The 144,179-nt window shown below is 45.1% G+C and overlaps 4 protein-coding genes across 6 annotated transcripts; 2 read left to right on the forward strand and 2 right to left on the reverse strand.

Annotated features, from left to right (window-relative positions):
- Positions 1-4,347: 4,347 nt before the first annotated feature.
- Positions 4,348-19,258, reverse strand: GMFG (glia maturation factor gamma). The gene is made up of 7 exons (XM_018576924.1): positions 19,194-19,258; positions 12,574-12,670; positions 12,384-12,433; positions 10,726-10,775; positions 8,467-8,549; positions 5,871-5,944; positions 4,348-4,460 (listed from the first exon to the last, which is right to left on the reverse strand). Exons 1-7 carry the CDS (start codon positions 19,194-19,196, stop codon positions 4,389-4,391), a joined length of 429 nt encoding a protein of 142 aa, XP_018432426.1. The 5' UTR covers positions 19,197-19,258; the 3' UTR covers positions 4,348-4,388.
- A 4,012-nt stretch (positions 19,259-23,270) lies between these two features.
- SAMD4B (sterile alpha motif domain containing 4B) lies at positions 23,271-56,368 on the forward strand. Of its 2 annotated transcripts, none has more exons than XM_018576946.1 (13): positions 23,271-23,345; positions 31,004-31,344; positions 38,009-38,482; positions 39,459-39,698; positions 41,015-41,124; positions 45,264-45,350; positions 49,045-49,342; positions 49,430-49,515; positions 51,106-51,230; positions 52,274-52,472; positions 52,553-52,676; positions 54,163-54,246; positions 55,655-56,368. In XM_018576946.1, exons 2-13 carry the CDS (start codon positions 31,149-31,151, stop codon positions 55,681-55,683), a joined length of 2,052 nt encoding a protein of 683 aa, XP_018432448.1. In that variant the 5' UTR covers positions 23,271-23,345; positions 31,004-31,148; the 3' UTR covers positions 55,684-56,368. The 2 variants fall into 2 exon arrangements, with proteins under 2 accessions (XP_018432448.1, XP_018432449.1); XM_018576947.1 differs by having other exon boundaries at positions 51,106-51,206.
- Positions 56,369-94,480: 38,112 nt separating this feature from the next.
- Positions 94,481-109,391, reverse strand: PAF1 (PAF1 homolog, Paf1/RNA polymerase II complex component). Of its 2 annotated transcripts, none has more exons than XM_018576907.1 (14): positions 109,238-109,391; positions 106,899-106,928; positions 104,887-104,979; positions 104,689-104,810; positions 102,036-102,102; positions 100,329-100,430; positions 100,133-100,238; positions 99,985-100,053; positions 99,716-99,819; positions 97,916-98,032; positions 97,645-97,773; positions 97,406-97,511; positions 96,481-96,565; positions 94,481-94,950 (listed from the first exon to the last, which is right to left on the reverse strand). In XM_018576907.1, exons 1-14 carry the CDS (start codon positions 109,282-109,284, stop codon positions 94,562-94,564), a joined length of 1,566 nt encoding a protein of 521 aa, XP_018432409.1. In that variant the 5' UTR covers positions 109,285-109,391; the 3' UTR covers positions 94,481-94,561. The 2 variants fall into 2 exon arrangements, with proteins under 2 accessions (XP_018432409.1, XP_018432410.1); XM_018576908.1 differs by having other exon boundaries at positions 96,475-96,565.
- On the forward strand, positions 109,283-134,498 carry MED29 (mediator complex subunit 29). Its single transcript, XM_018576895.1, has 5 exons — positions 109,283-109,399; positions 109,742-109,843; positions 112,542-112,600; positions 127,328-127,412; positions 134,140-134,498. Exons 1-5 carry the CDS (start codon positions 109,283-109,285, stop codon positions 134,368-134,370), a joined length of 594 nt encoding a protein of 197 aa, XP_018432397.1. The 3' UTR covers positions 134,371-134,498.
- The last annotated feature ends 9,681 nt before the right edge of the window (positions 134,499-144,179 follow it).

Consider the following 144,179-nt stretch of genomic DNA (forward strand, 5'->3'; position numbering starts at 1 on the left):
CTTTTAGAGTTGGTAGGCATCGTCTTTAACATTGTGGTGTAAAATGTTCTTATATGCATACATATATTCTTATAGCATCACTAGCTACTGACAGGTTTACATTATAGTATTAAAGAGCTACAAAAAGCCAGATACTCAATCTATTTTTTATGAGCAGAGAACAACATGTTCTCTCTGCAATCTGAGGCTAGACAACAAAGAAGACCTCGTTTAGAATCTTGAGTTAAAGATGTATCAAAAGAAAAGATTTGTGCGGCAGAGTTTACACGGTTATAGTTAGCAGAGTTGTTATTGTAAAGGAAAACTATGGCAAATTTTTAGGGTAGACATATTTTGAGAAATCACTGTAATGTTTGCCATGAAATAATTTTTTAATGCCAATTTTAGATTTTGATATGCATTCTGTACCTTCCATTGCTTTATTACCTAGAGCTCACATACACAGGCAACAGACTAAGTCCAATGCGGTATATTTTCAATTGTTTCTTAGTTGCTTCACTTGCTTCAAACTTAAAGTGACCCTGCAGGTACTTTAAAGAGAAACTTTGCCCGGCCATTGAAAGATACACTATATTGTCAAAGTATTGGGACACCCCTCCAAATCATTGGATTCAGGTGTTCCAATCACCTCCATGGCCACAGGGGTATAAAATCAAGCACTTAGACATGCAGACGCTTCTACAAACATTTGTGAAAGAATGGGTCGCTCTCAGGAGCTCAGTGAATTCCAGTGTTATACCGTGATAGTTTGCCACCTGTGCAATAAGTCCATCCGTGAAATTCCCTGGCTACTAAATATTCCACGGTCACCTGTTAGTGGTATTATAACAAAGTGGAAGCAACTGGGAACAACAGCAACTCAGCCATGAAGTGGTAGGCCACATAAAATGACAGAGCGGAGTCAGCGCATGCTGAAGCACACACTGAGCAGAAGTCGCCAACTGTCTGCAGTCAATAGCTACAGACCTCCAAACTTCATGTGGCCTTCAGATTGGCACAACAACAGTGCGTACAGAGATTCATGGAATGGGTTTCCATGGCCGAGCAGCTGCATGCAAGCCTTACATCACCAAGTGCAATGAAAACCGTTGGATGCAGTGGTGTAAAGCACGCCGCCACTGGACTCTAGAGAAGTGGAGACGTGTTTTCTGGAATGACCAATCACGCTTCTCTGTCTGGCAATCCGATGGACGTGTCTGGGCTTGTCGTTTGCCAGGAGAACGGTACTTGCCTGACTGCATTGTGCCAAGTGTAAAGTTTGGTGGAGGGGGGATTATGGTGTGGGGTTGTTTTTCAGGGGTTTGGCTTGGCCCTTAGTTCCAGTGAAGGGAACTCTTAAGACATCAGCGTACCAAGACATTTGGACAATTTCATGCTCCCAACTTTGTGGGAACAGTTTGGGGATGGCCCCTTCCTGTTCCAACATGACTGCGCACCAGTGCACAAAGCAAGGTCCATAAAGACATGGATGAGCGAGTTTGGGGTGGGGGAACTTGACTGGTCTGCACAGAGTCCTGACCTCAACCCGATAGAACACCTTTGGGATGAATTCGAGGGGAGACTGCGAGTCGGGCCTTTTCGTCCAACATCAGTACCTGACCTCACAAATGGTTCAACATTCCCATAGACACACTCCTAAACCTTGTGGACGCCTTCCTAGAAGAGTTGAAGCTGTTAAAGCTGCAAAGGGCCAACTCAATATTGAACCCTACGGACTAAGACTGGGATGCCATTAAAGTTCATGTGCGTGTAAAGGCCGCGTCCCAATACTTTTGGCAATATAGGGTACATCCTTTTCCCCACTTGCATTTGGCAATGTTCTTCAATGGAGAAAATACTGCATTATGGCCACTAGATGGAGCTGAGGATCATAGGAAACAAATGCTTTGTATTTGGTTACTAATATGTATCTATTTCCTGTGATCATCAGCTCCATCTAGTGACCATGATGCAGTATTTTCCCTATTCACTCTGTTATCTGTGAATATACTTATTGAAGAACATTTGACTAGAAGAGAAATTACGCTAACAATATTTTTGACCCATTCTCACAACTGAATTTGCATGCAGTTTAGCTGGATAAATTAGCTATGCAATTGTTTTTATAAATGGACGCTTATGAGTAATAAGGGGTCCCCTAGGGTAGCTCTGAATAACCCCACATTTACCCAAGTGTTATAGTAGGTTTCTAATTGGTGGACAAATATATTTTTTATAACCACCTTTTCAATAACATTTTTTAAACGTTTTACTATGGGGTCTGTTTATAAGCAATTTGCAGAGCCATTGGCTTGTGAATCATTGTGAATGTACATTCTGTGTGAATGGATGCACAAAATGAACTTTCTTGTATATTTTCTTTATAAGTCGAATGTATTTTCAAATGTTGTCTTGTAATATCACTTTATGGCCACTAGATGGAGCTGAGGAGCTTAGGAAATAAATACTTATCCACTTTTGACTTTTACCATTCCAGCTATTTATATAAATTTACAATATGTTCATATATAGGTCCAGTATCCTTTGTGTGCCAGATAGTCATGTTTTCATCAGTTTTCTTCATTTCATTTGCCTTTATTGGCGTGGTACCTTTTATTTTAGAACTAGGTTTTGGTTATTTGAAATATATTTAAGGTTAAGCTTAGTTCTTGCTACTTTTACTTGTTATTTTACCACTTTCACTGATATGCAACTTCTGGGTGACTGTTACTATTGTGTTTTGCCTTTTTTTTTGCCTATTGATCCTTCTCATTGTTATATTTCTTTTTTTATTGTTTTTTCTTTAGCCCTTGTGGGATTTTCTGGCCCCTAAAGAGCATTGGCTGTCTGATGCCTTCTTGTGGAATTAATAAAAGGCTTTGATGTTTTGGTGCTCTATTTGGCTCTGTTACACACAGAGTTAAAGATATTATCTTTTATGGATACTTACATTGGTCTTGCTTGGCTTAGGGCCCAGTCACACCATATCCAGTTTGTCCCGGAGCGAAATGCACCGGGACGCACACTGGTTATGGTGTGACTGCACCCTCAATGTAAGCATCCATATCTGATCTCTGGAAGGCTGCTAGCGATGCTAAAAATCTCTGTATTATTTAGCACTACATGTAGCTGGTCTCTTCCATCTGAGGGAACACTACACACTACAGGGAGTCACTCGCTGGTCATTGCCGTCATTCAGAGAATGCTTTGTATTTTTTTTCATTGAATGCAAGGCATTCTCTGATTGGATGAGGAGGGGCAGATGACTTCATGATCTTCACCTCATCCGAGTAGAGAGCACCTTGTATTCATTGAAGAAAATGCAAGGCTTTCTCTTAATGTTGGCAGTACCCAGTAACAGACTCACCATGCTCAATGAGCAGAGGGGAATCCCCTGGATTTGCAGCAACAGTATTTAGCGCAAACCAATAAAGAGATTTTTAGCATCCCCAGCATTCCTCCAGAGATCAAATTTGGACACATGCATTGAGCTAAGCTGGACCAAAAGATCATTCCTGGAGTTAAGAATAGAACTTGGCAGATGTAGGAACAGTTAGGAGATGCCGGGCTAGTTTGCTGTTTGTCGTGTGTGGTCCAGCACAGCCACGGACACTAAAGAATCCACCATACAAAGACTTTCTCAGGAAGGGATTAGTTCTGATGCACTTTTCTTGTATGATGTTTATTTGACCAATAAAAAAATACAAAACTTGTTTTTTCCTCCAAATGTTTTACACTGACGTAAGAAAGCTATTCTAACCACACATACTGTACATCTTTTGACCTTCATTCCTCAAAAAATGCATTTCTGACATTATATTTCACATATAATGTCAATCAAAATGTAGCATTGTCCTTAGCAAAAATGCCCATTCCGATTCCATATTTTCATCTGAAGATCTTTTTACATGCATGATCGGGTTCAGAAAGGGCTGAGGAATGTTAGAAATCAACAGGGATCATATGTTCTCTGCTCCCCAAAGAGGGAAAGACAAAAGATTTTAAAGAAGACCTGTCATGAGAGAAATACGGGCCTCGCCATTGCCGACCCTCTCCTGGAAATGCTAATTGGACTGCTGTTATCCTGACCTGGTGACTTCAATATATCAGTCAATGACCAGGAAAAAGTATTCAGAGCAGGAGAGGCAGGGAAAAGTCATGGATGTTATCTACATCCATGTTCCAGGTCATGTTCCAGGCAGCTAACACTTTCAGAAGGTGAGCTCAGCATTGGCATCCCCCATATTTCTCTCATTACAGGATTTTTTTTAACCAATTAACACTCATACTGGGAAGATTCTCAAATCAGGGTTATTCACATCATTGCCCAGACTGCAAGGGCGAATTGTTGGTGAGACTGATTTTGGGAAGTTGCTCGTCTCTAGCAAATGCATCAAGATCGGTCCACTTCAACGGAAAAAAGCCAGGCGTTCCTTCAGCCATTCCTCCGTAAGGTCGCTGGTGTTTCTGATTTCAAATACCTGCAATCAGCGCAGAAAGAGCATTCTGTATGTTAAAGTGTCTGAAATAAGGAGCATGTTTATTTTTTATGACATATGCAGTCACAATACCCAATGTCAAAGGTCATTACCCTCAAAACCCTAAAGATATACCTCCTACTTGACAAAAGGATGTCATTTTAACATCTGTAAAGTGGGAGAGGCATAGTAAAGTGGGCGTGGCTTGCCCAAATATGGTCAGCTTGGGCACGGTTTGACAGGTCTGGGGTGGGTCTTTAAATTAATCTGATGTCTCACAAGTGCTACCGGCAAGCTAGAAGTCACCAGCACACTCATTATGAGCTTCCATTTGTTCCAAAAAGACAAGCAGCACTTCAGATCCATCAATAGGTCCCATTCATAGTGACAAATTAAAGATCATAATTTTTTGGAGTTCTGGTGACATTTGTGATGCAATAGATATAAACAAAAATGGTGCCATCCATTGATGAGTCACTACAACTTTATAGGGAGGTGTAGAATGAGGAAGTAGTCACAGCTCTGACTCATTCACTTGGGTAACATAGTAGGTGAGGTTGAATAAAGATAAGGGTCCATCCAGTTCAACCTATGTGTGTATGTGTGTATGTGATTGTGTGGGAACTATCAGGGCTATTCTCAAAAAGGTGAAGTGTTTGGAGATGGGAGGAGAAGTGAACAATCTAGGACAACATAGCTGAACTGGAAAGTGAGCTGAATTGGAGAATGTTTCCAGTTCAGCTATTTTGTCCTAGATTGTTCACTTCTCCTGCCTTCTACAAACTCTTCACCCTTTTGTGAATAACCCTGTATGTATATTTCACCTTGAGCTACTAAACCCTGTGAACAACAGGCATTTTAGAGCATATTCCACTTTTGTAAATCAAAAATGAATAAATGAATCCACATTGCAAAAAAAAAAGCATTATAACTGCAGTTATAATGATAGTTAAAATAATAAATGGACTGAAGTCCCCTAACTTGTGCTCCATTGAGAACCATGAGTCCCTTTGGCATGGTGGGATATGGGACTCGCAGTTTCTCCATTCGCAGAACCTGTGAATGGATCTGTGAATGCATTATGCGGCTGTGCGGGCAAAGCCACACACAAATGTGCCGAATTTAAAAAAAAATACAGAATGCTGCAGGGAGAAAAACCCCACAAGTCAGGTGAAATGTGGTATGAAAGGAAGGCAAAGTTGATATGGAAAGCCTGGAAAATGGGTCAAGGAGCTGAGAGCGCCACCTGCTGTCTGCATTAGGAAATACAAATAATGATTCTGCAATCATTTTACATTTAACTATAGAGAAAAATATTTTTTTAATATTTTGTTGTATTTATTTTGTCCTGATAACATAAAAAAAGAAAACATATAATAAAATAAATATAAATGAGATCTGTTGTTTGTTTACCTTAGTAAGCTCAGCGATTTGTACCAGTCTGTTCTTACTACCCGCGTACATCATCTGCTGCTCAGGCTTACAACCTGCTCACAAGGAAAATAGACTGTTGAATATATGGGAATAGGGGAAGGGTCTTATTCAGTAATAGTGCAACGGATAAAACTCAATGGCAACCCAAAGCAACCAACCAGATTGTACTTCCCCAACATCAAATCACTGAAATATTTGAAATAATTCACACTGTGGTCAGCTACAATTACTTATAGTGAACTTGACATTTTTTTGCTTTCAATCAGCTTTCAGAAGAAACGTTTATTGGTTTCAAGTCAATAAACAATTAAAAACGCAGTTAAACCGTCACATTTTGTGTTAGTTTGTGGGCAGAATTGGGAAGTGTTAAATCCTGTGTCATGTTTTCATTGCTGCCTGTGGTGGGTCATGTTGGTTGATTTTACCTCCCAGTCATTACTGAAACAGGAAGTGAAACTGAGAGATATTCTAGCATTCCCATACAGCTAAAGGAGTGTTTTTATGACCATTGTGTCCCTTTTTCCTTACCTTTACATCATTTTCTCTGTCTTTTTGTGACAAAAGGTATGGGAAAGCTCCCTAGTGTGACCTCAAACAACATAACAAAAACGTATGACTTAGGGTTGTATTTATAAAACTTTTGCATAGCCAATCGTCTTGCAAAACCGCATGTACGTTTGTTTTGAGAGATTGGAGGCCAAAACAAATGTAATTAGTATATTTTCTTTCCAAGTCGAATGTAACATCATGAAAATGCCACATTATGGTCACTGGATGGAGCTAAGAAACATAGGCAATAAATACTTATTTCATATGCTCCTCTGCTCCACCTAATGGCCATAATGTGGTATTTTCCTGATGTTACTAGAAAGAAAGCTTACTAATAACGTTCATTTTTGCCTCCATTCGCACACAAACACAAACATAGTAGTTTTGCAGGACAAATGGGCCTGCAAATTATTAATAAATACGTCCCTTAGGGTCAAAAGTGGCAACTAGGGGGCTAACCCTAGCCTTATGTCTCTGGCAACCTGCCACCAGGATAAAGGGGTCCTAAGTCAAAATCCTCCTTCCCCTGCAGTGCAAGTGCCTTCTACCCTGTTTCCCCGAAAATAAGACCTACCCCGAAAATAAGACCAAGTACTATTTTTGGGAATTGCTAAAATATAAAACCTACCCGAAAATAAGACCTAGTTATGACCATTCCCAGTGCCGGTGGTGGCATAAGGGGGAACTGGAGAGGCAGGAGAGTATCAGCGGTGCCCACGGAGCCAGCACTAGAGGAAGCAAGGCGGCACAAAGCCGCAAAAGCTGATGCCTCCTCTATAGCACCCGCTCCTGTCACAGGCGGAGTGGTGCCAAATGCACTCCGCCTGTAAGGAATCAATAGTGAAAGTGGGGTTCGCTCATTCTGCCCAGAGATTGGTTAGCAAATTGCTCTTCCGAAGGTACGGCACCCTTGATTGCCCTGATCACCATATTTTTGTACATGAATACATGTAGACTGTTGTACATGAATAAGTGTGGATTGTTGTACATTAAAAAAAAAAAAAAGACCTACCCCGAAAATAGGACCTAGTGTGTTTTCTTGAGCCAAAAAAAATATAAGACAGTGTCTTATTTTCGGGGAAACACGGTATTGTTCTGTTCTGCTGTCTATTTATATTTTTAAAGGATGTTCAGACATGCACATTTTTTTTTATTCATCGTTAAAGGAGAACTATGGGGTCAGGGCTTTTCCCCATAGTTCTCCTTAGGGTAACTAACATTCACAAACACAGTATAAGGAAGAGTAACCCAGCCAGTCACAGCAGACCGGGCAGCATTTATCCACTGATCAACTGTTATGTTATACCCAATAAGTATCTACTCAGGTTGTTGCACTCTTCCTTATACTGTGTTTGTGAATGTGAATTACCGGGTTCCTCTCCCGGTTTGTTGAGGAGTTTATGCACACCATCCCCCAATATACCAACGACCAAGATAGTTGACCATACTACAGTGGAGCGCTTTCCATGCTTTTTTTGTTTTAGATTGACCGTACACTTAGGGTAACTAAGCTCAGTATACCGCAAGCTACAGCTCGCGGTATACTGAGACGCCGCAGCCGGAGCGGATCCCGACATCGATGTCGAGATCCGCCCAGCTGCTTGAGTGACAGCTGGCTCTGCCTATCTAGAGGCAGAGCCAGCTGTACCCGCTCCCTCCCCCGTCCGATCCGCCAGTCAGCACTGGCGGAGCGGGGGGAATCCAGCCCCTCCCCTGTCACGGCAGAGAGCCGTGACAGGATCGAGAGGTGAGCGAACGCCGGTATGTGTTTGCTCACCTCCCGATCTACTGAGCCGACCTGTGACAGTCTCATTGTCACAGGTCGGCTAGAACTATGAGGTGAGTGAAAAGCACTCACCTCATAGTTCTCCTTTAAATAAAACTATATATCTGCAACCAGTAACTACATATTTCTATTTATATCTGCAGCATAATGGGACCTGAGTATGCTCAATTCTGGTCTTATACAGCACATAGTATACAGGTAGTCTGTATGTCCCACCACTGCCCAGATGTGGACACTCACCGACTGGGCTGGAGAAGATCATACACAGGGGGTATGAGACGCGTCCATCATCATGCTTGTACTGGTAACTGTATGCCAGAAATGTGCCCTCTGGTTAAGGAAGTCAACAAACACAATATACTTTAATTCAGGGTCCCTATCCCTAGGGCCGGATTTGCTAGGGCTTCTGTGAGCAGTGAGCAATGGCAAATTATCTTCCCATTTCCAATGACCACCAAAGTAAGGGGTCATTTCCACACTGACCATGAATGTGAGGCGACACCACAAATGTTACTGTCAACATTTTTATCTGTTATTACCTCTTTCTTTCTTTTTATTTCAAGATTATTATTGAATATTATTTTGTTGTTTAATTTGTGGGGTAATTAAAAAAATTATCAGTCTTGGGTGTCAAATATAATAGGTACACCACATTACTATTTTGTTTGTAATTTAATGTTCTACGACTTACTGATCACACTGGTGAACTGTAAGTTGAAGGTATAATCCTTTTTAGCAGAAATTTCCCAGAGACCTGAAAAATATTTCAAGTGTTCCTTTAGGGGTAGAAAGGTTGAGAAAGGCTGCTGTAGGCTGGCAACACTATGGAGAGCCACGGCTGTGGAACAGAGGTAGGTATCTTTAGGTCAGGTGGGTGCACTGAAAGGATAAGGGTGCTGTGGCTGAAATTATAATTATCCTTCAAAAAGACATAAGGGGGAATGTATCAAAACTGCAACCAAACAGCTTCTCTCTTTCATTTTCAAATCTTAACTGAACAAACTGAAGAGAGAAGCTGATTGGTTGCCATGCACAACTGCTCCAAATTTTGTTTGCTTCAGTCTTGATAAATTCCCCCCACTGTCTCTTTTACCATTCAGGCCAAAGTGATAGTATCTGTGTAAAGTCCCCCCTGATACTCTTCTTTGCTTCCCCCAATGCTACATCCGCTGCTTCAGCCTGTGAAAATACCCCGTGCCTCCGCGAATGGTGGAGCATATAACTTCACCCCACGTGACGATGCTAGGGTTACCCCATGGCCAGTAATTTAATGGTCTGGCTGGTACAAATGGGGCTTTTTGCCAATATTGTTAATGGAAATGGATCATAAGGCTGATATTGTCTCCCAGAAATGGTTGCCATCTTAGACAGTGTTCAGAGGCTACAAAGTTGCTGCTGTGACATAGCTCTAAAGACGTATAGTACATCTATATTAGAGCAGTAATGATGCCACACAAGGTGATGTACTTCCTTTTATTTTTCGGGGGTGCACTGCCACTCTGCAAGCCAGGAGAGAACTTGTAGGTGGTCCTTTAGACCCTTGGTTCTCAACTGGTGGGTTGAGACACAAAAGTGGGTCGTAACCCCATGTTTAGTGGGTCGCCACATGCCTTCAACTCTTCTAGGAGAGAGGCTCATCAGCTTCCCCTTAGCCCAGCACTGTCAGTTCTTGTGCCGAGCATCCATTCAAAATATGCTGCCTGGTGCCGAGTGTCAGCTTGAGCTGGGGTGGGCTGGGGTTATGGCTGTGACTGAGCTCCATCCATACGTGCATTGCTTACAGCTCCCTCACGTGTCCTGTAGAGGTGCCTGGACTGGAGTGACGTCGCATTCTGGCTCTCGGCACATCTGTAGGGCTCACAAGGGAGCTGTACAAGCAATGCACAGATGGATGGAACTCCGTCACAGCACAGTAGCCCACACTGGACCCCAAACTGAGGATCCACTCCAGTTCTGGTAAGGTAGGGAGACTGGGCGGATCTGGAGTGTGCATGTGTGTGTGAAAATGTCTGTGTGTGTGTCTGGCAGTGTTTTTGAGGGCCTATTCACACTAGTACAGTGCCTTAATCGCACAGTCCTGTGCAGTTAATGCACTGTACCACGCAATCGCACCTACCTCCGTTCTGGTGTGGGAGGTGCGTTACGTAGCCATTCATTTGAATGGCATCCCAAATGCATCTCCCACCCACAGTTCTATCGCCCGCATCGCAACGTGGGGTACCACATGCAATGCGTTCCATGGCAGTGCAACATGGGTTGCGACTTAATGACCAAGGACAAATGTGGGTCCCGAGGTTACACAGGTTGAGAACCACTGCTTTAGACCATATTACCAGGTCATGTGAGCAAATTGCTGCATCCCAAAGAGCTCCACCTAAGGAGGATTGGATTAGATGCATTCTTGAAATTTGATTAGCACAAAGGGATTTGCTGATCCCTACCCTTGAGGAGCTACTAAGTCATTTACACTACTATGGGTTACATGTCTGATAAGGATATCTGGGTTGACGTTCTGGTAGCTCATTCTGTAGGTCATCGGGGGAAATATCCTGAAAAAGAAATACAAATTTTAGATCGATGAGATCAGTGATTGGCTACTGCACATTATTTCTTTTCCTAGACCAATGATTCTGAGGGATTGATTTACTAAAGTAAAAAAATGTGTGTTCACTTGGGATACCCAATCATGTGCAAACATGTAAATACCCAATCATGTCAAACCTTGTTATCAAAGCCTATCATTCGTGATACAGTTGACCAGCTAGAGGTAAAATATACATGCATTGGCCCAGGTAGAAGTGAATGCAAATCTCAATGAGGCAGAAGAAGGATTAATAAATAATTCAAAGAATGTTGGTTTCTGAGATTTAAATAATGGATGGGGGTTCTCATCCCTCAAATGTTGGGCAGGTGTTGCCACAAAATAAAATCACATGTAACAGAGCAGAAAGTAGATTAGGTCACCTGGCATTTAAAGTAAACTTCCAATTTAAAGCAATACAGTACTTTTACAATAATTGGACCCCTTTACTGCATAGTGCATTGTATTACAAATGTGAACTAAGCTTTTAAAGATGAAATAAAGTATTTTGGAAAACAAAACTGGCCCCCTGGAGCTTTTAGCCATAATGTGTTAGTATGCACAGGATATTATCACATTATGGCAGACTTACCTGCCAAAGCGATCACCTCCAGTGCTGCAATCCTCCCTCACCGGTGCTACCATCTTCGGCCCAGTCTTTTTCCAGGCTTGGGAGTTTGTGGCCAGTTGATTGGCCAGGCCCTGATAATGTAGCTCCCATGCATGCACATGAGAGTTACTTCATCTAGGCAAGCCTGTATATGTAAATAAACATTTCCAGTCTATTCTGTTATAGAAAGCTTGCCAATCGGTAGCATAACGTCCACTTCAAGCACTGAGTGAGTGTGAAATACATCAGTGGAGGAGTCAGGTCCAACAGGAGTGATGATGTGAGAAAAGCCATGCAGTGTTTCCAACAAACACGGACATGGAAGGAAGGGGAGTAAGTCACATGCTCCTCCATGCTTGGACTTACCAGGTAGCTTCTCTGCTTTGGTCAACTGGAGGAGCAAAGAAAGAGAAGCTGAGTATGTGACGCTGGGAAAAGGGGAGGATTCAAGAAAACCTGTTTCTTACATTTGCATGGAAAAGTACAGGCTTGCTTTAAAGTAAACACTGAAATAACAACTCAAAATCCACAGCCACAAAAAATACACTAGTACATAGCATAGCAAGTCCTAGGTGAGGTCCACCTCAGACGCCATAGATTGTGTTCATGGTGATAATCTTCATATCGGATGAGAGAAGGACAGCGCCGGAATCCACAGAGCGCTTTTGTTTAGTTCCTCATGCAAAAAAGTATTTGCTGCAAACAATCAGCCCGCCATAAACAATCATCAAAAAAACGTGAGAGAAAGACGTAGCACCTTGCGCTTTTCCCTGGTGTTATTCCGATGTTCATTTGTGGCAGCCACAGCATTAGCATCAAATGTGTTTTTGCATACTAACCTATCATCCTCCATACTATCCTATTCTGCTTTCCATCCCTTACCCTTTCATTGACAAATTCACAATGAGGAGAGACAGAGAAGAGGATGAGTATGTGTGCGTGTGTAGCCTAACATGGACAACCCACCTCAAACTCTTCATCCAGGACCACCAGCTGCTTGTCCTTGTCAATCTTCACTAAGAAACAAATGAGAAGGGTGAGTGTGAGGGGTGAAAAAACTGAGGGGGGCCCCTGTATAAATTCTTCACTTGTGTCCACTCGGACTTGGCACCACATGAAGTCCCAGTGCCCTTTATCTCTGTGCGTGGTCACTCACTCAAGATGGCAGCATTATTGGTCTCCTTCCTGAAGCGGAATTTCCTCAGCCGCTCTTTCAGCTCGGGGTCTACATCGCACACAACCAATGAGTCAGACTGGATAAAGGAAAGAAGAGATTGTGATTATTATTATTATTAGACAGGATTTATATAGCGCCAACAGTTTGTGCAGCGCTTTACAATATAAGGAAGACATTACAATCACAATACAATTCAAAACAAGATGGTGAGAAGGGCCCTGCCCCTGAGGGCTTACAATCTAAAAGGGAGGGGCAAGGGAAATATGAGGAGGTAGCTGTGTGGGAATGAATTGTGTTAGAACGTGACGGTTGAGTGGTTAGTTTGAGGTGGGATAGGCTTCCTTGAAGAGATGAGTTTTAAGGGATTGCCTAAACAACAGTTATCTAACAGTTATTTTAGTTCCAGCTAGGATAAAATAAATAAATCAGTGATGTCCAATCTTATTTTAAAGTGACACTAAACTCAGGAACCTTAGAAATACATTCAAGTACATTAACTAATAACAAAAATGTCTCTTATTTGTGTATCACTCGGCTGTAGATCCTCCAATCACCTCTGAATTCGTGCTGACACTGTCCTTCCTTCTGGAGGGTCACTACTTTTGTTCCCAATGGCCCCTGTGTGTGAGTAGCCACCGATCCAAGCTCACTCCCGGGATGAACTACAATCTCATTACAAATTAGTAAACTAAATATAAGATTGTAGTAGAGCTGCAGCTAACGATTATTTTCAAAATCCATTAGTTAGCCGATTATTAAGTTCGATTAATCGGTTAATCGGATAAACAATAAAAAAAAATTTAAAAATGGCTCCAGTGATGGACTACTAGTTTGTATTGAGATTGTACTCCATCACAGAGCTAAATCCTAGGCACCGGAAGTGCAGTGCTTTTTTTGAGGACAGATCACAGCAAGGGGTACATGTTTTATAGTACTGCTTAGGTACAATTAAGGAAGTTCAGGGTGAATAGAATATTATACTCCAATGCTTTAGTGACTTGTGATGTCCTACACCAGCTCTAAGACTGAGAGTTGACCGATTAGGTGACTGCTAATCAGTCAGCTGTCCATCCGTGCTTGCATCAGAGGCCAGTCACTGTCAGACGCTGCCCTCCATAGAGTTACCACATTCCCTCTCTGTTCCTAAAGCACTGGCTGGAGCTACAGGTCGGGAACGAGGGAAATGGAGCTGGCTTTGACTCTCAGTCACATGCAGAGAGAGGCATTTAGTCAGTCGGGTGGATCCTGACAATTTTGTCAGGATCCTTCTCAACCCCGGTAGGCCACTGCCCACCAGGCAACAGAGGGCACCAGTCCACTATCGACTGACTTTGGGTCACAGGAGTACATTAGTAAATATACTCCTGTGACCCCAAAAATAAAGTATAGCCAACATTAAGGGTTGGCTTTACTTCTCTTTTAACATTTATAGATGTGTCCTAGAAGATAGCAATGAAGATCACCAGTACACAAAGGATGAGATAAATCCAAGTGTTCTTTATTCAAAGAAGCATGTCACAAGTGTTTTAAGGAGCCAATGTTTCGGAACAATGCAGGGTTCCTTCATCAGTGCAAACATAGTCACTATTTTATCTTCGTGTGCTGGTGATCTTCATTGTTCAAACTCTGGATTTGCACCACGCCATCCGTGGACGTCACTATGAGCACCATCAAAAAATTACCAACGATCTCCATTGCTGTCTGGTGTGCAGGGGATACCTTGTTTTACTCACTAGAAGATAGCAAATCTTAACAGTGTTGAGTTCAGGTCCACTCTACTCGAGCAGGTTTGGTTGTGCTAACACAGTTGTGCAATTTAATCTGTTCAATTTAATTTTAAAATAAAGGGGTTTTTCCTCCCTCATTGTGAGCAGTATTGATATTAGTTCCAGCAGCTGTCACATAGGAGTGTAATAATCTATTAGATCCTCTAGATGGCTCCAGCATTGCACTGACCTGAAAGCTGGGGGGAAAACCCATCTGCACCTTCCAGTCATTTTAGAATTGGTAAGATCCTTTGTAAGGAGATTGAACTCAGGCATTCTCCATCACATTTTACTGCTGTTGGTCCGTAATGATGCTCAAAACGCATTGCGCAAATGTAGCAAATGTTTCAGGGCTAATGCACACGTAGTAATTACAGCAAAAGTAGAGGGAAAAAATAAAAACAATTGCTGGCAGGTAAAGGATTTTTGGCAGAAGAGACATGCAAAGTCTCTTCTGCTAAAAAAAGATTCTTCCTTTCTCCCCCAGTGATATTTTATTATTTGTGTACATTCCATGAAGTGTGCACACACATTGGGTGGCCACTGGTGATGTGCATGCGCACAGGAATTACATGCTCCCTGACACCAGGCTCATTTACGAGTCAGTAGGGGAGCGGACCTGAGACATCAGGTCCACTCCTCTGCTGATTAACAGCAAGCAGTGGGCAGTGCAATAGCCAGCCTGGTATTGGCTATTGCAATTTGAAAAGGCCAATAGCAGCCTAGCTATTCATTCCCATGCTATCTATCAACAAATAGAAGGGGAAGCATTAGCTCATCTGCTATCTGCTGATTCCCCTGCTATCTGTCATCATTTCAGGGAGGTGCCCTTTCCCCCATCCCCCCATCACTACCTACTCCCCCCCACAGATGGAGAGGGCACCTCCCTGAAATCAGTTTTTGCAGGTTGGGATGTCTGTGAATATGTCGCAAGCATATGAAATATGGTGCAAATAAGAACTGATCGAATTTGGCACAGGAGTCGGGAAAGGTCCAGAAAATAGTGCAGCGTGTTTTATCATTTGGAGCAGATATTTCCTAGGCTGCATAAGCACCGGAATTCTAGCGCAAAAATACGATACTGAATTCCCCTGATTGGCTATTATATAGTTGTGGTCAGAGGAGTAAAAAAAAAAGCCATACAGATCTACAAGCGGTGTTTTTTTAGTCCGTATTCATTAGGCTATACTCTGAATCTGCTTGCAGTATTGAATGCAAAATCTATCCTTGCATAGAAAACAGTCATCGTCTATTACAACCGGGCCGTGGTGACTTTTCATCAAGCTCAGAGTATTATTTTCATCAATGGACGATGGTCATCCAATAAATATTTGTTTTTATCAATGGACGATGATCATCCAATAAATATTTGTTTTTATCAATGGACGATGATGACAATAGTCTCTAATAAATATTTGTTTTTATCAATGGACGATGATGACAATAGTCTCTAATAAATATTTGTTTTTATCAATGGACGATGATGACAATAGTCTCTAATAAATATTTGTTTTTATCAATGGACATTGATGACAATAGTCTCTAATAAATATTTGTTTTTATCAATGGACGATGATGACCAAGGTCATTTAATAAATATAAGTATTATTTCCCCACTTTGTGTAGCAATGAGATGGATTTTTTTTCTTTCTTTCTACAGACTTTGCACATCCTTCCGTCCCCTCCCTCTGTTAACAAAGTGCACTGGGATTTCACAACCACTGCAGTCATAGATTACCCAAGCCAGCTCTGCACAAGTCATGACCACAATTCTGTTACCGTTACAGCGATATCATCCAAATTTCCTGCAGCCTATATTGGGCTGTTTTCAATACTTGACTTCGGTTGGACCAGCATGCATTGGTGGTGTTTAACTGGGGGCCCCGGAGCCATTAAAAAGGTAATACCAAAAATCCTCATCCTTGTGTTACAACATTGTGACCTAAGACTGATATATATTAATGGAGATGTAAAGTCCCAGCATCTCCTCTCCTGTTATAACATCAGCATTGTAATAGGAATACATACTAGCAGGGGCGTCCCAAGGTCGGGTGTCATTGTGTGCGCGTGACGTCACCTCGCACGTGTGCGATGATGTCGTTGAGCATGTGCGGCCATCTGATTGACGCCTGTCGGCAGCCATTTTGCTGGTGGACGCCGGCATAGAGAGGAGGGGACGTTCACCCAGCGGGATGAGGTATGTCGCCGGGTGCCCTCCTCTCTCCTGACACTGTCGGGCTCTCGGTCCATGACAGAGTGCCCGACTATTTTCGACGGGGTGACACCAAAATGACTGTCAGTCACCCCTGCAATGGTGTCTCCCGGGTGCGGGCCGCACCCCCCACACCTCCAATGTGACGCCACTGCATGCTAGAGCTGTTTCCGATAATGCAATCAAAGCTTTCTAAAAAAAAATCCCTTTTATGTAGTAAGTGCTGCCTTCTGTCTGCCCATCACTTCCACCAACTTCCTGGATTCCCAGTGTGCTTTGTGTGTCTTCCCCTGCTGCTTGATGCCATGCAACCTCCATTTCTCAGTGCTTGTTCACACCGAAATCGTGTGCGTTCCAGAGCAGTATGAACAAGGCCTCAAGACTACATATCCCATTGTGCATTACTTCCATACAGGGACGTGCACACGGCCCCGGACGCAGGTAATGCACCACGACATGCAAGTTTGCGGTTCAGGTTCATATATTATGGCGAGTGCCCAACCTATCCACCATGCAGCCTTTTGCTCCACTTTAAACACACTTTAATCTGGCTTCACATGTTCCAATCTGTGGAAGTTTCTTTAAACCCTGTGAACGTATGTCACGTGTCTGTGCATTGTGCCAAGCTTGCAGTGTGACCGGGCAGGGCATTCCATGCATTTTAATGAGCTGCTCTACACACAGCAAAGAAGCCCATGCCGCAGCTCCACGCATTTGTTTTTCCATGTAGGTCGTACATCAAGTTTATCAAAACTGGAGCATAAGAATCTGGAGCAGTTGCCCATGACAACCAATCAGCTTCTCTCTTCAGTTTGTTCAGTTAAGGTTTGAAAATGAAAGGTTGCTGATTGGTTGCAGTGCACAGCTGCTCCAGATTTTGTCGACCCCAGTTTTGATAAAATCCCTTCTTTGTTCCTGCCGCGTTGTGCTCTTTTTTTACGGCAATGTGTGAGCGGGGCCTTAGATTTACAGACACCTGTGTAGTTAAAGGGGGATACCTGAGTGGATATCATTTAAATGGACTCATTTAGGAGTGCGCAAACTCCGCCCCTCAGCTGTGCTTTAACTACAAATCCCATCACCTTTACCTATTTCTTACATAGTTACATAGTTACATCACTATGTAACTATGTAACTATCACACCGCTGCCTCTGGGAGCCATGCCTGTAACTGCAAGTCTTGCATTGCCTCATGGGACTTGTAGTTGCACAACAGCTGGAGGCCCAGAGTTCCCACTCCTGGACTAATCAGACACAATCTCACACTACGGGGTTCAATGATAAAAGTTCTGCCTGGCACGTGGCCAGGTGGATGCCGTTTGCATGCCACCAGCGCCCCTAGATTGTGCTGACGAATATAACACAGGGTGACTGTTCTTGTCTCCGCCCCCTCCTGTAATAAAGACTGGTTACTGCTGCCCTCTCTCCTTGTGCAGGGTGACTGTTCTTGTCTCCGCCCCCTCCTGTAATAAAGACTGGTTACTGCTGCCCTCTCTCCTTGTGCAGGATGACTGGTCTTGTCTCTGCCCCCTCCTGCTGTAATAAAGACCAGTTACTGCTGCTCTCTCTCATTGCGCAGGGTGACTCGCTGGTCTCTGCCCCCTCCTATAATAAAGACCGGTCACTGCTGCTCTCTCTCCTTGTGCAGGGTGACTGGTCTTGTCTCCGCCCCCTTCTGTAATAAAGACCAGTCACTGGTGTTCTCTCTCCTTGCGCAGGGTGACTGGTCTTGTCTCCGCCCCCATTCTGTAATAAAGACCAGTCACTGGTGTTCTCTCTCCTTGTGCAGGGTGACTGGTCTTGTCTCTCCCACCTCCTGTAATGAAGACCAGTCACTCCTAAAAGTTCTGCCTGGCATGTAGCCAGGTGAGTGCCGTTTGCATGCCACCAGCGCCCCTAGATGGTGCTGACGAATATAGGAATTTCCTTGTCCAAGAGCGGTAGTGCTGTGCAAGGATGACTGGTCTTGTCTCCGCCCCCTCCTGTAATAAAGACCAGTCACTTCTGCTCTCTCTCCTTGTGCAGGGTGACTGGTCTTGTCTCCGCCCCCTCCTGTAATAAAGACTGCTCACTGCTGCTCTCTCTTCTTGTGCAGGGTGACTGGTCTGGTTCCTGCCCCCTCCTGCAATAAAGAACGGTCACGGCTACTCTCTCCTTGCGCAGGGTGACTGGTCTTGTCTCCGCCCCCTCCTGTAATAAAGACCAGTCACTGCTGCTCTCTCTCCTTGTGCAGGGTGACTGGTCATTGTCTCCGCCCTGTCCTGTAATAAAGACCGGTCACGGCTACTCTCTCCTTGTGCAGGGTGACTGGTCTTGTCTCCGCCCACTTCTGTAGTTTTCTACAGGCAGCCTGCAGTGGGTGGAGCCTGTTGGGTCCCTCCCACAGCTCTGCTCTCTGCACAGACTATGCTCTGCACAGTGATGATGTCACCGCTACTTTTACAAGACAATATCTAAGTTTGTAAAGCTACAAAGTGGTTTTATATCCTTTGCGGCTTTTGAGGAATACACTTCAATGAAAGTTCATGTGCCCGGAGTTCAGCTAATTGATTTCACCTCATGACATAACTCTGCAAAGCTGCAATAAGTGACCCAGCGAGACAAGACAAGAAGCATCTTACCATCCTGCAGGGCGTTTCCTCCGCGGCTGGGTTCCTGTCTGCCGGTTTTGTACCTCTTGCCTGGATGACAGCAGGATGTAAGGGGCAGGAGGAGGAGGAGAGGGCTGCACAGCAAAGTACTGTCTCTGCAGCTGCTCAGAACATGCGTCCCGTGACCACATCCTGTTATCACGACCATAGTTAGCTGCAATTTAGCTGACGAGGAACAAACATGGTTCAATAAGGAGAGAGGAGACAGAAAGACAGATTTTTCTGTAAAAAATGAAGAGACAAGTCACCAGCACTCAAATGATTTAAATAGATATGTCCTTTTTAATGGACAATTATGCCACAATAATCAACAAAGCCAGATTTTTCTGTAAGACATAAAGAGAAATGATTACATATATTGAGTTACTATCGCCTGACGTGACTTTTACAGATTTTTGCTCTTCCATATTTTTATTATTTTAATAACTATAAAGCCTGACTATAGTGGTCATTCAATGGGATCCGTTTAGCATTTCTGGATCAATATTATTAAGTTTTCTAAGGTTGCCCAAGGCAACCAATCAGCTTCTCTCTTTCATTTTCAAAGCTTTACTGAATAAATCCAAGACAGAAGCTGATTGGTTACTATGGTTACTGCTCCATATTCTGTCTGCTCCAGTTTTAAAAATCCCCCCCACAGTGCATTACTCTTTGCTATATTATGTTTCTACTAAAGCTGAACTCCGAGAACAAAAATCTTCACTGGAATATATTCCTTAAAGGAGAACTATGAGGTGAGTGCTTTTCACTCACCTCATAGTTCTAGCCGACGTGTGACAATGAGACTGTCACAGGTCGGCTCAGTAGATCGGGAGGTGAGCGAACACATACCGGCGTTCGCTCACTTCTCGATCCTGTCACGGCTCTCTGCCGTGACAGGGGAGTGGCTGGATTCCCCCCTCCCCGCTCCGATCCTCCAGCGCTGACTGGCGGAACGGACAGGGGAGGGGCGGGGACAGCTTGCTCTGCCTCTAGTTTGTGTTACCCTAAGGAGAACTATGGGGAAAAGCCCTAACCCCATAGTTCTCCTTTAATAGCCGCAGAGGATATAAATCCCCTTTGTGTGCGCTAAATGCCTTTGCAAACCCAGATATTAAGTAGCAGTGACATCATCACTGTGCTACACATGGCCTGTGCAGAGAGCAGAGCTGTGGCGGGGGCCCAGCAGGCAAAGCTTCCAGCTGTTATGGAACTACAAATCCCATGAGGCATTGCAAGATTTTACAGCCACAGGCATGACTCTCAGAAACAGATGCATGATAGAATTTATAGTTTCACTACAGCTGGAGGGCCAGAGTTTGCCTACCGTTGCACTGTAGGCTGCATGCAAAAAACTACAGGAGGGGGCAGAGACATGACCAGTCACCCTGCACAAGGAGAGAGAGCAGCAGTGACCGGTCTTTATTACAGGAGGGGGCGGAGACCAGACCAGTCATCCTGCACAAAGAGAGAGAGCAGCAGTGAGCGGTCTTTATTACAGGAGGGGGCGGAGATATGACCAGCCACCCTGCACAAGGAGAGAGAGCAGCAGTGACTGGTCTTTATTACAGCAGGGGGGCAGAGACAAGACCAGCCACCCTGCACAAGGAGAGAGAGCAGCAGTGACTGGTCTTTATTACAGCAGGGGGGCAGAGACAAGACCAGCCACCCTGCACAAGGAGAGAGAGCAGCAGTGACTGGTCTTTATTACAGCAGGGGGGCAGAACTGTTTACATTTGTCCGCCACCTGATAGGACTTAGCTGTGAGCCATGGTTGGGCAAAATCATCATTACTTTGCCCAATCATGGCTCTTACAGTGCACTGTGGTGGTCAGGTGCATTGCTTTACCCAATCAGGGCTTCACAAGGCACTGTGCGGTGCGCAGTGCCTTGTGCGGAGCTCGGCAGGTGAACAGCCCGCCGAACGCCCTGATAATTCGTGTGTTCGCCGAACACACGAACTGCCGATGTTAGAGTCGAACATCGATCCCGTCCCTACTCCCCAATGCCATTCGGGCCTGGGAGCCTCAGCTTTAGTATTAATATCTGTATACGGTTTTCTGTGGTATTCACAACGAATATTCGTAAACTCATCCGAAACTAACGAAAATTCAGATTATGTGCGAAACCAAAACCCGAACCGAATTGAATTTTGGATTCGAATCCCGAAATAGCAAAATATGCGAACCGAATTTTTGGCAGCTTACATGTCTAGAAGCTTCAGTGGGGTGCAGAGGTGACATTAGAGGTCTAATAGACCCCTGCTGTCTCTTTAAAGAGAACCTGTCACCTGCACTCTGCTATCACATAGGGGGGCTTATCAGCTTCCTTGGCATAGAAATTAAATGAAAAAAAAGTTAGAGGAAACATAGAGAAACGCAAACACTAAAGTACAGCTAAAGGCAGCTATTACTGTCACTATCACAGATAATTATAAATAGAATCACTCACGTTAAGGTCTCGTTCACACCTAGGCGTATTGCATATGCGCGTCTGTCGCGCGACCGTCGCGCGTTTTTTTACCGCGATTCGCGGTAAAAAAGTTGTGCGGCCGTCGCGCGTTTCCGAAGGCTACTTGGCAGTACCCCAATGGAAACGCGCAACAAAACGGCCCAAAGTAGTACCTGTACCTTTTCAGGCGTGGGCCGTTTTGTAGCGCGTTAGGGACGGGCGGAAATACGGCAAGGTGGGAACGAGACCATTGAATACAATGGGATTTATATTTTTTAGCGTTTTGTAGAGCGTTCGTCGAGCGTAGAACGCGCTACAAAACGTTCAGGTATGAACGAGGGCTTAGGGAAGGGACAGGAGAGCTTGGCCCTGTGCATATATGAATTGCGGAGAGCGGATTGCTGTTATATATTGTCTTGTTTTATTGTTGCATGTTTGTTAAATATGTAAATGCAAAATACTTGGAGTGTTGTTTGAAAATTAATAAACAATTATATAACAACAACAAAATGAAAATGTTTTTATCAAAATAAATGTAAAAATATATAAAGCCCCCCAACACATACACGCGTAAACACATGCGTCGGGTGCACCTATATACGGAATTGACGATTGCGCCACACATATTAGGAATCGCCGCGCACCCCCTTGTCACTGAAATAAAATCTCAAACAATGTTATCTTTTGGGAACTACACAACCCCTCCTCCCTATGTAATGGAGATGGGGAAAGGTGGAGGGGGTGCTTGTAGTCCAAACTAGGACAGCAGCCTAGGGTGAAAGCTACAATTACGCAACCCCTCCTCCCTATGTAATGGAGATGAGGAAAGAGGGAGGAGTGCGTGTAGACCAAATCAGGACAGCAGCCTAAGCTGAAAACTACAATTACACAACTCCTCCTCCCTATGTAATGGGGATGAGGAAAGAGGGAGGAGTGCTTGTCGACCAAATGAGGACAGCAGCTTAGGGTGACAAGGCTTCTCCCAGATACAGTACAGTGAGCGAGCGTTGTCACCCTAGGACAGGAAGTGTGTGATTAGCAGGATCACCAGGTGAAATAAAGGAAAAGGAGAAAACTAATGCAGCCGCTACATCTAAGGACTGGTAAGCTGCAATATAATGGGGGCAATTATCAAAACTGGGTCAGACGGAATCCGGAGCAGTCACTCATGGCAACCAATCAGCGTCTCTCTTTCATTTTCAAAGCTTAATCTAGCAAACTGAAGAAGCTGATTGGTTGCCATGGGTGACTGCTCCAGATTCTGTCTACACCAGTTTTGTTTTGGGGAGTTTAACCATAATACAAAACTGGTTGCACCTTCCCTAGGAGAAGATTCATATCAATGACTGTCAGCCAGTATCATCATTCACATCCCTGCCATCTACATGACATTTCTCCCTCTGCAGTGCTCTCCAGGACACACCCTCCTGCATTGTTCTCCTCTTGTCAATTAAACCCGCCCCGGCCAATCCTAACGAGTCGTCTCTGTCAGAGGCGTGGCTTTGAGGCGGGCTTACCGATGCGATTGTCAATCACCCGCCCTTGACGGCCAATCAACGATCGGAGGCGAAGTCTGCGCGGCCTCGACGTACGTGGTGACGTCAGTCTCCACGCAGAGCGTAACGTGCGACGTGCTGGCGGCGGTGGTTGCCTGTGTGGCTCCCCGGGGGGGGGCGGCGGCCTGAGCGGGCGGTAAGTGTGAACGGAGAGCGGGCGGAAGCTGTCTGGGACAGGGTGGGGGCGGCTGGGGACTTCTCCGGCGCTAAAGTGGAGCGGCAGTCTATAGGGGGGACAGAGGAGCCACCCCTCAACTCATCTCCATAGCAACCGACAAGGGGCTCAGCTCTGAGGGAAAGGAGACGTGGGGGTTGGGTAGCATGTAGCTATATAATAAGGGGGTGATGTGTGTGCCTTGTCCTATGCTGCCCTGTCAGCCCACCCCTCCCAGTATACCCTGTGACTGCTAATGGACCAATAAAATAGCTTCCATCTGTCTCCTACACCCTAACTCCTATGTCTGCCCTCATTACTTCAGAGGTGCCCACTAAACTATTGCAACAGGAAGCTAAGGCCCACTAAACTATAGTAATAGGGATCTAGGCCCCAATAGGATCTAAGCCCCAATAAAGTATAGTGATAGGGAAATGGGTCCTAGTAAACTATAGTAACAGGGAGCTTGGCCCTAATAAATTATAGCAACAGGGAAATAGGTCCCAATAAACTATTGTGACAGGGAAATATAACCCATAGTAAACTATTGTATCGGGGAGCTAGGGCCCGCTAAAGTATTGTGACGTAGTGCTAGGGGCCGCTGAGGTATTGTGACGTGGAGCTAGGGGCCGCTGAGGTATTGTGACGGGGAGATAGGGCCCGCCGAGGTATTGTGACGGGGAGATAGGGCCCGCCGAGGTATTGTGACGGGGAGATAGGGCCTGCTGAGGTATTGTGACGGGGAGATAGGGCCCGCCGACGTATTGTGACGGGGAGATAGGGCGCGGAGGTAGGGCCCGCCGAGGTATTGTGACGCGGTGCTAGGGCCCGCCGAGGTATTGTGACGCGGTGCTAGGGCCCGCCGAGGTATTGTGACGCGGTGCTAGGGCCCGCCGAGGTATTGTGACGCGGAGCTAGGGCCCGCTGAGGTATTGTGACGTGGAGCTAGGGCCACATGAATCATTGCGACGGGGAGATAGGGCCCGATAAACTATGACTGGCGGTTGTAGAGGAATGTGAAGTGTGGCACAGAAAATCTGATTGTGGCACATTGCATTTCACATTCTAATATAGAGGATTTCTATAGCGCCGGCAGTTTAACAACACTTTACAAAACAGGGGAGGGAATACAGTTACAATACAACTCCATACAGGAGAATTAGGGGGCCTGGTCATGTGAGCTTACAATCTAAAATGATTATGTTGCAATACCTATATGAGGTGCAGGAACTGTGATTCTCACTGGCTTCATTGTTGTCTTGGTGCAATACTGTAAACCTTCATTGCGTCACATTGTGCAACGTCACATTTTGGGATTTTTCAACATTTGGCGCATCTTGCTGTTCAAATCGTTCAACTTAAACAATTATTTTGCACATTCCATAAACTCTGCGTTGCACCATCAGTAGTTCATTGAGCCCCGTTTGTGGAATTGTCACAAAAAAGTGGAAAATTGCGATGAGTGATATTGCAGCGGCCATTGTCCTGTGCCACCTGCCGCTTGTGTCGCACAACATAAGACATTTCAGTGACATGTCACAAATAGAGATTTTCACATTTCTGATGAACGTGTTGCGTTTATCAGGAACACACATTGGGAATCCATTGTTTGTTGTATTAGTAAAAATGTCCCAATTTGCATTCATTTCACTCTACTGATAGCTTTACCAGGCCCCTTGTATCGGTTTGGATAGTAGTGAGAAGTTGGGAACCTGTCGAGTGTTTGTTTTTTTTGCTGTATGTCGTCACTTGGTAGATTTTGGTTGTTACCAGGAGAAGTGATGGAAAAATTCAAAGTTATGAGCTGACGCCAAAACAGGAAATGTTCCAGTGGGGATACCTGTCTAATAGGAGGGGGTTCTCTCACTTTTACGTTCTGTTTGTCACACAAATTTCAAGATTCACACACTTTTCCAATTAAAGGAGAACTATGGGGTCAGTGTTTTTCCCCATAGTTCTCCTTAGGGTAACGGGAGGACACAAACTAGCGTCCTCCCGTTACCCTAAGCTCAGTATACAGCTCGCGGTATACTGAGACGCTGCACCTGGAGCGGATCCCAACTTAGATGACGGGATCCGCCCAGCTGTGTGAGTGACAGCTGGCTCTGCCTATCTAGAGGCAGAGCCAGCTGTACCCGCCCCCTCCCCCGTCCATTCCGCCAGTCAGCGCTGGCAGATCGGAGCGGGGAGAGGGGAATCCAGCCCCTCCCTCTGTCATGGCAGAGAGCCGTGACAGGATCGAGAGGTGAGGGAACCCGGTATGTGTTCGCTCACCTCCCGATCTACTGAGCCGACCTGTGACAGTCTCATTGTCACAGGTCGGCTTAGAACTATGAGGTGAGTGAAAAGCACTCACCTCATAGTGCTCCTTTTAAAGCTTGCATCCGTAGAGGCCCTCCTTCTGCACTGCAAGGGCGAAATGTTCCTTTTTTTTACCTAGGCTACCGGTAAAAAGGACTTTTACTTGCCTGATCCATTGCTCCCGCAGGCTCCCTTCATGCTATGCAGCCAGGTCTTTCTTCTCTATGGTGTTACAGGCCCTCTGATGCCATCGAGTACTGTACAATGCAGGGCCAATAGCACTGAGTTGCATGTACTCAGGTCCTTCTCTATGGTGTTACAATAGCCCTGCGTTGCATGTGAGGGCACCAAGGGACCACCTAAGCGTCGTAGAGAAGAGTTGAGCACTGACTGCCGGGAGGAGTAAGAGATCAGGTAAGTAAAATAGCTTTTTACTGCTACTCTAGGCATAAACGAAAATGTAACCCTGGCAATATGGATGAAGCCAATTGCAAGGGAGGAGTTTTTTTTTTTTTCCTAGCATACGGCTTTAAATCCAATTAGAGGTGTGTGCATCTAAATAGAATATATGGAAATATAGTGGATATTAACCCATTAACATGTATTCTAGGAGGTTTCAACTCTGACTATCTAGATAATAACAGCACTTTAGCAATAAAAAGGCTACTGTTTCTGGCTAGAAGATTAATAGCAGTCAAATGGACTTGGGAGTATCCCCCTACAATTGAAGAATGGAAAGCTGGTATTAGTAAATATGTTCCGTTTGAAGAACATACTTACAGAATGAGGGGCCAGTCAGGTAAAGGGGGGGGAAAAAAAAACAAATAATATCTGATTAAAAAAAAAAGTGTGTGAATCTTGGGTGAAAACATAACTAGATCCCTATGTTTCTTCTGCAATAAAATATTCTGGGCTGCCTGCTCACAAATCTCTTTCGAATGTACATGTGCAGCTCAGTGTACATTCCCGACATACCTCGTTGCTGGGATGAATTAACTTGCGGAAGTTGCTTCGTCCTGAGGCAGCCAATCAAGCTGTCAGAGGATGCCGAAGCTGGACGATGACCAGGCAAAGATGTCAGCACCAGCGAGGTAGCTCAGGGACTTCACATCGCTGGAGGGGAGGTAAGTATAGGTGGCTTTATTCTGCTTTAACCCTTTCCTTCTCTAAAAAAATTGATTTTTTTTTTTTTTAAATCAAGGATGAGCAAATATTGTCTAAACTCCAGATCCATTTGTATTGTTCTTACATGAACTTTGATATGCTTCATGTATTTCTTCCAGATCTAAGCAGTAATCCAGTGTGTAACTTTGCCTCTGTGCAGGAACTTCTGTAATAAAGACCAGTCACTGCTGCTCTCTCTTTGTGCAGGGTGGCTGGTCTTGTCTTCACCCCCTCCTGTAATAAAGACTGGTCACTGGTGTTCTCTCCTTGTGCAGGGTGACTGGTCTTGTCTTCGCCCCCATCCTGTTGTTTTCTGCAGGCAGCCTGTAGTGTGTTGGGCCCGCTGGGTCCCTCCCACAGCTCTGCTCTCTGCACAGGCTATGTACAGAACAGTGATAATATCACTGCTATTAAAAAATAAATGAAGCCAAAGTTTTTTTGGGGGGCTTTAGTCCTGTTTTGGGTCAGAGGTATATTTACTAAAGTACTCCTGCAACCCAAAGTCAGGATCTAGCAGGCTACTGCTTGCTAAATGTTGACAGCGCAGAGCTATGCTGCAGCCGGGAACAGTCCTGACAATGTTGTCGGGATCCACACTATTGCCTGATTGACAGCTGGCTTTGCCTCTCTATTTATTTTTTTAAGTATTAAATACATAGTGAATTCTGATGGTCTGCCTTATGTTTTGTGGCTGAGCAGGGTGTGGTCAGGGAATGATTTTTGCCAAAAATTGTTAGTGCTGAAAGTTTGTACTGTCACCATTTTGCTATTTCAGGAATCTGGGAGATGCAGAGTAATCATAGCTCTGTCTTCTGCTATAAGTTTGTCCCTAGATTACTTAAAGTGGAACGCCACCCAGAGCTTTTCTTTTAGTTTTGTGGGACACATCGGAAGCCAACTTGAACCTAAAATAAAAAGTAATGTTTTGCTTGGAGGGCCACTTCTAAGGATGGTTGTTAGTAATCCTTGGGATGGGGCTCAGCCCAGCTGTAAAATTTTCCCTTTTTCTGTTTTTGGGTGGACTGACCTCCTGAAAGGTTGTTTCTAAATGGTTGCAATGGATTCTGTAAATTATTTTGTTAGGCTTAATTCATTTTTCTGATCATGGTCCCCCATAGCTGAGCATGTCGTGATAAAAAATGTAATCTTCAGCCAATCTGCTCGCGCATAAACAAGAGATGCACCGATACCGGTATTTCGGTATCAAGTACCTATATATTTTTTTCAGCACTTACCGATACCGGAAGTCCCATTTTAAGGAAGCCAGGCGGTGTGTAAAGATTCGCCACCCGGCTTCCCGATTAGCAGGGAAGCCGCCCCCATGTTTCTCGTCACAAGGTGACAAGAAAGCATGGAGCTGGCTTCCTGATTGGCCAGGAAGCCGGCTCCATACTCTCTCGTCATCAGAAAGCGGGCACCGCGTCATTACACGCCGCCTGACTTCCTGATTGGTCAGCTTTCCCACCAATCGGGAAGCCGGGCAGCAAGTCAATACACACTTACTCGCCCAAATACTTGACATCGGCACCGATCATAGTATGGGTGCATCCCTAGTATAAACCCTCGCTACAGGATGCGAAGTCCATTGAGTTATTATGCAAGAGCCGATTGGCTGGAGTTGCAGTCTTTCATCTGGCCACATATGAACGTCCGTACCTCACAGCTTTGCTTTGCTCCACACGGCTTCACATGCAGTATGTCACGGGCTTGAACAGGGCCTTCCCATGTTCATTCACAGAATGCCTTGTATTATGTAAATGGTATTCAAGGTGTTTTGTGAATGGTCATGGGGAGAAGAAAGGGTACACAAGATCCTAACACTATTTTTGAGTAAAAGAAAAAAGTACCTTTTTGGTGTTTCACATCCTTGGGGACTACAGAGATAGTTTTTCCTCTTTTAGTATTTGTGGGTATGATGAGAGGGTGTGGGCAGGAATGTGAGGCAGGCTATGTAATAAACAGCTGTGTTTGCCACGGATTGCATATTATGTATAATTACACTACAAATCATGAACACAAGAAAACATCAACACTCTGATTAGATATATATTTAGCTGATCTCATCATATCTGTATGTTTGTGTATATATCTCTATATTTATTCCTGTAACAAAAATATGCTACAGCGAGTATGTTCAAATGTGATGGCAAATATGTCTTTTGAGTAAACACCAATTATATCTCAAAATATCTGTTCATTAAAAATATACCATACCGTCTTTTTACGTGTAATGGCGGGGAGGAACATTTATCGTGTTACACTTTACCACATTTACTGAACTAGGGGTAGGCAAACTCGGCACTCTAGCTGTTGTGGAACTACAAGTCCCAGGAGGCATTGCAAGACTGAGTGCCATAGGCATAACTCCCAAAGATAGAGGCATGGTAGGATTTGTCGTTTCACTTCAGCTGGCGTGCAGAGGTTGCCTACCCCTGTCCTGAACCTTGGGCATATCTCAAGAGTAGTTGTCTGGGTATTGATGTTGTATATGTGCCCGCATAGTGTGTGTGTGTGTGTGTGTGTGTGTGTGTGTGTGTGTGTATACAGGGCTTGAAAAATTTTAGGGTGTTTCACTGGTCAGTCAAATATTTCACCATGACCGGACTTTAGCCTTGCAATTTATGTTAAAAAATTTTAGGGACACATAGAGCTTTCTTTTGGTAGTATATAATCTCCGGGGGGGGGGGAATTTTTTTTTACTATATAATGAAAAAAATTACCATAAATTGCGGGAAAACAAATGTTTTTCCTATGTTATGTTTACAAAAACATTTATTCTTACCCATATTTTTGGTAAAATATAAGACGGGGTCACGTCAGGTAAATAGACACCAAATATGTCAAGTCTTAAATTTCACGCACCCGCAAAATCGCAAACGGCCACACCGAAAATTGGCTATAGGCAACACTTTACACGCTTTTACTGCTCATCAGTTTAGGGTTATCAGTGATTAATGGCCCTAAAATTATTGCTCTCACTCCGACGTTTGCGTCGATATGCAACGTGCGACGCAATTGTAGTTTTCGCACGTAGGCGCACCCGACGCATGTTTGCGTGTGTATGTGGGGGGTGGAGACTTAAACAAATTGTGTTTTTTTTTATTTTATTATTTTTTTATACTTAACTTTATTGCTATTGCTAAGAAGCCCTCTATGTGATAGCCAATTTACATGACAGGTCCTCTTTATGGAGACATCAGGGGTCACCTAGGGACCCCCAGAGGAGCTGATGAAGCAGAGATCTGCTCCACCAGCTTCTGAAGCTGGAAAGTGACAGCAGAACGCAGAAGTGATGTACTATACATCACTTCCGGCATTCGGGGGCAGAGAGGAGATCAGAGAGAGAGAGATCGTGTACGCCGCCCTATGCTCACCTGAACTGTAAGTTTATGTGGGTGTCCATACTTGTACGGTGACGGGATGGATTCTGTCTGCGTCCGAGCAGGGACACCCGTACGGACGTGCAGTTCGGGTGAGCGTACAGCTGCGTACTCCCATAGAGAAGGACAGGCTGCTGCGTACAAATCGCACGCAACACATGTCCTTCCCAGGAGCGGCCCGATACGGCTGTGCACACAGCACGGATCTGTACGGGCCGGCAGTTTCTTGTGTGAATGAGGGCTAAATTAGAAGAGCTTTGTGAATGTCTATAGCAAATGCTGTCAGATCTCTCCCTTTGTCTTAAGAGGCTGTTTATATTTCTCACCTATTAAAAGTTCCGGCTCCATGTCTGCTGGTATTAAAATTAGCCTATCTGAACCAGACACCCAAAATAATTTGGGTGAGTCAGCAACAGCCATGTGTGTTCCCGGTCTCATTATGGCATCATTACAGCTGGTTCAGAGAGGAGAATTTCTGCTGGTTGGTGGGAGCGAAATGTTTCCTGCTACTGTTTGACAGCGCTGGATGCCTAATTGGCCAATCACAAAGCAATGTTACAAGAGGAATGGGAGTGTGTCAAAATTTCTATACCCAGAACTGTTGGGAGTTTTTATTCTCATGCTGGCCGGAGGGGGCGGCATTTCACTTCCTTCACCCAAACGCCGGGTTGCATTAAAGTGAACCATCTGTTTTTTACACTGCATGGGCAAAGCATGAGTTCACTTTCAATATTTGTATATTCTTTTATATAACCTTTTTGTCTAAATTATTTTTTCTTTTTTTTTTTTTTTCAGTCTTAGAATTTTCCGGTGTATACGTGGCTGTTCATCTATCCCCCATGTGCCATCCTGTGATTGGGCCACCCCTGTACACATTGTCGTGTGCCATGTCATAGAATTGCTCCCGTGCTTGTGGTTGTAGCTTTTTCTCACCTGCATCATGAAATTCAGAGACCAGGTGAGCACGTTATCCGAGTGGTTCAAAGGCTGGAACGAATGTGAGCAGACGGTGGCCCTTCTGTCTCTGCTGAAGAGGATCACAAGGACACAGGCTCGTTTCCTGCAACTGTGTTTGGAGCACTCGCTGTCGGATTGTTCCGAGATACACATCCTGGAGACAGAGGCCAACAGTGCTGGTGAGTGCGATCATCCACGCTATATCCTCTTGTCATCTGTAAATAGTTTCCGAGTTTGAAGGCAACCTGTTATCAAGGGAGTATTTTCTGGACAGGTAGAAGTTCACTAAATAAAGTGACCTGTTTCTCCTGAGTCTGCAAGTGTCTGAATACTTGTTTTAAACTTAAGGGACATCTAAAGGCTCCTGTATGACAGTCTAAACAACAACCAAATCCAGTTTTTATGTGATGCACAAGCAAGTAAACACAAAGATTTTCTTAACCTTCCCTGACTGAGCCAAATCCTCCTTTCTGTCTCTCACACTCCCCCACCCCGACACTGCAGCTTTCAGTGGGAGGGCTTCCGCAACAGAGGAAATCCTATCAATGCAGAAAGCAGAGGGCATGACTAGGTGTTGTCAGGTGCCGAAGGATGAGCTACAGTCTTGCATATCTGCAGTAAATACCCCCTGCCACATTTTCAAAACCCAGTGCAGTACAAACGGGCACAACCTTTATTATAGTGGCAACGCTGCTCTGAATACAGGAGCAGTGTTGCCACCCCATCACAGAACACTGCATTAGGTGGACTTCACTGGTTCAAAAAAAATATTAGTGGGACTTTGCAGGGAGACTAAGAAACTTGTAAGTGTAGCTGCCCTTATAATTAAAGTGACACTAAACTGTGGAATTAAACCTTAAAAATACATTCAAGTACCTGAACTATTAACAGAAATGTATCTTATTTGTGTATCACTCGGCTGTAGATCCTCCAATCATCTCTGAATTGGTACTGACACTGTCACTATAGCAGCAGTGATATCTACACCCACTATTAAATGAGGAATAATCATTGTACTTTTTTATACCAGTATTACATATAGATATGTGGCTTATTTATATGGCTTTTGTCCTTAAAATGGAAAGGGATGGCATACTTACAGCCTGCACTTAGAGGAATAACTAGGCTGCCAATCTCTTTTTCTTGAGACTGCTAGTTACCTGGGAGTTTCGGGTCTAATACTTCTTGAGTCACTGACCTGCAGCATAGAGGTCAGAACCGTTACACTGCATATTTGTTTTTGTGTGTCTGTGACTGTGCAGTAATGAAGTTGTAAGGTCAGCATAACAGCTGAATGACTAGCATACAGTGCAGGTCTTCCTTAAATCATTACCTTTTGATTCTGGGGCTGATGTGGCTGGCCTTGTTCTATGCCTTGCCCAATAGGTTATTTGCATTTGGGTTTCTGAGTCACTGCTGCGTCATACTGTACAATATTAGGCCGCTCTTAACAGCTTTTTGAGTAGCTGTTGGATTGGGGTCCCAAGCACAGAGCCCCTGACGCATCAGACCACAAATCCAGGGGCTGTTCTTGTAAGACATAAAACATCCTCTTACAGCAAAGATGGTAATGCGCATCTAAACACAAGAATGAAAATGTTGCAGCTTATCAGTGCTTTGATGCAGAGCAGCTTTTCTCAACCAGGGTGCCATGGCACCACGGGTGTCTTCTGCTTCCTCCATGGGTGCTTTTGAAATTTTGTGATGGTAGGACTCTGATGTGAAGGGGGCATCTACAGTGAAGAGGGTTCCTAATGTAAAATGGGGGACTCTGATGTGAAGAGGGTTCCTAATGTAAAATGGGGGACTCTGATGTGAAGGGGGCATCTACAGTGAAGAGGGTTCCTAATGTAAAATGGGCACATCTACAGTGAAGAGGGTTCCTAATGTAAAATGGGGGGCTCTGATGTGAAGGGGGCATCTATAGTGAAGAGGGTTCCTAATGTAAAATGGGGGCATCTACAGTGAAGAGGGTTCCTAATGTAAAATAGGGGGCACCTGAAGTGAAGAGGGTTCCTGATGTAAAAGGGGGAACTCTGATGTGAAGGGGACATCTGAAGTGAAGAGGGTTCCTGATGTGAAGTGGGCCCTCCATAAAATCGTCCCATTTTAGACTGGGGTGCCTCAAGATTTTTCATACTTTAAAGGGTGCCGTGACGAAAAGAAGGTTGATGTAGGGGCTACATTTGGGTCCTTGGAATTTTCTATTATCTGCTGATCTGGACAATAATATATCTGCTGTACTAGGGTGACAACGCTCACTCACTGTACTATGTCTGTGGAAGGGCAGCATTGTCACCCTAGGAAAGAAAGTGTTTTAGAACTACTGAACACCTCCTCTAAAGCTCACAGCATGTGGAAGTTGATTTGTTAGGTGAATAAGACAGGACTGATAACGCAGGACTGATTGCAGTGTGACAGAAAAATAAATCACAGGAAGTTACGAACTTGCTGGATTTCCGGAAGAATCAACACGCATTTTGTTTTGCACATAGGAAATATAACAAATGCTTTCAATTGTATATTTAACAGATAAAAAGGGAGAAAACGGGAGACGTTTACATTCACTTTGGAGTCTATTTACAATTTGCAGAGCCATGCCTCCTGCAACTCTAAACATTTGTTCTGTGTGAATGGGGACCAAACCAATGTTCTTGGTATTTTCTTTTAAAGTTGACTGTAAGCCCTCGTTCACACCTGAACTTTTTGTAGCGCGTTCTACGCTCGACGAACGCTCTACAAAACGCTCAAAAATATAAATCCCATTGTATTCAATGGTCTCGTTCCCACCTTGGCGTATTTCCGCCCGTCCCTAACGCGCTACAAAACGGCCCACGCCTTGAAAAGGTACGTGTACTACTTTGGGCCGTTTTGTTGCGCGTTTCCATTGGGATAAAGACAAGTAGCCTTCGGAAACGCGCGACTTTTTTAACGCGAATTGCGGTAAAAAAAACCGTGCGACAGACGCGGATATGCAATACGCCTAGGTGTGAACGAGACCTAAAGTTAGAAGGAAAAAAAAGTATTCGGGGTATATATAGCTCATCAGGTGCCCTTAAAGAGGTATTTTTCCTATTTTACGTTGGACTTAAAAAAAAAAAAATCTACAAAGAATATTCATTTTTGCCGCCTTTCGCACAAAATGAACATTGAGTTTTGCAGGACATTTGGCTCTGGTTTATATATAGACGCCTTTAAAGAAGAGCTCCTGGAATCTTGCCCCTGCAGTGGGTCTACCCACGTAGACAAAAGGGTGCCTTTTGTCTACGTGGCTCAAATACAGCAGATATACTCGCCTCGTCCCATACCCATCCCCTCCCCCCTCTGCTCTTGGTTTGGAATGTCCCCCGGCGCTCTGTCGTTTAAGTAGTCACATCAGCAGTCCTTAGAACCTATGAGCCCAAGGGAGAAGAGGCTGCACGGGGACCGGTCTAGCAGCCTGGTAGGACAGAGAATCGGGTGAGTATATTTGCTTCATTTGCATTTGAGCCCCTAGACCAAAATGAGCAGTCATCTTAAAACTGAACCTGTCATAAACCTGGGCAGTCCACATGGAGCACATGAGGAAAACATTCAACATGCAGGTTATCTTAAGTGAAACCACATCAAGTGATCTAGGCAGCTAAAATGAAATACAAACTTTGACTTTTCCTGTTGAGGTGACAATTGCCATTTCTTGTGCCTCTTAATTTGTTTAGCACACATTTTTAAGGGAGGGAGGCGGAGGGGCACATCAATAATTGTAAAGATTTGCATGATCGTTCAGCTGCCTCTAGTCTGAGAGTTTGACATCCAGTTTTCATCAAATATTTAGCTTCAGTCGCACAGATTTGTCATTCCAGAGTTAGCGGAAAGATGAAAAGGTACAGCACTTTATTTGGCTCAGTGTGACTGAACAGAACCAGCAAAATCTGTATCTCTAGGAATTTGTTTGGCTATGTATCAGCATCCTACTGAGTCACCAAACCCATTATTAGTGACAGGCAAAAGAACTAAAAATAGATCCTCTGATCTGTGTCATTCCTAAGGCTTTCTTTACCCGATCGCTGCCTCCAGCTTTGTGTCGTGCTGATCTACTGTAGCCGCTGAGATCTTTGGTGATCGTGATATTACGGGATTGTTTGCTGGAGTCAAACCTCTAAGCATCGATTTGGATGTGCTTACTATACATATCTCTTTATAGTATACTGACATTATTTTTTGTTGATGTGCCTTCTTACCAGTAAATCTCTCCTTACACTCTAGTGCAGCTCAGATGCTGTTGGAAAGTAGCACAAGTTGCTTTTGTTCTACCCTCTTGTTGCTTTAGAGCCCGTTCACACCAGAAGCGTTGGGGCTTTGCTGTTGCTTTCCTGCGCCACCCCAACGAACTGACAAGGCAATTTGCCTTGTTTCATTGGGCACAGTTCACACCACCACAATGCTGCACTGAAAAAACAAAAGTATGGCTCTTTGTACTTTTTTTTTTCAGCGCAGCAGTGTGCCTCAGTACAGCCACATTGCACTGTGCTGTGCCAATTGTTGTAAAGGTCCCATCGCACTCTTGACCGGTAAGTCCCTTTTTGGAATAGGTGGCTGCTGCAGTGATAGACGGATGGCGCCGCACAGTATCAGAAAAGGGGTCAGTGCTACTGGTATGCTGATCAATACAATACGCCTTTATTGATGCATGACATTTTGGGGCCATGCAGGGTCCGCTTTTATCATGCAAAACCCAGATGAAGGGGACCCTGCATGGCCCCGAAATGTGTTATGTGATGCTGTGCATGCGTCCATAAAGTCGTATTTTTCAGCATATTGCAGTGCCAGTCACCCCTTCTTTTCTGGTGCAGTGACAATTGAATTTAATGAAATGTTACTATTGACATTTCAATAAAGTTCTAGCATTTTAAACAGTGCAATGTGTTTAGATTGTGGCCTACTGGTGTGAACGGGCCCTAAACATAATGTGGCCAGCAAACACACTATATGGACTACACTAAATGTAAACATGCTATATGGTTCCTATATTGTAAGGTAATTCCTTCGTCCCACCGAGCTGTAAGGGCTCATTCACACCATGGGCAGTGACTGGCATTTTCAGCAACAGTGACCGCAAGGGCTCATAGCAAGCTGTCGTCTATATCCCCCTTTTCAGACCACAGTGAAAAATAGTAAACCACAGTAAAATAAACTTTGAAATTTCAAGAAAGTTTAAAACGAAAAGGTAAACTTTGCACTGCAACCACACGTGGCACCTCTTCTATCCATCGACGCACAACTGACACCAGCCCACACACTAAAACTGGCTATTTTATTTTGCAGGCCGGTGTAAATGAGCCCTAAAGGATTCCTAGGGAGAACATTGTTGCTTACTAGTGGATTTTTGTCTTTTCCATTACTTTGATTAGCAGACCATTCTACCTGAGCCGTTTACTATTAGCAGACTGTGAATGACATAAACTGCCCCAGTAATGTCTGAGCAATCGAGCTTATCATTGCAGCAATCTCTCGTGCTGGTATGGTCACAGTCATTATGACTTGTTAAGTAGTATATTTGCTATGCATTTTTCTGCTGTGTGTGCATTTTTCCAGGCTCAGATTCCGGAAATAATGAAGCAGAGAAGAAAATCCAAGTCAGTCAGTGAGGACGCTATGTCTGCTTGGTGAATTTACAATGAACCTGTACTTTGCACATTCAAGCTAACACATATACTGGTCAGCAACCACCGTAGGGTGCTTACCCCTTTGTTGCCACCCTCACCGATGCAGCTCCTCCCTCCCTCAATGCAATGCATCAGTTGCCAGCCCCAAACTCAGTCAGAAGCAAGCAGCATGTGTCTAGATTTATTCACATACCCAACATTTTCGAAGGAAACCTCAGGGCCTGTAGTGGTGGATGGGCATGTTGAAGTAAAGGGTGGGATCCTGTGGTGTCTGCTGTGTGGTTTGCATAGAATTACAGGTTCACTTTTTAAAGAAGGAAAAATTAAAAACTTACCTTTGCAGTGGAGCTACCCCTGCACTGCTATAGTCAAGTGCTCATTTTGTGTAGGGGGCTCAAATAGAGCAGATATACTCGCCTTATCCTCGGTCTCAGGCAAAAGCACGTAAAAGTGGTACTTGCAAAGTTTTTCCTTCCTGTAAACCATTTTTTTTATTTACTTGAAATATGCCTTTGTACTTGTTAACAGATTTGATTGTTTGCAAAGAGTAATTTCCGTGTCGTAGCCCTCTCCTCTCTTTGGGAGTGTGTAATTACTGTCTGTGCTGTCCTACCCTGTTTCCCCAAAAATAAGACCTAGTACTATTTTTGGGAATTGCTAAAATATAAGACCTACCCCCAAAAATAAGACCTAGTTGTGACCATTCCCAGGGCCGGTGGTGGCATAAGGGGGAACTTGAAGAGCGATGGGAGAGGCGGGAGAGAATCAGTTGTGCCAACTAAGCCAGCGCTAGAGGAAGCGAGTCGGCAGCGGAGGGAGCAGAGCTTCATAAGCCGATGCTTCCTCTATAGCGCCGGCTCCTGTCACAGGTGGAGTGATACCAAATGCGCTCCGCCTGTGAGGAATCGATAGTGAAAGTGCGCTTCGCTCATTCTGGCCAGCGATTGGTTAGCAAATTGCTCTTGGAAAGGTACAGCACCCCTGATCACCATATTTTTGTACATGAATACATGTAGACTTTTTTACATGAATAAGTGTGGATTGTTGTACATTGAAAAAAAAATAAGGCCTACAGACATTGTCTTATTTTCGGGGAAACACGGTAGTACCCTGTAAATGTTCTATTTCCTATTGGAGTTCATGTGGAAACAAAGAACAACACCTTTGAATTATTTGTTTTTTTTGTCTGTGTTTGCAGCTTTGATAAGTCAGTGGCATCAGGAATCCAAGGAGAAGGTGATCTCTCTGCTCCTGTCTCACCTGCCCCTGCTGCAGCCCAGGAACACCGAAGCAAAATGCGAGTACATGAAACTTCTGCAGAAAGTGCTGGCATACACCACAGAGAGCAACCAGTACATAGAGGAGAGCCGGCAGCTTTTGTCCTATGCACTAATCCACCCAGCCACGACGCTGGATGATCGCAACTCTCTGGCATTGTGGCTCAATCATCTGGAAGATCGACTTTCCACAGGTTACAGCCGGCATGGCAGACCTGAAGTACCTGCTACGCACTTACGGCAAGGCTCTGACGAGTGGCAGGCCCCAGGGGACCTGGGCATGGGAGAATCTGGACATAGCTGGCAAGAAAAGCCACTCAGAGAAAATGGACTGATGCCCTTTCATTCATCCAGTTCAGTGCCCTCCGCTATCCAGAGTGTCGGCAGCGGTACAGGTAAGACTACTAAACCCCAAGTGAGGGGCATCCAGTGTGCTAGACCTTTGTTGTTTGCGGATTCATGTATTCTAACTCATTACCTGCTTGAGTACAAGATTCCAGACCACTTCATTACCAGGCCATTTCTCAGTGCTGTGATAGTTTGACGAAACTAGCTGGTATTGAGCCGATTTAGGTGTGCTTAGCCTTTTAAAAGTCATCCTGTGAAGCCAAGTAGTACGCTCTGTCTATTGGTGATCAATGGTACTTTAAACATCCCCCACCCACCTTGAATCTGCTGCCACCGATCCCTTCCTTCCGGCACTTCCTCTTCCTCCATTGTAAGAGGAAGGGAAGGGCTGACTGTCCGTAAACCCATGCAGTGTTTACACTTGTGATCACTGTGATTGGTTCACTTGTAGCAGCCTGCTTGTGCTCCTGTATTGGAGGGCAGGCTCCATAAAGAGTATAATTTTTGGATTACTTTTTTTTTTTTTTTTGACACAACTTTATTGCTATTGCAAGGGGGGCTAAGAAGCCCCCTAATGTGATAGCCAATTTACATGACAGGTCCTCTTTATGAAGACATCAGGGGTCTCTAAGACCCCTAATGTCACCTAGGAACCCCCAGAGAAGCTGATGAAGCACAGATCTGCTTCATCAGCTTCTGTAGCTGGAAAGTGACATTGAAATGCAGGAAGTGATGTAATATACATCACTTCCTGCATTCCGGGACTGGAGAATAGATCAAAGGGTGATCGTGTACTGAACTCCCTTTGATCTCCTGTCAGAGCCGTGCCTATCTGATCTCAAACGGTTTTTGAGCGTATGGTGTCACTTTTCACTACTTTTTGGACATTTATATATTAAACATGAATAAGAGACCCTCTGATTTTCCTTCCAAAAATAAGAAGTCCATCATTTGTCATTGGTAAAGGTATCTCACAGCACGCCTATGCTTCATGTATGATTCACCCTGGTCTCTGTTTTGCAGTGCTTCCCTGCCAAATGCACCCAAGCCCCCTGAAGCGCTCCATGTCCCTGATTCCCACATCCCAGCAGACGTCCAGTGATTGGATAGGGACAGATGAGGTTTCTGGACGTCCTGTCTTCCTCACCCCAGACCACGCTCCCCTCTCCCCTCAGAGTAGCGTGGCCTCATCAGGCAGCGAACAGACAGAGGAGATCATCTCTGGACGTAACTCCTTCCAGGAGGACGGCAGTGGAATGAAAGGTAGAAAAAAGAATGCTAGACGACATTGTAATGGGGGGTCCTGATGTGTGCATGTGCCTCATATGCTGTGTTTGCATGGAACAACGTTGACATATGTGCCTGGAGTAAGTAGTTCACTCCTCAGTGATGTCACTAGTTTTGAGTTCATTGGGGGGATATGTTCTCAGACATAAGTTTTAATCGCCCAAAAAAACACTGCGCTTGTGTGTTGCTTTGTATAAGTATTAAACCCTCTTGGATTTTTCCTTATTTTGTGCTGTTACTACCTGGAATTAAATGCATTTTATGTATCCATTTTCAAAGTGTTTTAAATCCTTTTTTTATTTAAGATATAGATATATATGTTATTGTTTTGTACATAGCATGATACATAGTGTGCCTTTTTTTTATTCTCCTTGATGTCATGACTTAACCGATAACGGAAACCAAAAACAAAATTTTCAAATCTAGCAGCTTGCCAGTCTTTAGATGTGGTGGCTGCATTAGCTTTCTTTTGTTTTCAGGCTGAGAACATTTTGAGAAGTACAGAAAATATCTGTTGATCCTGCCAGAAATACAGTGACCTTGTCAGTTTCTGTGAACTTAACAGAAAGCTCAAACAGCCTTATTTTTCTGCTAAAACATAACCTGCTAATCCCATCAGCTCCGTAAATACGTACGTCAATATGAAGCATACCACTGATGAAAAATCAGAGGCAGACATCCGTGCTGCTGACATGTACAAGGCCTGTACTGACTCCGGCATAAGAGGGATACCACTGATGGCAGCCATACCACACCACATGGATACAATAGACGTCTTCAGCATATGGAACTAAAAAGACATTCCTATATTGATATTCATAGAAAAATATTGACAGTCGTAAGGAAAGCTACAAAAGGTTTCAATTGGGGCCCATTCACACCAATTGTAGTGTGTTCCAGAGCGGCAGCTGCTGGGATGCACAGCAGTCGCTCACAAAACTTCTCCCTTCGTTCTGGGCTGCGATGGGGCGTGGCGGTGCAAGAAATGCTGCATACAGTGGACCGGAACGCAGGCATTGTTTTGCCACGCGTCCAATCGCACTCCGGGAGGGGGGGGGCGTGGCTGAGGTGCCATTGACTTCAATGCACTGCCACGCCCCCTCCCGCCCTAGAACGAAGGGGGAAGTTTTGTGCGTTTCTGCAGCTACGCTCTGGAACGCACTGCAATTCGTGTGAATGGGCCCTTAGCCACATCATATCCTTTTCTCAAATTGATATTTATAACATTTACTCTTATTTGATGACCTGTATAGTTTTCATGTCTGGTAACGCATTCTCTGAATCCTGTGCAGATGTGCCGACCTGGCTGAAGAGCTTACGCCTACACAAATATGCATCCCTCTTCTCACAAATGACCTATGAAGAAATGATGACACTGACAGAGCAACATCTGGAGTCGCAGGTGATTGTTTGAGCTATTTGCGGTCTTCATATACTGAAACCATTTTTGTGCTATTAGTGATAAAAGAAACAAAGCCTGGGGTCCATTAAAGGAAATGTATTGTTTAGTAAAAGCTTATTAGAGTACCAAACCTTTTCTGTAGTCTGCAAAGGATATTCCTTAGATCTATAACCTATTTTATCTGAGTTTCTAAAAGCAGGACAGCTGCATATATGGGGATATAGCGGCCTCTTAAAGGAGCCAGGACACCACATTACTGAAGGTAAAACTGGGATTTCAGTTTATTTTGGGAGTTATTGGTCTCCAAATACAAGGAGTGAGATGCAATTTTAGAATGTGGTTTGTTTATCTCCTAATAGCCTTCTTGATGCTAGACCTTTTTTTTTTATTTAACTTACATGGGCTTTTGATATTGTATTCCTGTGTTCTCCTCAGAGATACTTTATCAATTTTGTAATACACTAAACCGACTTGCAACTCCACAACACATCTGCTGTCTCAGTTGCTGACACAGCACTGTGATCACTGCGATTACCTATCGCTGTGATCACAGTGCTAGGACCTCTAATTTGCTGTTGAGGGCCTGCCTCGGACACCTAAACAGCAAATTAGAGGACACAGCATTAACTCATTCTACCGCATGAAAGTTGTTATTCCGTCAGTGGTCATTAAAGGGTTTCTAAACCCTCAGCTTTTTTTGCATATATCTACTGCTAGCAAGCAGTAGATATATGCAAAAAGTTTTTTAGTTTTTTTTTTTTTTTTTAAACCCCTGCTTTAACAGCTGTTTAAACTTAGCTGTGTCTTCCCCGCGCGCTTCCGTCCCAAAATGTGAAACTGCACGGGCGGCCGCAAAGCATCTTGGGGGCGGGCGCATGCTCACATTTCTGGCCAGGACGCGAGGAAAGACACAAGGTAAGTCTATGGACGCGTGCACCCGCATGCAGACACCGTGGGAGAGTAAGTGCCAGCAAGCTCAGAGGAGTCAGCGCTGGATCGGAGATTCACCCCAGCGCTGGAGAGGAGGCTGAAAACTACAGGAAAGAAGAAGATGATCGGATTAAAAGACATCATTTAAGGTAAGTGCTTTAACCTCCCTGGCGGCATTCCCGAGTGTGGCTCGGGGTTAATTTTCAGTACCAAAAGCGGTAACCCCGAGCCACACTCGGGACAGCACAAAAGTGTCACTTACCTTGTCCCTGCGAGTCTGTGGTGTCTGCTGTGTGCGCCCGGCCGATGCCGGCATTCGGCTTTCAGTTTAGTTTTCGGGCGTCACATCGGGGGGCGGCGCCGGTGGGAAATTCAAAAGTGAAAACATGACATTTACACAGAATACAATGCAATCTGCTATAATTACATTTATCTATAAAACTATTTCACTTCAATTTTGTCCCTAGAGCTTTGTCCAGTGCCCTGCCTGACACTTTTACTGTTCTTTCTGCCTGGAAACTTGAGAACGTCCATGGCAATCAAAAAGCGTCCCTTTAGGTCAAAAGCGGTTTTAGACCAGGTAGAAAACAGCGATAGTGAATTACAATCACTTGCAGAATTGAGTGATGGCGATTCGTTTGGAAATTCGTCATCAGGCACAAAAGGAAACTTGAGAACGTCCATGGCAATCAAAAAGCGTCCCTTTAGGTCAAAAGCGGTTTTAGACCAGGTAGAAAACAGCGATAGTGAATTACAATCACTTGCAGAATTGAGTGATGGCGATTCGTTTGGAAATTCGTCATCAGGCACAAAGTGACGACAGCGACGATTCTGCGACCGAGCTCTGTGATGTGCGAACTTGGTACTCTATTGACTGTGGTTCGGATCAGGCAGCTCCCCAAGAATTCCAATTTACTGGACCATTTTTTTTCATTATATTATAATTTTGTATGATTTATTATATTATAGTTTATGATTTCGTGTTTCAAACTTTATCATACCCGGGATGTCTACTGGACTCTTGTTTGGACAGATTTAGGTGAGTTATTCCTAAGATTTACTAAGAATTACAGGCCTACAATATAAAACAACAAATTGCCATGAAAAAACAATGTACCGCTTTGGCATGCTAAAATCCTGCATAATCATACCGCCAGGGAGGTTAACATTGGGATAAGGGAAACATTTTTTGCATTTAATGTCACTTTAAGGAACTGAAAGATCGTGATGGAATAATCCTGTCGTTGGTCAGGAAGGGGTTAAAGGGTTCAAATGCAACATAGCCCCTGGAAAGTAAACCTGTGCAGTGAGAAATGAGTAGGCTGCTATGGCTGACCTCTCATTCTATGTGCCAGCTGCCATGCTGATCCAGTGGTTTCAGTGACCCAGAACAAGTATGCAAGCGAGTTCTGACATCACTTAGTGCATGCCGATTTTGGGGCAGTCACTTGCTTAGCCTGAAGGCTAGCAATTTCAGGAGGAGGCCAGCAAAGAGAACCTCAATATAGGCTTCCTATACTAGACTGAATATGTCCACATGCCTGCATAGTTTGAAGTTGTGCTTCTAAACAATGCTGCTTTATTGGCAGCACAATATAGAGAAGTATTCACGGGCCTGGGGAGAAATCAAACATCTTTTTCTTTGTGTTCCTGCACTGCATCTTGTATGGGAAATTCAAAAGTGAAAACATGACATTTACACAGAATACAATGCAATCTGCTATAATTACATTTATCTATAAAACTATTTCACTTCAATTTTGTCCCTAGAGCTTTGTCCAGTGCCCTGCCTGACACTTTTACTGTTCTTTCTGCCTGGAAACTTGAGAACGTCCATGGCAATCAAAAAGCGTCCCTTTAGGTCAAAAGCGGTTTTAGACCAGGTAGAAAACAGCGATAGTGAATTACAATCACTTGCAGAATTGAGTGATGGCGATTCGTTTGGAAATTCGTCATCAGGCACAAAGTGACGACAGCGACGATTCTGCGACCGAGCTCTGTGATGTGCGAACTTGGTACTCTATTGACTGTGGTTCGGATCAGGCAGCTCCCCAAGAATTCCAATTTACTGGACCATTTTTTTTCATTATATTATAATTTTGTATGATTTATTATATTATAGTTTATGATTTCGTGTTTCAAACTTTATCATACCCGGGATGTCTACTGGACTCTTGTTTGGACAGATTTAGGTGAGTTATTCCTAAGATTTACTAAGAATTACAGGCCTACAATATAAAACAACAAATTGCCATGAAAAAACAATGTACCGCTTTGGCATGCTAAAATCCTGCATAATCATACCGCCAGGGAGGTTAACATTGGGATAAGGGAAACATTTTTTGCATTTAATGTCACTTTAAGGAACTGAAAGATCGTGATGGAATAATCCTGTCGTTGGTCAGGAAGGGGTTAAAGGGTTCAAATGCAACATAGCCCCTGGAAAGTAAACCTGTGCAGTGAGAAATGAGTAGGCTGCTATGGCTGACCTCTCATTCTATGTGCCAGCTGCCATGCTGATCCAGTGGTTTCAGTGACCCAGAACAAGTATGCAAGCGAGTTCTGACATCACTTAGTGCATGCCGATTTTGGGGCAGTCACTTGCTTAGCCTGAAGGCTAGCAATTTCAGGAGGAGGCCAGCAAAGAGAACCTCAATATAGGCTTCCTATACTAGACTGAATATGTCCACATGCCTGCATAGTTTGAAGTTGTGCTTCTAAACAATGCTGCTTTATTGGCAGCACAATATAGAGAAGTATTCACGGGCCTGGGGAGAAATCAAACATCTTTTTCTTTGTGTTCCTGCACTGCATCTTGTTCATGTGAAAATTAGGAAAGCAACGCAGGATCATTTTCTGTTTGTACATTCAGATGATCACACTCGCGTGCTCCAAGGAAATTTCTGTGCAGTAGGACTTGATATATGTTTAGTCACCTCTTGCAGTGAACCTGCTACAACTTTCTGGGTTATATTTTTGGTAAATGTCACCGTCTGTTCTGCGAGAGCTTCTGTGTACTGGGAAAATAGTATGAGCTTGCTTCAGCTGGGTCACACTGACAGCTCACTGCTGTGCCTTCAGCCAGCTGAGAGAAATGCAAAGTATGACCGTTGAAATACAGTCGGGTTCAGTCACTTGGAAGGATAACAATTCTTGACAATGGGATCCTCATTAATTTCTTTTCTTTTTTTTTTTTTTGCCCATGGCAGAACGTCACCAAAGGTGCAAGGCACAAAATAGCTCTAAGTATCCAGAAACTGAGGGAGAGACAAAGTGTGCTCCGCGCACTGGAGAAGGTAAGCAGAATCCTGTGCAGGCAAGTTTCAGAACACAGATGCTGACATTTATTTAATAAAGTATTGTTTTGTCTCTTGGGGCATCCACTCACAGATCCTCATTTATGGCCTGACTAGCTTGCTGTCTGAGTGAAAGTCACCACACATTACTGCTGTTTACTTTGTGTTATTATGTCTTGTATGTACATTTGCATGTGTATTTGTACCAATACTCTGTTCTGTTGTAACTGCCCTACGATTACTATGCACCAGTAACCTCTGTTTGGTACATGCTTTGGTCTTCCATAATGTGCATTGAGCTCCGTGGTGTACTGGTTTGTTTCTATTATTTGAGATCCTCTGTTAGGTGATGGCCCTATAGAAGTCCGTGAATAAGCGTCTGGGGCACATTGGATAGTTGCTAATGCCATTGCAGATGCACTATATTGCCAAAAGTATTGGGACACCCCTCCAGATCATTGGATTCAGGTTTTCCAATCACCTCCATGGCCACAGGTGTATACAATCAAGCACCTCGGCATGCAGACGCTTCTACAAACATTTGAACGGGTCGCCCTCAGGAGCTCAGTGACTACAAGCGTGGTACCGTGATAGGTTGCCACCTGTGCAATAAGTCCATCCGTGAAATTTCCTTGCTACTAAATATTCCACGGTCACCTGTTAGGGGTATTATAACAAAGTGGAAGCAACTGGGAACAACAGCACCTCAGCCACAAAAAATGACAAAGCGTGGTGAGCGCATGCTGAGGCGCACAGTGCGCAGAAGTCGCCAACTGTATGCAGAGTCAATAGCTACAGACCTCCAAACTTCGTGTGGCCTTCAGATTGGTACAACAACAGTGCGTAGAGAGCTTCATGGAATGGGTTTCCATGGCCGAGCAGCTGCATCCAAGCCTTACATCACCAAGTGCAATGCAAAGTGTCGGATGCAGTGGTGTAAAGAACGCCGCCACTGGACTCTAGGGAAGTGGAGACGTGTTCTCTGGAGTGACGAATCACACTTCTCTGTCTGGCAATCCGATGGACGTGTCTGGGTTTGGCGATTGCCAGGAGAACGGTACTTGCCTGACTGCATTGTGCCAAGTGTAAAGTTTGGTGGAGGGGGGGTTATGGTGTGGGGTTGTTTTTCAGGGGTTGGGCTTGGCCCCCTAGTTCCAGTGAAGGGAACTCTCAGGCCATCAGCATACCAAGATATTTGGACAATTTCATGCTCCCAACTTTGTGGGAACCGTTTGGGGAATGGTCCCTTCCTGTTCCAACATGACTGCGCACCAGTGCACAAAGCAAGGTCCATAAAGACATGGATGAGCGAGTTTGGTTTGGAGGAACTTGACTGGCCTGCACAGAGTCCTGACCTCAACCCGATAGAACACCTTTGGGATGAATTAGAGCGGAGACTGCAAGCCAGAAACTGAGGGAGAGACAAAGTGTGCTCCGCGCACTGGAGAAGGTAAGCAGAATCCTGTGCAGGCAAGTTTCAGAACACAGATGCTGACATTTATTTAATAAAGTATTGTTTTGTCTCTTGGGGCATCCACTCACAGATCCTCATTTATGGCCTGACTAGCTTGCTGTCTGAGTGAAAGTCACCACACATTACTGCTGTTTACTTTGTGTTATTATGTCTTGTATGTACATTTGCATGTGTATTTGTACCAATACTCTGTTCTGTTGTAACTGCCCTACGATTACTATGCACCAGTAACCTCTGTTTGGTACATGCTTTGGTCTTCCATAATGTGCATTGAGCTCCGTGGTGTACTGGTTTGTTTCTATTATTTGAGATCCTCTGTTAGGTGATGGCCCTATAGAAGTCCGTGAATAAGCGTCTGGGGCACATTGGATAGTTGCTAATGCCATTGCAGATGCACTATATTGCCAAAAGTATTGGGACACCCCTCCAGATCATTGGATTCAGGTTTTCCAATCACCTCCATGGCCACAGGTGTATACAATCAAGCACCTCGGCATGCAGACGCTTCTACAAACATTTGAACGGGTCGCCCTCAGGAGCTCAGTGACTACAAGCGTGGTACCGTGATAGGTTGCCACCTGTGCAATAAGTCCATCCGTGAAATTTCCTTGCTACTAAATATTCCACGGTCACCTGTTAGGGGTATTATAACAAAGTGGAAGCAACTGGGAACAACAGCACCTCAGCCACAAAAAATGACAAAGCGTGGTGAGCGCATGCTGAGGCGCACAGTGCGCAGAAGTCGCCAACTGTATGCAGAGTCAATAGCTACAGACCTCCAAACTTCGTGTGGCCTTCAGATTGGCACAACAACAGGGCGTAGAGAGCTTCATGGAATGGGTTTCCATGGCCGAGCAGCTGCATCCAAGCCTTACATCACCAAGTGCAATGCAAAGTGCCGGATGCAGTGGTGTAAAGCACGCCGCCACTGGGCTCTAGGGAAGTGGAGACGTGTTCTCTGGAGTGACGAATCACACTTCTCTGTCTGGCAATCCGATGGACGTGTCTGGGTTTGGCGATTGCCAGGAGAACGGTACTTGCCTGACTGCATTGTGCCAAGTGTAAAGTTTGGTGGAGGGGGGGTTATGGTGTGGGGTTGTTTTTCAGGGGTTGGGCTTGGCCCCCTAGTTCCAGTGAAGGGAACTCTCAGGCCATCAGCATACCAAGATATTTGGACAATTTCATGCTCCCAACTTTGTGGGAACCGTTTGGGGAATGGTCCCTTCCTGTTCCAACATGACTGCGCACCAGTGCACAAAGCAAGGTCCATAAAGACATGGATGAGCGAGTTTGGTTTGGAGGAACTTGACTGGCCTGCACAGAGTCCTGACCTCAACCCGATAGAACACCTTTGGGATGAATTAGAGCGGAGACTGCAAGCCCGGCCTTCTCGTCCAACATTAGTACCTGACCTCACAAATACGCTTCTGGAAGAATGGGGAAACATTCCCATAGACGCACTCCTAAACCTTGTGGACGCCTTCCTAGAAGAGTTGACGCTTGTGTAGTGACAAATGGTGAGCCAACCCAATATTGAACCCTACGGACTAAGACTGGGATGCCATTAAAGTTCATGTGCGTGTAAAGGCCAGTGTCCCAATACTTTTGGTAATATAGTGCACATCCAGAATCCTAGTTTGATAGTTTAGCTTGGATTTGCCTTTTAAAGTGAAAGCTGCCCATTTATAAAATGGTACTTAAGTGTGACTATCACCTATAGTTAACCAACCAGTTTTTATCCTTCATTTGTTTTGGTTGTTTTCTTTGTTCTATTCTTGTTAAAGCCTAACTCCAGCCAAAACTTTTCTTCTTTTTTTTTTTTTTTTAGTAAAGTAGGGATTGGTTAGAGCCTCTACTGGGGATTATCTGCCAAGAGAGAATTGTAGGGTTCTTGTTTTTCTTATAATGAGATCTGCTGTACAAAAGAAAAGAGATCAGATTCTATACAGCTAAATGATTGGTAGAGGTCATTACTCCTACTTTGTCATAGCATAGAAAGGATTGGTGCCAGCAACCATGCAGTATGCTTATGCTTTTTGTGGGTGTTCTGTTTGTTTTTTTTGTTGGGGGGGGGAGGGGGTGGTGTTAACTAAGATTATATTACCTAAAATATTTTAACTTTTAATTTGGAAATATAAAATTAACTATCATTTCCATATGTAAGACGGTACCCAGTGACGACGTGTTGACAAACCTAACATTCTTTATCCTTTTAAATAGGACATCCTGGAGGGAGGAAATGTACGAAATGCTCTTCAGGAGCTTCAGCAGATCATCATCACACCCATCAAGTACTATAGGCCCAATCAGACAGAGACTGTGAACAGTGGACAGTCTTCCCAGCACAGGCCCGTTCATGATTCGGCCAGCAAAAGCCCAGATGAGAACGAGCGGCCCACCGGACTGACAGCTGATGGATTTCAGCAGCAGAGTGATCTAAGGTGCGACCTGGAAACGTCTGTGCCACCCATAGCAGATGGGGACATACCTGGACAACTGACAAGAGTGCTGGGCAAAGGTGAGAGTTCAGGTTTCACCTTGCCGTCTGTGTGCATTGTGTGTCTTATCTGAGCATATGGCTGATCTCTTACATTTCTCTCTACAGTGTGCACACAGCTGCTAGTCTCCAGGCCAGATGAGGAAAATATCACTTGCTATCTGCAACTCTTGGAGAAGTGCCTGACGCATGAGGTAACTGAACAGTGGCCAGCATTGCTTGTTGCTAAAGAATTAAAGAGCTCCTCTGGGAAAATGTAACCCTACCCCCACACTGCAAGGGTTAAGTGCTTGTTTTCATCTAGGAGCAGAAATAAAGTTATACTCAACCAAACGTTGCAACCGTCTGGCTGTTAGACTGGTTCTTAAAGCCTCTCTCCCCCTCCACTCCGCTAATCTAAGGTCCTGTGAGTTATCACGTCCAATACAGTGTATTGGATGTGAGGACGCAGAGGGACATATCATCGCTGGAGCGGAGGATTAGACCGGCTTCAGGTGCTGGCGTAGCAGCCAGCTGGCTCCGAGGTTCCGTATCATTTTATTTTCGCTTCTAGACAAAAACCAGCACTTAACTCTTGCTGTGCGGGGTTGCCCCACTGCAAGGGTTCAGATCAGTTTTGCCCGGAGTTCTTCTTTAAATAAATAAATATGCAAAGCCATCTAAATAGGATCTTAGACCCATGGAATGGAACTCCACCCAAAACATTTAGTGTAGTTTTGTATAGAGTGGGGAAGGGTTAGAACTAGAGGTGCACCAAAGTGAAATGAAAAAATGTCAGGCCGAAACCGAAAGTCTGTGTTTTTGTTTTTTCTAACCTTTTTTTTTAAATATATTTTTATTAGTTTTATTTTTTTACTTTACTTTTAGGGGCTTCGGGGAAATATTGGGGGTCTAAGCAGACCCCTGATATTTCCCTTTTACAATAGAAAAAGGGATTGAGGACACAGTCCTCAATCTCTCTTTCTGCATCCCCTGTTATCAGTGATCAGGAATCCTCTATACTGAGTGTTCCTGTTCATTCATAACATGTGGCTATTGTGTGTTTACTATAACCACAATCATGAATGAACAGGAGGTCATGTAGATCACTTCCCATTCATTCATAATTGATTATATAGTAACCATACTCTGTCCTCAATTATGTACAAACACTCAGCGATCCCTAAGTGTTTGCACTTGTCTCCTTCGTTGTCACGGGAGGCTGAGCAAGCAGAGCGGGGAGGAGATCTCAGCCTCCTCTGACTCCTCCCCCCACACTGCCGGCCTCTTGTGACAGCTGTCTCTGCCCCCACACCGCCGCTCTTCTGATCTGTCACAGGAGGCTGCGCAGGCGGAGAGCTCAGCCTCCTGTAACAGCAATGACACCTGTCTCCGCCCACAGCGCCATTCTCTTTATCTGTGACAGGAGGCTGAGCAGTGCGGGAGGAGAGATGCTGGTCGTTCACAGCACTCTCCATTCCCACACCGCTCGGCCTCCTGTGACAGTTTCTCTCCTCTGTGCTGGACAGAGGGGACACAGCGCAGTGCCCAGTGGGAAGGAGAGAAAGCAGAGATGCACCGCTATTTCGGACGGAAGATTAAACTTTCGGCATTTTGCCAAAAGTGCCTTTTTCGGCTGATTATGTTTCGGCGGCCGAAATTTCGGCGCATCCCTAGTTGGAACATTATTCATTTTTTTTACACCAGCTGCGTGAGGGGATTCACGCTCTCCATGTGTGTTGTGTTTTTTTTTTTTGTAACTGCACAAGCATGGTAATTAGGAATTTTTCTCCATCTTCCTGCAGGCATTTACTGAGACACAGAAGAAGAGAATACTCTCCTGGAAGCAGCAGGTCTTGAAGCTTCTCCGGACATTTCCCCGCAAGGCGTTACTGGAAATGCAGGGGTACAGGCAACAGAAGGGGTGCAGGTGGGCTGTGTATGGAGGGGCATGTGAGGCGCGGGAAGGCGACAAGCTACATTTAGTGAAAAGGGGACCGAGTGGATGCAGCTGAGTTGTTGAAACGAGTCATAATGGCAACAGGCCAAACCTCTGAGGATTCTGGTATTGTGTGGCAAGGTGGTGGAATATTTCCTGAACTGCTGCAGCTTATCTTTTGTATAAGAACTTTTGCTCTGTCCTTTAAACCCTCGATACCACTCCTTCTTTTTTTTTTCTTTTGGACAGAATGGAAAAGGGTAATGCGACTTTCAGGTTTTTATTGGTATCTTTGTCCCACTGAGCAGATTACATTTTAAAGGTGTTCTCTCAGCAGCTCAGCTCTCCTAAACCACTCTTCCAAAGCTCCAAAAGCATTGCTAGAATGGGAGTGCTGAGCTGCTGAGTCACCTTTTGGGGGGCGGGTGCCAAGTTACTGTGGTGAGAAAAGAAGCTGAGCTGCTGGGTCTGCTTCTGAGGTGAAAGTTTTTAGGATGAATTGTTTCATCGTACCAGCAGCCGCAAAGCCCAGTAAGGGTTGTGAAGTAAATCTTATTTACTGCTTGATAAGGATATGCAAATATTTGAATTTCAGAAGTCTGACCAGTTACCCTTTGATGTAGCCTGTATTTTGGCCGCAAGGTGGCAGCATGCAGTGAAAGTCAGAGGTTGCTGACTGCATATAAATATTATGACCATCGGCAGGAAGTGCCTCGTGTGGTTTCTAAATATATTTCTATGAAGTTTCCTCTGGAAAGCATATGTTACAGCATTTATGTACCGAGCTCTCACTAGTGGAGTCCCTGTAGGTATTTGCGGGATGTTGCCTTGTCTGAAAACACAAGCTCAGCGTGTAGCATATATGCCAGGCTGTGAAAATATGTTTTGCTCTTTCTCTGAGGCCAGTTGCATGTGCAAATCAAGATAATACATACACTCTACACACTGAGGCAGGGTGAGCCACTTGGTGTTGGCTGCTGCACTTACCCAGCATGTGTTTGTAGTCTACTAATGTTGGCTGTTTTTCTCTGCAGTTGGGCGTTTGCATCAAACTCTCTCCCCATAGCTGGATCTGTGGGTGCCTCCGTAACACGAAGGGCTCAGCGCCCATTTCAGATGCCCCCTAGGGCTGTGCCGCCTTCTAGGATTGGCGTAATGAGTCCCGGATCAATTGGGGGTGTCTCTCCCCGACATGCACTTACCAGCCCAAGCACTGGGAGCCAGGGACGGCAGGTCAGTGATTTTTCTGTACAATCTCCTGCTAATTTTATGGGGGCAACGGATTTGTAATCTCTGCATTAATTTTCCTACAGAATCTCTGGTTTGCCAATCCAGGGGGTAGTAACAGTATGCCATGTCAAAGTCACAGCTCAGTGCAGCGCACCCATTCACTGCCCGTACACACTTCTCCGCAGAGCATTCTCAAGTTTCCTCCTGGTAAGTTTGGGTTTTTTAAATGAACCAAGTGGGGTCTCTGCAGGTACCTGCCTGTTAGCATCAATATTTTTGGGCTCTATCTTTTTTAATGCTTTCTACTTAAGGTTAACCTCCACACGAATGTTAGACTCTGTCATATAAATTAAAATTGCCTGAAAAGACATTCATGGAAAGAAGATGCTCGCCTCTCCCACTGCCTACTGATGAGAAAAGTTCAGATGAAGTCTGTTTAGACGCCAACACTTCAGGAGTGTTGATCTCCTGTGTCCTCCACGGTACACAATGGTTCTACTCTCTGACCCAGTAGTGACATGGAAGTTGGTGGGAGGAACCACAAAGCACTGCAGGGGATTCAGAAGGTTTCTGCACCAACCAAAGCTGGCAATTCCACGTAATAAGAGCAGCATGGACCCTGCAAAAGAGGAGTTTTTACCTTTTATCCTTTTGCAGGGACAACTGTTTGGGGAATTACATTTTTGCATCAGGGTCCCTCCAACATGATGGCAAAAAGAGACTTATGTCTACCTGTCCCCTTCAATGCTAGCTCTATATATGAAGACCTAGGTATTGGTCATGTGTTATCTGCTGGTGAGGAAAATGTGCTAATTAGAACTTCTGATCTTGTACCTGAGCCGTCACATGTGACAAACACTGGAGAGTACTTTAAGCAGTTTTGCTTTTTCTGTCGAGGAATGTTCATCACTCCAATTTCTCTTTATTAATCCGAGGAACACTGTTTAAATCTACCCGTCTCCTGACTGGTAGCATGACATGGGTTAAATGACGTTAGACCTCAGAGCTGTGAGCCTGTGGAGTATATGAGGTAATTATTACAGTGAAAGTGCCTTTCTTATATTTAGACAATTCTTGCTTATCCTGGAGTGAGCTTTAAGTGATATCCACTCAGATTTGTAGGCATTAAAGTGACCTTAAAGGCTATTTTTTTTCCCTCCCCCAATGTTAGTGTAAGGACTTACCTTAAATGATGTCTCTTAATCCGATCATCTTCTTTTAGTGTAGTTTTCAGCTCTCCCTCCGGCGCTGGTGCGGGTCTCCGATCCAGCGCTGACTCCTCTGTCCTCCTCTGACGTCCCACGTAGTCTGTGCTGGTGCACGCTGCTCCATAGACTTGCCTTGTGTCTCTCCTCGTCTCCCGGCCGAACATCTGAAGTGCGCATGCGCCCGCCCCCAGATCCTTTGCGGCCGCCTGAGACTTTTCAGATGTTCGGACGGGAGCACGTGGCGAAGTCACAGGTAAGTTTAAACCTGTTTTCAAAAGGTTTTATTTTGTTTTATTAAGTTGCATATACCTACTTCTTGCTAGCTTTAGATATATGCAAAAAAAGTGAGGGTTTAATAACCCTTTAAAGTATTGTTTCTGTGTATAGACTTGGTGCCATAATGCACTCTGCGGTGGCTTTAGATAAACCAAGCTTATTAATGTGGTTTCACTGACCATGTAGAAATGTTTGTTTTCCCACTACAGACTGCCAGGTTCCTGGGGCTGACTTGGAGATTAATCCCCGGCTGGAGTCCTTGTGCCTGAGTATGACGGAACATGCATTGGAGGGTGAGACACAAACACATTATCGGTGGAAGTCAGAGTTAGGGGTCACACTGCAAACTAGTAGTAAGAAGGCCTTGCGTATAATGTTGCAGTGCCTGCTTCATTGAGGTTGTACCATAATCCGTATACACAGATAAAGGATAAAGTTACTTGCATATGCCTATGCATATTATAAGGGTGACAGATCATGGTATTCCGGGGGCCCATCAGCGTTTCTTTAAATCAGCATTTCTCGGCACCCTGGCTGAGAGAGGCTGTTCTATCTATAGTGCACATCAGAAATTGCTGTGGTAGATTTCATGGAAGCCTACAGCACAGCTTGTATGTTTGGCATGAGGCATCCTAACTGACATAAGACTTTCAGTGGGAGTACTTGCTTGGCAGGGGCTAGTGGGCTGACAGGTGGGGCATGGCTATATTTGTTAAAGTCGTATTAAACTTTCAAACTTTTTATCAATAATGAATTCCGATCCAACACATATACATTGGCCATCAAAGTATTTCTTCACATTTTCCCGAAGCATTTACAAATCACTGTTTTGAATCTCCAAGACTCCCAGTTTAGTTTCACTGAGCTTCCAGTTGCATACAAGATCTCAATGAACAGAGCAGTCTGCAGCAACTGTCCATTTACTAGCTTGATGAAGGGAAAAGAGAGGAGGAAGGAGTGGGGAGAAGGGATTAGTGGGGAGGCTTACCTTGTGGTGTGTTTTCTCTTGTGGAGACGCACACAGCTTACTAGCACACACAAGGTTGGCTTCGTAGGACCCTGCAAGGGAAAGGAGTCACCCTAAAGCAGGATATCGGGGGCCAGTGCTCAGCTGCTTTTTCAGGAAGCTAAAACTTTTAAACATCAAGGAGCTGCATCCATTGTAAGTGATGAGCATTTGCAATAGCTTAAAAACATTTTAACTTTAATATCACTTTGACTTTAGTCCACAGAGCAGGCTGGAGGCAGGGAATCGGCGCGGTATACAGAACTGGCAATGGCCTTCTGTATGCTTAGCCGGGGTGAGTGGGTCAGAGTAGTATGCATTACTTTACACATCTCTGTTCTGAATGGTTTCTTCATTGGTCTTAGGCTAGGTTCACACCAGATGCAGTGCGTTCAGGTCCGATTCCAGCCAGAACGCACTGCATCGCACTGCGCCTGGCTCACTTTTTTGTGGGGCAGGAGGTGGCGTGGCGGGCCATTGAAGTGAATGGCATCGTAGCCACGCCCCCCAGCCGCAATGCGATCGGCCGCATGGGATCGCAAGGCACATAAGCATTTTGATCGCACTGGACCGCACTGTGGTCATCTGGTGTGAACCTAGCCTTAGCCTGAGTTGGACAAAACTCCTAGTTTGATTGTTTTCCACTCATGTGTTGACTCCATATGTTTTAAATCATTTTTTTTTTCCTTTGGCAGAGGGAACAGACAAAACATCGACCATCTGACCGTGTGCTTGTTGAACTCTTCTCCCCGAAGGGCGTCATTTTCTATCCCTTCCCATGACCTCAGCCAGGGAAGCGACAACGCCTTTCCCCCCGCCAGTTCCCCCGTGAGGCCGTCACTACATCATCCACCCACTGCGTTCTAATACTCTTTTCAGCTTTCATAACTTTTTTTTTTTTTTTTTAACAATGGTTTAATATCCAAATACACACAGCACTGCTCAGAGTTAACGTTGAGGAAGGAGCTTTTTTTTTGTTTCCTTTATTTTCCAGTCTTTACCCAAATACCAAGACATGTAACAATGGGGGAGCTTAGTGAAGAGCCTCTGCTGGTGCACACAGCTTTGCCCACCATGCACTTGGAACGGGTCACAGTGGCACAGCGCCCTGGTGGAGGTGAGCAGGAAGGATTATGCTCCGCCAGGACGTGCAAAAGCTGGACAGGCAAGGTGTCCTGTTTTCATTGTGGAGCCAGGCGCTCCAGAGAAGGAACCTCTGTCGGGCAAACACACTAAGCTAAGGAGCAGCAACTGTTCCCACTACAAGGACCGGCATCTTTCAGGCAGGACACTGCCCTTGTGCGTTCACTGGCCTGCCGATGAACAGAGGAGGGAGGGACGGCACAACATAGAGATTGATAAAGTTAAGTCTATAGGGCGCTAGAATGCATGCTTGGGGAGAATACATTTATTTATAAAGGTACCCAGAAGGCAGAAGTATGGTCTTTTTTCCTTAGGTGGGGAATGTACCCCAGGATTTTCTTTTTATCTTTGTACATGGGACACCTAGACTATGTTGGCTGTGTAGACACAAAACTAAGAAAGCTGATAGACTTCCTTCTCCCTCCCCTCAGGTTGTTGGTTCCTGGCTAGAAGGTAGCATCTAGCTGTCTTCTTTGTGCCACGTATGCCTGAGTTGGAGATTCTTTTGGGATCCACCTCTTCTTACAGAAAGGAAGTTAAGGGGGATCTTTTGTCTTCTGCTTCTAACAGTCCACATCCACTTCTGTCTGGCTTCTGCTTACATGATGCTAGACATCAAATGCAAGGATTCTTAGGGCTTGTATAAACATTCAAAGTGCACCTGGTGTTTTTAGGGTTCCCTCACCTCTCTGTAGCAAAGGGGGTTACTTAGGAAAGCCAGTAAGATAAATTGGGGCCACAGAATCAGTTCCCTTCCAGACCCAGAATGGCGCAAGTATCAGTATGGAGTCTTGTATGTTGGCTAAATGCCCTTCAACCCTGGTGGCTGACGAGCATTTGGCAGACATGGAGAACATGGGATGGTTGCCTATGCAGAATGATGTCTGTCCCAAAATCCTGGTCTGTTTTGTTTTCCTTGAGTATTGGTGCTTCTCTGCTTTGTTAGGGGGTTGTACCTTATTATACAAGGCAGTGCCCACTGGACCAGTAGCCTCTGATTCTCAGCACACTTGTACAGTTGAGTTTCTGTAGATGACCGGCATTCTTCATCTATTCCAGTCATGTTTTATGGGGTGTTATCGTTGTGATACACATTTTACTTTGTATTGACATGACTGAACAGAGCTGACTGGACTTCACAGATGGCTGTGGTGTGGACAGGCCCTTGGGTTCAGTGCAAATCAACAGTCAGTAGGACCATTGATTTATGTTTGGCAGTGAGACAAAACTGATGTCTGCACTACCCATGGTGTTCACGAAACTGTTACTGCATAGTCAGCTGAATACAAAGTGACATGTGAAAAGGCCTCTTGAGAGGCAAGTCCATTGACCACAAGTCTTGAGAGAGGCTGCGATGAAGGATGCTGGGGGTCAGACTGCCAGTTTCCATTAAAGGCTTCTGTAAATGGTATTTAACTTGCCAGATTCTTCTCTCTGCTTCCAGCCATGAATATATGAAAACCCCAATTTTCAACCTTTTTTCTTTGAAACTATTCTGTGACTGTCATCTTCATCCTTGCTTCACTCTTTAGGGTGACCATACACTGTGTCGATTTGGCTTTTGTTCATGCCAAACAAGTTTGGCATTCCATTAAAAGAGAACTATGGGGTAAGTGTTTTTCCCCATAGTTCTCTTAAAAGTTACGGGAGGACATATACTAGCCTCCTCCCGTGACCCAAAGCTCCGTATATTGCGAGCTACAGCTCGCGGTTTACTGAGACTTCTGCACTCAGGACGGATCCCGACAATGCTGTCGAGATCCACCCAGCTGCGTGAGTGACAGCTAGCTCTGCCTATCTAGAGACAGAGCCAGCTGTGCCCGCCCCCGTCCGTTCCTCCAGTCAACGCTGGAGGATCGGAGAGGGGAATCCCTGCAGGGAGCAATGACTGACAGTCACGGTTCTCTGCAGGGAGACAAACGGGAAGTGAGCGAGCGACGCTATGTGTTCGCTCACTTCCCGATCTATTGAGCGGACCTGTGACAGTTTCACTCACCTCATAGTTCTCCTTTAAGTCTATGGGGATGTAAAGTTTTCTAGAAGGAAGTCAAATGTACCTGAATTGTGAATGAAGTCAGAAGCTTTTTAAGCTGATGCCATCACTCGAGCCCAAAGCCTTTCGACACAGGTCTTTATAATCTCATTGCACACTCTCTTATATATCCGCCAACAACTATGTAGTGTAATGACCTGCACAACTGGAAACAGTTTGAATTGATTGTCGTCATGACATAGTTTTGGTTAATTTAAGAGATTGTACACCCAGATTGTAATGTGTATGGCCCTGCTTTGTATGGTACAGACTAATAACGGGTATGCAGCCGATGAAGTATAGTGCTTCCAAACTGCATACTCAGGTTCTGAAGTATAGATTATGATGACAGGCCCTGGGCTTGCACTTTAAAGGAACAAGATGGCAGTCTCACTATTGCTATTTGGAGGGGTACACAAGCACAGTACAACCAACACTTGCGTTCTGTGACCTGACCTGTGATGGGTTGGATGTTTCTTTCCCAGACAGGGAAGGGTAGAGGAATGAATTGGCCATTTAGTTGCTGCTAGGATTGTTCCCTGTACACTCGGTGAGGCAAGCTTTGAGACGTACTCCTGTGGATTCTGCAGTTCAGCTGCCTTTAGGACCTGTCTTTCTGGTTCAGTGAATGTTAGGAATGCTCGGCAGGTCCTCTTTTTGACAGCTGTGTGGATCCAGTTATCTAGATTAGTAGCTTTGACTGATGCATTCTCGTATTCTGTTAAGAACATTTTTGTTCTTTTGTGTTTTTTAATTTAAACTGTTGGGCTCAAGTTCATTTGACCGCTGCAAGAAAGGACAGTAGTTATGGGGGGTCAGGTCCCAGAGGGAAGGGTGCCAGCTAATAGGGGGTTTTCATTTTTCTTAGAAATCCCCTTCAAGTATGGTAGAACATTGACTCAGTAATGAGAAGTTCTGTCATTGTATCTACACTAACATGAAATGAATAGTCTGTGGTGGGTCAGCCCTTTTATAAACTTAGATGACCTCCTTTTTTTTATCTACTGTGCTTTCACAGCTCATGTATATAATCCTCGTTATCGGCTGTGCGTTCCGGCCGTCACCTGCCTCCTCTGTCAGCGGTGGACTTGGAACTGCCCCTGTGCCCACACGCAGCGCGTGGAAGTCAGGAGCTGGGCAAAGCCTGCCAAGAGCGCCTTGTGGCCACCTTCTCCAAAGTATTTTCAGAATAGCGCTAACTATTTATTTCTAACATAGAAACACGGCTCCTTTTCTGATAGAAAACAAAATTGTTATTTTAGATACATTTTATTATGAATAACTTTTGTTATGACTATGGCTGGTAACCATGAGTACAAAATTATTAAAAGAAAATATAAAAATAATCATGGATCCTCGTCCTCTTTGTCTGTCTGTCTGATGTTTGACATTCTGGGTAATCATGGAAAATGTACTCGCGTTTCTTTCTCGTCCATGGAGGGAAGCAGGAAGTCTTTAACCTTTGCGTTGTACTGAAGAAGGATTGGACAGTTGCATACACAAAACTGTAAGACCGCTCAGGATAACCCTTCCTAGTATTAGCAGCTTTTTTGCTAGTGTCCTTGGAGGATTGGGTGTCTTGTACATCTCTGGTGTGTTAAGACTTACAGGGTTATTCACAAAAGGGTGAAGAGTTTGGAGAAGGCAGGAGAAGTGAACAATATAGATCAGTGGTTCTCAAACTGTAACCTCAGGACCCACATTTGTCCTTGGTCATTAAGTCGCACTGCAATGGAACGCACGGCATTAGGGTACCTCCGGTGCGAGTGTATAAACTGTGGGTGGGAGGTACGTCTGGGGTACCATTCAAATGAATGGCAACGCAACACACCTCCCACACCAGAATGCACGGTAGGTGCGATTTGCATGGTACAGTGTGTTGATTCCTGTACTAGTGTGAATGAGCCCTCAAAAACACAGACACGCACAATCCCACATTATCACAGACATATAAGCACTAATTTTATTTATTTTAAGGTTCACCCAGTGTCCCTACCTTACGAGAACGGGAGTGGATCCTCAGCCTGGGGTCCAGTGTGGGATGCTGTGCTGTAAGGGAGGTCCATCCATATGTCCATTACTTGTACAGCTCCCTTGCGCGCCCAGTGGAGGTGCCGGGAGTCAGAATGTGATGGCACCTCTATAGGACACGTGAGGGAGCTGTAAGCAATGTACGCATGGATGGAGCTCCCTCATAGCCATAGCCCCATTCTACCTCAAGCTGATGCTCAGTGCTGCGCAGCATATTGTGAATGGTTGCTTGGTGCGAGAACTGACAGTGCTGTGCTAGGGGGAGGAAGAGGAGCCTCTTGCCTAGAAAAGTGGGAGGCCTGCAGCGACCCACTTTTGGGTCATGACCCACCAGTTGAGAACCAAGGATCTAGGACAGCATAGCTGAACTGGAAAGTGAGCTGAGAAAGCCCTCCACCCCCACGTACACGCATATAATAACTTTTTCACTTGTTTTTCAGTGTATTGTGTTGTAATTTGATTGTAATTGTTCAACAGGAAAATATAGCCCCAAAAAAGCAAAAAAATTAAGTACCATCTCTATTTTTCTAGTTGCTATTTAGACTCAAAATACATGAAAATAAGTGAAAAAGGCTTCAAATTCTGACAGTACATTCAGGAAGCAGTTTGAGACTCTTAGAAAAACAATTGAAGGTTTTCACAGTGAATCAACTTTATTGTATGTGGAGAAGTGATAGATCTGATGTAGAAATCCAAGCTCTCTCCTGTGATGGACTACAATCTCAATTCAAATTAGTAAACTAAACGTGAGATTGTATTCCATCATGGGAGTGAGCTTGGAGCAGTGGCTACTTTACAACACACACGGGGACCCTGGGGAACAAAGGTAGCCCCCCCCCCCAGAAGGAAGGACAGTGTCGGCACCAATTCAGAGATGACATTGGCCTTCCACTACACAGACTATCCCCCCTTCAGTCTATCATGAATGCAGCTGCTAGACTCATTCACCTAACCAACTGCTCAGTGTCTGCATCCCCCCCTCTCCCAATCCCTCCACTGGCTTCCAATTGCCCAAAGGATAAAATTCAAAATATTAACAATCACTTGCAAAGTCATCCACAACTCTGCCACCGGATATATCTTAAACCTTGTCTCAAAGTATCACCCCAACCGCCCCCTCCACTCTTTCCAAGACCTCCTGCTTTCCAGCTCCCTTGTCAACTCCTCCCATGCTTGCCTCCAGGACTTCTCTAGAGTCTCTCCCATGCTCTGGAACTCTTTACCCCAACCTGTCAGTCGATCTCCCACCTTGACTGCCTTTAGGCGTTCCCTAAAGACTCATCTCTTCAGGGAAGCCTAACCCACCTTAACCTAACCGCTCAACCATCAAGTTCTCAAACAATTCATCCCCACACAGCTACCTCCTCATGTATCACTGGTCCCTTCCTTTTAGTTTGTAAGCCTTCAGGGGTAGGGTCCTCATCATCTCGTCTTGAATGGTATTGCAATTGTAATGTCTTCCTTTATTGTAAAGCGCTGCGCAACCTTTTGGCGCTATATAAATCCTGTATGATAATTTTGAGGCTCTACAACCGAATGATACACAAATAAGATACATCTTTTTTCCAATAGGTAAGGTACTTGAATGTATTTTAAGATTTAACTCCTGAGTTTAGTGTCACTTTAAGTTTATAAATGAAATAATTCAGTAACTATATTTATTTTTAAACCTAAGTAGTACCGTGTTTCCCCGAAAGTAAGACATCCCCCGAAAATAAGACCTAGCGCTATCTTCGGGGATGTCTGTAATATAAGACCTACCCCGAAAATAAGACCTAGTTCGGGGTAGGTCTTATATTACAGACATCCCCGAAGATAGCGCTAGATCTTACTTCCGGGGTAGCTGTGAAGACCGGCCGCAGCTCCCTCCCGCCCCCTCGCCCGTCCACCTACCCGCACGCTGTTGCTCTCTGGATGACGACATCAGAGCGGAGAGGCAGCTCCCTCCCGCCCCCTACCCGACACGCCCCCCCTCCAGCAGCACGCATGCCCGCCCCCTCGTCTCCTTAGTTCCGAGCGGAGAGGCAGCTCCCTCCCGCCCCCCTGCCAGACACGCCCCCCCGGCCGCACGCATGCCCGCCCACCTGTTTGTGGCTCCCTGGACGGCAGAGCACAGCTGCAGCCAGGTAAGACATCCCCCGAAAATAAGACCTAGTGTCTTATTTCGTGCAAAAAAAAAATAAGACACTGTCTTATTTTTGGGGAAACACGGTATATGTTGGAAATGCATAAAATCTGTGCTATGAGGACACCTAGTGGTGAATCCTAAAACTACCATCACTACTTGCAGCTCTGCAAAAACAAGAAGCCATAAAACTACATTCATCAAAATATGGGATAGATAGATAGATAGATAGATTTATTTGTCACATACACAATCGTAAGTAGTACTCATATTGGGATATCATTTTAAGGAATAAGGTTTGGTACATACACTAAATAGGATTATGAGAAAATTACATTATTGTTTCACTGATATCCGGCATCTTCTTGTCTATCTCACTATAGGCACACAGGTCTCAAAGTATGTGCCAAGGAGGAGATCCACCATTGCATAGATGCTGCGCCTCCACCCCACTGAGTTGGGACGGGTGAGGGGGAGCTGTGTGGGTGCAGGCTAAGAAAGATGGGCTGGGCTTTTCTTGACTCTGAAGAGGGAGCAAATATCAACAGTAAGTCTGCAAAATTAAATCTGTGCTAAATATTTTAATTCTTAAAGCCCAACTCTAGGCTTTGCCCCACTTCCCCCCGCCCCACCCCCAGTACTACCACCCAACCCACCCCTGGGTTTCTTCTCCACTGTATGCTATGCTGGTTTGTTTTTTTAATACATGCACCAATTCCCAGAGTCTTCAGGCAAGTCACATAACATGCTGTGTACACTTCATTGGGCAGTAGGTGGTTCACTGGATATAGACAGAAGTGCTGATGTGTTCATCAATACACCCTGAATGAAGGACACCATGGATCGGGCCCAAGACACACTGCATTCACATTACAGGCAGTCCCTGAATTACATACGCCTCCTACTTACAAACAGAGGGTAGTTATAATGCTACCGCGCTCGTCCTGATAAGGAGTGCCCGCCTTTTTGGGACTGGTTTGTAGTACCGTACGTACATTACAGGAAGTTGGCTCTTGTTAGACGTGCAGACGAGGCGTGCCCGCCTCTTCTTACGGGACAGCGTTAGTTTTTTTGTGTTTTTTTTGTTTTTTTTTACTGCTGTCTGTATCCTCATTAGAAAGATTTAATCTCACTTCCTGTCCTTGAGACAACAGGAAGTGAGAGGAAATGTACCCCTAGGAAGGGAAATTCACTCCTGCAAGAGTGATCATGGGAAAAGGTGTCTCCACTGAAGCTTTATCACCAATTCTTGTTTCCACGACAATCCAAAATTTTCAAAATCCAATTTTCACAGGGACAGAAAGTGAGGTGAAATCTTCTGAGCAGGGGCACACACAGCAAAACAAACGTTACAGGGGGTTAACCCCTTCCCTACGCTATCCAAAACCAAAAAAAAGGTCTTGGCCGGAGTTACACTTAATAAATGTACCTGTTCCAACTTACATACAAATTCAACTTACAGTGATATTAAAGCCTCATTTTCTTTTACATTTCTCCTTTTAAGGAGACCCTGAAGCTATTGCTTTTTCATTTCTTGTTTTCTAGTGGGTCCCCGCAGCGATCTTACCCCCGCCCCCTGTATGGGTGCCACCATCGTTCTAATGGAGGCACCTGTGCGTGCTCATGCCTGCGCGTTTCCATAGTGGCTGTGTGCGTCCATAGACACACAGCCCTGTGGCAGGCCATGCCCCTTCCCTCTTTGATTCATCAGTATCCTCCCCCCGCAACCCAGTAGTTTGGGGAACGGAGGATCGCTTCGGGACCGGACCGGGGGACGAGTGCAGCTGACAGGTAAGTGTGGAGGAGACTGGGGTAGAAAAAAAGGTGCTGGGCCGTTTTTACCCTAATGCAGAGAATGCATTAAGGTCAAAAAACGCTCAGACCTTAATACAGTTTAAGAACAAACTTACAGACCCTAACTTGTTTGTAACCCAGGACTGCCTGTACCATCCTCAATCTTGAGTTTGAGTGACTTCACACCCAAAAAAAATTGGGGGGCATCCTGTAGCAGAAATATTTAATAGAATAAACTTTTGACTGTTCCATTTAGCTGTTAAGGTATAAACACATTACAAAACAAAAATTCTGGTAAATTCAATTTTTATAAGTCTGCTACAGGCTTGGACATTGGCTTACATAAGGGAAAATTGCTGTGAATGGAAGAGGAAAGGCTTTATGACTGACTGGTTCTCTTTAAATCCTGTACCAGGACATGTGGCCTCTGGCAACGGCTCTGAATAGGAATTTCATTCATGCCAAGAACAATATGTGACTGTCAGCTCTACTTCCGCTATTGTCAGTCTACAGAAAAGAACCAGAACAATGTGTTCCTACTACTGGAGATTCTATGTGAAGCACAACACGGACGAGCCATAGGCATAGCATCATGCAAAGACACACGTGTCACTCCTCATCCTAGTGTGTGTGTCACACCCGAGTCATGAGGAACACGCCGAGAACATCAATATTTATGTGCTGAGTACAGGGAGCTGCCGAGCCCTCCCATGTTATGTAACACAATAAGGCAGTATGGCTGCAATTATCTATTCCACCCAGTAATAGAAAAGGACTCGTCTGTTTTCATGCGGCGCATAAATGAACCAGTCCCGGTAACAACATTATTCATAACATATAAAAGTTTTATTGCGGTTTGTTCTTTTAGTGCTCAGAAACAATTCCTGTTCATGTTTACAAGTGTTAAAAAAATTCCATTTATGTGAATTTCTATTTAAAGAAGTCCATTTTAGGAGCCTCAATGTTAAATACGTCAACAACTTAGGGGAGTGGTGCATGGCCTCTGCTCCCCCTGGGGGTGTGGTCACATTATACCATAAGCCCTCATTCACATGAGTAACAGCCGGCCCGTACAGATCCGTGCTGCGTGCATGGCCGTTTCGAGCCGCTTCTGGGAAAGATAGGCACTGTGTGTGATTAGTACACTCTTTTTCTCTATAGGAGTACGCCACCGTACGCTCACCCGAACAGCGCGGCTGTGCGGGTGTCCCCGCTCAGACGCAGACCGGATCCATTCTGTCAGCGTAGGAGTGCGGACACCCGCACGGACGTGCAGTCCGGGTGAGCGTACGGCCGCGTACTCCCGTAGAGAAGAACAGGCTGCAAATCACACGCAGCACCAGTCCTTCCCGGGAGCGGCTGTTGCCTTTGAGATGGTGGGGACGGGGAGGTTAGTCTTTACGGAAAGGCAAACATGGAGATAGCAAGGGACTGGCTATTCAACTATGCAGGAAATACCAACATGATTTAAGCAGATTTACCTAATTCAACACTTAAAGGTGTATTCTTGCTATGATTTCGGGAGGACACCTTCCATGCTGAAAAATTTATTTTGGGGGCACATTTAACAAACACCCAAAAGCGGGTGCTGTATGGGGAGAGTTGGTCTTCTAAAACTCGATGATAATAAAAAGTTTAAAAACTAACGTCTACAGCCTCCCTACAGCCTCCCCCATCCATTCCTACAGTCAGTGCTGGGGGATCGGAGAGGGAATGGGGGGAATCCCTGCGGGGAGCGGTGACTGACAGTCACTGCTCTCTGCAGGGAGATGATCAGAAAGTGAGTGAGTGAGTGACGATATGTGTTCTCTCACTTCCCGATCAATAGAGCCGACCTGTGACAACTCGTCACACGTCGGCTCTAACTATGAGGATGAGTGGAAATCACTCGCCTCATAGTTCTCCTTTAAGTTTTAAATACTAGAATTATATGCAGTTAAATATCTACTTCTATATTGTGCATTTTCAGGTATCTCTTGCATACTTGAAGTGGCTTTTGATGTGCTTTCCATCTGTTTATAGAAATGATATCTTTGCTTATTTTGACAAATTCAGTCGCTTTTTACTTCTTTTTTTCAGAAAATGAATAAATAGGATACGAAATCAAGCTGCTCCCAGGATTGACTTTTAGAATTTTTAAAGGCTGGTAAGTGGACAGGGAGCATGAAAAACAAATCAGCCCATGGTATGTAGATCATCTTCACCCCCTATATACTTAATTTTTTTAAATGGAGATCTTCATTAATATAACTAGGACAAGCCCATTGATAGAACCAAACGATAACAAGAAATCACCTGCACTCCATACAGCCCACAGACCTTAACGGAGGGTTGGTGCTCGAAGTGACAACACGGATGGCACCGTGTCAGATACAGTCCATAATAGAAGTCACCAACACTCAATGATACATGCAAAAAGTAAAGCACTTTTTATTAAATTGTCACACGCGTCACACAGCCAATGTTTCGGGGCCATGCAGGGTCCCTTCTTCTGGGCGACATAGTTACTCGTATCATCGAGTGCTGGTGACTTCTATTATGCATTGATAGAACCAGACACAAAAGCTCCTTAAGGAAATGCCAGAATTGGCTGAGCTGTACTTGATTGGATGTGAAGACTGTCCATCCTTTTTAATGAACATTTAACAAATGACTAAGACAAATCCGCACATTTTCACCCACCAATAGTGTTATCTCGAGGTCAATGCAGTTTTTATTACTGAATATCATTATTTTTAAAGTCCTTGGTCATACAAAGTCTTCCTTGTTTCCTTGTTTTCTGAATGTATCTCCTTGTAGTGAAAGTCCAGCAAGTACTCCTTCATGGCTCTGGGCAGTGGAAGTTGACTGATGGTGTTGTAGGATATGGCAGCATTGACTGTTGCCCGGCAAAGTTCTTGTAAGCTTAGAGCTGTAGTGCGATTTAGAGGTGTGGCTAGAAGCGGTTCGAAGAATGTACACATTTTGGGGTCGTTGTACTCCTTCAATAGGTTAGGAATTGTAGGAGAGTGGAAGCACCCCCATGGAAAACTGAAATACTTTTCTCTGTACTGAACACGAGCATGGCGGGTGCATCCTCGTCTGCGGAAAGTGACTGCAAAGGCGCAGCCTTCTTGGGAAGAGTTTCGGAGAAGAAATGTGCCATCAGGATGCCCTAGTAATAGAGCTTCCGCTTGGTACTTGTCCAAATTCCCCCAGTAACAAGGCAATGTTGTCACCTCCCAGAGCTCTGCTATAAGAGGACACCTGACAGAAAGTACTGAACATGGGTAGTAGCCTTCTTCATCTTCATGCTTCTCTCCGTATGGGTCATATGCTGGAGGAGACATGGTCACCTGGGGCCTTCACTCTTTATACGTAGGGTTATATATCCAGCCAGATCTTCATTGTGGTTTTATTAAGAAAAAAAAAACATTAAATCAGATCCACAATATAAAAAATATAGGTAGCAAAAAGCATTTCTGTCACTGTTAGGTGTCTGGACCGCATCTGGCTGGCTCACTACGTTCTGGGGCTGGAGGAGGCGGGGCGGTGCATTGAAATCAATAGCACCGCAGGCCATCCCCTGACCACATTGCGATCGCCTGCACCAGAACGCGTAGCACATCAATGCCTACGTTCTGGTCCGGTAAGAAAAAATGCTGCATGCACTATTTTTTCAGGCCGCACCGGACCGGAACGCAGGCATTAATGTGCCACGCATTCTGGTGCGGGCGATCGCACTGCAGCCAGAGGACGTGGCTGCAGTGCCATTGACTTCAATGCAGCGTCACGCCCCCTCCCACCCCAGAACGCAATGAGCTGGCCAGGATGCGAACCAGTGTGTTCCGGCACCGAATCAGGCCTGGGACGCACTGGGGCTGGTGTGAACTAGCCCTTAAAGTAGATCCAAACCCTAATGACAGTTAGTTTGCTAAAGCATTGTATATCATAAACAATTGCCATGTTGTTGGGGTTTTTTTTTTTCTTTCATAAAATACTGTTTTACCTTTTTATCTTTTTGTGCATCTTAACACCCGGGCGTTTGTAGCTTGTATGTTTCAGCACGGGAAAGCTCCGCACAAGAAAAAAGCCGGTCGCTGGAAAAAGTCACGTCGCGCTGATCTCCCCAAAAAGACGTGCAAACTTACAGGCTTGGCTGTGCTGACAAATACGAGCTACAAACGCCGGCTGTGTTAACGGGGACTTAGTGCTGCTGTCATTTCTCGGGGTGGGTTTTCTGATGAGTGAAATGTGCCTCTGTAATAAGCTTCTGTGTGACTGCTCACTTCCCCTACTAGAAGTGCATGTGACAGGATGACAATGCTGGAGTGCAATTAGGAGACAGGGATAGTGTATGGTCACGCCATAACAGAAGGTGTCTGAGTAATGTGTAATTCCAAAGGGGAATCCCTTGGGGAAGGAACTAGGGGAAAGTTACAATGATAGTGATCAGAAATACGAGGGCACATGCAGCAGTCAGCTATTGAAAGCCAACATGTTTGCCCCCAAAATGCATTGGCACTTTAATGCTTTTATCCTTATCAATAAAAAAAACTGCTTTGGACTTTTCTTTGGTTGGTGGCGCCTGTTTTTATTTTGTTCTAAGGGTTGTCCTAAGAACTGTTTTGCGGTCTGCAGCATCCGAACACATTCTCCCACTTACCCAGTTCAGCACGAATGCAAAGCCGAATTAGTCAAAGCCAATATAGCCAGAAAAAAAACACAGTCCCTCCGTCAGACATTCTACACAGCCAACCGAGTCCTATGCATACAAACTGAAATAATGGAATTATCCTTTCATTTTCTAACCGGTACTGCTATACACACCTGAACTATGCTGGTGATCATGTAACGTAACGTACATTCTGTTCCCATATTCCCAACCCTGGATTGCACCAGAGGATTAGGCAACACACCCACATGTTTCAGAACTGTACATGCCTGTTTTTACTGTGGGGCGGGGTCAGTAATTGCTATCAGCTGGGACAACCCCTAAAATAAGAAGAATTCAGTTCTACCTGCAATTGTCCTTGGCTTTCAGTGACGACAAGCGCCATAATTCAAAATTGTTCAGACTTTTTTTAAATGGATATTTATTGCATTTTTTCTGGGTATATTTATTGCTCACATTTAAAATACAATTCATGATTGGGTGTATAATACACAGTGTAGTGGTGCAATGATCGCCATAGAAGTACACCCAGCTGCTATTGGCCCTTGGGGTAGGAAGGGGCCCCATTAGGGAGGTTGTTGAGGCCCCAGTCTGCAGTCTAGAAGTCATCAGGAACATCGATAGTCACAGCCCTCCTTTGCTTTATATCTCAGTTTTATAGAATGAATTTGCATTCTCAGCAGTGTAGATGTATTGCCCTTAGGGCTTATACTACCGCACGTCCACTCTGAAACTGACCCTGTATGCCTAATGCAGCTTTCATGAGGCTGTAAAAAAGAATCTGAGTGTCTCCACACTCAGCTAAGGCCCAGACTGAATCCAAGGGGCATCATTAACCCATTATGGCCCCCATGGCCCACATTGACCTAATACAGCCATCAATGATGTCACCAGCATCCTGCCCCTTTGTTTACATGCAGCTGCATGACAACAAATGCCCTGGCCGCAGCTGATTGGGCTGGCACTAGAACCTTCCTTCCAGGTTCAGTCTGAACCTGAGCTCATTCCTTCTCCTAAGTTAAAGCCTAACAAGCCTTCTCAGGCTTGTATTTCTGAAAAAAGGCCACCATTTAAATAAGTTTGTATTAGGCTATTAAAGTAATTGTATGCAGGAGAACTAACACTTATGTAATCATCTAAAATATCCTGATGGTTAGTATTAATATTACTGAAGTTAAAATGTATTCCATACATTGCTGCCCTTCCCTAACAATGTGTATCTACACCACTCCCTCCCCAGTAATGTACCAATTATGCTGACATCTTTACTGCTTCCTGTCCTTAATTTAGACATAGTTTATATTAAGATCAGCGACAGTATTGTCACAGGTACAACTACCACAGGGCACCCATCAAAAGTTTGGTATGGGGCCCCTTAATCTGCACTTATGCCCTGGATTCAGTGGCCATTTATGACCATATTTGCATTATAACCTATGACGTATTGCGGTTGATTTTGGGAAGGAACAATGTCTGCTCACTGAGCAAAGTCAATGTTCTCTTTACAAACTGTATTTTCACTTTGCAAATTGTTAGTAAAGTGCAGCTGTGTTCACTTTGAATATCCAATTATGGGCTTGCAACACTCCTGATTGGGTGTCCACCAGTATGTCTGCCATCTCTGATCATGTCCACCAGTATGTCTGCAATCTCAGATTATGTCCACCAGTATGTCTGCCATCTCTGATCATGTCCACCAGTATGTCTGCAATCTCTGATCATGTCTACCAGTATGTCTGCAATCTCAGATCATGTCTACCAGTATGTTGGCCATCTCTGATTATGTCCACCAGTATGTCTGCAATCTCTGATCATGTCCACCAGTATCTCTGCAATCTCTGATCATGTCCACCAGTATGTCTGCAGCCTCTGATCAAGTCCACCAGTATGTCTGCAGCCTCTGATCATGTCCACCAGTATGTCTGCAGCCTCTGATCATGTCCACCAGTATGTCTGCAGCCTCTGATCATGTCCACCAGTATGTCTGCAATCTCTGATCATGTCTACCAGTATCTCTGCAATCTCTGATCATGTCCACCAGTATGTCTGCCATCTCTGATCATGTCCACCAGTATGCCTGCAGCCTCTGATCATGTCCACCAGTATGTCCTCTGTTTCTGACACCCTCCTGTAGCATTGCATTACATCTGCTGAAAATTACATGCAGCCCTTTAGTGTTTTCAAAGGTTGACACACATACGCGTAGGGCCACGTGACCACCCTGCCTAAGGAGAATCACATCTTTCTTCTGGGGCTGCATCATGGAAGGAGAAAGGCTCAGAAGAGATTCTCATTTGGGAAATGCCATCAAATGGCCGCACCAACCAATGACCATATGCCATTGTGAGCATTATGCTGATCCATAGCCTCCACAGCCTCCGGGGCTCTGTACTGAAATTTTGTAGAGTCTGACACATTACACCGACTGCCGTGGGCAGCAGGGGATGGACACAATGGGAGATAAATGCAGCAGGGACCTGGGAGGGTAGTGAAAGATGCTTTTATATTTTTGTGTGCAAAGGTGAACTAGCCCTTTAAGCAAATGAAGCCTTCACCTTCCAATGACACCGATCTTCACTCTCTTGCAGAGCTAAAAGTGCTGCTACAATCTTCCGCATCTGACACTTACAAGCGTGTTGGATGCCTATGTCTCCCTGATACTAGCTGTGGCTCCCATTCCCAACCGCTATGCCACTAGTGTGTCCCTTCACAGCTGTAGGGACATTGTGAGGTAGGGAGTAGCCAAACCGAGAGGTCACTCTACAGAACGGGACACGTGAAAGTGAATATCAAAATGTTTATTGTACAAAAATATTGATTCTACAAAAATGATGCAAGGAAATCACCGTCTATCACCAATGAAGTTTAAAATACATCAATTGTCTGCAGACTAAAAAGACAAACATAAAGTGGTAGCCATTGGATGATTCAAATAAATTCTATCATTGTGTGCAAAAACACAATAGGACTCCGTGAAACCGCACCATGAAAAATATAATGGATTCAACTCTGATATTGTGGGTATAATGCAGCAAAAATAAAACATGAATTGAATATATTGGAGCAGGACTCGTTGAAAAATACTGATGGTAGGTATAATAAGTGATGTAATTCATAACGGTTACAACTGCAGACTTCAATTGAGACGTTTAATCACACCTTGATGTTTGAACTTAATCCAGGCAGTTTCTTTTGTATGTGATTATGGTTTCGCCCCAATGTAGGAGGAGCGAAACGCGTAGACGCAGTTTGTCGATGGTAGCATGCCAGACTGGATGGCCACAATACTCCCCATATGTGGGTAAAATACTGCAATGAACGACGGACCGTCAATATTCGGATGTACCGCTCAAACCTAAAACTCAACCGGGAGTGACTGCAGCAAGGAATAAAACCACTTTGGATAAGCGGACGAAATGTGATCACATCCGCAAAGATCTAACAACACCCTGGATAAAACAGCTCATGTGAGTAAAAAGATGCCTTAAAAACACACAGAGATCTCTGTTACATCTTTCCTACCACATGTAAAGTGCTTGATATACCACTTGTGATTGATACAACTGCCAGAAAGATACATTTAAAGCACAGGAATGACCCCATACTGTCTGAGTTCAACACAGCTGAAGCCCTCACACAAGTGATACAAACTATCCATCAAGGTCGTGTTGATTGGTATAATTACATGTTCTCACTGTGACCATAATCACATACAAAAGAAACTGCCTGGATTAAAGTGACATTAAACCCTCAGATTTTTGAACATAAAACAATACTGTAATGTGTGCCTTACTGTAATCCATGGTAGTTTCCCTTCTCTTTGCTGCTCTTCCTTTTAAATCCGTATCTCTTCTCATGCTTGGGGAGAACTTCTGTTTTGCAGCAGACTGCCTTGTCTCTGGAATGGATACATGGTGTCTGTGTGTAGTTTCACAACCTGAGCCAGCACTACAGGAAGAGGCACTCAGCTGCAAAGGGAAGTTCTCCCCAAGCATGAGAAGAGATGAGGATTTAAAAGTAAGAGCAGCAAAGAGAAGGGAAACAACCATGGATTACAGTAAGGCACACATTACAGTATTGGTTTATGTTCACAAATCTGAGGGTTTAATGTCACTTTTAGTTCAAACATCAAGGTGTGATTAAACGTCTCAAGTGAAGTCTGCAGTTGTAAACGTTATGAATTACATCACTTATTATACCTACCTTCAGTATTTTCCAATATAATCAATTCATGTTTTATTTTTGCTGCATTATACCCACAATATCAGAGTTGAATCCATTATATTTTTCATGGTGCGGTTTCACGGAGTCCTATTGTGTTTTTGCACACAATGATAGAATTTATTTGAATCATCCAATGGCTACCACTTTATGTTTGTCTTTTTAGTCTGCAGACAATTGATGTATTTTAAACTTCATTGGTGATAGACGGAGATTTCCTTGCATCATTTTTGTACAATAAACATTTTGATATTCACTTTCGCGTGTCCCGTTCCGTAGAGTGACCTCTCGGTTTGGCTAACCTTTTTAGCCAACCCTCCCAGTTCTTTGATATGCAGCACCGGTCACGGATACGGTAGACAGGCCTATTATATCCCCATAGGAGTGGTGTGCTTTATAGTTCAGATCCCCAAGAGAGAACCCCCCTGTTTTGTACATTGTGAGGTAGTAATGTCATGGACCAGGGAGGGGGGGTAGGTGGCATTGCAGCCGGGAGATGAAGGCATCTGACACACTCAGGCATGTCGGATGCTGAAGGTTCTACGCTATAGTCAACAGGGGTGCTAATGGTAAAGTCCGGCACATGTCATTTATATTGCTGTATTTGCATAAACCTTTCCAGTATTATAACAGTACTCATTCTTAAAGTGTATCTAAACCCAAAAACCAAAGATGTCATATATTGCAGCTTACCAGTCCTTACATGTGGTGGCTGCATTCGTGTTCATTATTCAGGCAAAGAAAATGTTTCAGCAAGTACAGAAAATACCTGTTGATTTTGTCAGGAATGCAGTGTCCTCCTCTCTTCCTGGCAGCTGAAAAGAAAGCAGTTTAAGTTATAGTGGGCCCTTTAAGAGCAGCCATACAAATTCTGGAAATCGTATGAGAGCAGTCACTGGGGGTGAACCAAAAAAGGCTTTGCAACACAATTCTGGCCTTATGGCTGTACAGGAAACTCTTGCACCTGTAGCGCTCACCCCTGAAGGAGCCGCCAGAATAACCCAGGTCATTTCTAGTCTGTCTAGGGGTTTTGGTCTTCAGCTGCCCCATTAGCATTAACCGCCCTCTTCTAGTGCTCACAGAACTGACATCCAACCCAAAGTTATTATGCTGAATAACGTTTATTACAGGGATCCCAACCTGAAAAAAAGTAATTCCAGGGAGGTGCCCTTCTCATTTCAGGGAGGTGCCCTCTGTCCCCATCCCCGGTAGAGAGAAAGAGCCCCTCCCTGAAATGATGGCAGATAGCAAAAAAGCTGCTATTGCTTCCCGTGCTATCTGCTGGGTTGTTTTTTTTGGGTATTCTGACAGCTGCATAGGAATGAGTAGCTAGATTGCTATTGGTTATTTCAATTTGCAATAGCCAATAGCAAGCTGGCTATTGCACCCGCCCTCTGCTGCTGTCAATCAGCAGAGAAGGGCCTGATGGAGAACTTCAGGTCCACCTCTGCTGATTGAAAGCAGCAGTGGGCAGGTGCAATAGCTAGTCTGCTATTGGCTATTGCAAATTGAAATAGCCAATAGCAATCTAGCTATTTATTCCTATGCTGGTTTTTTGTTATTTGTTCTCTGACTGACAGCGGCCGGCGGCCCCGATGTCAGAAAGAAAAAAAATAGATAGCAGGGAAAGGTTTATTCTTCTGGATAGAGCAAAGTAAACCTTTCCTGGAGAAAATGTTTCTCACCCGGGCGGCCGGGAGCCGCTATCTAATAGCAGGAGACTCCCGGAATGTCCGGGGAGAGTTGGGATGTCTGTTATTAACATCTCTATACTGGGGGAGAGGGTATAGGGATCCTAGACATCCAGAGTAGTACAGTTATAGACTCCAGACTCACCAGTCCTTATTTGCATCTCAGTGTAGATCCATTTGTAGCACATCGAATAGGAATCTGAGAAGCAGATGAGCAGGGATGAGCACAGATCCTCAGCTAGACTTCCTCCTGAGGTCCACTATGTCCTAAGCACCTCCAGCAGGCATCAGCTTCCCTGGTTCTCCTCCTTCAGCAACCGCACAGGCCTCCATAATTGAGGCCCAGGGAAACACTTCCCGCACTCCAGCATCCACAACCCCCAGGCCTCAGGCCTAGCCTGGGGGGCAGCACCCCAACCAGGACTAATCCATGGCTGGTCCCGAACTGAGCACATGGCAATTCCCTCCAGTATATAAGGCACTTACCTAGCATGCAACACTGATTGAGAGAAACCCAGTGATTGGCGGGCGAACTGCACATACAATCACAATGTCCCTCATTGGCTGTCCCACACTATAGTAGAGCAGGGACATGCGGTCAGGGGAGGCAGAGCTTTACCTAGAATTATGGAGGAATAAGCTGTCAGCTTTTTCTCCATTCAGATTGGCATCTAACAGGTTATACAGCAGGGAAATCCTCCCCGCTGTGTAACCTGTCAGGACACCTGGAATTAACCAGATAATGCCAACTCTAATCCAGCCAGACTGGCTACAGCTCTGGCAATCACCACATTTCAAGTAGTTACTCAAAGAAGGTGATGGGGGCTACACACCAAATTCATTAAAGGTTTACGAATGCAGAAAATGTAAACAAAGCTCAGGCTGAGTACAGCCCAGCTACAAAAAGAACACTCCATGCAGTTGCAGGAGAGAGAGGAGGGGACAAGGTGGCACACCTTATCCCGCCGTGGGAACGTCCCCTCCTCTCTCTGCCGGCGTCCATCACGGGAAGCCGTGTGGCAAGTGATTACACGCTGCCCGGCTTCCCAGCTAATCAGGAAGCCAGGCGGCAAGTAATTACACACCGCCCGACTTTCTTGATGGGAATTCCGGTATTAGTATTCGGTATCGACGAGTACCAAAAAAAATAAATCCGTACTCGTACTCGATACCGAAAAAATGGTATCTGTGCATCCCTAATAAAGACCCATAAGACAACTCAGTAAAACATTACAGGACCCCAGTGCTGCAAACCAGAAGTGCTTTTGTGTGACATTGAAGCATCAGTAACATGGACACTATTACAAAGTTAGGCCCCGTTCACACCAGGAAACGCTTTTAGGCGCACATTTTTTTTCTCCACTGAAACGCATGTTAATCAAAATCCTATGGGGGCCGTTCACGCAAACGCACTAAATCGCACGTATCAATACGCCTGTTGTTTAAAATATTCCTTGAGCTTCTTTTGTGGGGCTTATCCGCTCATTTTGCTCCATAGACTTCAATAAAAACGCGCTGATCAGCTTTTTTTTAGCACTGTTTTGCAGCTGAGACTGCTTTTCATTGGACAACTGAAAATGAGCTGAACACATGCCTTAAAACGTTCTTACATATCAACAGAAAACGCAGGAAAAGGCACTGAAATGCTGTCACCTGGTGTGAATGGGGTCTAAGACATCAATAGAATATGGCACAACCATGCAATACTACTACTGCGTGCAGGAAGCAGAGCATGCATATGTAATGAGGAAACATGGCTGCCGACAAACATAAATATAAGTGTACACTTTCCATAAAACAAGGTTTCAGGGCCGGTTCACACCATAAACAGTGCGTTCCAGAGTGGTCAGGCTCTGGAACGCACTGAATCGCATTCTGGATGTCTTTCTGCGTTCAGGGGCGGGAGGGGGCGTGGCGAATCATTGAAGTCAATGGCACTGGAGCCATGCCCCCCGCCCGCACCACAGTGGCTGTGTTCCGACCCAGCGCAATCTGCAAAAATAGTGCATGCAAAAATGAATTGGAATGATGTATTACCGGAGCTGCATCAATGTGCGTCTTTTATATCAGCCTGGAGTTCAGCTTTAAATGAAAACTGAAGTGGAAAAGGAGGCGTATTGGGAGAGTAAAATATACTTCGAGCCAGCATGGGACGCTGCTGCTGTCATGTGCCGGCTGTATATCCTGACAGCTGAGCGATCACAAACTACTCATCGCTCAGCTTAAGAATTCTCCCTGCAGAGAGTGGGGACTGTCAGTCACTGATCACAGGGATTTCCCCCTTTTCTCTCTTCCGCCCTGGTGTGAACGGGGCCTTAACTGGAGACTTTAGAATTGTCCTTCCCACGGTGGGTAAGGGTATGAGATTATAATCTGCACCAGAGCAAGAGCTGATGTATATGGCTGCAGAACTTGTCAGTACTACTCGTATATACATTTATATATTTATCACATCAATCCCTACCCTCAAGGAGCTTACAATCTAAGGTCCCTATCTCACATGCATATAGGGTCAATTTAGAAAGGAGCAAATTAACCTTCCAACATGTCTTCGGAGTGTGGGAGGAAACTCATACAAACACAGGGAGAACATGCAAAGTCCATGCAGATAGTGTCCTGACTAGGATTTGAAGTGAGGACCCCCAGTGCTGCAAGCCAGAAGTGCTAACCACCACACCACTAAGATAAGAGCTACCCCTACAGCTGCCTATACATTCAATACGGAAATAAAATGGTAATAGATTGGGCTTTTGCCAGAACATCCCCCTCCCCCCAACATCTGGGCCCTTTATCTTACCTCCAGTCCAGTTGACGTATGGTGGGTCCCCCCAGGAGAAGTGGTATCAGCACAGGCAGGAGAAGTCCTCAGCGGCAGTCCGTCCTGTCAGGCAATGAACTGATTCAGCGAGCTCTCAGGTAGGTTTTGAAAAGCTAATTATTATTATTATGAGTAAGCTGTGTGTCTAGTGATAAAAATAGAGGGCGGGAGCGGCGTGTGTAATGATGTTCTACACCCACAACGTGTTCTGTGTACGTACTGTACTACAAAGAAGGACTCCGGCGGTGGCGGCAGCAGCACACAGTACATGTATATTTATGGTCTGAGCTGTCCCAGCTATATACAATGAAACGTTTTATTGTTGTGTTTTACAAGTGAAATGTTCTGACATGTGAAGGCAGCGCTGTGCGCCTCAGCCACGTTTTCAGCTCTTCAGGCATGCACATGGGGCGCTGACTATGTGTAAACCCAATCACTAAAATCTTACATAAGCCCTAAAAGCAGTGCAGTGGGGCTCCCCCTGAACTTCAAGGGTTAAAGGGGTATGAGGGCTTGTTCACACCAAGTGCGGAGCAGATGCAGAGCAGTTACAGAACGCATCAAAACTGCATCCAATGTATTCCAATGGTATTATGGGCTCTAGTTCACACCGCAGCATTCAGTTCCAGAGAATGGGGAACAACTGCAGCATGCCCTATTTTTTCTGCTCTGGAACGCACCAAAACACATGCAAACACGCATGCAAATGCCCTGGAACGCACTGGAAGCCCATTTTAGGCAAAACAAAATGTTTTTTTTTGTTTTTTTTTAAATGGCCCGGGAAGCGTCAAAAACGTGGCAAAACACACTGCACTGCATGTGTAGAAACTCATGCAGATCTGGTCCGGATTTGGTGTGAACAAGCCCTTAAACGCTAGACATGCGCACGGCAAAATAAATTGTTTCGGACAAAACAAATCAAAACAAAAATTTTTTTATTGTTTTTAAATGTCTTGTCAAAGGAAAAAAATTCCGAGCCTCCGAATCCGAAACAAGCGGCGGCCATGTCGGCCGGCGTCGTGTTCTGTGCATGTGATAAAGCAGAGACACCGGCACTCCAAATTTGCAAAATACGTCTATTTATTGACGTGCATCGTGGTAAAAAACAACGAACGTTTCGGGGTCACAAAGGATCCCCTTCATCAGGTAACACATGGTAAAACAGGTATGTTTTATGGTAAAACAGGTATGTTTTACCTGATGAAGGGGATCCTTTGTGACCCCGAAACGTTCATTGTTTTTTACCACGATGCACGTCAATAAATAGACGTATTTTGCAAATTTGGAGTGCCGGTGTCTCTGCTTTATCTCACGATTGTTACGGCTGCCACCCGTTGATTACCGCAGCACCCAATTCTTGAAGGGATTTACGCGGAGTGCGATGGGACCATGGACTATCTGTGTTCTGTGCATGTTCGCCGCCATCTTGGTGTGTGCCTTGGTGTGCAACAAGATGATGGCACCTAACATGCGGGCGCCGCCATCTTGGAGTATAGCAAGATATACTCCAAGGTGGGTGTGTGCGTGCGTAGAATGCTCCAGAGGCTGCTATGGCCACCGCTCGTTCAGCGTCTGACGTCCGAATTCGGTTCGTCCGAATCCGAATGCGTATGCTCTATTAAACTCTCAAACCTTTTTTTTAAATAATGAATTCAGATCAAATACACATCGCCCAGCAACATATTTCTTTACATTTTTGCATAAGCACTTACAGTCGTCATGTTTCCAAACCGTTGATTCCAACTCTCTCAGCTCGGCTTCCCTGTACTGTCCAGTACCAGATCACAGCAGCCTTCCATCTACCAGCTTGGATAAGAGAGAAGGGAGGAGGGGAGTGTCTTGTCTTACTGTGTCTATATGTTTGCGGAAACACACACAGCTTACTAGCACACACAAGGGTGGCTCCATAGGACCCTGCAAGCAGAGGAGTCACACAGGATATCAGGGCCAGTGCTCGGGACCAGCTGATTCTTCAGCTTTTAATCATCAAGAAGTAGCATACATTGTAGGTGATTTGGATCAGCATTTGTAATAGATTGCAAACCTGTCGACTTTAATATCACTTATAGTCTAGTTTTTGTCTAGGAGCTGGAAGTAAAGCAGATTTACTTACCTGATCCCCGCCCCCTGGCAGTCATCGCTCTCCTCCCCCTCTGTACCACCTGCTAGACTGTCCCTCGGTGCACTCATGTTTAATGCAGATCTATGGAACCTACATTAGGCTCTGTTCACACATGAGGGTTTTCTTAAAGAAGAACTATGGGGTTAAGTCTTTTCCCCATAGTTCTCCTTAGGGTAACGGGAGGACATAAACTAGCGTCCTCCCGTCACCCTAAGCTCAGTATACCATGAGCTGTAGCTCGCGGTATACTGAGACGCCGCAGTATACCGCGAGCTGCTACTCGCGGTATACTGAGACGCCGCAGCTGAAGCGGATCCCGACAATTGTGACGGGATCTGCCCAGCTGCATAAGTGACAGGTGGCTCTGCCTGTCTAGAGGCAGAGCCAGCTGTACCCGCCGCCTCCCCCGTCCGTTCCGCCAGTCAGCGCTGGCGGATCGGAGCCGGGAGGGGGGAATCCAGCCCCTCCCTCTGTCACGGCAGAGAGCCGTGACAGGATCGAGAGGTGAGCGAACGCCGGTATGTGTTGGCTCACCTCCCGATCTACTGAGCCGACCTGTGACAGTCTCATTGTCACAGGTCGGCTAGAACTATGAGGTGAGTGGAAATCACTCACCTCATAGTTCTCCTTTAAATCGCAGCAAACGAGCAAAGAAAGTGCGCTTTCACGTGCGTTAGGAAAACACGCAAATCAACAGAAACACGCTTACAGTGCCAATATTATTAATGGCACCCCAAACGAGGCCAGGAAGACGTGCCTTTTCCCTCCACATTTGCGTGAGTTAAAACGCGAAACACATGTTGCAGATTTTGTCACATACACTTCTTTTTTTGCATTTGCCACAAGTTCAGAACCCCATAGAAATCAATGGGCATGGACAACAAACACGCGTGAACCCAATGCGCGTTCCAGCTACGCCTAGGTGTGAATAGGGCCTTAGATGTGATGCTGTCAACCTTAGACCGCTGGAGCCCAGGGAAAATTCGGCTGTGGGGACTGGTCTAGCATCCCGGAGGGGGCCAGTAGGAGCGGGGATCAGGTAAGTAAATCTGCAATAGAGATGAGCACTTAACCCTTGCAGTTCAGGGGCAGCCCACTGCAAGGGAAGTTTTTTTGTTCGCCCAGAGATAGGCTTTAATATTTTCATGTCATTTCCAAAACCACTTTCAATATCCTAAAATCTGAAGCTGTCGCTAAAACATTAGTAGTGACCCTACCATGGAGGTCCTTGTTCAGGCACTTCCTGTTATAAGGTGATGACTTTTTGTCTCGGTCTCCCAACTGTGCTCTTGTTGTCACCCTTGCACACTTGGAGTCTACGAGCGACCATTTCAAGTCAACACACATTTCACAGACATGGTCCACTGTTGTCACCATCAGGAAACCCACCCTAAGAAATGCCATGCAGTAGATGGAGTTCATGTAGAGAGGGAGTGGCTACAAAGAAGCTGCAGGAGATCGGTACTGAGATGCAACAAAGAGTATAGAAAAGGTGAAAACAAAAATGTTAATAACACAATAGCAATTGTTTATGAGGCATCCTGCTTTAGTGAACTAAATGTGTGCTTGCCTACCCCTTCTGTGTATGTCCCTGGCCAGCAGGTCTGCCAGTTTGTGGTCAGGAACTGAAGATAAGCAATATTAGGTCAAATCAGGTCCAGGCCAGAGATGCATTTGCAGGAACTCAGACTTCTTTTCTCTGGGCATGCATTGGGCTCTCATCTCCTAGAAACCTGGCAACACCAATGACTGTAGTTCTTAATATTGGCATCCCACCCAAAAGGCAACATGACACTTCCTGGCTTCAGCAGGTAGGTTGGTCACTCTGGTGGCAGGTGATGGTTGCTAGACATGTGCGATTCGTTTCATTCTGAATCAAAATTCGGACATTTGGGCACATCCAAATTTCTAAATCCCAATGCATTCGAATGTGTCCAAATACGAATTTCCGTTTCAGAATTTCGGATCCATTCCCAATTTCGTTCAAAAACAAAACTAAATTAGACATGTGACATGTTACGGCAACATGGGAGCCATATTCAGTATATACATATAATACTAAAGCTGAGGCTCCTAAACCCAAATGGCATTTGGGATTCGAATTTCCAAATTGCATTGGGGAGCTCCCGAATGCCCTCTAGGTTTGGGAGCCTCAGCTTTAGTAATATATGTACCGGTATATGGCTCCCGAATACAATCGGAAATTCAGATCCCAAATGCCATTCGGGTCTAGGAGATTCAGCTTTAGTGCTAATATCTGTATATGGATTTCTGTGTTATTCACTAGACATGTGCATTCGGATTCGGAAGAACCTGCAAATCAACGAAAATCAGTTGCTTCTGTGGTTCGTCCGAATCTGAAATAGCAAATTTACTATATGCCGAATATACTAAAACGATATCCGGGCATACATAAATTTGTTTTCAGAACGCATTGCGCATGTTCTGCGCATGCCCACCGCCATCTTGGAGGCGGTGCATGTGACGTCACATGACAGTGACGCCACATGCTGAACGAGCGGTGGCCAGATCGGCCAACGGTGCGTTCTGCGCATGCATGTCGTCATTTTGGAGTAGATCTTGGTATACACCTAGATGGTGGGCCCTAACATGCGGGCGCCACCATCTTGGTGTATACCAAGATCTACTGCAAAATGCCGGAAGCCGCCGCTCGTTCTGTGGTTTCAGTGTGCCCATTGCCTCCGAATCCGAAACAACATAAAAATGTGTTTCCTGTTTTCATTTGCTTCATCTGGAAAAAAAAATTTTTGTTGTGCACATGTCTAGTATTCGCAACGAATATTCGTCATAAACTCATCCGAAACTAACAAAAATATCAGAATCCCGAATCCCAAAATAAGGAAATATCGGAACCAAATTTTTCCGCAGCTTACATGTCTAATGGTTGCAGACAGACGTAGAGCCAAGACAGGATATCGTGCAAACACAGAGATGCTGAAGATAGTCAAAGTGAGATTTCAGAGGCCAGGGATATTAAAGGCTTAGCAGGCGTAAACAAAAAGAACAGGACCAAGAAGATCATCTGGAAGAGCGCTCTACTGACCTCACAAAGAAATCTCAGGGACATATTGCTCTTATCCTATGAGAAAACGTTTTGCTTTGGAGATAATTGTTGGCCTTAAAAAAATCCTCAAAAACGTTTTTTGAAGAGTTAGATTTGCAAAGCTGGATTTAAAGGAAACCAGGTCATGGGAGGAACATGGTGGCTGCCAACGATGACTTCTCTGTGGAAATATGAATTGCCCGGTGGTCATACTCTCTGGCCTCTATACTTTGAGCCACTGAATAAGTATGTACATAAGGTCTGACATTTCTCTGACTTTCCTAGTGTGTATACGTGTTCCACACCAGTGATGATATTGAAGCCAGGGGTTCATCAGCATAACAGCCAGGCAACCAGCATTTTTAGAAGGTGGTCAACAATAGCCGTTGTCATAAAACAAAATAAATAAGAGCTGCTACTCAAAGTACAGCAAATCTTTCCTGGTATGTAGAAGTGACCGTGGTAAAGAAATTATTATTATTATTATTAAGGCGCAACAGAAGATAAAACCTTTTTTTTTGGGATCGAGTGGAGAGGGTTATAATACCTGTCAGGATTTTATTGCTATCCGTGTCCCCATTAGGGGGATGCACCCTCCCTATATGTCCCAGTGACTGTTATCACTGAAAGTGAAAGAAAATCCCAAATTTTGGGTGGTCAACAGAACAGGAATAGATGGGAAATCTTCCAAGGGTACACTAGTCCTAGTGACCCTGTTGACCACCAGGGATCACCTTTCACTTCCTGCTGTAGCTATGGGACAGACGTGAAGGGAATTCAGATAGAAAGTCACTCGCACTCCAAAGCGATGCCAAGTCAATCTCTTCATTGACTATGGCAGTGTAACATCTCAAAGCGACGATTCGGAACCTAGTGGTCCCTTCTTCTGTTTGCCTGAAGAAGGGACCACTAGGTTCCGAAATGTCGCTTTGAGATGTTACACTGCCATAGTCAATAAAGGAATTGACTTGGCATCGCTTTGGAGTGCGGGTGACTTTCTATCTGAATTTGCATATGATCTGTGGAGGCATCTGCTGTCACTGCCACACCCACCCTGCTTTTGGGTTTTTCTTCCGGTCAGGAGTGCAATGGGATATACTCGGTCTTAAGAAGTGAAGGGAAATCTCCCCAATGGACAACATAAGGCAAAAAAAAGGTTATCTTCCTTTACTCTAGCCAAGACAACAAAATGGTTTTTGCTTCAGTTATATTTTCTTGAGTGGACCAAGCACTGGTATGCAACTGATGGAGATACCACACTCTCAAGAGTTTTAATGGGTTATCGGTTGAAAGGTTGAAAAGCAAGCAAGATCAAAGGTCCCTGCAATAGAAGAAGATTTTATGCTGACTTCTCTATGGGCCCTTGTCTGCTACCTTCCGTCTGTTCCTGCACTGCAGCCTCTGCAAGACTTGTCAGCATTGGCACTTCCAGGGGTGGTGGATGTCTATGTCCCTCACAGCTCACTGGTTTCCTCCTCTGACTCCTATTGTCACTGTTCTGTCCTGTACTGATGCAGGGGTCAGAGGATAGAACCATGGTAACACAAGCATTCAAACACAAGCATGGCAGGGAACACAAGCATCCAACACTCCTGGAAATGTCAAATGCCAAGAGCCGTGACAGGATCGAGAGGTGAGCGAATGCCGGTATGTGTTGGCTCACCTCCCGATCTACTGAGCCGACCTGTGACAGTCTCATTGTCACAGGTCGGCTAGAACTATGAGGTGAGTGGAAATCACTCACCTCATAGTTCTCCTTTAAATCGCAGCAAACGAGCAAAGAAAGTGCGCTTTCACGTGCGTTAGGAAAACACGCAAATCAACAGAAACACGCTTACAGTGCCAATATTATTAATGGCACCCCAAACGAGGCCAGGAAGACGTGCCTTTTCCCTCCACATTTGCGTGAGTTAAAACGCGAAACACATGTTGCAGATTTTGTCACATACACTTCTTTTTTTGCATTTGCCACAAGTTCAGAACCCCATAGAAATCAATGGGCATGGACAACAAACACGCGTGAACCCAATGCGCGTTCCAGCTACGCCTAGGTGTGAATAGGGCCTTAGATGTGATGCTGTCAACCTTAGACCGCTGGAGCCCAGGGAAAATTCGGCTGTGGGGACTGGTCTAGCATCCCGGAGGGGGCCAGTAGGAGCGGGGATCAGGTAAGTAAATCTGCAATAGAGATGAGCACTTAACCCTTGCAGTTCAGGGGCAGCCCACTGCAAGGGAAGTTTTTTTGTTCGCCCAGAGATAGGCTTTAATATTTTCATGTCATTTCCAAAACCACTTTCAATATCCTAAAATCTGAAGCTGTCGCTAAAACATTAGTAGTGACCCTACCATGGAGGTCCTTGTTCAGGCACTTCCTGTTATAAGGTGATGACTTTTTGTCTCGGTCTCCCAACTGTGCTCTTGTTGTCACCCTTGCACACTTGGAGTCTACGAGCGACCATTTCAAGTCAACACACATTTCACAGACATGGTCCACTGTTGTCACCATCAGGAAACCCACCCTAAGAAATGCCATGCAGTAGATGGAGTTCATGTAGAGAGGGAGTGGCTACAAAGAAGCTGCAGGAGATCGGTACTGAGATGCAACAAAGAGTATAGAAAAGGTGAAAACAAAAATGTTAATAACACAATAGCAATTGTTTATGAGGCATCCTGCTTTAGTGAACTAAATGTGTGCTTGCCTACCCCTTCTGTGTATGTCCCTGGCCAGCAGGTCTGCCAGTTTGTGGTCAGGAACTGAAGATAAGCAATATTAGGTCAAATCAGGTCCAGGCCAGAGATGCATTTGCAGGAACTCAGACTTCTTTTCTCTGGGCATGCATTGGGCTCTCATCTCCTAGAAACCTGGCAACACCAATGACTGTAGTTCTTAATATTGGCATCCCACCCAAAAGGCAACATGACACTTCCTGGCTTCAGCAGGTAGGTTGGTCACTCTGGTGGCAGGTGATGGTTGCTAGACATGTGCGATTCGTTTCATTCTGAATCAAAATTCGGACATTTGGGCACATCCAAATTTCTAAATCCCAATGCATTCGAATGTGTCCAAATACGAATTTCCGTTTCAGAATTTCGGATCCATTCCCAATTTCGTTCAAAAACAAAACTAAATTAGACATGTGACATGTTACGGCAACATGGGAGCCATATTCAGTATATACATATAATACTAAAGCTGAGGCTCCTAAACCCAAATGGCATTTGGGATTCGAATTTCCAAATTGCATTGGGGAGCTCCCGAATGCCCTCTAGGTTTGGGAGCCTCAGCTTTAGTAATATATGTACCGGTATATGGCTCCCGAATACAATCGGAAATTCAGATCCCAAATGCCATTCGGGTCTAGGAGATTCAGCTTTAGTGCTAATATCTGTATATGGATTTCTGTGTTATTCACTAGACATGTGCATTCGGATTCGGAAGAACCTGCAAATCAACGAAAATCAGTTGCTTCTGTGGTTCGTCCGAATCTGAAATAGCAAATTTACTATATGCCGAATATACTAAAACGATATCCGGGCATACATAAATTTGTTTTCAGAACGCATTGCGCATGTTCTGCGCATGCCCACCGCCATCTTGGAGGCGGTGCATGTGACGTCACATGACAGTGACGCCACATGCTGAACGAGCGGTGGCCAGATCGGCCAACGGTGCGTTCTGCGCATGCATGTCGTCATTTTGGAGTAGATCTTGGTATACACCTAGATGGTGGGCCCTAACATGCGGGCGCCACCATCTTGGTGTATACCAAGATCTACTGCAAAATGCCGGAAGCCGCCGCTCGTTCTGTGGTTTCAGTGTGCCCATTGCCTCCGAATCCGAAACAACATAAAAATGTGTTTCCTGTTTTCATTTGCTTCATCTGGAAAAAAAAATTTTTGTTGTGCACATGTCTAGTATTCGCAACGAATATTCGTCATAAACTCATCCGAAACTAACAAAAATATCAGAATCCCGAATCCCAAAATAAGGAAATATCGGAACCAAATTTTTCCGCAGCTTACATGTCTAATGGTTGCAGACAGACGTAGAGCCAAGACAGGATATCGTGCAAACACAGAGATGCTGAAGATAGTCAAAGTGAGATTTCAGAGGCCAGGGATATTAAAGGCTTAGCAGGCGTAAACAAAAAGAACAGGACCAAGAAGATCATCTGGAAGAGCGCTCTACTGACCTCACAAAGAAATCTCAGGGACATATTGCTCTTATCCTATGAGAAAACGTTTTGCTTTGGAGATAATTGTTGGCCTTAAAAAAATCCTCAAAAACGTTTTTTGAAGAGTTAGATTTGCAAAGCTGGATTTAAAGGAAACCAGGTCATGGGAGGAACATGGTGGCTGCCAACGATGACTTCTCTGTGGAAATATGAATTGCCCGGTGGTCATACTCTCTGGCCTCTATACTTTGAGCCACTGAATAAGTATGTACATAAGGTCTGACATTTCTCTGACTTTCCTAGTGTGTATACGTGTTCCACACCAGTGATGATATTGAAGCCAGGGGTTCATCAGCATAACAGCCAGGCAACCAGCATTTTTAGAAGGTGGTCAACAATAGCCGTTGTCATAAAACAAAATAAATAAGAGCTGCTACTCAAAGTACAGCAAATCTTTCCTGGTATGTAGAAGTGACCGTGGTAAAGAAATTATTATTATTATTATTAAGGCGCAACAGAAGATAAAACCTTTTTTTTTGGGATCGAGTGGAGAGGGTTATAATACCTGTCAGGATTTTATTGCTATCCGTGTCCCCATTAGGGGGATGCACCCTCCCTATATGTCCCAGTGACTGTTATCACTGAAAGTGAAAGAAAATCCCAAATTTTGGGTGGTCAACAGAACAGGAATAGATGGGAAATCTTCCAAGGGTACACTAGTCCTAGTGACCCTGTTGACCACCAGGGATCACCTTTCACTTCCTGCTGTAGCTATGGGACAGACGTGAAGGGAATTCAGATAGAAAGTCACTCGCACTCCAAAGCGATGCCAAGTCAATCTCTTCATTGACTATGGCAGTGTAACATCTCAAAGCGACGATTCGGAACCTAGTGGTCCCTTCTTCTGTTTGCCTGAAGAAGGGACCACTAGGTTCCGAAATGTCGCTTTGAGATGTTACACTGCCATAGTCAATAAAGGAATTGACTTGGCATCGCTTTGGAGTGCGGGTGACTTTCTATCTGAATTTGCATATGATCTGTGGAGGCATCTGCTGTCACTGCCACACCCACCCTGCTTTTGGGTTTTTCTTCCGGTCAGGAGTGCAATGGGATATACTCGGTCTTAAGAAGTGAAGGGAAATCTCCCCAATGGACAACATAAGGCAAAAAAAAGGTTATCTTCCTTTACTCTAGCCAAGACAACAAAATGGTTTTTGCTTCAGTTATATTTTCTTGAGTGGACCAAGCACTGGTATGCAACTGATGGAGATACCACACTCTCAAGAGTTTTAATGGGTTATCGGTTGAAAGGTTGAAAAGCAAGCAAGATCAAAGGTCCCTGCAATAGAAGAAGATTTTATGCTGACTTCTCTATGGGCCCTTGTCTGCTACCTTCCGTCTGTTCCTGCACTGCAGCCTCTGCAAGACTTGTCAGCATTGGCACTTCCAGGGGTGGTGGATGTCTATGTCCCTCACAGCTCACTGGTTTCCTCCTCTGACTCCTATTGTCACTGTTCTGTCCTGTACTGATGCAGGGGTCAGAGGATAGAACCATGGTAACACAAGCATTCAAACACAAGCATGGCAGGGAACACAAGCATCCAACACTCCTGGAAATGTCAAATGCCGAAGACACTGATGAATAGACATGTGCGATTCGTTTGGACACCGAATTTCCGAATCCCAATGCATCCGAATGTGTCCGAATCTGAATTTCTGTTTCCGAATTTCGGATCTCGTTGGAATTTCATTCAAAAATTAAACTGAATCGGACATGTGACTTTTCTGGCCAATCAGATGTGTTTTCCGGTTTAATGCATCCGAATGGGTCTGAAAAGGAATTTTCGTTACAGCAACATGGGAGCCATATACTGTATATACATATAATATTACAGCTGAGGCTCCTAGACCCGAATGGCATTCGGGATCCAAATTTCCAAGCTGCATTCGGGAGCTCCTGAATGCCATTCGGGTCTGGGAGCCTCAGCTTTAGTAATATATGTATATGGCTCCCAGACCCGAATGGCATTCGGGAGCTCCCGAATGCAATTCAGAAATTCGGATCCTGAATGCCATTCGGGTCTAGGAGATTCAGCTTTAGTATTAATATCTGGATATAGTTCTCTGTGGTATTCGCAACGAATATTCATAAACTCATCCAAAACTAACAAAAATTTGTATTTCATCCGAATCCCGAACCAAATTGAATTTTGGATCCGAATCCCGAATTACGAAATAACAAAATATCCAAACCAAATTTTTCCGCAGCTTACATGTGTACTGGTGAAGGCTGAAATGGAGGTAAGGTGGAAGATATGGACCCTAGGAGAGGTGAGTATTTAAGCTCTCAGAGTTGGTGTAAGGAAATGAGGAATTACATTTTCTGTTCGTACCTTTGCAAGAGGTCCTGCTCTAACCTCCAGTGCCTGCTGCATAAGCCCCACGGCAGGATGTTCCCCGTTTTCAAATACATGCAGTGTAGCATCCCATCATGCTATGTCATCAGAGTTGTTTTCTGTACTGGTTTGTTAAACGCTAATTGTAGGCCTGTGATGACTTTCATTGTCATGAAAGAAGGTTCCTTCGGCAACGCGCAGATCAAATAACAAGGTTATGTCACAAACCTGCTCTGTGGCTGAGCCACATGGAATTATTTTAATTGACATTAATCTCTTTCCTTTCTTAAAGCTCTTCTAACAGATCTCCTCCTCTTCCTCCTTACATAAGATTCTTCATAGAACAGTCACCACCCATTAACATCAACACCACAGCTTAGTAATGGTTAGTATGGAGAGAAAATATTGGTGATACCCATAGTAACCAAATTCCAGATTTCCTGTTTTCAGATGGGCTGGATAACAAACGTAGACTTCAGTTTTTTCCTCATTTGTCAGGTTTTACATAGGAGTTTTATTTCACCATTAAAGTGAACCTGACCAGGCCTAAAGTATGTCTAAGGTATCCAGAGTGCCCAAGTGGAGACACCTTGCGCTATCTAGCCTATGTTAGCCTTTAAATCGACCCCTGTAACTCTGTGGAGCCCCCTTGGATCCTAGACCCAGGCTGTGCACAGGACCTTGACTTATGTCCAAGTCAAGATTAAAAACCACCCTTTGGGACACTAAGCCATGCCGGATTTCCCACAAGGCCAATCGAGGCCCGGCCTCGGGGCAGCAGGGGTGTGGATTTCCTATCTCCCGACACCTGGGGCATGCAGTCCCGGGCCAGACGGGTAGTTGTTTTCTACATTTAGCCCTGCTTTGTGCAAGCAGGGCTAAATGTACAGCGGGGAAGACGTTACTTGTTTTGTACAAATCTCAGCGATGTCGCCATGATCACTTGTATGCAGCCTGCACACAGGGGGCGCATTGAGGAACCTGGCAGTGGGGCAGCAGAGACAGTAAATCCAGCCCTGGGAAGATCAGGCTCTTACCTGTCACAGTTGTATGACAAGGTGCAAGGCATACTTTGAGGAGGAGGTGGAGCACAAGTCTACAGAGGGGGGCGTTAACCACAATTGTATTTATCCAGTAATTAGACTAAATTACAGCTTGCCTAATTACTGGCTTGCCTGGATGCTTTGCATGTACTCATGTTTCCTCAGGTAAGCTACTCTACTTATATAGTAAGGAACTTTGGTGCCACCCCTGCTATTTTAAAGGAGAACTATGGGGTTAATGCTTTTCCCCATAGTTCTCCTTAGGGTAACGGGGACACAAACTAGCGTCCTCCCGTCACCCTAGGCTCAGTATACCGCGAGCAGTGGCTTGCGGTATACTGAGACACCACAGCTGAAGCGGATACCGACAATTGTGCCGGGATCCGCCCAGCTGCGTGACTGACAGCTGGCTCTGCCTATCTAGAGGCAGAGCCAGCTGTACCTGCACCCTCCCCATCCGTTCCGCCAGTCAGCGCTGGCGGATCGGAGCGGGGAGGGGGGAATCCAGCCCCTCCCCTGTCATGACAGAGAGCCGTGACAGGATCAAGAGGTGAGCGAACGCCGGTATGTGTTCTCTCACCTCCCGATCTACTGAGCCGACCTGTGACAGTCTCATTGTCACAGGTCGGTTAGAACTATGAGGTGAGTGAAAAGCACTCACCTCATAGTTCTCCTTTAATACTATACTTGAGCTACACAACAGAAAAAAATTGTGACGAGGGACCTCACTGAGGAGGCGCAGAAGAAGTAAGGCCAAGTGCTGACATTCTAGTTGGTCAGAATTTGCATTTTAAAAGAGTGATTTGGGGTTTAGGGGGCTTCCAGGGTGTACTAGGGGAACATTGACACTACAAATAGGCACAGGGAGGTGCTTGTCATTGCATTGCAGAAAGCTTTATGCGATCATAGGTACACCTTAAGCCTGTGGTTCTCAACTGGTGGTTTTGTGACCCAAAAGTGGGTCGCGATCCCATGTTCAGTGGGTAGCCGCATGCCTTCCACTGCACTATGTGACCGCAGCACTGTCAGTTCTTGTGCCGAGCAGCCATTAAAAATATGCTGTCTGGTGCCCTTAGCTTGAGATGGGGTGGGCTTTGGGTATGGCCACAAGGGAGCTCCATCCATACGTGCATTGCTTACAGATCCCTCGCGTGACTGGAGTGACGTCCCATTCTGTCTACCGGCACCTCCACAGGGCGTACAAGGGAGCTGTACAAGCAATGCACATGTGGATGGAGCTCCGTCACAGCACAGCAGTCCACACTAAAACCCTACAATTTTTTTGGAGTGTGTATGTGTGTGTGAGAATGTGTCTGTGGTTGTATGCGCCTATCAGTGTTTTAAATCGCAAACTAACATGCAATGGCACCTACTGTTTGTTCTGGTGCGGGAGGCGCATTGTGTTGCCATTCATTTGAATGGCACCCCAAACACACCTCCCGCCAACAGTTTGATCGATTGCACCGGAATATACGGTACCGCAATGCCGTGTGTTCCAGTGTACTGCGACTTGGGTCGCAACTTAATGACCGAGGACAAATGTGGGTCCTGAGGTTATACAGGTTGAGAACCACTGCCTTAAAGTGACATTAAACCCTCAGATTTTTTTAACATAAACCAATACTGTAATGTGTGCCTTACTGTAATCCATGGTAGTTTCCCTTCTCTTTGCTGCTCTTCCTTTTAAATCCTCATGTCTTCTCATGCTTGGGAAGAACTTCCCTTTGCAGCTGACTGCCTCTTCCTGTAGTGCTGGCTCAGGTTGTGAACCTGCACACAGACACCGTGTAGCCATTCCAGAGACAAGGCAGTCTGCTGCAAAACAGAAGTTCTGCCCAGCATGAGAACAGATACAGATTTAAAAGGAAGTGCAGCAAAGAGAAGGGAAACAACCATGGATTACAGTAAGGCACACATTACAGTATTGTTTTATGTTAAAAAAATCTGAGGGTTTAATGTCACTTTAAGCATCATTTGCTAATTGTCTAACATATCAATTTCCCCCACCAAGCATTGGGCTGGAATAGAATAAAGCCAATACGGGCTCCTGTTGGGTGTGAAACCATTAAACATGAATGTTTAGAGGAACAAAGTCCTCATCATGGTAAGGACTGTATAACTAATCTCATACACTTTACGATGCAGTTAAGAACAGGACCTCTTAGATAACACCGGTATATCGGAAAGATGAAAAGCAGATAAGGTGTCATACTATGAATAGCAGCATAGGGGATGAAGGCTTTATTTTCCCTGTAGCCTAACATTTTGGACATGTCACTTTATGTAATGAATGTGGTTTACGTGACATAAAAGGAATGCAAAATGACTGAGTCACAAACGTGTCTGCCATTGCACACACTGCTTTTAAATATCAACACAAGTCATCACAAGGTAATACAGTGTACTTATTAGTTATTGTTCTCCAGGATTTAGTGGTTGATGTCACAATGAGGTATTTATATGGCTGGCCAGTACAGAGAGGCTTGATACCAATGTATCTGAAGGGAAATTATGTGTTTTGCCAAATTGTTGTTTACTGTATTTACACCATTTAAAGTGCCAGCTCACCCATTGAAAAAAGAAACGCAAGTAAAACATGAAAATTGTTATTTGGGAGGAATTCACATTCCTAGCGCTTCGTGTATGTACTACAGCTGTTGTCTGAAAGAAACATACTAATACATAGACTGTCCCTGCTGAACAACTGTCTCTTAGAAAATCCTGGTTGCCTGGCTGTTATGTTGCTCTGAAGGCATTAGGGGTCAGTTACAATCCCAGAGTACTGAGGCCAAAGACAGCCAGGCAGCTAGCATTATAGTAAAAGGTCAGCAATCACTTCATTTCCTACAGATGGCTCAATAGGTGGAAGTGTGCCCGTGTGATTGCTACACTTACAAGGGAACTTGTAACGCTATATTATCAGTAGCGGCTTCCAATTCTGACTTCAAGAGATATTAGACTTAGTGGCTGTGATTATATAATGAACCACTAGCCAAGCAACTGCTGGTGGCATGAGAGTATAGACACTGCATGCTAAGGCTCCCTTTAAAGCACCCCCTTCTCTTGAAACCAAGGCTCAGGTTTGCATTACGTTCCTGTATATCCTCAGATGGTAAAGGATGTTAATACAATAAGGGCTCATGCACCTGGGGGGGGCACATAATGTAGAAAATTTAGGTTTTTTTCTCTGCGCCCGGGAAGTCCAGCTGGTGCGTACAGATGCCCATCAACATAAAGTGCTGCACGCCGGTACAGTATATGACAGTACTTGTGTACAGTGTATTGAAGTCTGTGTTCGGGGAATATGTTTGTGCACTATATGCGAGTACCGGCGTATATTCCTGTCTATAGATGGCTGTATGCACCAGCTGGACTACCCCTGCCCCAGTGCGACTGTGTGCATGAGCCCTAAAACCCAAAAACTAATATTACTTCCGATATATTTCTTTGTTGTATTCACAGTCCTACCCGTCTCTGTATTCAGCACCTGACTTACCTGTTGTAGTCCATCTCAAATACCTGCGTCTATTGAACACATATCAGCATTAAGCAAACCACGGGAATTCACTGCTCCACTTCTGTATTTGGCATCACACAATGGACCGATTCTTCCGAGTGTGTACTTGACCGACAGTCCTCAATGAGCACGTGTAACTATGTTTTTTATTTTTGTGTTTTCACTGGAGAGATTTCCAATCACTTCCTGTCCGGTCACTGAGACAGGAAGGGAACCTAAAGCTCTACAGTAGGGGCACTCAGCAATAAAGAGAAGACATAGGTCTTCAACAGCCCACTGAATACTTTCCTGTACAGTGGGTGGTGAATCTGAGCTCTGGCCTCCTCAAGCAAGTTAGTCTCTGGCAGTGTTTAGCATTCGATACTTCCAAGAGTGTTAGTTAGCCGGTTGCGGTTCCTGCCACTTGCCCTTACATCAATACAGAACTCTGTAATGCCAGTCGAGGGTGCCGTTGAGTGAAGGAGACACTGGCATTGGACACTTCTGGAAGTGTCGAATGCTTATGACTTTGGCAGAAGCTTAAAAAGGGTGGAGCTTGGACTAACAGTCTAAGGTGCCAATGAAAAGGTAAAAAATCTACATGCGCAGACCTCAAAACAAATTTCAATATATTCGCCAGCAGTGTGTACGTATTTTTAAAGTAGCTTGGGTTAGGTCATCCCAACGTCTTACGTTCTACTGCAAATACTTCATACTTAAACTGTCTGAAAACTTTTATTGAACTAAAAGTATAATAACAAATATTTACAAAACTGGATTTTGAGCAGGATGAGTATTCAGTCGCTATCGCTGCCATCACTGGAGGCGGAGCCCTGCTCGCTGCCGCTTTGCTCCTCGTTTTCCTGTTGGGATCGGTCACTCCCAAATGGACTGCTGCTGGCGCTGCGGCTTCTGCGCCCTCTATTTTTGTCCTCCTCCTCTTCCTCGCTGCCGCTTTCCTCTCCTTCACCACCACTTTCATTCTGCACTTCCTCATCGCTCTCATCGTCATCGCTACCAAAGATTTCTTCCTTGTCCCTGGCAGCTCTTTCGTCCTCACTGCTCTCCTTGTCTTCCTCCACCTCCTTCTCTTCCCGGGCATCCTCTTTCTCACTCTCGCTACCCGAGGCCTCTCCGTCACTGCCTTCCTTCTCACTCTCGCTGCCCTTCTCTCCGTCTTCTGCATCTAAGAGATAAACAAAGTACAAGGTAAGCAGCAATGCAAGTGGAATATACATTAGAAATCAAAAATGGTTATTAAAATGTACTGTTGTTTATGTTTACATGGCTTGCAGAAAGCTCTCTTACACAAAATATAATGGGGGACTTTATAAAAATTGGAGCAGTTGCCCATAATAACCAATCTGCTTCTCTATTCAGTTAAAGGAGAACTATGAGGCGAGTGAAAAATCACTCATCCTCATAGTTAGAGCCGACGTGCGACAATGAAACTGTCACAGGTCGGCTCAATAGATCAGGAAGGGAGCGAACGCATAATGTCGTCTGCCTGCAGAGAGTGACTGTCACTCACTGCTCCCCGCAGGGATTCCCTTCCCGCTCCTCCAGCATTGACTGGAGGAACGGACGGGGGAGGGGGCAGGTACAGCTGGCTCTGCCTCTAGATAGGAGGAGCAAACTGTCAATCACGCAGCTGGGTGGATCTCTACAACATTGTCGGGATCCGTTCCGGCTGCAGCGGTCTCAGTATACCGCAAGCTGTAGCTCATGATATACTGAGCTTAGGGTCTCGGCAGGGCGCTAGTATATGTCCTCCCGTGACCCTAAAGAGAACTGTAGGGAAAAACACTTACCTCCTAGTTCTCTTTTAAACTTTGAAAATGAAAGAGAGAAGTTGATTGGTTACCATGGGCAACTACTCCAGATTCTGCCTGCTCCAATTTTGATAGATTGCCCTCAATGGGTTTCTGACCTTTTTATAGCAACAGTCCTTTCTCCATCATTCTATGAGACTCGGGAATGCTCTCCTCACACGCTTTACTTAGTGTCTTTTAATCTCAAAAGCAGGCCCTTAAAGAGGCAAAATAGAAGAACCTCTCCCCCCCACCGATAATCACTTTCCCCACAATCCCCAGCCACTCTGTTCCTACACTGGAGGTCCTAACTCTACGGAAGCGGTGTCTGAGATTACACAGGTCATTTCTTCCTTCTCTTTGTCAGGTGACAGTGTTCCGCTCTGGCAATTGGCCTCTCAGGCACAAGCGTTGCATCCTGGAGAGAGGTCACAATTACTCCCACAAAGCAGCAAGGAAAGAACTGCAAAGGAGAGTGGGAGATTTTTCTAGCAAGTTTTCATGAAAGGTTCTTGCTAATCTTCAATAGACTGCGACAACAATTACAAGCCTTAGTAACAGTTGCATTTGCTTCCTGAGGATAGCCTGTAATCTGTGTTGTCATTCTACTCTCTAGCTACTCACCTGTGTGTGAGTAGCTCGTCACTGCTGTGTGTGCTTTGTGCTGCTGTATACATACAGTATAATGGAACAGAGACCGTTAACGTAAAAGTCAGTAACGTAAAAAGTAAAGCACACTTTTCTGTGATCTTACATCTAAAGTCAGTGGTTCTCTCTCTATAACCCCCAGGGTGCATTATGCCGCTTCTTCACTGGGAAAAAACGTACTAGAACAAAGCTTAAGACTGGTGATGTCGGCAGCAATATACAGCTGTGTACACAGTGTTGTAGAAAGAAGCCCATACCCGATTCATGAATATCACGATCCACCTCAATCTCCTCCTCTTCTTCCTCTGGCTCGTGATTCTCCAGTTGAGCTCTGCGGGCTTCCTGCAAGTAAGGAGGAAAGAATTCAGCTACATGTACAATGGCTCCCCCTGCTGGGCAAATTAGGCCTCACACATCCAACTATATGCTCTTTAAATGGAATTTTTTTTTAACCCCTTCGTGACTGACGACGTACAGTGTACGTCGCCAGTATCGGGGCTGTTTAAACACACTCAAGGAGAACTATGGGGTCAGTGTTTTTTTAACCCCATAGTTCTCCTTGGGGTAACGGGAGGACACAAACTAGCGTCCTCCCGTTACCCTAAGCTCAGTATACCGCGAGCTACAGCTCGCGGTATACTGAGACGCCGCACCTGGAGCGGATCCCGACTTAGATGACGGGATCCGCCCAGCTGCATGAGTGACAGCTGGCTCTGCCTATCTAGAGGCAGAGCCAGCTGTACCCGCCCCCTCCCCCGTCCGTTCCGCCAGTCAGCGCTGGCAGATCGGAGCGGGGAGGGAGGAATCCAGCCCCTCCCCTGTCACGGCAGAGAGCCGTGACAGGATCGAGAGGTGAGGGAACCCGGTATGTGTTCCCTCACCTCCCGATCTACTGAGCCGACCTGTGTCAGTCTCATTGTCACAGGTCGGCTTAGAACTATGAGATGAGTGGAAATCACTAATCTCATAGTTCTCCTTTAAAGTGAACCTGTGGCCGGACTATACACACACAATAAAGACATTTACATTATTCTAAACAAACAGTAAAAGCCCTTTTAACCTATTCCTCATTCAATGAATGAAGGCGAGCAAGTATAGCTGGGGAGGAGCGGCCTTATGCTCTAACCAGCTGCTAGATACACCACTACAATTTCCATCTGACATCACTGAACATAGACTTACCTGAGCCTCCAGCTCCTTCTCATTCATATCTCTGTGTTTCACCACCAGGAAAGCATTGCTTCCAGACTGCACTCCGGCCTTCACCCTCCTCTTACTGAGACGCACCCTGCACACACAAGCAAGACTCTGTATTAGGTCTACACTTCAACAGCGACAAAGTCATAATGGAAGACATGACTGGAATCTCATAGGAAACTCTAGGGAGGTAAAACCCACAAACCATAACAAAATCAGCTCACCTTGTCTCCAGCTCGTTGTAGTAAACGCCATCACCCTCTCTGAAGATGAAGAAATAGTTCTCCTCGTAGCCCTTGCTGGCTTTGTTTTTAACGTTCCAGTTGTACTCTCTGGCAATCTTGTAGTCATATCTAGAAATTAAAAGCTCAAGTTATATAAAAAAAAGCTGCACCTTCTAGTTTAGGAAAACAGGTAACCAACAATGTAGGTCTACAATACAAATATTGGGGTAGCCGACAAAAGCAGAGATTTGTGGGAAGTCTCTTCACTTACATATCCTCGGCCATGTAATCCAGACCCTCATCCTGGTCCCTCTTCCGTTTCCGCATTGTGTCGTCACCAGGCAGGAAGTATGCTACAAACTGGTTTCCTTCTTCATCCATCATACCTCTGGGGAAATAAAATGGCAAAGGGTTAAATCCGAGGCATGCTCCTTCCCAGTTCCAATGATGGTGGTTAAGGCGACAAAAAAAGGGTGCAAAACATTTTTAGGTGGAGTGGTGGGGAAGCACTTGTCAGGTTTATTGCTTCATGGGACCCCCACTAGACATATTTCCTTCACGTTCTCAGTTATGAGGGTCACCAAAGCAACTGGATATCACCCTGATGGGAAAATCTTTCCAACATAGACTTCTACACTGAGTGGCCAGATTATTATGACCACCCCATCAGTACTTCGTTGGGCCGCTGCGTGACTCCACGAGATGTTGAAAGGTGATGCGAGGAATCTGATACGGCACTGTTGCCCTTCTGTTGTCTTGTACCAGTCTTGCCACTCTCCGTTCTGCCCTAACCTTGACTAGTTGCTGAAGGCCACAATTCGCACGTTCAGACCCAGATTCTCGGCTGACAGTCCAGTCTTTAAACACTACAACAGCTGCTCTTGAACATTTAAAGAATTCTGCTGTTTTGCGGATACTCGCTCCATGGCTCCGAGCGCCAACAATCATCCCTCGTTCAAAGGCTGTTTAATCGCGTTGTTTCCCCGTATCTTCAGAAACAAATCACTTCTACTGTCGTGGTAAACAACCTGCTTCCCTATTTATAATGGGCTGGCCCTCTAGCAACTTCAGCGCGAAATTATAGCTAATTAGCCTACAAACGTGGTCATAATAATCTGGCCACTCAGTGTTTAGAAATACAAACATGACATGAAGTTCTGTTTTTTGCTGATGTTATAATGATCATAATTGTTTGTAAAGATATTCGTACGAGGGAGTTGCATGTTTGGAGGCTTTTGAAGAAGAGGCTGTTTGGTGCCAGGGAGGCTGCACAGGGAAGATGATGGCGCAGCATGGAAAGATCAATATGTGCTCTTGTGGAACTGTTGTGCGAGTTCATTATATATGCACTTATCCATGAAAGCTGAACTCTAGTCTCCCCTTCAGTCCCGCACAGTTGTACCGCCTCCTCTCCTGTACGGAAATTACTTCCTCTGATCTCCTCGCACACTCTGAGCTTCTCACAATGCGCATTAGAATCTCCCCATTTCCTGGCTGGAGGACATCCAGCACCATCTAGCTTTCTTTCTCCACAGCTTACTGTATAATGCAATGAATGCAAGGAACATACTTACTGTTCCTTGCATTCAAGTTCTTTCAATCATGGAGTCTCAGCATCACACCTATCATTACCTAGGGCACTCTGCATACACACTCAGTCCGCCTAGGCACATCCACCCAACCAAGCACAATGATACCTGCATGACTCCTAAGAGCCAACCCATTGCTTGCATCAGGGCTGCAGGCACTTGAGAAAAGTACTGGAGGCAGTGTGCTGTGATATTTTCATTAAGCTAGGTCTATATATACAGTCCAAAAAGGTATTTTGGACAAAAAAAAACTACAAGTCCCAGGGAGGAGTTTACAGACTGGGAAAGCTGTCTCAATTGTCGAGAAGAAAACTGCTACAAATTGTATGACATCATAGAGAATGGATCTCTTTCACTTTTGGTTCTATACATTATGGACATTTTGCTCCCCGGCTGTACTACGGTACATACTGAGCATGTTACAGCGCTGTTGAGTTCTACTGGATCCTGCACGTCATATAATAGAGCAGATTAAAGCTTACCGGATCATGGCCTGTGACATCATCTCCAGGCCTGCAGATCCTGGGGCCTCCTTAGGTGCTGGATCGGAATCAAAGATGACCTGAGCACAGGGGTTAATCCACATCTAGGAATGGAACCAGAACAACCATTATAACAAGAAAAGAGTCCAGAAGGATTTTGCAGCAAGGTAAAACTGAACAATATTCATCTTTAGCACAGTTGCAGTTTTTCTTGGATCACGTGGGCAGCTGACTAATCTTATGCCTTGCCTTTCTGTTTAGGGATGTACCTTAAAGTCAGGGAACACCGGCATGACCTCCACTGGAGTAACACGAGGCTTGCTGTAATGCTGAGTGATCTGGGAAGACAGGAAATGAACTGCATTAATGTCTGCAATTAAGGTCCACCGAAACAGGCTCATCATGCATTGCACTTACAGATTTCTGAGCATCTTCAAACGTCTTCTCGATAGCTGCAATCTGACTGTCTCTGTCCTTGTAGATGTCCTCCTCTGTAAACTGCTGCTTGACGGACACTCCAATCCTGCAGTCACACAATCACAACAGGGTTATGCCCACAAGAAGAGTAAACTGCATGGCGGCCCGGGAAAACCTCGCATAACACCAAACTTACTTGACTTCAGGCTTCTCGTTGGAGACGCCGTATCTGTTGAACTCTGTGGAGATGTACTCGGTCTTCCTCATCCATGGCACCACTTTAGCATGCTGCTGGGACCTGTGCAATAAAAAGGTCAAGAGAGAAACCATCAGGGATGATAAAAAAAAAAAAAGAAGAAGGAGGAAAAGTCATCAGCAGAGGTTTTAAGGGGGTTGTAACGCTCCTTTCCCAGGCGGTTTATGCGAATGGGACAAAGAACCACTTCATAACAGATACGTTTATTTTTAAATTCATTTAGAAGTTCTTTCAATCATGGAGGCAAATAAATACAACAAACGGCGAAAGCGCACTCACTGCTGGGTAAAAACCTTTTAAGGCGATAAAAACGTGTGCAAGGGGGTACAGTGTGCAAGCTCTAACTAAAACAGGGAGAGGAACCCTGTGAATACACAAATAAAATCACACAATGAAAGAGCGCCACTACTGTGGAGAAAACTCGCGTTACTGTTGTCAGCATATCGCATGTGAGCCGGTCTTTTGATGCCGGGAGTAAGTGCAGAGGAACAGTCTGAGAGCTGTGAGGGGTAGTCGTTTGAACAACGCGGTCTCAGCTGGCCAGGCTGAGCCGCGGTTACACGAGTATAAGGCGATGTCAGTGCCGGACCGTTCGGGGACCCTTAGGGGTCTGTGCGAGCGGTATCTCGAAGATGTCATAAACGAGGGAGGATGAAAGAAATGGACAAGGATAGTGTCCGATGACAGCGGCTACGCGTTTCGAGGCTCTGCCTCTTTATCAAGCATAAGTGGTGCACTTAGGCTTGATAAAGAGGCAGAGCCTCGAAACGCGTAGCCGCTGTCATCGGACACTATCCTTGTCCATTTCTTTCATCCTCCCTCGTTTATGACATCTTCGAGATACCGCTCGCACAGACCCCTGAGGTCCCCGAACGGTCCGGCACTGACATCGCCTTATACTCGTGTAACCGTGGCTCAGCCTGGCCAGCTGAGACCGCGTTGTTCAAACAGCTACCCATCACAGCTCTCAGACTGTTCCTCTGCACTTACTCCCGGCATCGTAAGACCGGCTCACATGCGATATGCTGACAACAGTAACGCGAGTTTTCTCCACAGTAGTGGCGCTCTTTCATTGTGTGATTTTATTTCAATCATGGAGGCTCAGCATCAAATGTTGGTGTTACCTAGGGCAGTCCGCATGCAAATGCAGCTTGCCTAGGAACACCCGCTCCTCCAGACTGACGCTGACCCATCAAGTCATTTTGATATTTGCATAAGACCTCCTAAGATCCAACCTACTACATGTATCAGGGCTCATTAGAGGAGTAATGAGACAGGGTGCTGTGATGTGTTCAGGAAGCTATGTACAGCACCCTGCCAGGCCAATTTCACCATTCATGATCTGCCTGCATTGCATAGAGAAGCACATCAAAGAGACTAATGTATGTAATGAAAACGGAAGGTTGTATTTCAAATTTTCACTAACATGTCATTGAAAGGGGAAGGAGGAACCAAATATGGCTAAATAAATGCAGATTAAACTTCAGCTTTAATCTGAAAAATGAAATCAGTGTAATTGTCAAGATATCTAACATTTATAAACTGGGTAACCCTGTGTACAGCGAGAAGGATTAGCAGATTACCGGCACCTTAAACGCATGCAAAGATGAAAATATCAGATGCAAAGAACAATATCATGAACAATACCTCTTGGAGCTGGTGGGTGCTTGAATTTCTTCTTCAAGAAGCTTCTCGTCGGCTATATCCAGAGGGACTGCAATACAGAGTATACAATTCAATGTGTCCATGTTTACGATCATCATCAACTTTAATTTAAAAAAGCCTATGCAGTCTTTAGGCCTCATTCACACTGCCGCGCGTACGTGCGTATTGTACCATATGCAACCTATGCAAATAAATGGCTCCATACACACAGCCGCGTATAGAGCTGTATATTTGCGTAGCGTATATATGCGCAAAAACAGAATGGAACAGAGATGCGTCCGGGCAGCGTATTTCTGCGCATACATGCGTACAGCACATTCAAAATTCCATTACGAGTGATGCATTCTGGGATTGCATATAGTGCGCACATAGACGTGTATATACAATCTAGCTTGCGTTGTGTGTGAATGAGGCCTTACAGTGGAACTAAACCCTCCTATACCTGAAGATGACGTCATCTTAACTTCTATTTAGATCTACAGTTGCCAGCCATGGTGCTGCACTTGTGATCAGATATGACATTAGAGGACTTAAAAGTTCAGTTGAGAGCTGGAATAAGCGCACTGGCAGCTGTGACCGCCATCACTAGAGCCATGCCTTGACTATAAGCATTAACTGCACATGTCCTAGTAGGCAGAATGTAAAGTTTCACGCACAGCTGGAGTGCCAAGCTTGCCTACCCCTGTCAGAGTCTATGACTAAGTGCAAGGCTGCATGAAATGTGCAAGATAAGCTCCCCTGTTGGCTTGTCTTGGAATGCCTTATTGATTAGAATACATTTTTGGAGTGCTGCTATCCTTTCTTCTGAATTTCCATGTTTGTTTGAGGATTTAAAGCGGACTTTTATCCATATCTTTAAAATAACATTAAGCACACCTTTAGAAATGTTCAGTAATGACAATCTACAAACACGTACTTCTAGATAATTGCAGGCAATTCCTGGATACGGTTTTATCGATGTGTATATGGTGGATGTGGGCTTTCTTTTTTTTTTGTTATTGGTTTGGGTTGGGTTGTTTCTTATTTATGTTCTATTTGTTGTTATATATTTTTCTTTTTTCCTTTCCAGTCTTCTGACAGTGGCCATGTTTACTAAGGGCAGAGTACTAGCTCTCCTATTACTTCCTGGATTTCTGGCACATGTGACTAGACATGTGACCATGCACATCATCTCAGGGGAGGAAAATGCTCTCCCTGAGATCTCGTGAGATTACAGATGAGATTTCCCAGCAAGCTCTGCTAAGGCAATCCAAACGTGCATTGATTTGCCAAACTGAAGTCATTTTGCCCTTTCAAAGCAGGAAGTGAATGCTCTGCAAGTGTAAGTATTTCACAATCACAGCATTTTACACCTGACATGTCTATGTTATTATTAATCATCATACATAGAGCGATGCATTGGTAGAATTTTATTTGAGTGTATAGGTCCGCTTTAAGAACATTTATTGGACATTTCCAACTTGAGCTTTCTTTTGAGAAACTGTTAAATTGGTTGGTTTAGTTATACCATTACTCTTTTGCTGTAGAAAATTATAGGAGGCCCCATTCACACTGAGCGATTTGTAGCGCGATTTCCGCTCAAAAATCACTCAAATATGAAGCTCACTGTATCTCTTTCAATGGAGATGTTCACAGCTCACAGCTCAGTGTCGCCTGTAGCTCGAACATGAGCTAGTTTTCGGCGGGTTTCGAGCGATTTGGCACCAATAGACTTTCATAGTCTGCCACAAGAAGCGCTACGCAGCGCGACAAAATGTGCACTGTGCCTTAATGTCGCTCAGCTCAAATCAGCGCTGAGGCCCAGTGCAGACCTCCGCGTCCCGGGATTGCACGGTCCTGTACAATGCAGGCAGCGATTGCCGCACGGCCTCATTGATTTTAATGGGGGCGACATCCGCACTGCAATCGCAGAAAAAGGGTACATGGCGATACACGACGCGCGGCTGTTTTAGCGCGGTATGACTGGGGTGCCATTAGAAAATAATGGCACCCACAGCGCGATCGGTTCACACCTTGGCGGCTCCAGACTGCACCGCAATCCACCCAGAATCATGCACGATTGCCGCACGGTGAGGTGTCGCCTAGGTGTACACCGGCCCTGAAAAAGCACTTAATTTGTTGTAGCTCGGTGTGATTCGGGTCTAACGCATTAACACTGAACTCTAGCCTGAACATCAGTCTTGCAACATTGGACAGGCTCCTAGGATATTAAAGACAACTGACACAGCACAAGAATTCTGCTGCCTTATTACTATGGTACAGCATGCAAAACACATGCAAACCAGAAGCAAAGACTTATATATGTAAAGTGGTTGTGACTGATGAGAATGGTTCAATATTCTCCGTCATGTCTGCTGAAAAGTGTCAGTGTTCTATATTCCGATCCAGAGGACAGGCGTACGGCTCACCGTACATGTTACAATCCGACTATACAGCCTTTGTAGAATTAACTTTAGATCTACCAAAACTATATGAGGACCTTCCTAATCTGTATCCAATCAGGCCCTTGCACTACATACTTGTTGCTAGATCTAAATGAGATTGTACAATTAGACTGTAATGTGTGTGGTGAATGTAAACACCAGACAAAGGTCTGCGGTGACAGGAGGTGAAGCGGCCCTGCGTCCTCACTCACCATTGGCGTCAATGCGGTATGTATCAGGGTTGATCAGGTCAATGGTGACTCCCAGGTCTGGCTCGGTTAGAAGGTCGTGTTTGTGTTGTTTTTCAAGCGATGTGGCTTTATACTGCACAAATCTGGAAGAAGACACCAAGCCTGGTCAGAAGAGTGCTGGCTTCTAGGCAAACATTACCATTTGTTACACCCGCTTACCTGTTTTGATCAAATGGGTAAGTGATGAATTTGGGATCAAAGGGAATATCTGGTAAGCTGTTGCAGTATTTCACCCGACACACAATTCCAGACCTGCAGAAACGGATAGAAAATAAGAAATCTGGATTGTACAAACTGAGGCTGGGGGGCAAATTGCAGCACTGGTCCCTGGTTCAAATTCCGGTCAGGTCACTATCTGCAAGGAAAAGTGCTCCTTTAGCGTCACCTACAAATCTAACTCCTCCCCTCCTCGTCCTGTAGGGGTCCCCCAAGGCTCTGTCCTTGGACCCCTTCTCTTCTCTATCTACATCTCCTCTCTTGGTCAGTTAATAACCTCACATGGCTTCCAATACCATCTCTATGCCGATGACACTCAAATATATCTTTCTACTCCACAACTCACCCCCTCAGTGTCCTTGCGTGTCACTAATCTACTAACTGACATATCTATCTGGATGTCGCAACACTTCTTCTAAAACTCAATCTTTCAAAAACTGAGCTCATGATATTTCCTCCTGCCCGTGCACCTTCCCCCAACTTTTCCCTTGAGATTGTTAACACAACTATCCAGCCCTCCTCCCATGCCAAGGTCCTAGGTGTCATCCTTGACTCAGACCTCACCTTTCTTCCCCACATCCAATCCCTATCCAAATCATGCCGCCTCCACCTTCGTAACATCTCCAAAATACGCTCCTTCCTCACCAAAGAAAAAACTACTCATCCCCTCGCTTGTTATCTCTCGTCTTGACTATTGCAACTCCTTCCTCATTGACCTACCTCCTACACAGGATATCCCCCCTTCAGTCTATCATGAATGCAGCTGCTAGACTCATCCACCTAACCAACCGCTCAGTGTCTGCAACCCCCCTCTGCCAATCCCTGCACTGGCTTCCAATAGCCCAAAGGATAAAATTCAAAATATTAACAATCACTTATAAAGCCATCCACAACTCTGCCCCCGGCTATATCTCAGACCTTGTCTCAAAATATCACCCTAACCGTCCCCTCCGCTCCTCCCAAGACCTCCTGCTTTCCAGCTCCCTCGTCAACTCCTCCCATGCTCACATCCAGGACTTCTCTAGAGTCTCTCCCATCCTCTGGAACTCTTTACCCCAACCTGTTCATCTATCTCCCACTCTGACTGCCTTTAGGCGATCCCTTAAGACTCATCTCTTCAGGGAAGCCTATCCCACCTCAACCTAACCACTGAACCTTCACATTCTCAAACAATTCATCCCCACACATGTATCACTGGCCCCTTCCCCCTGCCCTCATGGGCAGGGCCCTCCTCACCATCTTGTCTTGAATTGTATTGTGATTGTAATGTCTTCCTTATATTGTAAAGCGCTGCGCAAAATGTTGGCACTATATAAATCCTATATCATCATAATAATAATAATAAACATTGTACAGGAAAAGCTGCTCAGGCCTGGAAAAATGAACACAGAACTCAGGAACCAGTCACATTGTTCTGGCTGAGCTGAAAGATGCCACTGTCTGACTCCCAGCACTGCGTACTTGCACTCGGTACGTGAAGTTGAGGGTATGAGAATCCCTCTATCAGAGAAAAACAATGTATGAAGCGTCACCCAGAAATACTTTACTGTGACACATTGATGGGAATTTATCAAAACTGGAGCAGCTGTGCATGACAACCAATCAGCTTCTGTCTTTCATTTTCAAATCTTAACACAACACACTGAAGAGAGAAGCTGATTGGTTGCCATAGGCAACTGCTCCAGTTTTGATAAATCCCCCCACTGTGTTTGAAGGTGCATACTCCGGGCAGTCATCTTTATCCTTGCTGCATTGCTTACCGAGTCACTGACTGAAAACAAGTATCGGGACACCTGATAGGGACATACTATGGATCAGTGATTCAAGCACAGATGGAAGGATAACGATGGCAGCCCCTTATCCGGTGCCCCAAAAAAACAAATCAATTACATCCATCCACTGATCCATAATAAGTATGCAGATAATAACCCCACACACTGGATCTTACAACTCACCGCTCTGGAACTGTTCGGTGGGAATTGGACCTGAAAAGGTAAAAACAGAACTGTGTCAGGTATGGAATGAAATAGAGGTGGACATAAAAGTTGCAGATAACAATGGGCCTCCCGCTGAGACTGATCTTACCACTCCACCTACATTCTCCATAATCATATACATTACAACTCCCCCACAAACATGGGAACCCCCCTGATAACGGCCACAGCAACCGAGCTTCTCAGGGGAATATGCAGAGAGATTGGCGCCACCTCGCTGGTGTTAGCGGGGAGGAATGATGCCCCATCACTGGTGTCAGCGGGGAGGAATGACACCAGCGAGGTGGCGCCAGTCCTCCCCGCTGACACCAGCGAGGGGCCACCAATCGTCCACGCTGACACCAGCGAGGGGCCACCAATCGTCCACGCTGACACCAGCGAGGGGCCACCAATCGTCCACGCTGACACCAGCGAGGGGCCACCAATCGTCCACGCTGACACCAGCGAGGGGCCACCAATCGTCCACGCTGACACCAGCGAGGGGCCACCAATCGTCCACGCTGACACCAGCGAGGGGCCACCAATCGTCCACGCTGACACCAGCGAGGGGCCACCAATCGTCCACGCTGACACCAGCGAGGGGCCACCAATCGTCCACGCTGACACCAGCGAGGGGCCACCAATCGTCCACGCTGACACCAGCGAGGGGCCACCAATCGTCCACGCTGACACCAGCGAGGGGCCACCAATCGTCCACGCTGACACCAGCGAGGGGCCACCAATCGTCCACGCTGACACCAGCGAGGGGCCACCAATCGTCCACGCTGACACCAGCGAGGGGCCACCAATCGTCCACGCTGACACCAGCGAGGGGCCACCAATCGTCCACGCTGACACCAGCGAGGGGCCACCAATCGTCCACGCTGACACCAGCGAGGGGCCACCAATCGTCCACGCTGACACCAGCGAGGGGCCACCAATCGTCCACGCTGACACCAGCGAGGGGCCACCAATCGTCCACGCTGACACCAGCGAGGGGCCACCAATCGTCCACGCTGACACCAGCGAGGGGCCACCAATCGTCCACGCTGACACCAGCGAGGGGCCACCAATCGTCCACGCTGACACCAGCGAGGGGCCACCAATCGTCCACGCTGACACCAGCGAGGGGCCACCAATCGTCCACGCTGACACCAGCGAGGGGCCACCAATCGTCCACGCTGACACCAGCGAGGGGCCACCAATCGTCCACGCTGACACCAGCGAGGGGCCACCAATCGTCCACGCTGACACCAGCGAGGGGCCACCAATCGTCCACGCTGACACCAGCGAGGGGCCACCAATCGTCCACGCTGACACCAGCGAGGGGCCACCAATCGTCCACGCTGACACCAGCGAGGGGCCACCAATCGTCCACGCTGACACCAGCGAGGGGCCACCAATCGTCCACGCTGACACCAGCGAGGGGCCACCAATCGTCCACGCTGACACCAGCGAGGGGCCACCAATCGTCCACGCTGACACCAGCGAGGGGCCACCAATCGTCCACGCTGACACCAGCGAGGGGCCACCAATCGTCCACGCTGACACCAGCGAGGGGCCACCAATCGTCCACGCTGACACCAGCGAGGGGCCACCAATCGTCCACGCTGACACCAGCGAGGGGCCACCAATCGTCCACGCTGACACCAGCGAGGGGGCACCAATCGTCCACGCTGACACCAGCGAGGGGGCATCATTGCTCCCACTGACACCAACAATAGGCCCTCTTTCCTCCTTCCAACCACCACAGGTCACCGACACTCTCTCCAATTTTCCTGATCATCAACATCCCAGGGAATGAAATTGAGGGCAAGCCCAAAAGCTGCCACGGAAATAGAGGAAAAATCATGCAAAGGAGACATCTGGTCCCATGACAACTACCGTAAGAGGCGATTTCCTTCGCTTTGGAAAGATCTATTCCTACTTCCTGTTGTGATCACTCAACAGGAAGTGACGAAAATATCACTAATGAGACACCGATGGCAAAAACAAAACTCTGAATGTAGGTCTAACATTCCACAACTCTATGCAAAATAAGAACACAACCGTTTGGGCTTTAGATATACTTTAAAGGAAATCTGCACCGAGGGGCTATGTAGGCTGTCAATGGAGATATATCCTCCCCAAAAAAAGGGAGTAATGGCATCGCCCTTGTTCCTCACACAGTAAACGGGGAGAGGGGACCCCTTTGTGTATGACCTACAGGTGTGTTCAGAGAGCCAGGTGGCTCAAATGCCAACAACATGGACATCAGCAATGACGTCCTTTCCTAATAATAGGCGATTGCTGTCCGCGGGACGCATGACGTCATTACTCACCGATGGCCCTCTTCGCGCTGGGCTTGAGTTTGGATAGTGGGCGCCATGCTTTCTCAGAACACAGACCCCACAACCGTCGGCATCCCAAGTCTGAATCCGGGGCCCTCAATCGCTCCGCCTCCTTCAATACACTCGACAGGCAGAAACATGGACATCACCGCAGTAAGGGCCCTGAAAACCGCATGGCATTGTGGGAGTGGTAGTTTGCACACCGAAGCGCCATCCTCTGTTGAATAAAGATCGTTCAAACAAAAAAAAATACGGGGCGGGGTCTCAGAGACTGCCCACCGAGCTTCTGTTTCCTTGGAAATGCCTTGTGATTGATAGCTAGGGCTGGTCTCGCAGTGTCACGTGGTGTGGGAACTCTCAGTTGGAGTTATGGCGGCGCCCTTAAACCAAGCGCTGGGCCTTCAGCCGTCTGCGGGCGGCGGACCCCTCGGACCCCAAATGGGCCCTGGGGGAATAACGCAGCAGCAACAGCAGCAACAGCAGCAGCAGCAGCAGCAGCAGCAGCAGCAGCAGATGGGAATGCAGCAACAGCAGCAGGACTTCGACCCGGTGCAGAGGTACAGGATGCTCATCCCGCAGCTGAAGGAGAGTCTGCAGGTACCGCACGGGCTGATGAGGGGGAAGGGGATTTTCAGACTGAGATGGCTTATGTCGGGGGGTGGACATTTCTAGCCATCCAGCTGTACTTTAACTACAAATCCCAGAATGCCTCTCAGTCATGCCTGTAACTGTCAGGCTTGCAGTGCCTCATGGGAGGAATTGTAGTTCGCCAACAGCTGGAGGTCCGAAGTTGCCCACCCTTGGCTTGCCTAGAGGACACGTGACCACAGCAACCAATCGGCATTAATTTGACTGGAAAAGTGAAACATGCTATCTGGTTGCTACAGGCAACCGCTCCACTGTTCCTTCAGGTGGCTGTTGTCACAGGAATAAGAGAGCGGGCAATGCATGTTCCAGGGCTGTCCCCATTCTTCCTTCACACTGCTGCCCTAATGCATGAAAACACACATTGGTGCCATTCATTCCTAATGACACCCAATGCACTGTGCCAATGGACACGTGTTGCTGTGCACCACAATACATGCTAACGGACTTCTGTGTGGAGTGCTACCTTACTTTAGATGTGCTTCCATAACACAATGCACGTCATCGATGTGAGCCGGGCCCTTGTCACTAATATGGGGCAGTATTTACACATCGGCTGTCCTGACACCTCAGATTCATCAACATACTAAGTGGATCTGTAGGCAAAACTTTTTTTTATTGGGGCAATGTAAAATCCTGTACCATTTGGGAGATTCACCCCTCATTGTACTGGTGAACATCGTCAAAACATTGGATTCACCCTGTTCCATGTGGATGTGTGAACGGGTCCGTATTGTTTCCCTTTCACACTAAACTACATGACACAGATGAGAACCGCATAGGAAACGATGGGATTTCTGCTCACAATGCGTCATCGTGCAGCAATTTCTGGAGTTTTCCTGCATGAAAACGGATCAGTGTGAAGAGGCTGAGAGGAATAAAATGCCCGTCAGGTCAGCATATGCTTGACTGTCTAAAAAGGGGAGTTCTCTTGTTTTTTGTAACCTCTTGTTGTGTTACAGGAAGTGAAGGGAAATTTCCCCGATGGTATACAGACCACATAATATAAACTAGCTGGGGTTTTACCTCTTAGGCCTTGTTCACAGCGAATGCGGTGCGTTCCAGAGCGCTATGCGTTCTGGGGGGCGTGGCAGTGCATTGAATTCAATGCCACCGCTTCCACACACCCCCCGCCCGCACTGCGATCGGACGCGTGGCCAAACTTTGCCTGCGTTTCCTTCCACTGCAAATGCAAAAATTAGAGCTTGCTTGATTTTTTTTTTTTTTTTGCACTGGAAAAAAACGCATGCAAAGTTTTGCCACGTGTCCGATCGCATTGCGTGGGGGTGTATGTGGTGTCATTGAATTCACTGCCACGCCCCCTCCCGCACCAGAAGGCAGGGGGGAAGTTTTGTGAGGAATTGTGGTGCATTAGCTATCAAAGGCTGTAGACATGCTACAGGAAATGGTCACTGACCACAGACATCATACAGAAGATAGTCAGAGACTGCAGGCATGCTACAGGAGATGGTCAGAGACTTCAGACTTCTATGGGTGATATTCCAAGACTACAGGTGTGGAGCTGGAGCTAGCCAGGGACTGCAGGCGTGGCGCGGGAGACCTGCAGGCGTGGCGCAGTAAACTGCCGGGGGCTGCAGGCGTGCAGCTGGAGCTAGCCGGGGACTGCAGGCGTGGAGCTAGCCGGGGACTGCAGGCGTGGAGCTAGCCGGGGACTGCAGGCGTGGAGCTGGAGCTAGCCGTGGACTGCAGGCGTGGAGCTGGAGCTAGCCGGGGACTGCAGGCGTGGAGCTGGAAGACGGCCGGGGACTAGGACCATTCTTAGGGACATTTCAGAAGACTTCTAGAGATCAGTTTTGTAAACTATACATATCACTGCTTCCACATGTGGGCTCCCTACAATCCCCTTTGGAATGACGAGCCACATTTGCTATTTCTCTCAGTAACATCCATTCTATAAGATCTGAGAAATAAAGCATTAGAAGAGAAATGGGATGGACGGCACATAAATAAAGCAAGCAGTTTAATAGAAGCCAGTCTAACGAATATTTCGCTTTTACTGATCTTGGTAAGCACATAGGTAAGGAAAGGACAGACTTTGGTCTACAGGGGCCCTGAGGGCTGCACAATAAGTGTCAAAGGGCCACTGTTTGGGCTCCCGGGATGAAAGCTGATGGAGCACAACAAACCTGCATAAAGAAAATCATTTCAGCAATTCAGTCAAACTTTACTTTCTGACCTGCATGGTCTGTGAAGGTTCTCATTTAACCAGGTCATGGTGTAGCTAAGGGGTAGGCAACCTTGGTGGTCCAGCTGTTGTGGAACTACAAGTCCTATCGGGCATTGCAAGACTGACAGCCACAGGCATGACTCGCAGAGGCATTCTGGGATTTGTAGTTTCAGGAAAGCTGGAGTGCCAGGATGTCTACCCCGGTATAGGGAGTAGTCATTAGTCACATTCCACTGGCCTTGTGCTGCAATTTTGAGGATGATTTGTCATGCATTTTCCTGATGGCCGTTAGCGCTGAGAAAGCTGCTTGGGTGAGTGGAGGAATGTGATCTACAATACAGTACAAGTCTACATGAATGTGACAAATTGGCAGTTCTGATGGGTCAGGCCTAGTGTCTGTGTAGTGGGGTTGCATTACCTGCACATGTTTTTTATGATCTCTGTGTGTTCCTTGTCTTTTAGAATCTCATGAAAATCGCAGCTTTGAACCTGGCCCAAAACACCAACATTGATAACGGGCAGTAAGTATTTGTGTTGTATAAATCCGTCGTTCCCAGGAGCTTCACTGAACGTGCCACCTTTTAATACACACTGTTGGAAAAAATGTTTACAGGGATTTTATACAATTTTAATTTCTGCGCGAGTATGTTTAAACTCTTCAAAGACACTATGGGGTATTTTCATAACCTCACATGCATATAGTAGTCAGCGCTGACAGTGGATCATCACTCTCTTTAAACTTTAATGGTCTATTTGAAGGAAGGCAGCAGACCGCATCCGACAGGGAAATCTTCAAATACATGCAAAACAAACAAAAAGAACCGCACCTTCTCCTCGTGAAGTATATTAAATTTATTTACCCTGACACTTTCGGGTGCTCGGTGGTCCTCTTCGGCCCTTTTGATAGCAATGATGTAACTTCTCATGTGCACAAGAGTCGCATCCCACCCGGCATCACTAATTCATGAGATCCTGTGAGTATGCACACTGCATGGCGCATGTGCCATACAGTGTACACAGAAAGTGAAAAAAATCACTTGGGGAGAAAGGAAGTTTTTTTTTTATTTTTCTTCCCTTGCAAAAGAGGCTTTGCATATTTTCTGCCAAGAAATCTCTACCTTCCAGCATTTTGTTGTTGTGGTTTTTTTTTTTTTTTTTTTTTTACAGGTAATGTAACACTTGATTATGGTAACTAGATGGAGCGTAGGAACAAGAATGTTTCTTGTCCTCAGCTCCATCTAGTGACCATATTGCGCTATAGCATCATAATACATTCAACCGGCAAAGAAAATATATCAAACGAGAACTATGGGGTTAGGGTTTTTCCCCATAGTTCCCAGGGTGATGGGAGGACACAAACTAGCGTACTCCCGTCACCCTTAGCTCAGTATACCGCGAGCTAAAGCTCGCGGTATACTGAGACGCCACAGTATACCGCCGCAGCTGAAGCGGATCACGACAATTATGTCTGGATCCGCCCAGCTGTGTGAGTGACAGCTGGCTCTGCCTATCTAGAGGCAGAGCCAGCTGTACCCGCCCCCTCCCGATCCGCCAGTCAGCGCTGGCAGATCGGAGCGGGGAATCCAGCCCCTCCCCTGTCACGGCAGAGAGCCGTGACAGGATCGAGAGGTGAGTGAACGCCGGTATGTGTTCGATCTACTGAGCCGACGTGTGACAGTCTCATTGTCACAGGTCGGCTAGAACTATGAGGTGAGTGAAAAGCACTCACCTCATAGTTCTCCTTTCAAGAACATTTTGTTTTTGCAGTTGTTCACCCAAAAAATTGTTCACAGATATGTGCAAGGCGATTGACCCCTGTTTATAAGTAGACCCCTATCAGCTGAGGCGGCTACCATTTTCCCTCCATTTAGATCTACCGTTGCCTTGGCGCTGCCCATGTGATCAGCTATAACACCAGCCATTTAAAGGCTTGAAAGTTGGGTTGAGAGAGGACATAAGCACAGTGGTCATTATTACATTTATCAGAGGCATGCCTTGATTATAGTATACATTAATACATATTTATAATCAGGGCTTGAAAAATTTGGCGGTGTCTCACCAGTCAGTCAAAAATTTCACCAGTCAGCATGACCTGACTATAGCCTTGCAATAATTATAATATAATTACCAATGATATTATGAATAAAAAATAAATGTATAAAAACACTGCAGAGAGTAAGATTGCCATGTTTAGATTTGGACTTAATAACCTTTTATTGAGCATTTCTAACTTGAACTTTCATTCAGGAAACGGTTAAAAAGTGAAAGTAAATACATTTACAAATTTATACAAGTGATAAATTGCAAATAGATACATTTTGCTACATATGTTTTGTTTGTTTTTTCTTGTTTTGTTTTTCTTCCTTTTACCTGTTCAACAGTTTTTTGTTTTTTTTTGTTTTTTTTTATTTGACAGCAAATTATGTCAGAGCTGCAGCTCATTCTGCGTATGGCAGGAAATTTTTTAGCGTTTGTCTTAAAGCAGGGCTGGCCAAATCCCTGGACCTGGCTCACGGATTTGAGGTTTTCTCCAGTTGTTTTCAATGGAGCTGGCTCCTGAAAAAAATCCTGCTGGTTCCTGGACTTTCATTGGACTGGCTCCTGAATTCCATGTTTGTCCACCCTTGTCCTAAAGACTAACTGAATTTGCAGTGTAATTGTCTAAATGCATTCCAGGTTCATAGAAACAAGCATATGGTTTACATTCCTTAGATGGCAACCACAGCCCGAGAAGAGGAGACTTGTTTCGTGCCAGCATGCTTCAGAGAAGGACCTGTGCTCTTGGTGTGGAAGCAGTGGTGTGGAAGCAGTGCTCTTGGTGTGGAAGCAGAAGGACCTGTGTTCTTGGTGTGGAAGCAGTGGTGTGGAAGCAGTGCTCTTGGTGTGGAAGCAGAAGGACCTGTGTTCTTGGTGTGGAAGCAGTGGTGTGGAAGCAGTGCTCTTGGTGTGGAAGCAGAAGGACCTGTGTTCTTTGTGTGGAAGCAGTGGTCTCTGCAGAAGTCTAACATGTCCCTGCTAAGTCAGATTCTATTGCTATGCAATCAGCAAAACTCATGCTCCCTGCTGATTGGAGTCCTCTGAATCTAGCAGGACATGTTTTGGACCTCTGCAGAGAGACCACTGTTTCCACACAGATCAGGGGACCTTTTTTTTTGCAGCATGCTGGCAAGGGGCAAGCTTTTCTACTGGGCTTCTTTGCAAAGAACGGTAAGGTTTTTCACGCCATTTGTTTTGATGGGCCTGGAATGTGCTTAGCTGATTTTAAACTAAAAGTTGAATTGGAAATTGAAGGGGAACGCCAGCCAAAACTTTTGGTTCATGATAGGAAGGGTAATGTTAAGTGCTATTGCTGTTTGTGCCTCCATTGATGATTCCCCATCACTTCCTGTCCTGGTAAGATTCACGACATTGCTGGACATTGGTTGCCTTGGTTCTCTTCTCTGGTAGACATTCTCCATATATTCCTCTACACAGCTTACCAGGGGCTGGTAACTGTCCCGGCTCCCTAGAATAGTCTTCTTAGGACTATATGGGGGATGCACTCAGACTTAAATGGAACCTATATTTACTGTTTGCTGATTTTTCACCATCAGATTTCATGTGCATAAGTGTGAAGTCCCACAAGGTGGCGCTGTAGTCTTAAGAAATCCTTTAACAGGAAGTGCGGCTCAGGTTTTAGAATTTGACATTGTTTTGCATGGAATCGATCACCCGTTTAAAAAAGTCAACGATCACAAAAGAATATTTACATTTAGTTTCAGTAGATTAACTCCCAAGCTATAAACAAATATTACCACTGCCTGTAACAATTCACGTACCAAAGCGACTTGGATGTTTTTTATGGAGTGTCACAAATAAGAGCTTTTTTGAGGTTACTGTGTTTTTAGTTCTGTGTACTCTAAAGCGTATGATCACTCTGCGTTGCACCCTCATTATACCCTTAAGCTGACCAGCAACTCTCTCATCAAACCTGTGTGGAAGCCGACTAAAGCTGGCCATAGATTAGAACCGGGGTAGCCAAACTCCGGCCCTCCAGCTGTGGTGAAACTACAAATGATGCATCTCTCTCTGGGAGTCGTGGCTGTGAGAATCTTGCAATGTCTCATGGGATTTGTAGTTGCACCACAGCTGGAGGGCCAGAGTTTGGCTACCCCTGGATTAGAAATCCGCACATTGGAAGCTGCTGTTGGCTGATCGAAGGAGTCAGTTGGAAAATCTCTGAACAAAAAGAGCCGGCAGCCAAATAAGCCGACAGCCACCGTCGGAATAAAAAAAAACAGCGGGGGATTCCTCGATCAATGCTCGGAAGCGTTGATGGTGGAATCTGTTCTATTTGTTTTTTTTTTCTTTGAACCCGCGGCCTGCATGGGAAAAAATAAATAGAACAGTTTATGGGCAGCTTTAGGCTGGCCATACCCCTTTTAGAATTTTAGGTGATTTCAGCAAATCGGCTGACATTCTAACAGCGGGGTGGCCCTGCTGGCTCGTGAGAAGTCAATGACTTGACTTTTGTAGAAGGAGCCAGGCCCAAAACAAACAAAAAAAGGAGTCTGTTAGTGTTCCAAGGTTGTGGATTCCAGAGCTGTGATCCCAATCATGTCTTCCCTACTCAAGTCACCGACGTGTAACATACCTGCAGCCAGTGAACACTGAATAGTCTGAGCTTTTGCTCGTTTCGGATCATTTGAATCAGCAGGTACAGAGGTAAGGCCTGGGAAGTGAATCTTGGACACTGCGACTCTAAAGCACATCTCTGGGTAAATGTTGTTTTCCACCCACAAACTTTAAACAAAAAATCAAGTTTGAAAGCAATTTTTAGTTGTGGCAACTTTGCACCATTTGTGGCACCTCTTGTGAAGTAGGGGAGGTTCAGACCTAAGCCTGTGCAGTTTTTGTGCTTATTTCATGCAGTTTTGCGCTACTTTTTTGTGTTTTTTTTTTTTGGTTTTAAAAATGCGCGTCAGTGCCGGTTTCTCCCGGCATAGAGATGTACAGGCGTCCAATGAGAAGCAGAAACATCCATGATCTAGGTTCCTGTTTTTTAGTGTGTTGCATTTTTGAGTATGGATCCCTGCACTTGGCATGCCACATGCATGCTGGGATCACAGTTGCAGGTCTGAGGTCATAGTTCACTATGCTAGGAAGACATGCATGCAAAAGGAAAAAAATGCTGTAATCATACAACAAACTCTGAAATAAACAAGAAAACCATGAAACAACAATTGATACACACATTACCTTTGGTAGTTTTAAATGATGGGGGAAAAAGTCTATGGCACCAAAGCCACGCAGCATCTGCCTAAAAATAGCTCCTGCATCTTTTCGTGCAACGCTAAGGTGTGAACAGTTGCCATTCACTTGAATGTGAATGAGTGTTTTGCTTGCGTAGATCCGCACGTAAAAATGCTCAGGTGTGAACCAGGCCTTAAGACTAGTGATCTCTCGATGCAGTCTGAGCCCACCGCAGTCAGTTCTTTATTGCCAGCCCTTGGTGTGACATCCATCATGCCCCTGTTTGGGTCTTAAGGACCTGTGAGGAACCTGCTGTTGAATGTTCAATAGTAAGGAAATACAGTATTGGCAGTCTAGAAGAGAGAAGAATGGGGACTGAGTGCATCATGTGACCACAAAATCAGGTAAGTATTTGGCCCTAATATTTTTCATTTTAGTCTGCTGGTGGTTGAGCTACAGAGGGGTAATAAAGTTAGCAGAGGTGGGTTCCTGGCAGGGGATCAGCTTTAAAAACCAAGCCAGATATGCATCACATGCCTGTTTTACATGCATTTTAGATGCATTTACATACATTACCATTCAACCAAATCAGATTCTGGAAGCAGGCTTTTTTATTTTTTTACACAGTACTGCACCTAAAGCACACTGGTGTTAATGGGCCCCAAATATGTCCCTGTGCCTGTGCAGGGCCCTCTGGATTCTAGGTCATGGTTGAACCCAAGGTCTTTATCCAAGTTGTCCCCTCCTGGCTCTTAAAGCGAACCTTTACACTCAAAAATCAATTTCTACCAATGCATCCCTCAATTTATGATGATTAATAATTAAAATAGGCATGTCAGGTGTAAAATGCTGTGATTGTGAAATACTTACACTTGCAGAGCATTCACTTCCTGCTTTGAAAGGGCAAAATGACTTCAGTTTTCCAAATCTTTCACACTGGGATTGCCTTGTCATCAGCAGAGCATTGCTGGGAAATCTCATCTGTGATCTCACAAGATATCAGTGAAAGGCATTTTCCTCCCCTGAGATGATGTGCATGGTCACATGTCCTAGTCACATGTTCCAGGAAGTAAAAGGAGAGCTAGTAATCTGCCCTTAGTAAACATGGCCACATTCAGAAGAGAGGGAAGCAAAGAGAAATAAGGAATACAAAGAATACAAAGCCGACATTTATCTAGAAGTATGTGATTGTAGATTGTCATTTCTAAAGGTGTGTTTTTTGTTATTTTAAAGATATGGGTAAAGGTCCTCTTTAACCACACTACCTGTCAAGCACCTGTCAAGTGTCAGAGCATCTTCTGCCCCAGAAAGTCTGCCATTTAAAAGGTGAATGACAGGCTGTGATTTAATGCCGGAACAGGTTGTCTTCTAGCCCTTTACAGACTTTAGGGAGAGGCATTGAACCAGTTACAGGAACAGATGAATTCAGATTCGGGAACTTCTTGCCTACAAATTTGTTGGTTACAAGGAAGTAAAAATTGAAAAATATTGGTAGTCAAAAATATTGGCTCGGTACTCGATGAAAATAAGTTATTTTTAGACCCCGTTCACACTAGTAATTGAGGCCAGTTGGGTGAGTCTTACAACGTACTCTGTGACACTTGTGAACAACTGTGGGGAGGAAGTGCTGTACAAAGCAATGACGGTGGCCATTCACATGTAATCAGACATGCTGCAATTACCTGCAGACGCCCCTGGACGCCAACTGGGTCACCTGCAGGTAGTCGCAGTATGTGCAATTACATCTTACATGTGAACAACTGTGGGCAGGAAGTGTTGTACAAAGCAATGACGGTGGCCGTTCACATGTAATCAGACATGCAGCAATTACCTGCAGACGATCGCCCCTGGACGCCAATTGGATCATCTGCAGGTAGTCACAGTATGTGCAATTACATGCGAACGGCTGCTGTCGGCTCTCATTGCTTTTGTATAGTGGGGCTGTTTACAGGAGTCTCGCCCAATTGATCCCAATTGGAAGTGTGAATGGGTCCTTTGTTCAATTACAGAAATGCATTGTCTTGCAGATAGGTAGATGGGTTGGTAGGTGGATTCATTGATATTAGTCAGTTTTTCTATAAATAAAAGCCTTTGTGTACTGTAGGAACTCATTTGTGAAAGGTTCACCAAACACCACTTTGTGTCTGAGCTCTGGAACTCAGACATTGCGTATCAGCTCTGCAGGTCATCGAGTTAAGTTTGGCCAAGCGGTTTACTCAACCATATTTAACTAAGACACGTCACTGCTTGACCCCAATGTTGTGGTCATTGGTGTTTAATAATTCACAGTTTCTGGTCTTTCAGTTAAATTGTATCTAAAGCCAGAACATTTTTCTTTACAGTTCTGGATAGAGTAGGGCGAAGGCTTTTATTGATGTCTGTACCCCTGCTTGGAAGATTCACCCCATTTGAACTGGTGACAAAGGTGATTGTAGCCATTTTAGGCATCCGAGTCTAAAATGTCATAGATGTTAAGGGGAGCCAGCCCCCCTTTCACATCAGAGTTCCCCTTTACATCAGGTGCCCCCTTCACGTCATTTCCCCCTTGATATCACGGTCCAAAAAGACACACTAGTGTGCCGCGGCACCCTGATTGAGAGGCTGGTGTAGACTGCTAAATGCTTGTTCTAAGGGCCGGTTCACACCATAAAGAGTATGTTCTAGAGCATTGGGCCTATGGAACGCAACCCGACCGGCTCACTTGTGTTGGGGCGGTGCAATGAAGTCAATGGCACTGCAGCCGCACACCCCCCGCACGCAGTGCGATCGCCAGCACCCGAACACGTGGCACATTAGTGCCTGCGTTCTGTTCCAGCGCGATCTGCAAAAATGCTGAACGTTCTGGAACGCACTCTTTATGGTGTGAACCGACCCTAAAACAATAACTGTTAGTGCCAATAAGGCCTCATGTTCATTGGGGCGTATTTCCCTTCCCTGGACGCCTGCGTACAGCCATCCATAGACTTCAGTGGCTAGTATACATGTGTATACATGTGTACAAGCGTATGCCCTGAACACAGGCTGTCTGCGTTCACGTCATACATTCGTGCACATGTGATATTTGACAGAAGTACCAGTGTATTCCCACCATACAGCCATTTATGTCTATAGGTGGCTGTACAAGGCACCTGTGGCTTCCAGGGTGAGGAAATCTGCCCAACGTTTACATGGACGACCCTCATGTGCATGAGACCTAACAAATATCATGGCTAGTACACGGCTGTGCTGGTGACAAGGAAACCGGCTGTGCTGGTGACAAGGAAACCGGCTGTGCTGGTGACAACGGGAAATCCAACATTTTACAGACATCCCTGTGCAGACACTTGTTCTGGTCTCCTCCTCAATGTCCTCTCCCTTTCTGGACACGCAAAGTTAAATAAGAACTTCGGGGAGAAATTATTCTTAATCCTTAAAGTGGAGCTATGCCCACGCTGCAAGGGTTAAGTGCTCGTTTTGGTCTAGGGTGTAAAATAGTTATATTCGCCTGAACTTCAGAGCCAGCCAGGTCTAAAGGTGCCCATACACTGTGCGATTTATTGCGGGAAATCCCGCGATCGTACGATAATCGCAAAGTGTATGGCAGGCGTGCAACCGTTTTTACTGTACGGTCGCACGTCTTTTGTCTAAGGAGCATGTTCGAACATCAGCCGACAATCGTAAGGTTTGTGGCATGCTCAGGAGGCAAATGCCGAACGGGCCGGTGTGCGCACGCGCACACTGCCCGTTCAGCATTGCGGTCATCGGAAGCCCGCCCCTCAGCGGGGCGGGCTTGGGATCGCAAGTACGATCTGCCTGTCCCAAGATGGGCAGATTGTACGTTTTTTTTTTAATTGCCTTACAACCATCGCAAGACTAAGGTCTTGCGATGGTTGTAAAGTGTAAGGCCACCTTTTGACTGGCCCTTTCAGGCTTTCTCCGCCACTGCTCCAGCGGTCTAGGGATCCTTGAGTCATCACGTCCTGCATTTGTATAGGACGTGAGGACACGGAGGGACATTCCATCACTGCAGCAGAGAAGGCGACAGGCTGGAGGGAGCTGTCTAGGAGCCAGCAGGCTCTGAGGTTCGGGTGAGTATAATTTTATTTTACACCCTAGACAAAAAGCGAGCACATAACCCTTACAGTGCGGGGATAGATCCACTGCAAGGGCTAAGAGTAATTTGTCCCCGGAGTAGTTCTGCAAAACACACACAGGTTTTACCCCCTTTTCCATCAAAAACTTGGTGTTGAATTCAAGGTGTCTATAAGCTGAAATGAGAAGGTCCAGTGGCTTTTCATTTTCATCATGTGACCAGAATATGGCAGGTTTGGTCACATGACCCACAACTACATTGTGGGTACAGAGGTCTGCAGGGCCTTTTATTGTGCGGTGTTGCTTCAGATCATGTGACCTGGTACCAGAGTGCTGTGGGCTTCAAACAGGTGACAGATGAGATCCCCTGCTTCTTCTTCCTGCCCCCTGAGTAGAAGAATACCAGGCAGGTCTGATGGACTGAAAACAATGAAGCCTCTATGAGGCTGAGATTTTATCTCTTCAGTTGTCTTATCAAGAAAGCGGAGTGGTTGGAGTTGAAATATTGAGCCATTGAAAGAAAAATTGGGAACAGAACATCTATGAATTCCTTTACAGTAAACACGGCAATTGTGATCGAGAATACATGCTCGCCAAAAATATGCTTTTTATTCTACCTTATTAAATGGGAATTACTGTGTATTTTTAGTAAGCACTTCTTTTCAGTTATTGCAGTGTTTACTGTAAGGTAACATTCATTGTGACATTTTCAGCATTGTGAAAGTTTTAAACACTTTCACTTCCGTGTTATTGTATTAAACATAGAGATTTGTAGAGTCAACACCCCCTAGGCAGTGCGTTGTTTTCAGTGAGTCTGCTGATTTGATAGAAGTGTATTGTAAGAAAAAGCAGAGCAGGAAGTAGAACTGTGTATATCATAAGTAATATGGCTTCCTGTGTGTGTATAGGTGGGCTGGGGAAATTAATGATTAATTCCTCGATTTTTAATCGTTAAACTTTTGGATCGATTAAAATTATTTTGATGGAAAATGAAAGGACTCACCTCTCCGCCGGCTTTCGGGAGTCCCATCGGAGATCCGGTGACGTCGATGTCCGTGACGTCACCGGACTCCTCCCCCCCCCCCTTTCCTTCGTTAGCCGACAGAGCCACGTGGGCCGGTGAGTTTGCCCAAGAAGCACCAAGCTTTGAAATTTACTGATATTATGTTGCAATCGGGTCCTTACATGAAATGGAATGGACAGGTGCTGTTACTCCAAATATTAAGCTAATACTTATGTTTAAATCGCCCTTAGGCCTTGTTCACACCAAGCGCGGAGCAGGTGCAGAGCAGTTGCAGACCGGATCAAAACTGCGTCCAATGTATTCCAATGGTATTTTTTGCTCCAGTTCACATCGCAGCATGCAGTTCCAGAGCAGGTGAAAAAACTGCGGCAGGCCCCATTTTACCTGCTCTGGATCTGCAAACGCATCAAAAATGCATGCAAATGCAGAGAGAGAGAGACTGACTCTCTCACATCTCACCGTGTTTCCCTTGAAAATAAGACACTGTCTTTATATTTTTTTGCCTCAAAAAAAACACACTAGGTCTTATTTTCGGGGTAGGTCTTATTTTATTTTTTTAATGTACAACAATCCACACTTATTAATGTACAAAAATATGGTGATCAGGGGTGCCGTACCTTTCCAAGAGCAATTTGCTAACCAATCGCTGGCCAGAATGAACGAAGCGCACTTTCACTATGGATTCCTCACAGGCGGAGTGCAGTTGGCATCACTCCGCCTGTGACAGGAGCCGGCGCTATAGAGGAGGCATCTGCTTATGCGGCTCTGCTCCCTCCGCTGCCGACTCGCTTCCTCTAGCGCTGACTTCTCTCCCACGGCTCTTCAAGTTCCTTCTTATGCCACCACCGGCCCTGGGAATGGTCACAACTAGGTCTTATATTCGGGGTAGGTCTTATATTTTAGCAATTCCCCATTATAGTACTAGGTCTTATTTTTTGGGTAGGTCTTATTTTTGGGGAACAGGCTATATATTATGCTTTGGCTATTTCTCTCCTGACCAGTTTACTTTTAGACGGGGCTGGACAAATCCCAGGAGCCAGGTAGCCAATGCTCCTTAAAAATTACAGCTGGCGCCCAACGTTTCAGGTTTTCGGTAGGTTGTCAGTGGAGCTGGCTCCTTGATTCCATATTTGTCCACCCTGTTTAAGACCACTTGTTTTGTTGATTGTTAACTGTTGGTGTCTAAATAAAGCTGGCCTCACGGGAGGTTGGATGGTTAACTGGCTGTTGAGCTTTGACTTTCCTAGGACCTGACCTGTGTACTCTGACACTGTTTGCACACAATGTGCGTTCTCTCAGTCCAGAGTGAGGCAATATTTATACATGGTTTTTGTTTACTTTATCCTCAATGTGCTTCTTTTAGTTCTCAGCAGAAGCAAAGATTTCTGTAGTTGAATCTGCTAAAGTTTGCCCTGAACAGATTTCAGGCCATTTGAGTCCATATGTGTCCGGTGGACCGTTAATTCATCTATGAGTGATTCTGTTCTGTTACTTTTACAAAAAGGAATGTATCCATCACCCTTCAGGTGACCACATAGAATCAGTTTTGGTGGAATGGGCTTGGGACCCTGCTGGGATGGAATGGGCTTGGGACCCTGCTGGGGTGGAATGGGCTTGGGACTTTGCTGGGGTAGAATCGGCTTGGGTCCCATCTACACAATGACGGCATACACAAATGCATGACTGTTAATGCATGTAAAAACGCACATGGAAAGGTGTAAATCTTCCTCAGGTCAGTGATTCCTAGGTAGTGAGCAAGGATAAGGTTGATTGACCCAAAGCCTGCACCTTTAAAGCGGCGGCTCTCATATTTACACTCTCGTGGGCATTTTAAGGCTTAAAAAATCGTTGCAATGCAACCTAACAGTCTAATGTTTAGAATGGAGGTTGCATGTCACGTGAGCGTCGTTCTAACAGCATTGCAGCCCCATTCAAATTAGATTTTGGATAGTGTAGTGAATAGTTAAACTTTCCTTCACGTTCTTATTTTGTTCTTACCCTATTGAGGAACTTCTTCACATCCTGACCCTGTGACACCTGTACAAGAAATTGAGGAAAGAAAGGCACAGACAATAATACAAAATATAAAAATAAAACATGGATTGAGGGTTTAATTTTTGTCTCAATTGTGCAAATTTCTTTTACTATGTGCTTTACATTTACAAGGTTCTTGCACTTGTTGTTTGGATAAGACATGGGACTTTATTAGCTGATTTCCCCTTTTTATGGAGGACTTTACTACACACCATTTCTGTTTTATACCGCATGACCACATTGTACTTCTTCTAATAAAAGCTTTGGTCTTTTCTTGGGAAAACAAAAGTGTTGTCCATGTGTTCTTTTACCACAACCTTTTTCTAGATCATCGGAACTTTAGGTCCTTACCAAGGCTGATGATCCTAAGCATTTACTATCTGAAGAGTATGGGGGGGGGGCTGGGGTTATAAAGAGAGAATCAGTTTCTACATAATTTCGCTGTGCTTATTATTATTGGCATGACATTGGGACATAGACATTAGACATGGACTGAACACTAGCTTCTCTTCCAACACCCTCACGTTCTATTGAGGAAAATGTAATTGGTTATCTGTCTTTCAGCATCCCTTTGTTTCATGGAACAGGGTTTTGCTTTTTAAAGTGACACTAAACTCCAGGGCGTTAAATCCTACAAATGCATTCAAGCACCTAAAAGGAGAACTTTGAGGTGAGTGATTTTCACTCATCCTCATAGTTGGAGCCGACGTGTGACAATGAAACTGTCACACTCTATAGATCAGGAAGTGAGCGAACACATACAGACGCTCGCTCACTTTCCGATCATCTCCCTGCAGAGAGCGGTGACTGACGGTCACAGCTCCCCGAAGGGATTCCTCCCCGAACCTCCAGCGTTGATGGTGGAACGGTCGGGGAAGTGGGCGGGTACAGCTGGCTCTGCCTCTGGATAGGCAGAGCCCCCTGTCAATCGGCCAGCTGGGTGGATCTTGGCAGTATTGTCTGGATCGGTCCCGGCTGCAGCAATCTCGGTATATAGCAAGCTATATACTGAGCTTTGGGTCACGGGAGGACATTAGAATATGTCCTCCCGTGACTCTTAAGAGAACTATGGGATAAAAAGGTTACCTCATAGTTCTCGTTTAACTGCAAACAAAAATGTATGTTATTTGTGTATCACTCGGCTGTAGATCCTCCAATCATCTCTGAATAGGTGCCAACGCTATCCTTCCTTCTGGAGGGTGGCTACTTTTGTTCCCCATGGTCCCTGTGTGTGTTGTAAAGTAGTCACCGCTGCAAGCTCACTCCCGTGATAAGACTACAATCTCTTGCTTAGTTTACTTACTTGAATCAAGATTGTAGTCCATCATGGGAGCGTTCTTGGAGCGGTGATTACTTTACAACACACACAGGGACCATGGGGAATAAAAGTAGTCACTCTCCAGAAGGAAGGACAGTGTCAGCACCAATTCAGAGATGATTTGAGGATCTACAGCCAAGTGATACACAAATAAGGTCCAGTATTGATAATTAAGGTGCTTGAATGCTTTTTTTTTTTTTTTATGATTTAACTCCCTAGTTTGGTGTCACTTTACCTAGAGGAGAACTCATTAAAGTGACCCTGTCATTAAAAAAAAAATGGATTGGCTGTTGCCTGTATTAGTAGAGCCCTTTATCCATTTGTGGCTCATGTCTCCTACTGCCCCTCTGTTCCTTTGCTGCAGCTTCTAGCAGTCTTCATCATTCTACACTTCCCAGGGATTCAGATGTCTCTAAATGTCCTCTGCATCCTCCATGGTCAGTTTACAGAAAATACAATTGGCTAGCCAGCAGGTAAGAGTATTTAGGAACTAGAGACTTAAAGTTTCTTCTACCAGAAAACTCTACCTTCCAAATTGAATTCTGCTTCAAAGCACCCTGAATTCTAGATATAGACCTATTTATAACCAGAATGGACCAGACTTGGGGGTAGAAACTAAGTGCTTCCAACTGTCGGAACCATTCACCGCTTACAGAGTTTCCAACTTGCAGCCCAGCCAGTCCTGCCAAGGAAAGGAGACATATACAACACTCTAGTCCATTGGTCAAGCTTCTTGAGAGCCAATGCTAGATCCTGGTTCCGCCCAGAATACGATGTCTGCCTGCTGTACTCACAAAGATGTCTGCCTGCTATGGATAGAGTTCAACATCACTAGAGACTTTGAGTCTAAGCAGATAGTAACGTTCTGTTTCTTGTATTGGATGTATAATGATTTTTTTTATTTATTTGATTAGCAGGAATATATTTATGAACTGTAATGTGCTTTTGAGTTTCACTGGAAAGAGTAGAATGTAAATGTTCTCAGAGTTATATAACGATGAACTTTATGGGATTCTTGTAATAGTGATTGGGTGCACAGTCAATGTTCTATTATGCAGTGATGTTGTAATCATTTGGCTGGAAATGTGTCATTTTTCTGTGAACTGAATATGTAGACAAATTGTACATCCTGTGTCCTGATGCGACACTGGTCTTGATTGCGATTATATGATCATGTTGAGAGACTAGTTATGTATTAAGGATAGTTTAATGCAGAATCATGTTTGCATTGATACATTCATAATGTATTGTGTTTTTTGCAGATGTGCTACGTGCACCCTATCTGTTCTTTCTGTCTCACACAGGAGGAGTGCTGTGTGTATGCTCTGTGCTTCCCTCCTGTCTCTTCTCTCGCGGGAGGAGTGCTGTGTGTATGCTCTGTGCTCCCCTCCTGTCTCTTCTCTCGCAGGAGGAGTGCTGTGTGTATGCTCTGTGCTAAACGTTCTTACCGCAAATCGCGGTGGTAAAACGCGCGACAGACGCGCATATGCAATACGCCTAGGTGTGAACGAGACCGAAGAGTGTTGTGTGTATGCTCTGTGTGCTCACCTTCTCTTCTGTCTCAAACAGGAAAATTGCGGATGTCCCAGTTATGAGGTTTGATAAGAGCCTGGAGGAATTCTATGCCCTGTGTGACCAGCTGGAGCTCTGTTTGGTGAGTGTCCCCACACTTTTATAATGACAGAATGCTAGTAGATGGTTTTTAGTATGCAAGCTGAAGAAGGAAAGTAGCATTTCCATGAAGGAATCAACAATGGCAGCCTACATATTTCTATCAGCACACAAGTCCTTGAGGGCAAACCTGTTTCTTGAATAAAGTTATCCAAGGAACAGGAGAAGCTACAATCATACAAAGATGCATAGATTTCATTCTGGGCTGGGAGTTTATTGTGAGCCCAGAGCGGACAGGATGCAATAGGAAACCTAATCCAAGTGACTGGCGTACTTTTATATTGGACGCTTTCCAACACCACTCTTCCTCCACCCACTCTTCCCCAGCGCCTCTTCGGTCTACAGTGTGCTCTGGTAGTGATCACGGCCTTCCAATGAAAATGACATCATTCATGGCCAACCCAGGATCCTATCTCAGGCACGCTTCTAGGTCACAACCCTACATTCAGCTAATTCCACAGAAAAGACTGTCAGCTTTATGTGCTTCCTGACCTGTTGGCTTTCAGTCACTTGGAAATATGTTTTAGTTCCTAGCACAGGATTTGTCTAGTGACCGGGAGCCACGCAGCCTTTCCACAGAAACTTGAATTCCGAGCAATCGGCATTATATAAGCGACTGTCACTAACAGCAATTCATACGTTCTTTGCACGCAGTGCTGCTTCGGAAGTGGTCATGCATAGAGCTGCAGCTAACGATTATTTTCAAAATCGATTAGTTACCCGATTATTAAGTTCGATTAATCGAATAAAAAAATTTAAAAATAAAATACATTTTAAAAAATGGCTCCAGTGAACATGCAACCTTTTTCAGGATTTCAGGATTCTGTAACACTTTAAATTTTTTCTTTTCAAGCAAACAGTGTAATTCTACTTTTATCATTTTCTTGCATTCTGCTGTACAGCAGAGCTTAGACCATGAGAGGGGAAAGGACCACAAGTTGGTATTTGTGCTCATGTGCTAGTAAGGAGCATGCCAATAGGAGGAAAAGCAGAGTGACGGATGAAGTTAAGTGTTTTGTTGGGGGAGGGACAAGACTTGTAAGTGTTGCTTACAAGAGAAAAATCAAGTCTCCCGCCCTGCCGGAGAAGGCTGTGCTGTGTAGCATTGCTGGGTAAGTATCGGATGTGAAGGAACTGACGTCTAAATCCCTTGGCTGTTAAAACGGCTCCCATATACATCATGTACTTAAAGGGTTATTAAACCCTCGCATGTTTTTGCTAGAAAGCAGTAGATATATGCAAAATGATTAAAAACAAAAACTTTTTCAAGGGTTAATACTTACCTATGTCTCCACCGCGCGCTCCCGTCCGAACATCTGAAAATTTCTCGCAATTCAGATGTTTGGCCGGGAGACGAGGTGAGTCTATCTTTACAGAGCAACTTCACCCGGCTATGGAAATACAAGTCAGCAGCTACATGTACTATAGCCACTGACACCTACAATTAGAGGTGCACTGAAATGGAAATTTCAAAACCGAAATAAAAAAAATTGTCAAGCTGAAACCCGAAAACTTTTTTTTTTTTCTTTCATTTCGGTGCACCTCCTATATTTTTGTGTAAGATGTAATAAAGCTGTAATCTTCACCTACTTCTGTGCTATATCTTGCCTTTCTGATAGCATAAAAGCCCTCATCGTTGCTGCATTATTATACTGACATATAAAAATCCCAAAACATACCAGCCCATGAAGTCCTGCGCTGTCGATTTCTTCGCTGGTCTTCTGCTCTTCCATTCCGCCATCTTGCGTTCGGGAGCCAACTGGCACTTACTGGTCACTTACACCCGGCCCCCTTACTGCACATGTGTGAGATTATGAACTGCAAGGAGACAAGCCTCCTAGGATGTGTAATGTGTATCCCAAGACTGCAGGCGGGAAGATCACTTGATACGTTCAGCGTCCGCTTACAGCTTTATTTCTGAATTCTGTCACATAGTCAAAAGTAGCACTTAATCAGTTGACCTGGTCGAGCGCTTACATGTTCGGAGCAATAAAAGAAGTTGCAAATGCAGTGATCTGTTCATTGCAAATCTATGCAAAAATCTTTCAGATGGGTTTCCTGATATAAAGGCACAGAGGTGGCGAATTCAAAGAAAAGCTTGGTGAATCTTTCATTATAACTCGGCTGTATTTGTGCTGGATTCATGCCAGATTCACTCTGCACCTGCCTTTCTAATCTCCCCCTAGGGTAGAGAACATATTTTTTTTGGGCAGTTCATGTGCAGCTGACTGTGACTGTCTGGAAGTTCTGGGAGGGCCTGTATTACAAGGGGCCCAGTGATTCTTTAAATGGAGTACAGTCATGCAGTGAGATGGGTCGAAACAGACACTGAGCACAGGAACATATTGGTTAGAACAAAGTTAACACTGGGGTCCTCCATTCAATTCCCAGCCAGGACATGGAGCTTGCATGTTCTCCCTGTGCTTGGGCAGGTTTCCTTCAGGTATTCCATAGACATACTGGTAGGTTAATTGACTCCTGAAATAAATAATTGGCCCTAGTAAAAATATTCTACTGAGTGTGCCCACGATGGCTACCTTACCTCCAATCTACCCCATTATTTAATCTTATGTACGGTTATTTCCACATTGTTGTGTGGCTTCAGTGCAAAATATGGAAACTGCATACCATGCCGAGTAGGACTTATAGAGCAGCGAGACTGTACGACCTCTGAGGTTATGCTGGTGTGGACCAAGAGGAACCAACAATCGATTCTAAACCCAGTCAGTAAAATGCAACATTCTAATGTCCATTTTAAAAAGTTTTTTTTAGGCTTTTAGATTTGTAGCTTTTACTAAGGCTCACATGAGTCTCACTATTGCCTGCAGATGATTGCACCAGGACACAGTCTGTATCCAGGTACGGTCGTCTGCCGGAAATCGCAGCATGTGCAATTACATGTGAATGGCTGCAGGCAGTGCTAGCTGTCATTGTACGGTACAGCACCTCCTGTACACAGCTGATAGTATGAGGCTCATATGATCACCCACATTCACAAGTGTGAATGGGGCCTCAAAAAATACCTGGTGGTCCTGCAATTAAGGTCATTGTTCAGCCACTTGTTATGATGTGACAACTTTCTCCCATATGTGCTTCTGTGTTGTCCCCTTTTTACATGCTTCCCTGATGGAGACTACAAGCATATGACACAACATACATGGTGCAGGCATTGTCCTCCTTTCTCTCGATCAGGAAGCCAATCCAGTGGATTTGTGAGTGAATGCATGTAGACAGAAAGTGGATATAAAAGGCTGAAGGAGATCAGCTGTACTCGGATGCTAAAATGATGAAAAAATGGGAAAAGCAGTGGATGTAAAATGACCGTTTATGATGCACAGTGGTTTAACAAACTAAATTGTCATCCAATTTGGGCTTGGGTCTCCTATCTATAATCAGCCATAACGTTATGGCCACTGAGAGGTGAAGTGATTAGCACTGATTATCTGGTTACAATGGCACCTGGAAGTGGTTGGGATATATAATGCAGCAAGTGAACATTTTGTTCCTGAAGTTGGAAGCAGAAAGAATGGGCAAGCGTAAGGAGTGACTGACAAGAGCCAAATTGTGATGTCTAGATGACTGGGTCAGAGCAACTCCAGAACTGCAGCTTTTGTGGGATGTTCCCAGTCTGCAGTGGGCAGGATCTACCAAAAGTGATCCAAGAAAGGAAAACCAGTGAACCGGAGACAAGGTCATGGGCAGCCAAGCCTCATTGATGCTTGTGGGGAGCGAAGCTTGGCTCGTGTATTCCAGGCCAATAGAAAAGCTACTGTAGTGCAAATTGCTGAAAAAGTTAATGCTGCTTCCGATAGAAAAAGGTGTCTTGAGCACACAGAGCATCAGTTTGTTGCATATGGGGCTGCATAGCCGCAGAAAGGTCGGGGTGCCCATGCTGGCCAATGTCCACCAGTAAAAGCACCTTCAATGGGCTTGTGAGAATCAGAACTGGACCACGGAGCAATAGAAGAAGGTGGCCTTATCTGATGAATCACATTTTCTTATACATTGTCTGTCTGTCGCTTGACTGGGGAAGAGATGGCAACAGGATGCACTATTGGAAGAAGCCAAGCCAGCGGAGGCAGTGTGAAGCTTTGGGAAATGTTCTGCATGGAAACTTTGGGTCCTGCCATTCATTTGGCTGTTATTTTCACACGTACCAGTTATCTATACATGTATGTGTCTGTCTCTCTCTATCTCATTTCTCTAACCAATAAAAAAAAAAAAAAATCAGTTATTGCCAGTTTTCGGATAGTGGGTAGAGTAATGGTGATTGCCTCCTACTCCCTGCAGAACTGCTGGTTTATAGTACAAGTGAGGCTTTACTATAGAGCCATAATATAGAGCCAATTAGCCAAATTCCTTACAGCAGCTTGTTAGGCTACAACAGTGCAGGATATGAAAACCAATGCAGGTGTTGGGGTAGGGCTTGAAGACCAACAATGCAGTACAGTAGTCAGGTAATTGTAAGTTGGGCCAATAGAAACCACAATATAATATTGGGTAGTACAGCGGTGCCTTTGAACAGAACATGTGTACTTCTTGGTCTACGTCACTGTAAAATCATGGTTACGCAAGTCAGGTGATAACCTGGGGCCATCTGCACATAAAGTGGTCTCCAAGAAGTCTGTTCCAAAAAGCATAATTTTTTAGAATTCACAGCAGATGAAAGGAAAGTCAGAACGGTGTACGTAAAGTATTATGTTCATTGCTGGCTCACAGTCTGCCTACGTCTGACCGCTTTCCGTTTCCTCAAACACACATAGTCGGGTCCACCTGAATGTGTTCCAGGGACGTTGGCAGGGAATGTTTGGAATGGGGATGTATGGACTGGGAGGCAGTGATGTTTCTACATGTTTATCGCATCACTTTTCTCTCTCCCAGTAAATCTTCATACAGCTGGATTTAATGTTCTGTGCAAGGCTGAGCCGGATATGTGGGACATACTTGACATTTTTTGGTGGGGGTTGCGGGAGAGTACACAAGCACACTAAAGTTTGCAGTGCAGGCAGAGATTGGGCCTTCCGACGTAATGTTGGTTGGACTGTTTTACATGGAAAATTAGGTTTAAATACTTTGCAATTTTCACTCCTGGAGTCATACTCACTGAGTATGACTCCAGAGCCGGTAATTTAGCCAGGAGTCAGAAAGTGGCATATTTCATATGCGGATGTGGCTGCCTGTAGATTTGTGCATACACATTGGGACTGATTTTATAAACCTTCCGCCCAGCGTATAGCTGGGGTAATGCTGCTCACACAGCACTAACACCACTAGATTTGTAGAATGTCCTATGGACATCTCCATCTTTTGGCGCTAGGGCCATGTACACGGCATTAGTTTTAGATAGCGTCCCTATTCTCTCCATTTTCAGCTTTCGAAAATCAGCTTGATGGGTTTTCAGTGCCAGAAATGTCATCACGCAGATCCTACCACCTTTTCTTTTTTAGGGTATGGCATGTATACTAACATACTAAATGAATAGACCCTTCACCTCAACATAACAACCCTTTTAATTGAGCTCTAGAAATGAAGCCTTCACCTAAGTTTTAGCCTGAAACAACTACATGTTCAACTACCAATTCTTTTCCTCTAGCACTTGGCGGATGCAGGGCTTTTATGTAGCTGATATATAAAGGTTTCACCTAGCATATAGTTGGGCAAACACTGTTCACATTTTGCTACTGCCACAAGATAGTACCGAGGAGCATAGGAATTCCATGCAATTGGCATTTGGCCAGCTTAGTATAGCCCCCTTTTTTCTTTATCAGTGTTTACTATTTCAGATGGTTAATTTACACTTTGCATCAACCTAAATGTTATCTGCAGCATTCGTACCACGGCAGGCTACCTGGACTTTATTTGACTTCTTAAAGCAGCCCCCTCTTCCTGTAATACACATTGCACTGGGATCTCTGCTGCATCGACTTTGAGCAAAACCTTAGAGACAAACGCCAAAAATATAATGTTTGTTAGGCCCCGTTCACACTGAGCGATTTATCGCGCGGTAATTCCCGCGATTTTGCTCTCCAATGCTTGGCAATGGGGCAAAGGGTCCTGCTGTCGCGGGTCGTGCGTCGCTACAGCAGGACCCTTTTTGGAGCAGATTTTGCCGCGATTCAATGCTTTTCAATGCAAGCATTTGCGTGATAATTTGCACAATGGGGCCTTAATGTGGCAAATTTTCACCTTTTCTGAATCTGTCCAATCTAAAACCTATGATCCAATTTATATGGCCGTAAGGCCTTGCACAGTGTGGCCGTTCAGATCATTAAATCATTTGAGACCTGTATGATGACTGGATGTATTGGGAGATTGGATATTCCGTTATTCCCCTATAATGTAACCGTGGGTGGGAGACCGTCAGGTGGGAGAGTCAGTGCAGTGTGTGCATAGGCTGCCTTTGCAAATGACGATTTTGGTCAGGTTGACAGCCAGACAATTAAGTATACAGATAAGCGTTTCAACTCATCTCTGGCTTTGCTAATTTGCTTACTTAATGCTAGCCAATGATGAGGAAAGTATTGAAGCAAGAGAGTTGGCATAACAACTAGCATTTTCTAACGTCATCAATGGCGACCTCCCTTTTTTTTCTTCCCTTTTAATGACCTGTCTCGGTAATTGCTTTGTTTAGAAGGACCTCCGTCTACTGGCTGCAGTGATGTATTTGTGGAGGAGTTGTCTTTTTAATGTTCTCTCGCTTGTCTCCACAGCGCCTTGCCTACGAATGCCTCTCTCAGAGCTATGACAGCGCCAAGCACTCCCCCACTCTTGTGCCTACAGCCACCAAACCAGATGCCGTCCAGACAGAGAGCCTGCCTTATACCCAGTATCTGAGCATGATCAAGTCCCAGATTGCCTGCGCTAAAGACATTCACAATGCCCTGTTGGAATGTTCCAAAAAGATTATGGGTAAAACGCCCCCTACCCAGGGTGTTCTATGATCTGCCTGAGTTGCCCATCAGCCCACGGGTTCTCAAAACTTTGCTGCCACAAGACGGATGAACGAGGTGTATATCAGCATTAAATAGCAAAAGATCTTCAGCCTGGAGGTGTAGCCGATGACTCAAACCTTCAATGTCCTTGTCGCTGCACTTGTTCTGTGCTTGGCCTCGTATGGTTTGAAGTGGATGTACTTTTTGACTGCCCACTTTTGATTAGACATCTGGAGCGCTTCGGGGGACGGACTTGTAAGTCGTTGCTTTTTGAGTGGAACGATCATCTTTGTTAGAATGCAAATCTCTGGCTTTTGAGGTATTGCAAGTCCAGTCATGCCCCTCCATCCTCTGGCAGAGGTATTTAACCCATTTTCTATCCTGTGTATTTGATTCTTTAATTTAAGGAAATAAAAAAATTTGTGTGTTTTGATATCTGCCTCATCTGCAAGCGTATAACCAACTAATAGTATGTTGCAACAAGCATTAAGGTGTATCAACCCTTGGGAACCAATCCGAAAGCAAAATTAATTAGACTTCTCACAGAAAGAATAAGTAGGTCAATGATGTGTAAATGGGCTCCTAGCCTCAATGCCTTCTGGGTCAGAAATCAATGCAAATCAGGAGTTGTAGTTTCACTTGCTTGGGTTACTCAATGTATTAATGGAAGATTAATGGGACAGATAATAACTGGATGGCAGTCTGTTTCTCATTACCAGTGCTCTTATCCTTCTCGGAACACCTTCCCTACTCATGTGTTTTTGAAATAGAACTTCCCTGGCCATCTGCTTTCTTTTCCCCCCAGCTCACACGTGGCCCACTCTTCTTTCACTTCAACAGCAGGCTCAACCAAAGAGCTGCAATGTGGCACCAGACAGACCGCAAAACGAGACTATGCCAGGAGCACCCTTTTAGGTACGCCTGTACTATTACAAAAATTCTAGGGGTGAGGGGAGCCCAGATAAGGAGATAGTGTACGGATCCTAAGGCTGGGTTCACACCTAGGCGTATCGAATATGCACATGTGACGTGTGTTTTTACCGTGTTACTGCGTTTCCGAGGGCTACTTGGCTGTATCCTAATGGAAACGCGCGACAAAAATGCCCCAAAGAAGCTCCTGTACTTCTTTGGGCGTAGGGCGTTTTTGTAGCGCGTTTATACGGCCTGTCATACGCCCAGGTGTGAACCATACCCATAGGAAATAATGGGATTTCGGTGTTTGAGCGTTTTGCAGAGCTTTTCGAACGCACTACAAAACGCCCGGGTGTGAACCAGGCCTTAAAGTATACTGCAATCAAATAGGAACATTAAGGAGCCGATTCAAAAGCGGCGTTCTGGCTTTACTGTGGCAATACCACTGCTTTACAGAAATGTCCATTTATAAAGTGCAATAGGACTAAATAAAAGCTCTTTGGGGGGTGGGGGAACAAAATGCTGGGAGGAGAGGCGCCGGGCAATGTGACATATCAATGTCTAATTCTCCTGCAATCTCAGAGCTAAACAACTATCCGGGGAATCGCATTCTCTACACCAGGGGTAGCAAACCTCCGGCCCTCCAGCTGTGGTGAAACTACAAATCCCATGATGCATCTCTCTTCGGGAGTCGTGGCTGTGAGAATATTGCAATGCCTCATGGGATTTGTAGTTCCACCACAGCTGGAGGGCCGGAGTTTTGCTACCCCTGCTCTACACTGGACTGCATGTTGTCAATGGGCTAAAAAATGTGGGCCGCTGTGTGGATTTGCACTGTCGACTATAACGGAGAGTGGAATAGTGATATCTGCTCTCGGTTACAAATGAGCCCCTTAATGCTTAAACACATAGGTGGGAATTTATCAAAACCCTGGAGCACCTGTGTATGGCAACCAATCAGTTTCTCTCTTCAGTTCAGATAAGATTGGAAAATGAGAGAAAGATGCTGATTGGTTGCCATGCACAGCTTCTCCAGTGTTTGTCTGCTCCAGTTTTAATAAATTTCCCTTCATAGAGTATTTCTTGCGTACACTAGATCACCCTGCTGTGTAAAATGTTCCAGTTCCTAGTAACATGGCATTCTGAGACTCCATGTTACCAAGCCTTTTGAATTTGCAGAGAGCCTGACACATCTATTGGACACACCCGGAATGCAAACTGGTGACACATCCTTAATCTGCATGCTTACAAATGGAAGTATGCATGGCTCACGATCACCCCATTCTAGTAATACATAACTGATCTCAATAGATAGGCTTCTGGCCTACTGCCACTGCAGCCCTCTGGGAGATGTGGTGCTACAAGAGAACATCCCCCTGTTCAAGCTTGGCTTTAAGAGATTATGGAACAATTAAATAAAAATCAAAGTAAATCGAATGTTCTTTTTCATCTGGAACAAGCACGCAGATTGAGTTCTGACTTAATTTTTTCCCACTGTTTATAAATAGATGAAAAATTAAAGTTACCCCTCCAGTGTCTGTCCTATGATCACACTTTTACCACCACAGTTCAAGTCATTTCATCCAATTCAAGCCTTGCTGGAATCAATATTGAAGGAAATCTGTCATGAATGACAAGTAGGCTGCTATTGTTCTAAATGTGCCGCTCGCCTTCTCGTGATCATCCTTTGCTTTCCTTCTCACTGACTAAGAAAACAAGGATTGCAGGGCAGCTAGCATTTGTACAGGGAGGCTGTCATTGTCCATATGTATTGGTTTCATGACATATTTGCCTTTTTGAAGGTATACACACCTCTCAAATGCTGTTGGGCATCATATGTGGGGGGGGGGTTCTATGAAAATGAACCTGGAGTGACACTAAGGTTTAAAAGCTGCCACTGCAAGCACATCTGCTCCTTTTGGTGCCAGCACATCAACCCAGCTTGGTTATGGGCCAAGTATGTGTGTCTAGAAGTGCAAGGATATTCTGGTATGCCAATATCTACCAGCTTTACTGACCTGAGAACCTGCCCCTTCCCATACTCTACAGTGCTATTGGCCCATCACAAGGGACGCCTCACTGACCAGTAAAGAAAATCAGTCATTTTAAGGAATGCACATATGGTCATGCTTTACCCCAACCCGTTTCCTCCCTGTTGACTATAAAGTGTGATGGATGCTACAACTAATGATTATTTTCATAATCGGTTAGTTGGCCAATTTATTTTTTCGATCAATTTATTGGATAAAAAAATTAAATAGCATCCTTAACTTAAAATAAAATACAGTGTTAGAAATATAAAGTTTTCTTCAGAATAAAACTGCATGCACAATTTTTTGCAATTGCACTGCACTGGAATGCTCAGTATTGCGGTACCGTGTGTTCCAGTGCGGGTGATCACACTGTGGGTGGGAGGCAGTTTGGGGTGCCATTGAAATGAATGGTACTGCAACGCACCTCCCGTAGCAGAATTTGTCAGGCCAAAACCAAAAATTACTTTTTTTTTCCCCTCTCCCCACCTTTTTTCTTTTTATAAGCACATGGTGCTTGATTAGCTTCAGCCAGGGAATGACGGATGCCAGTGGCAAGATTTCACAGACGGCAGCTGAATGTAAATACAGCAGGTAGTGGGCTGGTGCAATAGCTAGCCTGCTATTGGCCATTTCAAATTGCACCTGCCCACTGCTTGCTGTGTCCTCCTCCCAGCATGGAGGAGAGAGCTAGGGGATCCAACCAACTAATTGATAATGCAAATAGTTGACAACTATTCTCATTATCGATTAGTTGGTTGCAGCCCTCATGTCCTCGGGCAGTTTGCACCTAAAAAAGCTATGGACACAAACTACAACAATCCAGGTTTTGGTGCTTTCGGAACTAAACTGAACATATATAGATGCCTGTAGTCAACTCCAGTGGTCCTATACGATTTAACAGACCTACAGCCACACTTTAATTTCCTTTTAATGTCAGAAATCCTTTTCACCATGCTTGCTTTGGGTCAGTAGATCACAATATTGAGTCAGAGGGCCAGCCAGCATAAGAGTCGGGCAACTTGCATTTTCTGAAAAAGGTCACTAATGGCAGCCTTCATGGTTCTCTTATGACTGCTTTACTTTATTCATGGCCTACCTACATTGTGTATTGCTGTCATGCTAACATATTTCGGGCACTTAAAGCTTGGCATTGCCATAACACCACAGCCACCAGATCTAACAGTGATGGCCCCCCCCACTGGCCATATACGGTGACAAGGTTAGGAAATCACAGACGTGGCTGAACGAAAATGCGTGAAGCTCAGGAATCTAAAACAGTGTGTATATATTTATGTATGTTGATGAAGTATTTAGCAGTTAGTTCTGCTTTAGAAATAATGCTGTGCCTGGTATTCTCTGGAATGTAAAATGTTAACCGGGTTACTGTGCATACAATACGACTGTCCTGAAAAGGGGAACTAGGAATAGAACAAGAACTTTCTTCAGCGTTCAGAAAAATCCCCGTTCTATGATGCAAATGCTAACAGTTCTGCGTATGATTTAGAAGCTGCATAATGGACAACAGGCTGTTTGTCCTCTGGCCACCCACTCTATCACATCTGGCTGTCTATAAATATCCAGCTTAGTGAACTGAATCAGAAACGTTGCTAAGTGTATAACTGGCAGAAGGCTGTTCTTGGCCTGTTCATCTCGGAGATCTGTAGACAGAACTGGGGAGCAGCGCTGTATTAAGCCGTGTCAGATTTCAGGATCATGAGATCTTCATGGGCCTTTTCCATGTGTAGGCTGCTTGTGTCATGCTAGGTCTCTAGCATTCAGAACTTCAGAAAAGTAGGCCAAGCATGACACCACAGCAACTAGATTCTTTAGAAGGTAGTCAACAGTACCAGCTTACTGTTTGTGTTTTGCGCATTATGGGTTTCCTTAAAGAAGATCTGAAGCCTGAAAGCTGTGCCCAAAAAAAAGCAAAGGCAAGACCAGTAGTGCCTTGGGTCTCCCTATAGCTGATCCCCCATTACTGGCCAACCATGGCTTATCCAGCACTGTCTCTGGGTGGAGGTGGCCATCTTGGTAGAGGCAGTGCTTTGCTTCCTCATGTCAGAGCTGCCCACCTGATGGCTGGTGATCTGATGATTCGTAAAGAATATACAAGAAGTATAGATCCACAGAATGAATGAGGAGGAAGCAGGGAGATCCTTGCACTGCAGGTCCCCAGGCACAGCTTCCTCTCCAGCAAGGAGAACAATGAGCAGCACAGTAGTGACATCATCAAACCTCCTAAGACTAGCAGCAGATATACAGCTACGAGACTGTAGGCACAATCACGTCAGGAAGTGCACAGCTATTTTTCAAGAGCAGTTCAAGATGAACGGTAAATTTCTACTCAGGACTGCTTAGGTTTTATTACCATTTTATAGATGTTTCTTCTCAAATAGATTTTCACCTTTTTATGGTTCAGGTCCACTTCAGTACCTTCAGTATTAAACAGGAACCACCTTTAGTGTGCCTGTGAGGAGAGAAACATTGTTAAACGCCTATACTTTGTGTCTGTTCCATGGCACTTTCTGTGCAGCATGGGCATAGTATAACATTGCTGTGATGACACATGATTGTATCATCAAGTATATGTGACTCAATCAGCTATTCTTGCATTCACGTCTGTTTGAATTCCAGCGGGATTATGAAGTCATAGGGGGCAGTAGAGAGCTGTGATAGCTTCTGGTGTCATTCACTTGGGTATATATATAATTAATTATGCAGGGCTAAGAACCCCATAAAAAAGTAATAATTATTAAAGGAGAATTATGAGGCAAGTGATTTTCACTCAGCCTCATAATCTGAGCCGACCTGTGACAATGAAACTGACACATACCGGCGCTAGCTCACTTCTCGATCTATCCGTGCAGAGAGCCGTGACTGTCAATCACGGCTCCCTGCAGGGATTCCCTCCCCTGTCCGATCCTCCAGCGCTGACTGGCGGAACGGACGGGGGAGGGGGTGGGTACAGCTGGTTCTGCCTCTAGATAGGCAGAGCCAGCTGTCACTCACGCAGCTGGGTGGATCCAGACAGAATCGTCGGGATCCGTTCCGGCTGCGGCATCTCAGTATACCGCGAGCTGTAGCTTGCGGTATACTGAGCTTTGGGTGACGGGAGGAAGCTAGTTTGTGTCCTCCCATTACCCTTAGGAAAACTATGGGGAAAAGCCCATACCCCATAGTTCTCCTTTAATTAATAATCATATTAATAATATATTAAATTCATAAAAATGTGCAGAATAGTGATAGTGCATCACATTCATAAATACTCTATTTATAACATGATCACATAATGTAATTCATTAATACATAAGGTGAAAAAATAAAATAAATATAAATAATCTGAACACATACACGTGAAAAAATAATATATCAAAATACATAAAGTGATAAGTGAATAGTCCGAAAGTGTAGTTAATAATCTGTAATCTGGTCCAAAAGTGTTCAGTGATAATTCCGTTATTCTCCTTTGTGTCACACAAACACCCCCCTAGGAATGCGCACTCACCGCATATCCATGGCTGAAAATAAAACATAAGCCACTGCTATGCCAGAGGTTCCCAACGTCTTCCTCGTATATCTCACAGACAGCGTTCTGCATATAGCGATGCCCCCATAATCATAAAAATTGAAAAGAACTGCTCAGTACATCAAAAAGCTTTATTAAAAATAGTAAAAACTCACATAGCAATAAAAGATAACCGGCCGGTGAATCCAAACGTGCGTCCTCACTTCCGCACTCACAGTGGCATCAAGTAGACCCGCCCCAACGCGTTTCGTCACTAAGACGTCTTCAAGGGAACGGCAGGTCTGCATTTACGTCAATAAAAGATGCACTTTTCACTATTTGGAGTGCCGGTGCCCCATCTTTACTTTGTGACTGTCACGGCGCCATCCATTGGTCACCGCAGCACTTACCAGTTGTTTTTGGACTAAGCGGTCAGAAGTGCGATGGGTTCATGGACTACTGTTCCAGGGCAGTGAAACCAGGACAAGGAGGACAGCCCCAGTGCTTGCACCTTTAAAAACAAGCCACGAGTGGTAGCTTCCATATTTTTAATCTCTCAATGGTTACCTTAAAACTGACCATAGACGTAGGATAATCTTGTCAATTTCATGTTTAGGTGGGCCACTCCGAACTGAGCACTGTCTGGGACAAAAAGATGGTGGAAGGTAAAACCATTTTCGGCCACATAGGAGGTGACTGTCCACATTTTGGGCTCCATTTACATTAATGTATACTCAGAGCCGGATTTGCTCTCTCTGCTTCCCCAAGGCCGGTTTCCTCAATGCGCCCCCACATCGCCAAGATCACTTGTACAAAATGAGCGGCTGCACATTTAGCCCTGCGTGCCCAAAAGCAGGGCTAAATGTAGAAAAAAAAACTACCAGCCTTGTGGCTGTGCTCCCTGCTGCCCTGAGGCCAGGCCTCGGTGGCCTTGTGGGAAATCCGGCCCTGTGTATACTCGGGTGAGAATGCATCTTTTATGCCTCATATGCTGATATGTGTTCACAAATCACATCTTACCTATGTCCAACAACCCTCTTTGGCCTATGACCAGCTTTGTGTACACTTTGCTGGGACTCTTCAGATCATGATGAATGTACTAACATAGCACATCTCCAACAGTCTTATGATAGTAGGACAAGGAAGTGCTCAATTCTAAACTTGACTACACCGAGTGCTTTAAGTGCCCTCTAGTTCCTCTAGGCTGGCCATAAATCATTCTCTTCTATCCCCCTGCTCTCCTAGTCTCTCTAGTGGTGGCCTTTATCAGTTTGTGACACTGGCAACGTCAACTGTGCTACTAGGAATAAGAGGAGATGATTTCCCCTGTGAACAGAGAAGAGTCATTAGCACCACCTCCAGTTTTAAGAAAGTGGCCCACAGATCCCATTTAAGACCCATAAATGCCATAGGTCACTGTACACTCTGTGGCCAGAAGTTAGGCCAGACTTGGCTTCCAGTCTGTTCACAAGGGCCGGGGATTTTCCTCGCTTCTCCGTCTGTCAATCACACTTCTCTGTTTTGTCTACTGTGATTCACTTCTAGAACAACCAGTTCTCAGTATGTGAAAAGGGGAAGGAAATGTGCTGCACAACACTGTTTCTAAATATTGTGTTCCTTTTTTTTTTCTTTTCTTAAAGGAAATGCACTGTAGGCCAATCATCAGCATTTTAAAGTGAAATTTCACCTCTGTTAGGGTATAAACGATCCATTTCAGAAGCTCTTCTAACAGACTGCCATGTGGGAGGTGCTGCCTGCTGTAGTCACGGGATCAGTCTCAGTGGGGTGAAAACCTACACCAGGGGTAGGCAACCTTGGCACTCCAGCTGTGCCGAATCTACAAGTCCCATCATGCCTGTGGCTGCCAGAGTCTCGCAATGCCTCATGGGACTTGTAGTTCCACAACAACTGGAGTGCCTACCCCTGACCCACACCTTGGCTTGTATATGAGTGGTAAGGGAGTGCTGCTATACATCAGTAGAATTGCATTTGAACGTTTGTTTTTGGAATGTTCAGTTGATTGTCTGATAGCTAATGGGGTCACATCTACGTTTGGCTTTGACTGCAAACAAAAATAAAATGGGACAAACTAAATTCTAACAGTCATTCATACATTTGGAGATCTACCTGTGTATGGGCAGCTTAAAGAAGAACTCTGGGCAGAAATCAAATGAACCCTTGCAGTGGAGCTAGCCCCGCACTGCAAGGTGTAACTTCATTTTGGTCTAGGGCAGGGGTGTCACACTCAATTTAATCATGGGCCGCATCAACATTATGGTTCCCTCAAAGGTATCTGTAAGACTATATAAATGTATCTAATCTTTATCATAATTGCCTCTGCATTCGATTATCACTGGTTTAAGTAATAACTTAATACCTAGATCTGAAACTAGAAGGCCAGGAAATGGCCTGGTGGGCCGGATTTGGCCACTGGGCCTTGAGTTTGACACATGTGGTCTAGGGTGTAACATAACAGACATATAGTAATCTGATCCTCGGACCTGCCTCGCTGCTCGACCAGTCCCTGCAGCCTCTCCCCCCTCTGCCCTAGCAGTCTAAAGTGAGTCATCATGTCTAATACAGTGTATTGGAAGTGAGGACACCAAGGGACACTCCACCGCTAGATTGGAGGAGGAGAGAAGCTGCAGGGACCGAGGTTCGGGCGATGTTCTTAACCCTTACGGTGCAGGAGAGACATTTTGTTTCTGCCCAGAGTTCTTCTTTAAATCTTAGGACTGTGCAGGGAATGCCTGAAATTGTACTTCAAGCTCTAAGGATATGTATGAGAAATGCAGTGAGCCCATGACAGAAGTGTGGAATGCGATTTCTGGGGTTGTCCTGTACACAAGGTACATGGTACAGAGTGCAGAGTTTCCATGGAATGAAGGAAGGGAAATGTAGATGTGTTGGCTGTAGATGAAGCTAGGTCATTTTCAGTGTGTTATGTTACAAAATACTTTTTGCGGCGAGTACATTACATTATTGTGTAAAATTCCTTAAGGCCGGGTTCACACCTGGGCGTTTTACAGCGCTGATCGACGAGCTGTAAAACGCTCAAACAGTGAAGTCCCATACTTTCCTATGAGGATGGTTCCCACTTGGGCGTATTTCAGCCCGTGGAAAAGCGCTGAAAAGCGCCCTACGCCCGAACAAGTACAGGAGCTTCTTTGGGGTGTTTTTCCACGTGATTCCATTGGTATTGCCGAGTGTGGCTCGGGGTTAACAAAGCGGTAATACAGCGTAGGACTTACCTTGTCCCGCTGTGTCCTCCGGCGGCTGCCGAAAAGAGAAAATAAGGAGAGAAAAAAATCATACCGCCAGTGAAACGCGTGTTTCACTGAACGGAAAAACGTGCAAAAAAAACGAAC

The sequence above is a fragment of the Nanorana parkeri genome, unplaced genomic scaffold (genome assembly GCF_000935625.1).
Source record: "Nanorana parkeri isolate BGI_ZX_2015 unplaced genomic scaffold, ASM93562v1 scaffold80, whole genome shotgun sequence".
NCBI lineage: Eukaryota > Metazoa > Chordata > Amphibia > Anura > Dicroglossidae > Nanorana > Nanorana parkeri.

Excerpts from the sequence above, each read along its gene's own strand:
- GMFG (XM_018576924.1), bottom strand. Across the intron at positions 10,776-12,383 it reads TCCTGGATGAAGAGTTTGAG|GATATTTCCCCCGATGACCT; the intron begins GTGGGTTGTCCA and ends TTTCTTTTTCAG. Across the intron at positions 4,461-5,870 it reads AAATCGCTGAGCTTACTAAG|GTATTTGAAATCAGAAACAC; the intron begins GTAAACAAACAA and ends CGCTGATTGCAG.
- SAMD4B (XM_018576946.1), top strand. The coding sequence starts at position 31,149 with ATGAAATTCAGAGACCAGGTGAGCACGTTATCCGAGTGGTTCAAAGGC. Across the intron at positions 39,699-41,014 it reads GGACGGCAGTGGAATGAAAG|ATGTGCCGACCTGGCTGAAG; the intron begins GTAGAAAAAAGA and ends AATCCTGTGCAG. Across the intron at positions 54,247-55,654 it reads GACGGAACATGCATTGGAGG|AGGGAACAGACAAAACATCG; the intron begins GTGAGACACAAA and ends TTCCTTTGGCAG.
- MED29 (XM_018576895.1), top strand. The coding sequence starts at position 109,283 with ATGCTTTCTCAGAACACAGACCCCACAACCGTCGGCATCCCAAGTCTG. Across the intron at positions 112,601-127,327 it reads ACCAACATTGATAACGGGCA|GAAAATTGCGGATGTCCCAG; the intron begins GTAAGTATTTGT and ends TGTCTCAAACAG. Across the intron at positions 127,413-134,139 it reads ACCAGCTGGAGCTCTGTTTG|CGCCTTGCCTACGAATGCCT; the intron begins GTGAGTGTCCCC and ends TTGTCTCCACAG.
- PAF1 (XM_018576908.1), bottom strand. The coding sequence starts at position 109,284 with ATGGCGCCCACTATCCAAACTCAAGCCCAGCGCGAAGAGGGCCATCG. Across the intron at positions 100,431-102,035 it reads GCACCCACCAGCTCCAAGAG|GTCCCAGCAGCATGCTAAAG; the intron begins GTATTGTTCATG and ends TTTATTGCACAG. Across the intron at positions 100,239-100,328 it reads AACGAGAAGCCTGAAGTCAA|GATTGGAGTGTCCGTCAAGC; the intron begins GTAAGTTTGGTG and ends GTGTGACTGCAG.